The sequence below is a fragment of the Fundulus heteroclitus genome, unplaced genomic scaffold (genome assembly GCF_011125445.2).
Source record: "Fundulus heteroclitus isolate FHET01 unplaced genomic scaffold, MU-UCD_Fhet_4.1 scaffold_311, whole genome shotgun sequence".
NCBI lineage: Eukaryota > Metazoa > Chordata > Actinopteri > Cyprinodontiformes > Fundulidae > Fundulus > Fundulus heteroclitus.
The window spans coordinates 2049-145861 of record NW_023396721.1 but is presented as its reverse complement, the minus strand read 5'-3'; the positions used below and the strand labels follow the sequence as shown (position 1 = coordinate 145861).

The 143813-nt window shown below is 43.4% G+C and overlaps 6 protein-coding genes across 11 annotated transcripts; 1 reads left to right on the top strand and 5 right to left on the bottom strand.

The window, feature by feature from the left end:
* Positions 1-31747: 31747 nt before the first annotated feature.
* LOC118559532 lies at positions 31748-35131 on the bottom strand. 4 transcript variants are annotated; one of them, XM_036130243.1, is made up of 4 exons: positions 32846-35131; positions 32680-32743; positions 32483-32590; positions 31748-32390 (listed from the first exon to the last, which is right to left on the bottom strand). In XM_036130243.1, exon 1 carries the CDS (start codon positions 35064-35066, stop codon positions 33444-33446), a length of 1623 nt encoding a protein of 540 aa, XP_035986136.1. In that variant the 5' UTR covers positions 35067-35131; the 3' UTR covers positions 31748-32390; positions 32483-32590; positions 32680-32743; positions 32846-33443. The 4 variants fall into 4 exon arrangements, with proteins under 4 accessions (XP_035986136.1, XP_035986137.1, XP_035986133.1 ...); XM_036130244.1 differs by having other exon boundaries at positions 32684-32743; XM_036130240.1 differs by having other exon boundaries at positions 31750-32393.
* Positions 35132-35507: 376 nt separating this feature from the next.
* Positions 35508-43235, bottom strand: LOC118559533. Its single transcript, XM_036130245.1, has 10 exons — positions 43123-43235; positions 42954-43013; positions 42841-42876; positions 42683-42740; positions 42500-42603; positions 41806-42078; positions 41618-41711; positions 41273-41340; positions 40636-41187; positions 35508-40427 (listed from the first exon to the last, which is right to left on the bottom strand). The coding sequence occupies exons 1-10, from the start codon at positions 43198-43200 to the stop codon at positions 35508-35510; spliced, it is 6243 nt and encodes a 2080-aa protein (XP_035986138.1). The 5' UTR covers positions 43201-43235.
* A 33506-nt stretch (positions 43236-76741) lies between these two features.
* On the bottom strand, positions 76742-107518 carry LOC105924699 (cyclin-dependent kinase 15-like). 2 transcript variants are annotated; one of them, XM_036130248.1, is made up of 8 exons: positions 107307-107518; positions 105851-105991; positions 105670-105764; positions 91296-91375; positions 91121-91215; positions 90735-90797; positions 90534-90657; positions 76742-77213 (listed from the first exon to the last, which is right to left on the bottom strand). In XM_036130248.1, exons 1-8 carry the CDS (start codon positions 107493-107495, stop codon positions 77164-77166), a joined length of 837 nt encoding a protein of 278 aa, XP_035986141.1. In that variant the 5' UTR covers positions 107496-107518; the 3' UTR covers positions 76742-77163. The 2 variants fall into 2 exon arrangements, with proteins under 2 accessions (XP_035986141.1, XP_035986140.1); XM_036130247.1 differs by lacking the exon at positions 76742-77213 and having other exon boundaries at positions 90388-90657.
* A 3231-nt stretch (positions 107519-110749) lies between these two features.
* Positions 110750-116971, bottom strand: LOC105923472 (reticulon-3-B). 2 transcript variants are annotated; one of them, XM_012859467.3, is made up of 8 exons: positions 116804-116971; positions 114104-114254; positions 113972-114028; positions 113767-113905; positions 113622-113691; positions 113305-113351; positions 110970-111028; positions 110750-110866 (listed from the first exon to the last, which is right to left on the bottom strand). In XM_012859467.3, the coding sequence occupies exons 1-8, from the start codon at positions 116862-116864 to the stop codon at positions 110818-110820; spliced, it is 633 nt and encodes a 210-aa protein (XP_012714921.2). In that variant the 5' UTR covers positions 116865-116971; the 3' UTR covers positions 110750-110817. The 2 variants fall into 2 exon arrangements, with proteins under 2 accessions (XP_012714921.2, XP_012714920.2); XM_012859466.3 differs by having other exon boundaries at positions 113622-113905.
* Positions 116972-117003: 32 nt separating this feature from the next.
* LOC105923473 (serine/arginine-rich splicing factor 7) lies at positions 117004-130201 on the bottom strand. Its single transcript, XM_012859468.3, has 8 exons — positions 130064-130201; positions 125396-125576; positions 125144-125323; positions 125007-125075; positions 124836-124934; positions 124715-124762; positions 124562-124606; positions 117004-117186 (listed from the first exon to the last, which is right to left on the bottom strand). Exons 1-8 carry the CDS (start codon positions 130089-130091, stop codon positions 117153-117155), a joined length of 684 nt encoding a protein of 227 aa, XP_012714922.1. The 5' UTR covers positions 130092-130201; the 3' UTR covers positions 117004-117152.
* A 270-nt stretch (positions 130202-130471) lies between these two features.
* On the top strand, positions 130472-132901 carry LOC105923474 (gem (nuclear organelle) associated protein 6). Its single transcript, XM_012859470.3, has 2 exons — positions 130472-131052; positions 132180-132901. Exons 1-2 carry the CDS (start codon positions 130922-130924, stop codon positions 132556-132558), a joined length of 510 nt encoding a protein of 169 aa, XP_012714924.2. The 5' UTR covers positions 130472-130921; the 3' UTR covers positions 132559-132901.
* The last annotated feature ends 10912 nt before the right edge of the window (positions 132902-143813 follow it).

Here is a 143813-nt window from a genome sequence, read left to right as displayed (position 1 = left end):
AGAAGAAGAAGACGGAAGTGTCGATGGCTACTGTAAACATTACCGGAGAGAAACGCGCTGCTTTGGCAATATGTGCAATTTTGTGTGCAGAAAGCCCTAAAAAGAAAAGGCGACGACGTATTTGGAGAAAGACATGGCTGAGGAAACATGACTACTACGGTCTGCCAGTTTTACAGAAAGAACTTGAGGTAAGCTGGCGGCCGTTGTCGTGCCAAACTAGGTATCCCCGCCAGGATTTGTATCCCCTGCGTCGGGAGCGCGCATTCAGCTTGCTGAACGCAGTAAACTCCGCCTCATTTCCAGACAATTCGGCGTGAAAATCAAGATGTTTTATTTCTCTTAGCGAAATATAGGAATAGTGCCGTTACATTATCGTTCAGTTAATGGGTTAAAATTGAAAACGTAACACTTGTTAGTACGATCGTAAGGGATTGCTATGTCGGTTAAAACTAGACTGATCACTCAGTATAACACGTTCTGATAAAGTAAATGGCTCTGTGGTCATCTCCAGATGTGTCACGAAAGTATTATGTCATTAGATTGTTGCATGTCTGTCTGCTGAAACTAAAAAACCCACCTTCCTGAGTCCATCACAGCTGTCTACTTGTTAGTTTTTTTTGTGTGGATAGACCCGCATGAATGGATTATATAAAGCTGATTCCAAGTGTGATCAAATGAACACAGAATAAAGTTACTGCCAAAATGATCAGATCTAATGATATTTTAATTCAGCCAAGAACCATATTAAGAAAACAAGATGTGTCGCTTTAAAAAAAGAACAGTATATGAGGAGTTTCAAAATATATTAGAATATATAATATTGTAATATATTTTATATATATTTTAATATATTGTAATAACATAATACAAAAAGTGTATTATGTCAGTAGTGGTTTAAAAATATATTACAATTTTATTAGAATAGGATGTTTAAAAAATATTTGGACTTCACATTAAAAGTTTTATTGATTTCAAACACTGCAGCCAATTGTTATATGTGCTGACCAGACAGGTTGGTCTGAAAGTTTTCCTCTCTAAGGAAACCCAGCAGGTTGCATCAAGTCTCTCCAAGCAGCATTCACTCCTCCTGAAAGAGCGTAGAGCCACAGTGGACAGTCGTCTGCATTGTTGATGGCTTTGCAGCAATCCCTCATACTGAGCATGCATGAAGCTTCATATTCATAAGTTAAACTGCTATCCTTAGGTTGTGAGAATTGATCCTTGCATTTTTACTGGGATTTTGAGGTTCTATTGGCTAATTTTTTCAAAGTAGGCTGACAGGAAAGGGGTTATGAGAGGGAGGAAGACACGCGGTAAAGGACCTCAGGCTAAGTCGAGGACTAAGGCCTCTTATATATATATATATATATATATATATATATATATCCGTGCACCATCAGAGCAAGCCCCAATCTTTGGATTTGTAAGTAATACTGTCCTCATCTTGCACAAAGTCAGCGAAGAAATGTATGCTGGAAACAGACTATCATGCTGAGCATATATGTATCCCCTTCCAAAATGGATTAGCAGTATCCCACATTCTAGATTTTTGGCATATAAACACCTCTTATAACAACAAGCACCTGCTGAAATATTGAAGCTGTTAGCTCTTTTAATGAAGAAGTTACAAGGGGATACAAAAAATATCGGGGTCAGCCTGCCAGAATATGTATCCCTTTCCATAATGGACTAACAGTAGCTCACATTCTTGAGTCTTGGCACATAAACACCTCTTATAATCACAAACAACTGTAGAAAATTTGAAGCTGTTAGCTCTTTAAATTAAGAAGTTACAAGGGGATACAAAAAATATCGGGTCCAGCCTGCCACAATATGTATCCCCTTCCAAAATGGACTACCAGTAGCCCACATTCTTGAGTTTTGGCACAAAAGGTGGGTTTTTAGTTTCAGCAGACAGACATGCAACAATCTAATGACATAAAGCTAATACTTTCGTGACACATCTGGAGATAACCACAGAGCCGTTTACTTTATCAGAACGTGTTATACTGAGTGATCAGTCTAGTTTTAACCGACATAGCAATCCCTTACGATCGTACTAACAAGTGTTACTTTTTCAATTTTAACCCATTAACTGAACGATAATGTAACGGCACTATTCCTATATTTCGCTAAGAGAAATAAAACATCTTGATTTTCATGCCGAATTGTCTGGAAATGAGGCGGAGTTTACTGCGTTCAGCAAGCTGAATGCGCGCTCCCGACGCAGGGGATACAAATCCTGGCGGGGATACCTAGTTTGGCACGACACCGTGCACATTTAACACCCCAGCCTTTTGCTCTTTGTTTATCAACAACGAGATATGTCGATTTTAAAAACAGAACAATGTATTAGGAATTAAAAAAATCAATTTCATTTTATTAGAATGTGATATTTAGACTTCGCAAAGCTGGAGGTTAAAAGTTTAATTGATTTCAAACACTCTCCTGATGCAGGGAATCCAAATTCTGGCGGGGATAAGTCGTTTGGCTGTGCTATCCTAGCGCAGCAGGTCTTGGTGATATCACAGCAAAATGAGCAAAAGTCTTGGCTATTTCTGCCCTGTGATGGACTGCCGACCTGTCCAGGGTCTACCCCGCCTCTCGCCCATTGACAGCTGGAGATCGGCACCGGTCCGAACCCAGCAGGGATAAACGTGTTAGAAAATGGATGATGGATGGTCTGGGCTATTTCTTTTTCCTTGCCATCAAGATCTTTGCCAACTGGCGCCAGAAAATACTATTATTGGGCTTTCTTTGTCTGGAAACAAATGTTTACAACACCTTACACATTGAACGCACTCAGCTGACAATACAGCGATCTGATTGGCTGAGCAGCAAAAATCGAATCACGTGACCTCTCGGCCCGGAGCGCAACAGTTTAGATTTTTTATCAGCAATAACTTATTATGTGCAAGTGAAAACGTGGGATTATTGGTGTTTTGAGATCACTGCTATGTGTAGCAACCTATCTAAGTGCAAGAAAGTTGCCGTCTGACAGTTCATACGAAATTTCTTAAGGAGACGTCCCACAGATTCTGGCCCACGGACTCGTTTTGAGGAAACTACGGTTGTAGCTCAGTGTCTGCCTTGCGGTGGTTGCGGAGAGGTGTCTGTTTTGTAGAATAAATCATCCGCCGATCAGTTATTGATCTGGAAAGCCGAATCTGAAACCACCGAAAAAACATTTCAGATCCCAAATGTACAGCGTTCTAATTCTTCCAGTCTATTAGCAGCTTCCCGTAAGAGGTCGGACACTGAACGTCTGCCTGCTGAGTTATTATTAAACAATGCTTCATGTCGGGGAAAAGCCATGTAGATTTGACCGACGCAGTAAAATGCTAACCAACCAATGGGAAGAAGTTGAGCCCTTAAGACACAGCCCTCCTCATTTGCATAATGAGGCAGAAATGCATACAGAAATGTAAAAAAGACTGGCAGAAATGTAAAAAGGAGAGACAGAAATGTAAAAAGGAGAGACAGAAATGTAAAAATGGCAAACAGAAATGTAAAAAGGACAGATAGAAATGTAAAAACGAGAAACAGAAATGTAAAAACAAGAAACAGAAATGTAAAAAGGACAAACAGAAATGTAAAAACGAGAAACAGAAATGTAAAAAGGACAGATAGAAATGTAAAAAGGACAGATAGAAATGTAAAAACGAGAAACAGAAATGTAAAAAGGACAAACAGAAATAAATAGCATCTGAGAAATAAATAGGGCAAAAAAATACAAAGAAAGAATAAAACAGACAAAAATATTATAACATGCACATAAATAAATACTTAAAAAATAAGTAATTAATAAATAAAGTGGCTAATTAAAGGAAATATATACATTTTGTCTCACTGTATAATTCATTTTCTATCTGCATTTATTTGTGCATTGTATTTTTGGTGGCACATAATTGTATGCATATTAAGTTATTGAGCATTTATTTATTTCTGTATTTATTTTTAAATATGGAAGACTTGGTCCTCCATACTCCAGGGCTCAACAAGAGTTCATCTAAAGATGTTTTAGAACTGATTGGTGAACTTTAGTTTATATTTAAGAAAGTTAGTTATAAGTAGAGTTATGTGGTTTTTTGTTTTTTTGGATACAATCCGGGTTAGCACCCGAACATCCCTTTCAGACAGCTTCCTCGTGCGTCCACAGTTAATCCTGTTGGATGTGGTTCATCCTTCTTGGTGATATGCTGACATTACCCTGGACACCCTGGCTCTTGATACATCACAAACACTTGCTGTCTTGGTCACAGATGCAAGGCAAGGGAAATTTATTTATATAGCACAATTCAGTACATAGACAATACAAAGTGCTTAACATGATTAAAATATAGCAAAATAAACGCAAGTAGGAATAAAATGTAGATAGAAAATAGAATAAAAGCAAGTACAGATAGAATGTAGAAACAAAGAAGAACATTAAAAACAGTAAAACAGTTTAACTAGAACAGTCAAAGGCAATTTTAAACAAATGTGTTTTTAATCTTGATTTAAAAGAACTCAGGCTTTCCGCACTTTTACAGTTTTCTGGAAGTTTGTTCCAGATAAGTGGAGCATAGGAACTAAATGGTGCTTCTCCTTGTATAGTTCTGGTTCTAGGTATGCAGAGTAGGCTGGAGCCAGAAGACCTGAGTGGTCTGGAAGGTTGATACACTGATAACAAGTCTGTAATGTATTTAGGTGCTAAGCCATTTAGGGATTTATAAACTAACAGAAGTATTTTACAGTCTATTGTCTGAGATACAGGGAGCCAGTGTAAGGACTTTAGAACTGGGGTTATGTGCTCTACTTTCTTAGTCTTGGTGAGGACGCGGGCAGTAGCGTTCTGGATCAGCTGCAGCTGTCTGATCCACTTTTTAGGCAGACCTGTGAAAACACCGTTGCAGTAATCTATTCTACTAAATATAAACGCATGGATTAGTTTTTCCAGATCCTGCTGAGACATCAGTCCTTTAATCCTGGAAATATTCTTCAGGTGATAGAAAGCCGACCTTGTCACTGTCTGTAAATGCTTTTGGAGGTTCAGGTCTGAGTCCATCACTACAACCAGATTTCGGGCCTGATCAGTGGTTTCTAGCTGAAGCGACTGAAGCTGTGAGCTAACTTTTGATTTCTCCTCTATTGGTCCAAATATTATTACTTCAGTTTTGTTTTTATTCAATTGAAGAAAGTTTTGACACATCCAGCAAGATGTGCACCAACAATTTGTCCTCCTTTGAACTCACCCATGTCGCCCATAATGTTGTGTGCATTGCAATATTTTGAGCAAAACTATGCTCTTACCCTGCTAATTGGACCTTCACACTCTGCTCTTATTAGTTCAATGTGCAATTAATGATGATTGGCCACCAGGCTGGTCCAATTTAGCCATGAAACCTCCCACACTAAAATGAGAGGTGTTTCAGTTTCATTGTCCAACCCCTTTATATATTGTATTTCACTTACTGAATTGAGTTACTGAAATAATTGTCTATACTTTTATTTATTAAGATTTAATGCTAGTGTTTATGTAAGGCAGAGGTTACAAATGTAAACGTTTCAACCTTTTGTTTGGACCGTTTTTGCCTTTTCTTCTTTCTATTAAAAACGGCTCTAAGAGAAGACGTGGAAACGACGCCCCCAAAATGACGCTTGTGGCCAAAAAGTGTATTATGTCAGTAGTGGTTTAGGACTACCGTAGCAAATGAATGGGAAACGTTGACTGTCGGCTGTCGCCAATTAGCTCATTAGCTGCGTCTCAGATCGAAATACGCAGTTTGCAGCTCTGCAGACGCAGAGTTTTCCCGGTCGGCAGGTGTTGATTAAGACAAATCCTTTTCACTCAGAAGGTTTGATTTAAAATCCCCAAGCGATGAGAGACTACGACCAAGGAACTCGGAAGCTTTGCCTTTGACGGTCATGCCCACCACCAGGCGGGCGCCTTCTTCAACTTCTTCAGAAGTTGAACGATTCTAGTTGGTATTGAACCTCTTGCTATTGGTATCAGGCAACACAGCTTTCTCAAACCTATTCGTCTAGGTGATGTGGAACACCATCTATCTTTATATGCAGATGATGTGGCAATCTTTATGTCACAGCCTGAGCAGTCTATCCCCATTTTGTTAGACCTTATAAAGTCATTTGGTGAGGTTTCTGGGTACACAATTAACTGGCAAAAAAGTGAATTTCTGCCTCATGGAGATAACCATAAAGCGGAATTTCTGCATAAACTCCCATTTAAAGTTACAGACAAGTTGAAGTATCTTGGAGTAACCCTACCAAAAGATCCTAAATTCATATTTAAACTGAATTTTCATAAAAAAGTAGAAAGATTAAAAGAAGATATTGGCAAGTGGCGTACGCTCCCGCTTTCTATGATGGGTCGTATAAATGCTATCAAGATGGTCTCATTGGCAAGATTCTTATATCTCTTTCAAAACCTTCCTATTTTCTTAAAAAAAATAATTTTTTAAACTACTAGACTCAATAGTCATGCCTTTTGTCTGGGGTTTTAAAGCTCATAGAATCTCCAAAGCTCATTTACAAAAACCCAGAGAGAAGGGGGGATTTGGGTTACCATGCTTTCAGCATTATTATTGGGCAGCAAATCTTAGAGCTCTTGCCTATTGGCGTGAAGGCTACAGCTTGAAAAGTTCAACGTCCACCCCTCCGTGGGTGGCCATTGAAAAGAAAGATGTTAAAGGCAGTTCACTTCCAGCTCTACTTTTCTCAACACCTGTACTGTCTGTAAAGACTAAAGTAAATAACCGAATAGTTCCTAACTGTTTGAAAATATGGCAGCAAATTAAGAGGTACTGCAAGCTGCCTAGCACATCTGTATATGCCCCACTGTCTCATAACCATGCATTCCCCCCCTCACTCTCAGATGCAACTTTTTGTATTTGGAGGCTAAAAGGCATAGTAGTTTTGAAAGATCTGTACATTGACAAACATTTTGCCTCATTTACTCAACTAAAAGACAAGTTTTCCTTGCCGTCAACACACTTCTTTAGATATCTTCAAGTTAGAGACTATGTCCGGCAAAAGCTGCCTAACTTTGAATCCCTCCCTGAGGAAAGCAGGGTTTACAGTCTTTTGCTTGGCCCACCAGATTCTAAACACTTGATCTCAGACTTTGTTAAGATATTTTCTGAACAGCTGAACTATGCCACCCACTCTTTGAAGAAAGCTTGGGAAGAGGAACTGGGACTCCAGATTAATGATATTGTTTGGGAAGAGAGTCTAGGTAGAATCCAACACTGTTCTATTAATGCCAGACATCACTTAATTCAGTTTAAGGTCATGCACAGACTTCATTATTCAAAAACTAAATTACATAGAATATACCCTACTGTTTCCCCTTTGTGTGATCGATGTAAGTTAGCTGATGGTTCCTTAACCCACCTCTTTTGGACATGTCCAAAACTGTATGACTTCTGGTGTGGAGTATTCCATTGGTTTTCTGAAATGTATGGTTGTGTGCTCAAGCCCGAGCCAGAGGTGGCAATGTTTGGCTACTCCCTGTCTCTATTGACTCACAGCCCTCTTGTACAGCACACCATTATGTATGGAATGTTAATTGCAAAGAGACTGATTTTAAGGCTTTGGAAGTCAGAAGCAGTGCCACTCTTCAAGACGTGGCTAGCAGATCTTGTCTCTGTATTACACATGGAGAAAATCCGATATGCCATGACGGCATATCGGATGTCTTAAAAAATTCTACAAGATTTGGCAGCCATTCTTGGAGCATCTTGCTCAATTTGATGGAGATCTTGAACAATTTTGAGACTCATAATGAGCCACTCACCTCTTCCTTGATAAATTCTGTTTTGATATAAAGTACCAGTGATGCAACAGTACATGTCGTTATCTTGAGTAACACGCCCTGTACTTCTTTTTTGTTTTGTGTTTGTTTATCCATTTGTTTTTCTCCTTTTTTCTTTTCTTATTATATAGACATATGTGACTCCTAATTTATGTTCCATTGTACTAAACTACTTGGAAAACTCTTAATAAACATATTGTTAAAAAAAAAGAATGCTGTAGGGGGGGGGGAGGCTCGGTAGATGACACAACTTCATAGTAATGTTACTGATTTATCAGTAGAAATATATTAAAAAGACTTACGTTTTTTACAGTGTTGGCAATAACATATGATTTACCGTAGCACTTTATTTTGAAGCGGCGGGCTGGGATGACGTCATCGGTTGAAATTAAAATTCATAATATCTCCGAAACCAAAGCAGCACAAACGATAATTTTAACGGCACAAACCTGCACAAACGAAGCACTGAAAGAGTAGCCCAGTTTGATCGGATTCGAAGGAAAATGGTGAACTCTGGATGACCTTAACAAATATTCTTTAATATCTTCAAAACCAAAACAGCACAAACGCTAATTTTAACGGCACAAACCTGCACAAACGAAGCACTAACCATTCCGTCTATTTAACTGAGTTTTTTCTGTGGGTGGGGTGTCAGCTTCACGCAGCTCTTTACCTGCAGCGGAGGAGAGATCGCGGAGAGATCGCGCTGCTGTTAGGCTTTTACTGCCATCCCTCCAGACTTTCATAGGTCATTGACAAATTTAATGAAAAGTAACCAATTATAAATCATCCTTAAAAGACAAAATGTTGAAAAATCAAAGGGCTTATTTAACGCTTTGAGAACATATCTTGTATTCGGCGACAAAGTCAACAATAGTAGAATGATCTTTTAAGCTTATAAGACCATTTTTAAGATGCCAATACGTGTAGCATATAGCTCAGTGGCGTGCAGCCTAGCCACCGCATTTCTACCATAATATAAAACCGACATTAAATAAACGACTCACCATCACGTAGTTGCAAGGAAAACACCCAATGGAACCCTTCGTCTGGGTTAATGGACTTGATTCAACAATATCCTTCAGTAATTTAGGAAAAAACGGCAGCACAGCACTGCAAGCAATAGCAGCAACAAGACGGAGGAGTTCACCTCTGACCCGGAACTCAAAGAGTACTGCTTGTTGTCTGCTCTGAATAATACACAGCGCCACTCGTGGACAGTATAGGAACTGCAGGAACGAAGTACGTCTTTTTCAGTAATCATTGTTGAATGATGATAATGCATTTGGCTGCCGCATTTGACACCTCTGCTCTATACCATACTAATAAATGATTGTGGTCTAAAACCAGGTGTTTCAGTTTCATTGTCCAACCCCTGTAGATGACTTATTTTCTAGCGATGAGTTCTGTCACGAGGACATAATGCAGTGTTGTGCTGGCAGCCGTCCCAACTAATAAAAATAAGATTTAAGATTAAAATAGTACATTATAGTAGTAAAATAAATACAATTATTGTGGTTTAAGAACAAGTTTGGTACCTGCATTAAGGTTAATTTCAAAAGGTACTTGTCATTTTCAGACTAAAAAACATTCTAAAAAGATGTTCTAATTCAGTGAATATGACTGGATATTTAAACAGTTGAAATAATAATTAATTTCATTATTATTTTCTAGCAGTTTTTGAGTATGACTAAAATTCGAGGCAGTGAAGGAGGGTAACTGATAAGTGATGGCTGATGGTGTAGAGCTTGCAGGCCTGGCTTTGGTGGAGAAGCAGCAAACAACTGTGGCAGGAAATGCGACTTTCATTTCAATGCAATGCAATGCAAAACTGGAGAACAGTAGAAATCAGTAGAGTGAGAAAAGCTGGCCCTGATGTCCTCCAGTAGCCTAAGCCTGATTGTAGGATGTCCCTGAACTCTCGTTACATTACAAAGTTTACAATAATAAGGAGAGCCAGTGAAATGCTTGAGGCAGGATTTGACAGGAAAAGGAGGAGATTAAGTATAAATATAAAATAAATTAATAAACAATACATAAAATACTTTAATGTTTTCTTAAAACGTCTGAATACAAACTGTCCCAAAACATGTTAAATATATTCCTTTATCATCATACATTTATACCAGTTGTTCAAGTTATTTAATTGTTACTTGTAAAAAAAATGATTATTGTAAATTAGAAATGTCCCATGCTCCTGAATGCACCATAGCTTTCTGACGCTCGCGAACGCATCACACTGGTCTGAGAACGCAGCGCGGAGTAGAGGCACGTTTCTGCTTAAGACAAAGCTTTGCCATTTGTAAAACTCATGTCGGCTGGCACGGTTTATTGTTGTGTGTGAATGACAAGAGACCACAACAAATGAGCCTGCTAATGAGCCAACAGCCAACAGGAGAAGGTCTGCATCGAAGCAGCATGGAAAATTGGTGTTATTAAAAGATGATTAAATACTTCAATGTAGCATGAAAAAATAAAATATGTGAATAAAAAAGTTAAAGGCATGAGGTGATTTAAATTGAAAAATCGTTTTTTAAAGCCAAAGGGAAATGAAATATTGGGTGAAAATGTAACTCTCTAAAATTGGCACAGCTTGGATTCGAACTTTCGATCTTCTGCTTTGCAGCCCGACACCTAACCCACTCGACCAAAACACCAGTGTCGTGCTCAACCAAGCATTATTGAGAGGTCAATTGTGTTAAGAAGTGTTTTTTGCGAATTCTGTTCCAACTGTAAGTCGAAACGGCGTCAAGTACAAAAAGCCCTGATCGCGGCGTCGAGACGAACGTTTCGATATATAGTATGTGGGGGTAGACCCTACGGTTCGGGCTGTATTAACGGTGACGGAATATTAATAAACAATAATAATAATAACTAGAAACGTTCAACTTCTGAAGAAGTTGAAGAAGGCGCCCGCCTGGTGGTGCGCGTAACCGTCAAAGGCAAAGCTTCCGAGTTCCTGGGTCGTAGGCTTTTATCACTTGGGGATTTTAAATCAAATCTTCTGAGTGTGAAAAGGATTTGTCTTCGTCAAAACCAGCCGACAGGAGAAGGTCTGCATCCAAGCAGCATGGAAAATTGGTGTTATTAAAACATGATTAAATACTTCAATGTAGCATGAAAAAATGACATATGTGAATAAAAATGATAAAGGCATTACAAACTACTAAAGGAAGTACAAACTCTGTGAAGCAGAAGTTGATGAGACCTTCCTAGAGCTACTTCCGGTTAGCAACATGTTAAGCGTTAGCTGCTAACATGGTTGTGTCCAGTATCACCGGGTGATTGTACTCTGTTAGTTTGGTCCAAATCCTGTACTGGGAAGTTCCTCAAAAAGGGTGCCAATACTTAATGTCACCAAAGCTCACCAAAGGCCATGTGTCAGATCGGCCTCCTTTAGCAACTAAGCCTCCCCAAAAAAAACAGTCGACAGGAGAAGGTCTGCATCCAAGCAGCATGGAAAATTGGTGTTATTAAAACATGATTAAATACTTCAATGTAACATGAAAAAATGAAATATGTGAATAAAAATGTTAAAGGCATTACAAACTACTAAAGGAAGTACAAACTCTGTGAAGCAGAAGTTGGTGAGACCTTCCTAGAGCTACTTCCGGTTAGCAACATGCTAAGCGTTAGCCGCTAACATGGTTGCGTCCATAGACATAATATAAGAGTAGACCCCGCATTGACTGTCGCTGCGCAGGAATTACGGGCGCCACCTTGGGGCGGTCGACTTGATACCTAATCCTGCTGATTCAAGCTGACACACTAATGATGCCTCAGCACTGTGCGGCTCATTTTTGTTTAAATCGAGGGATTATTTATGTCAGGGCTCGAGGGATAACTTTTCACAAGCAAGATGAAAAGACATTGTTTATATTTTTGATCAGAATGTAAGTTTTCTAATACTAGGAGATACAAAGTTGTTGTTAGACATTAGTGAATAAACAGCATATATATATATATATATATATATATATATATATATATATATATATATATATATATATATAGTGAACACTCGCTATATTGCGGTTCACCTTTCACGGTCTCGCTGCTTCACGGATTTGCATTGATGAGCCGTTCATTACAGTTCTCATCAGGTGGCGTGTCGGTTTATAAGAATCTTTTTTGAAAAAAGAGTGACAACTACCGATAAAAATGTGTTCTTCTCCCGAAAAAAAAACTCACCTGCACCGCGGGCTTTAGAAGAAAAAAACGCTACAGAGCGGAGTCACGGATGCAGCGCCTCAGTCAAAAGAGCAGTGAAATACACACGAGTCACTATTTGTCCTACTGTACTTTGTATTTTTTTAATAATAATTTTTAATTTTCTCCCGTTCTAATCCAATGACTCGGGTCGCGGTGGGCCACGCTGATCTCCGCAATTTGAAGCCTTCAGTTCGTATTGATTAAAATTATTATTTTACAGCTTATTTGTAAATAATAATAATAAAAAAAAACGTTTATATAGTACTTTCATTTGTTAAACAAATGCTTGGGCCGGTAAAAAGGTTTTGTTCTATGGTTTCAATATACAATAGTGTATTTAATTGTATATAATAATTGTAAAAAAAAATAAAGGTTACTACTTTACAGATTTCGCCCATCACGGGTTCTTTTTGGGAAGTATATGTAAATATGTACATGTACAAATGTGTTTGTTTATATAGCAATAAAAAAAATTATAAAAAATGTGTGCGTGGCTGTGTTTTGAAACATACATACATCATGTCAGAATATTCTATTACTTTTAACCCCACTAAAATTATTTAAACGCACCGGACCATTTGTTATAATAGCTATAGTTTTAAAGTTTTAAGCTAAACAAATGTGAAAATTAGTTCAACATTAAAACGAGTTATAGTTGATTAAAATTGATTCTGCACCTGGTTAACACATTAGACTGAGCGGAGTTGTCGACCGCCCCAAGATGGCGCCCCTAAATCTCGTCAGCGCCTATAGGCGAGAGCGGTCGATGCGGGGTCTACTCTTTATATATGTCTATGGTTGTGTCCAGTATCACCGGGTGATTGTACTCTGTTAGTTTGGTCCAAATCCTGTACTGGGAAGTTCCTCAAAAAGGGTGCCAATACTTAATGTCACCAAAGCTCACCAAAGGCCATGTGTCAGATGCTGACACCCCACTCACAGAAAAAAACTCAGTTAAATAGACGGAATGGTTAGTGCTTGGTTTGTGCACATTTGTGCCGTTAAAATTAGCGTTTGTGCTGTTTTGGTTTTGAAGATATTAAAGAATATTTGTTAAGTTCATCTAGAGTTCACCATCCCATCATTTTGCTTTGAATCCAACCAAGCTGGTCAACTTCTTTAGTGCTTCGTTTGTGCAGGTTTGTGCCGTTAAAATTAGCGTTTATGCTGCTTTGGTTTCGCAGATAATATAAGTTTTAATTCCGGCCGGTGACGTCACCACAGGTCGCCGCTGCAAAATAAAGCGCTACATTGTTATTCCTTTGCTGGTGCTGAGCTGGAGCCAAAGCAAACCAGAGTGGTCAACTTCTTTAGTGCTGTGTTTGTGCATCTTTGTGCCGTTAAAATTAACGTTTGTGCTACTATGGTTTCGGAGATATTATGAATTTTAATGTTGTTATACTTTATAGGCTGACCAGTGTGATTTATTTTTTGCAGTTTTTCTGTTATTGATTTTAGTTTGGGTATGTTTTCTGCGTTATATAAGCCTGTATACTTTAATTGCCCTTTTGTTAGGTGCAGACACCCCCAAATCTCCCTATTGTAGAGCAATAAAGGTTTGCTATTCTAATTAATTCAGAGGAGTAATGAACTATGACTACTAAGATCAACTATAACCAAGTTATTGTTTGAAAATGTTATAAACATTATACTCTCGAAGAAGAATAAACCCTTCTGATTAGGAAAAATAGACTTTATGAAAACAGTTGAACATTCTAATAAATGAAATGCCTTTTTTGGCAATGTCACTTGACATTGCTATCTAAAGTAAAGTTCTTTAAATGAGACAAAATAAATCGCAATATTTATTCAGGAATAAAGTACAAAACAATATAACACACATTTTACAATAGCAGCTAAAACAACTTGCATGATAAAAGAAAAATATAAAATTAATAACTGCTTTCTTGAGAAAAGTGTTGAGACAAAAAGGTAGATCTGACAACATCTTTTTACACAAATGAGGAACATCATTAAGGACGCCAGCCATCCTGCACAGAGACTGTTTCAGCCTCTCCCCTCAGTCAGGAAACTAAAAAAAACAAACAAAAACATGTGTCTCAAGAGATCTTTGCCAATAAGCAGGAATATATAAATCATTTTATAAGAATGCTGTAGGGGGGGAGGCTCGGTAGATGACACAACTTCATAGTAATGTTACTGATTTATCAGTCGAAATATATTAAAAAGACTTACGTTTTTTCCAGTGACGGCAATAACATATGATTTACCGTAGCACTTTATTTTGAAGCGGCGGGCTGGGATGACGTCATCGGTTGAAATTAAAATTCATAATATCTCCGAAACCAAAGCAGCACAAACGATAATTTTAACGGCACAAACCTGCACAAACGAAGCACTAAAAAAAGTAGCCCAGTTTGATCGGATTCGAAGCAAATTGGGGAGATGGTGAATTCTGGATGACCTTAACAAATATTCTTTAATATCTTCAAAACCAAAACAGCACAAACGCTAATTTTAACGGCACAAACCTGCACAAGCGAAGCACTAACCATTCCGTCTATTTAACGGAGTTATTTCTGTGGGTGGGGTGTCAGCTTCATGCAGCTCTTCCATCCCTCAGTGCCGTGTAGCCTCATAGACATCTTATATTATGTCTATGTGTAGCCTAGCCACCGCATTTCTACCATAATATAAAACCGACATTAAATAAACGACTCACCGTCACGTAGTTGCAAGGAAAACACCCAATGGAACACCCTTCGTCTGGGTAAATTGGACTTCATTCAACAATATCCTTCAGTAATTTAGGAAAAACGGCAGCACAGCACAGCACAGCAAGCCACAAGATGGAGGAGTTCACCTCTGACCCGGAACTCAAAGAGTACTGCTTGTCTGCTCTGAATAATACACAGCGCCCCTCGAATTACGGCCGCCATCTTGGGGCGGTCCACCTGCTACCCTAACCTGCTGATTCAAGCTGAACACACTAACCATACCCCGGCACTGTGCGGCGTATTTTTGTTTAAATCGACGGACTATTGACGTCAGGGCTCGAGGGATAACTTTTCATATGTAAGATTAAAGAGATTGTGATGAATTTGAATACGGCCGCCATCTTGGGGCGGTCGACCTGCTACCCTAACCTGCTGATTCAAGCTGAACACACTAACGATACCCCAGCACTGTGCGGCGTATTTTTGTTTAAATCGACGGACTATTGACGTCAGGGCTCGAGGGATAACTTTTCATTTGTAAGATTAAAGAGATTGTGATGAATTTGATTGTCTTATTGTACTATTTGGTATATTTAAGATATATGCTGGATAAATTAATCTGGCTATTGATTTAAATGAAAAAAATCGTTTTTTAAAGCCAAAGGGAAATGAAATATTGTATTTGGTATATTTAAGATATATGCTGGATAAATTAATCTGGCTATTGATTTAAATGAAAAAATCGTTTTTTAAAGCCAAAGGGAAATGAAATATTGTATTTGGTATATTTAAGATATATGCTGAATAAATTAATCTGGCTAATGATTTAAATGAAAAAATCGTTTTTTAAAGCCAAAGGGAAATGAAATATTGGGTGAAAATGTAATTCTCTGAAATTGGCACAGCTTGGAGTCGAACCTACGATCTTCTGCTTTGCAGCCCGACACCTAACCCACTCTACCAAAACACCAGTGTCGTGCTCAGCCGAGCATTATTGAGAGGTCAATTGTGTTAAGAAGTGTTTTTTGCGAATTCTGTTCCAACTGTAAGTCAAAACGGCGTCAAGTACAAAAAGCCCTGATCGCGGCGTCGAGACGCACATTTTGATATATAGTTTGTGGGGGTACAGCCTACGGTTCGGGCTGTATTAACGGTACTATAATAATAATAATAATAATAAAGAAACCCTTATTAGGTGCATAACATAAGGCCTCCGCCATGCATTTTCAATGCATAGGCGGGCGCCTAACTAGAAACGTTCAACTTCTGAAGAAGTTGAAGAAGGCGCCCGCCTGGTGGTGTGCGTAACCGTTAAAGGCAAAGCTTCTGAGTGTTGGTTAGGCTGAGCTTTTGTAGGGTGTAAGGTATATCTGTTAAGAGCTTGTAAGAATTATAAATGTGTCTCTCTCTGTATGTGGTGGAAAGGAAATTGTAAGCTGTTCAGATCGGATGCTGCTTATTTCAAATATCTTTGGTTGTTTAAAAATTATCCTTGGTTGTAGGCTTTTATTGCTTGTGGATTTTAAATCAAATGTTTTTAGAGGTTCTTCTTAAGCAGAGGTTTGATACAAGTGTTTGAAAAAAGATTTGTGTGCAGGAAGGCAAAATGTCTGTCTTCTATGTAAACTGTTGTCATTAAAGAAACATCAGAAAACAACACAGGAAAGGCAATAAAACCAATTGAATCAGTGTGCTGACACTGTGGAAGGTAAGACAAATACCCCAAGATTTTCCAATATTTTAGTATTTAACCTTTTGCCACGGGTCAAAACTTAAGACAGGGCCTTACCTCCATTAGCACTCAGAGTCTCATTGGATTAGGCACTGGACAGCACCTGTGGTGACTATAGAGCCCAGCCCGGAAAGTCTGCAGCCATTTCAGCACTGGACATTTCTGTACCAGATTCAATGTGTTTATGGGTAACATATAACAAAAAGGTGTGCTCAACATAATATTTAAATATGTTAATGTGACACAAACAAAACCTACACCTTCTGGAAGTTGTAGCAACCAGATACTTAGCAACAACAAGCTTATGTTTCCATTTTCAATGTTTGCTGTCTTTATCTGCATGGGTGGTTCTCAATTGCATTGCTAGGAATTGTGGGGCCCTAGAATGAAACCATTACAAGCACTGTTCCAAAGTTGGCAACGATTTTAAAAGAAGCCTTTTTCTATCATTGTGCACTTGTGAAATAAACTCCTAGTTTACTTAGAGGCTTGCACTGCTTTTTCTGTTTTGTTACATTTGTTGTTTATTTGGATTTTTTAAGTTGCTTTCCTTGTGGTTTTCCCATAATTTAGCATGTATATTGTAATTAGGGCTGGGCAACGATTAAAATATTTAATCGCGATTAATCGCACTGATTAATCGCAATTAATCGCGATTAATCGCATTGTATTTACAAACTCCAAGAATGAATTCAAAAGTAGTGTAAAGAGCACTTTTATTTTAATGTTCTGCTGCCATATGAACAAAAGTGTTGTAACATTTGTAGCACTTATCAGTAACACATATTTAGTGTAAAGCTCAACTTAAACATGTAAAACAAAAAATAGCAATAATAATAAATTAAAGCTTATTGCCACTGACAGGGAATTCTCTTTATGGGGAAAAAATCTACCAAAAACAGGCAATTTCTGAGGTAACAGCAGGGAGCAGCATTACCATTTTATGTTCAATACCAAAGTTTAACTTGGCAGTGGTTCCAACTAACTTGTTTCTGTCATATTCCATGCTGGAAGAACTTTAAACTGAAATGCTTGCTAACTCGATATGCTTGCGTTTATTTGACGTTGACACGCGGTTTTTTGTTGTTGCTTTCTCGCGCGCATATAGTGAATGGCAGGGGGAAAACAGGCAAAAATACATGGATACTTTGAAACGAGAAGCGACTTCACCGACGGCGTCGATGCAGACCCCCCCCCCCCCCGCTCCGCACAAAACTTGTTCCGGCCGCCAACTCACCGCCTCGCCTCGCCTAAGCTCGCTCGCGGTACCTGCGGGAAACACCGCCTTCCGCATGTCAGCTGTGTTTTTTTCCGGCCAGTATCTTTCTTCCTCTTTGAATCTGAGGCTGGGCTGACAGCGAGGTTATTGGCGCATTATCGCCACCTACTGTTCTGATTCAAACCCCTACACCGCAGCAACAGACCTTCACAAAATAAAAGCATGTGACCAACATGCGTTAACGCGCGTTAAAGAAAATATCGCCGTTAATAGTCTAATGAGTTAACGCGAAATTAACGCGTTAACTTGCCCAGCCCTAATTGTAATATATAACTTTTTGCAATGGAGTACTGTCGATCACAGATCAACAGCTTTGGTTATTTTGTCTTTAGCCCCAAAAAGGCACTTCTGACATTGACATAAACATATTTATTAACTGAAAAAACAGAACAAACTTTAAACAGGCAATAGTGGTTTTTCGCTAATTTCGTTGCCATGGTAACTGGAAATGGAGTGAAGTACAAATAGCACACTTCACGGCATCGAGACGCACGTTTTGATATATAGTTTGTGGGGGTAGACACTACGGTTCGGGCTGTGTTTGGTTTTATGTGCCTTTCCTTGTAAATTAGAAATGTCTTATTCTCCTGAATGCACCATAGCTTTCTGACGCTCGCGAACGCATCACACTGGTCTGAGAACCAGCGCTGAGTAGAGGCACGTTTCTGCTTAAAGGAGAAGTCCGGTCAAAATCAGAAATCAAACTGCTGAAAGTACTTTAAATATAAAACTACTACATACTGTGCAATAAATTATATGTTTTTTTTTAGTTAAGAATAATTTTCTTTTAATCATGTTTATGTGGAGGAACCCATCTTGTTCCAGAATAGTACTGTCACCTCCCATTTTGTGATGTCACTCAGCGGACCCGCTGTTGAGCAAGTCCCAACACTCTGTTTGTCACGATGCACTATAGACCAGTTCACGTGTGACGTCATGCGTGACGTCCGCGCTACATCCGGGTCCCGCGGGTAGGCAAAAGCAGAACTGTTCCCGTCTACTATCATTACAAAACGGGTGTTTAGAACGTACTTTTAGTTAGTTTATTTTTGGAATCTAAACAATGTCTACGACTTGTTGTGCTCCCGGTTGCACACAGAGGCATTCCAAATCGTCGGATGTACGTTTCTGTCATTTACCAAAGGACGAGGAAAGAAGAAAGAAATTAATAATATCCATGAAAAGGATGCAGGCAGACAATCTCAATGGACTGTGGGAGCCATCATACTACAACAGAATGTGCAGTCTACACTTCATCTTCGGTAAATAGAACTTAATTTTGCACTGGTCATTGTTCTACTTAAATAGCGGCGGAGGGGAGGTGGTGATCGCTAGACTGTGCCGGGAGAAGCAGAGTCAATGCGCTGCAGCAGCAGCACGCCGCATCATTTTAGTTTTCTTTGCGCTATCAGTGTGCAATAATGTTCACCCGACAGCGGCTGCATTACGCCCCTGTTTACGCTGCAACGTCGCCGACACCCCCACCAATTTTAATAAGACAAAAAGAAAAAATTATTGAATCTATTGATGTGGTTGCAAAATTAATTTAATATAGGCCTTTACATATCTTAAAGATTAATCTGCTGTTCTTTAATAGTCTTACTAGTATATCCCAATAGTATATTAATATGTTCTCATTTCAATAATGAAATGGACAACCACTCATGTGACAACTCAGTCTTGGTGTCACTAATCTTACTTAAAGTACAGTATTGGGTCCTCCATGCTCCTTATGTATTAAGATTTACTGCACATTTAAACATTGAAATCTCACTATTGTTAGGGAAATAATTAGTTGTCTGAGAGGATGTAGGTAAGGAGAAGCTGTTATCTACACTTCAGATATATGATGTAAGAAATGTGTTTGGAATGTTAAGATAAATTACATGAAATGGGCTAAAAAGAGTAACTACAGTGCAGTTGTACATTTGTTGAAGTTTGAATTTAAAATTTGAAATGCTGTCAGTGTCAGTGACACTTCTACTTCCAGTGCAAAGTAAATACAATACATTTATTTGCAGTCCCTTGAATGTATAATTTTGCTGTGTTTTATGATGCTGACAGAGTTTCTTAGATTTAAAAGAAGAATAAGGGTGGGGTTTATCTCTGCACATTTCTATATCTTCAAAATAAAATACAGGATATATCTAGACAACAGACATATTTTGAATATATTTGGTTTAATAGGCACGTATTTACCATCTGTCTCTGTTGCTGGTAAGTTCAAATGCAAACTTTTTCAAAGTGGGAAAAAGTCCCAATTCGACATTGATCAGATCCTGTGATGCTTTAAAGATAAACAAACAGCATATAGTGTGTGTCGTGCTTATAAAATGTGTATAAATGTAGCAAATAATGCTGCCTTTTCTTTTTAGACAGGCAAAACGCATCCTAATGCTCAAATCAAGCATCAAAAAATAGGAGCATGCATATTGTGTAGGACCAATGAAGCTTTGGACCAATAGTGTCCCTACCAAAGTTCAAATCAAACCTACGCCCTTGATTCCATGTTACATTCTTTATAGTAAGGGTTGGTACAGTTCAGCCGGTTGTATAGCAAGGTATGTTTCTGTATCGTGTTTTAAATCCGTGCCCCATGCGCCCTCTTTTAACTTTGAGCACCTGCCCCTCCAACAGTCTCTTCACGTCCTTGCGAGGAGCTATCATCATCTGATAGCGATATGGATTTTTTTAGAAGAGTTTCTTGACAGAAACCGGACTTTTGACGGAATCCAGCCGTACTTATTTCCAGGGCAAACTCTGTCGGGTCCTACAGTAAATATGTGTGTGTGTGTGTGTGTGTGTGTGTGTGCGCGCGCGCTCCGCTGCAGCACGGCTTTACCGGCGCTGCAGCGGAGGAGAAATCAACTTACCGAAAATCCTCACTCTCATGTCATGTTCAAAACATTCTTCTTCGAAATGGTCACTGCGTGTTGAAAAAGTAGTCCACTGCGGTTTGCTTCGGATCCAGCTCAGCACCAGCAAAGAAAGAAAAACGTAGCACATTTTGAAGCGGCGGTCTGGAATGACGTCATCGGCTGAAATTAAAATTCATAATATCTCCGAAACCAAAGTAGCACAAATGTTAATTTTAACGGCACAAACGAAGCACTAAAAAAGTAGCCCAGTTTGATCGGATTCGAAGCAAAATGGGGAGATGGTGAACTCTGGATGACCTTAACAAATATTCTTTAATATCTTCAAAACCAAAACAGCAGAAACGCTAATTTTAACGGCACAAACGAAGCACTAACCATTCCGTCTATTTAACTGAGTTTTTTTCTGTGGGTGGGGTGTCAGCTTCACGCAGCTCTTTACCGGCGCTGCAGCCGAGGAGAGATCGCGCTGCTGTTAGGCTTTTACTGCCATCCCTCCAGACTTCCATAGGCCATTGACAAATTTTATGAAAAGTAACTTAAAATTATCCTAAAAGACAAAATGTTGAAAAATCAAAGGGCTTATTTAACGCTTTGAGAACATATCTTGTATTCGGCCACAAAGTCAACAATAGTAGAATGATCTTTTAAGCTTATAAGACCATTTTTAAGATGCCAATACGTGTAGCATATAGCTCAGTGGCGTAGCCTAGCCACCGCATTTCTACCAAAATATAAAACCGACATTAAATAAACGACTCACCATCACGTAGTTGCAAGGAAAACAACCAATGGAACACCCTTCGTCTGGGTAAATTGGACTTGATTCAACAATATCCTTCAGTAATTTAGGAAAAACGGCAGCACAGCAAGCAATAGCAGCCACAAGACGGAGGAGTTCACCTCTGACCCGGAACTCAAAGAGTACTGCTTGTTGTCTCACACAGCGCCACTCGTGGACAGTATAGGAACTGCAGGAACGAAGTAAGTCTTTTTCAGTAATCATTGTTGAATGATGATAATGCATTTTTCTAGCGATGATTTCTGTCACGAGGACATAATGCAGTGTTGTGCTGGCAGCCATCCCAACTAATAAAACTAAGATTTAAGATTAAAATAGTACATTATAGTAGTAAAATAAATACAATTATTGTGGTTTAAGGACAAGTTTGGTTCCTGCATTAGGGTTAATTTCAAAAGGTACTTGTCATTTTCAGACTAAAAAACATTCTAAAAAGATGTTCTAATTCAAACTGGACAACAGTAGAAATCAGTAGAGTGAGAAAAACTGGCACTGATATCCTCCAGTAGCCTAAGCCTGATTGTAGGATGTCACTGAACTCTCGTTACATTACAAAGTTTACAATAATAAGGAGAGACAGCGAAATGCTTGAGGCAGGATTTGACAGGAAAAGGAGGAGATTAAGTATTAATATGAAATTAATTAATAAACAATACATAAAATACTTTAATGTTTTCTTAAAACGTCTGAATACAAATTGTCCCAAAACATGTTAAATAAATTCCTTTATCATCATTCATTTATACCAGTTGTTCAAGTTATTTAATTGTTACTTGTAAAAAAAAAAAAATATTGTAAATTAGAAATGTCCCATGCTCCTGAATGCAACATAGCTTTCTGACGCTCGCGAACGCATCACACTGGTCTGAGAACGCAGCGCGGAGTAGAGGCACGTTTCTGCTTAAGACAAAGCTTTGCCGTTTGTAAAACTCATGTCGGCTGGCACGGTTTATTGTTCTGTGAATGACAACAGACCACAACAAATGAGGCTGCTAATGAGCCAACAGGAGAAGGTCTGCATCGAAGCAGCATGGAAAATTGGTGTTATTAAACATGATTAAATACGTCAATGTAGCATGAAAAAATAAAATATGTGAATAAAAAAGTTAAAGGCATGAGGTGAACTGTATTGATTTAAATTGAAAAATCGTTTTTAAAGCCAAAGGGAAATGAAATATTGGGTGAAAATGTAATTCTCTAAAATTGGCACAGCTTGGATTTGAACTTTCGATCTTCTGCTTTGCAGCCCGACACCTAACCCACTCGACCAAAACACCAGTGTCGTGCTCAGCCGAGCATTATTGAGAGGTCAATTGTGTTAAGAAGTGTTTTTTGCGAATTTTGTTCCAACTGTAAGTTGAAACGGCATCAAGTACAAAAAGCCCTGATCGCGGCGTCGAGACGCACGTTTTGATATATAGTTTGTGGGGGTAGACCCTACGGTTCGGGCTGTATTAACGGTACTATAATAATAATAATAAAGAAACCCTTATTAGGTGCATAACATAAGGCCTCCGCCATGCATTTTCAATGCATAGGCGGGCGCCTAACTAGAAACGTTCAACTTCTGAAGAAGTTGAAGAAGGCGCCCGCCTGGTGGTGCGCGTAACCGTCAAAGGCAAAGCTTCCGAGTTCCTTGGTCGTAGGCTTTTATCGCTTGGGGATTTTAAATCAAATCTTCTGAGTGTGAAAAGGATTTGTCTTCGTCAAAACCAGCCGACAGGAGAAGGTCTGCATCCAAGCAGCATGGAAAATTGGTGTTATTAAAACATGATTAAATACTTCAATGTAGCATGAAAAAATGAAATATGTGAATAAAAATGATAAAGGCATTACAAACTACTAAAGGAAGTACAAACTCTGTGAAGCAGAAGTTGGTGAGACCTTCCTAGAGCTACTTCCGGTTAGCAACATGTTAAGTGTTAGCTGCTAACATGGTTGTGTCCAGTATCACCGGGTGATTGTACTCTGTTAGTTTGGTCCAAATCCTGTACTGGGAAGTTCCTCAAAAAGGGTGCCAATACTTAATGTCACCAAAGCTCACCAAAGGCCATGTGTCAGATCGGCCTCCTTTAGCAACTAAGCCTCCCCAAAAAAAACAGTCGACAGGAGAAGGTCTGCATCCAAGCAGCATGGAAAATTGGTGTTATTAAAACATGATTAAATACTTCAATGTAGCATGAAAAAATGAAATATGTGAATAAAAATGATAAAGGCATTACAAACTACTAAAGGAAGTACAAACTCTGTGAAGCAGAAGTTGGTGAGACCTTCCTAGAGCTACTTCCGGTTAGCAACATGCTAAGCGTTAGCCGCTAACATGGTTGTGTCCATAGACATAATATAAGAGTAGACCCCGCATTGACTGTCGCTGCGCAGGAATTACGGGCGCCACCTTGGGGCGGTCGACTTGATACCTAATCCTGCTGATTCAAGCTGACACACTAATGATGCCTCAGCACTGTGCGGCTCATTTTTGTTTAAATCGAGGGATTATTTATGTCAGGGCTCGAGGGATAACTTTTCACAAGCAAGATGAAAAGACATTGTTTATATTTTTGATCAGAATGTAAGTTTTCTAATACTAGAAGATACAAAGTTGTTGTTAGACATTAGTGAATAAAACAGTATATATATATATATATATATATATATATATATATATATATATAGTGAACCCTCGCTATATTGCGGTTCACCTTTCACGGTCTCGCTGCTTCACGGATTTGCATTGATGAGCCGTTCATTACAGTTCTCATCAGGTGGCGTGTCGGTTTATAAGAATCTTTTTTGAGAAAAGAGTGACAACTACCGATAAAAATGTGTTCTTCTCCCGAAAAAAAAAAACTCACCTGCACCGCGGGCTTTAGAAGAAAAAAACGCTACAGAGCGGAGTCACGGATGCAGCGCCTCAGTCAAAAGAGCAGTGAAATACACACGAGTCACTATTTGTCCTACTGTACTTTGTATTTTTTTTATAATAATTTTTAATTTTCTCCCATTCTAATCCAATGACTCGGGTCGCGGTGGGCCACGCTGATCTCCGCAATTTGAAGCCTTCAGTTCGTATTGATTAAAATTATTATTTTACAGCTTATTTGTAAATAATAAAAAAAAAAAAACGTTTATATAGTACTTTCATTTGTTAAACAAATGCTTGGGCCGGTAAAAAGGTTTTGTTCTATGGTTTCAATATACTATAGTGTATTTAATTGTATATAATAATTGTAAAAAAAAATAAAGGTTACTACTTTACAGATTTCGCCCATCACGGGTTCTTTTTGGGAAGTATATGTACATATGTACATGTACAAATGTGTTTGTTTATATAGCAATAAAAAAATTATAAAAAATGTGTGCGTGGCTGTGTTTTGAAACATACATACATCATGTCAGAATATTCTATTACTTTTAACCCCACTAAGATTATTTAAACGCACTGGACCATTTGTTATAATAGCTATAGTTTTAAAGTTTTAAGCTAAACAAATGTGAAAATTAGTTCAACATTAAACGAGTTATAGTTGATTAAAATTGATTCTGCACCTGGTTAACACATTAGACTGAGCGGAGTTGTCGACCGCCCCAAGATGGCGCCCCTAAATCTCGTCAGCGCCTATAGGCGAGAGCGGTCGATGCGGGGTCTACTCTTTATATATGTCTATGGTTGTGTCCAGTATCACCGGGTGATTGTACTCTGTTAGTTTGGTCCAAATCCTGTACTGGGAAGTTCCTCAAAAAGGGTGCCAATACTTAATGTCACCAAAGCTCACCAAAGGCCATGTGTCAGATGCTGACACCCCACTCACAGAAAAAACTCAGTTAAATAGACGGAATGGTTAGTGCTTGGTTTGTGCACATTTGTGCCGTTAAAATTAGCGTTTGTGCTGTTTTGGTTTTGAAGATATTAAAGAATATTTGTTAAGTTCATCTAGAGTTCACCATCCCATCATTTTGCTTTGAATCCAACCAAGCTGGTCAACTTCTTTAGTGCTTCGTTTGTGCAGGTTTGTGCCGTTAAAATTAGCGTTTATGCTGCTTTGGTTTCGCAGATAATATAAGTTTTAATTCCGGCCGGTGACGTCACCACAGGTTGCCGCAGCAAAATAAAGCGCTACATTGTTATTCCTTTGCTGGTGCTGAGCTGGAGCCAAAGCAAACCAGAGTGGTCAACTTCTTTAGTGCTGTGTTTGTGCATCTTTGTGCCGTTAAAATTAACGTTTGTGCTACTATGGTTTCGGAGATATTATGAATTTTAATTTCAGCCGATGACGTCATCCCAGACCGCCGCTTCAAAATAAAGTGCTACGTTTTTCTTTCTTTGCTGGTGCTGAGCTGGATCCAAAGCAAACCACAGTGGACTACTTTTTCAGTGCTTTGTTTGTGCAACAACAACCTTGTTGTTGCACAAACAACTGAATAAAATTGTCAGGATGCAGCTTATTGGCTGCATGCTGAGCCTCTCTCCCTCTCTCTTGTTCCTGCGCAGCCTGATCGGTTTCACCTGGCAGGCTGCAATTAACCCGCAACTGCTTCCACCTGTTTCCACCGCTTTATAAGACTCACCTCTTTCTGTTCCCGTCGCCGGTCCATAGCGTTCACTCCCGCTCAGTCTCTGCCAGTATTCTTGTCAGCTCCGTTTTGTTACCGTCAGTCTGAAGACTCCTTTCAACCTGGTTTTTGTTACAGTCAGCCCATAGACTTTCCGTCAGTTTGTTTTTCTCCAGAACTCGGTTCAGACGTTCTGCTCTCCACTGCACGGCTCTGACGTTCAGCTCTCCAGTGCACGGCTCTGACGTTCTGCTCTCCACTGCACAGCTCTGACGTTCTGCTCTCCACTGCACGGTTCAGACGTTCTGCTCTCCACTGCACGGTTCAGACGTTCAGCTCTCCACTGCACGGTTCAGACGTTCAGCTCTCCAGAACACGGCTCCGACGTTCAGCTCTCCAGAACACGGCTCAGACGTTCTGCTCTCCACTGCACGGCTCCGACGTTCTGCTCTCCACTGCACGGCTCAGACGTTCTGCTCTCCACTGCACGGCTCAGACGTTCTGCTCTCCACTGCACGGCTCAGACGTTCTGCTCTCCACTGCACGGCTCAGACGTTCTGCTCTCCACTGCACGGCTCAGACGTTCTGCTCTCCACTGCACGGCTCAGACGTTCTGCTCTCCACTGCACGGCTCAGACGTTCTGCTCTCCACTCCCGTTCCTCCACTGCACGGCTCAGACGTTCTGCTCTCCACTGCACGGCTCAGACGTTCTGCTCTCCACTGCACGGCTCAGACGTTCTGCTCTCCACTGCACGGCTCAGACGTTCTGCTCTCCACTGCACGGCTCAGACGTTCTGCTCTCCACTGCACGGCTCAGACGTTCTGCTCTCCACTGCACGGCTCAGACGTTCTGCTCTCCACTGCACGGCTCAGACGTTCTGCTCTCCACTGCACGGCTCAGACGTTCTGCTCTCCACTGCACGGCTCAGACGTTCTGCCTCCACTGCACGGCTCAGACGTTCTGCTCTCCACTGCACGGCTCAGACGTTCTGCTCTCCACTGCACGGCTCAGACGTTCTGCCCTCCAGTGCACGGCTCTGACGTTCTGCCCTCCAGTGCTCGGCTCTGACGTTCTGCCCTCCAGTGCTCGGCTCTGACGTTCTGCCCTCCAGTGCTCGGCTCTGATGCTCTGCTCTCCAGTACTCGGCTCAGATGTTCTGCTCTCCAGCACTCGGCTCAGATGTTCTGCTCTCCAGTGTTCGGCTCCAGAGTTCCTCCCGGTCAGTCTCTCCACACGCCTCCTGCCGGCCAGCTTCTACATCCTACACCTCCGTCTGTTGAAAGACTGTGGTCTCATCATCCATCTTCCACACCATTCAATAAAACTCACTCATAAGAACTGACTGTGTGTGCGTGCTGTGTCCGGGTTCATCCCAGAAAAATATCATAACAAAAATAAAATAAAGTTTTCATTAAGATTTGCAGCCCAATAGTTTTTGGGGAGCGTTAAGTTTTTGATATTTTGTGCTGAGCTCAATACACAACAAACCAAATTGGTCTATATTTTCAGGCATTTCTAATTCAATCTATATGCTTTATACTTTCAGCTGATAACACAGTCAATATATTCATAGTTGAACAATATTTCCCACTTCATGCATAAAGCCAATAAAAAGTGGAATGGTCCTTCAGCCTAATTAAAGGTTTAGCTTAGGTGGACAAAGGAACGTTTTAGGAGATCGTTCCTTACAGTGTTATACTTTATAGGCTGACCAGTGTGATTTATTTTTCGCAGTTTTTCTGTTATTGATTTTAGTTTGGGTATGTTTTCTGCGTTATATAAGCCTGTATACTTTAATACGGGGGGGGGGGGCTCGGTAGATGACACAACTTCATAGTAATGTTACTGATTTATCAGTAGAAATATATTAAAAAGACTTACGTTTTTTACAGTGACGGCAATAACATGATTTACCGTAGCACTTTATTTTGAAGCGGCGGGCTGGGATGACGTCATCGGTTGAAATTAAAATTCATAATATCTCCGAAACCAAAGCAGCACAAACGATAATTTTAACGGCACAAACCTGCACAAACGAAGCACTAAAAAAAGTAGCCCAGTTTGATCGGATTCGAAGCAAAATGGGGAGATGGTGAATTCTGGATGACCTTAACAAATATTCTTTAATATCTTCAAAACCAAAACAGCACAAACGCTAATTTTAATGGCACAAACCTGCACAAACGAAGCACTAACCATTCCGTCTATTTAACAGAGTTTTTTCTGTGGGTGGGGTGTCAGCTTCACCCGGCTGTTTACCTGCAGCGGAGGAGAGATCGCGCTGCTGTAGGCTTTTACATGTAGCATATAGCTCAGTGGCGTGCAGCCTAGCCACCGCATTTCTACCATAATATAAAACCGACATTAAATAAACGACTCACCGTCACGTAGTTGCAAGAAAAACACCCAATGGAACACCCTTCGTCTGGGTAAATTGGACTTGATTCAACAATATCCTTCAGTAATTTAGGAAAAACGGCAGCACAGCACAGCACAGCAAGCAATAGCAGCCACAAGACGGAGGAGTTCACCTCTGACCCGGAACTCAAAGAGTACTGCTTGTTGTCTGCTCACACAGCGCCACTCGTGGACAGTATAGGAACTGCAGGAACGAAGTATGTCTTTTTCAGTAATTATTGTTGAATGATGATAATGCATTTTTCTAGCAATGATTTCTGTCACGAGGACATAATGCAGTGTTGTGCTGGCAGCCATCCCAACTAATAAAAATAAGATTTAAGATTAAAATAGTACATTATAGTAGTAAAATAAATACAATTATTGTGGTTTAAGGACAAGTTTGGTACCTGCATTAAGGTTAATTTCAAAAGGTACTTGTCATTTTCAGACTAAAAAACATTCTAAAAAGATGTTCTAATTCAGTGAATATGACTGGATATTTAAACAGAAAATAATAATGAAATTAATTATTCTTTCAACTAGCAGTTTTTGAGTATGACTAAAATTCAAGGCAGTGAAGGAGGGTAACTGATAAGTGATGGCTGATGGTGGAGAGCTTGCAGGCCTGGCTTCGGTGGAGAAGCAGCAAACAACTGTGGCAGGAAATGTGACTTTCATTTCAATGCAATGCAATGCAAAACTGGAGAACAGTAGAAGTCAGTAGAGTGAGAAAAACTGGCCCTGATGTCCTCCAGTAGCTTAAGCCTGATTGTAGGATGTCCCTGAACTCTCGTTACATTACAAAGTTTACAATAATAAGGAGAGCCAGCGAAATGCTTGAGGCAGGATTATACAGGAAAAGGAGGAGATTAAGTCTAATATAAAATAAATTAATAAACAATACATAAAATACTTTAATGTTTTCTTAAAACGTCTGAATACAAACTGTCCCAAAACATGTTAAATAAATTCCTTTATCATCATTCATTTATACCAGTTGTTCAAGTTATTTAATTGTTACTTGTAAAAAAAAAAAATATTATTGTAAATTAGAAATGTCCCATGCTCCTGAATGCAGCTTTCTGACGCTCGGGAACGCATCACACTGGTCTGAGAACGCAGCGCGGAGTAGAGGCACGTTACTGCTTAAGACAAAGCTTTGCCGTTTGTAAAACTCATGTCGGCTGGCACGGTTTATTGTTCTGTTTGAATGACAACAGACCACAACAAATGAGGCTGCTAATGAGCCAACAGCCAACAGGAGAAGGTCTGCATCGAAGCAGCATGGAAAATTGGTGTTATTAAAACATGATTAAATAGTTCAATGTAGCATGAAAAAATAAAATATGTGAATAAAAAAGTTAAAGGCATGAGGTGAACTGTATTGATTTAAATTGAAAAATCGTTTTTTAAAGCCAAAGGGAAATGAAATATTGGGTGAAAATGTAATTCTCTAGAATTGGCAGAGCTTGGATTCGAACTTTCGATCTTCTGCTTCATAGCCCGACACCTAACCCACTCGACCAAAACACCAGTGTCGTGCTCAGCCGAGCATTATTGGGAGGTCAATTGTGTTAAGAAGTGTTTTTTGCGAATTCTGTTCCAACTGTAAGTCGAAACGGCGTCAAGTACAAAAAGCCCTGATCGCGGCGTCGAGACGCACGTTTTGATATATAGTTTGTGGGGGTACAGCCTACGGTTCGGGCTGTATTAACGGTACTATAATAATAATAATAATAATAATAAAGAAACCCTTATTAGGTGCATAGCATAAGGCCTCCGCCATGCATTTTCAATGCATAGGCGGGCGCCTAATAATAATAATAATAATAATAATAAAGAAACCCTTATTAGGTGCATAACATAAGGCCTCCGCCATGCATTTTCAATGCATAGGCGGGCGCCTAACTAGAAACGTTCAACTTCTGAAGAAGTTGAAGAAGGCGCCCGCCTGGTGGTGTGCATAACCGTTAAAGGCAAAGCTTCTGAGTGTTGGTTAGGCTGAGCTTTGGTAGGGTGTAAGGTATATCTGTTAAGAGCTTGTAAGAATTATAAATGTGTCTCTCTGTATGTGGTGGAAAGGAAAATGTAAGCTGTTCAGATCGGATGCTGCTTGTTTCAAATATGTTTGGTTGTTTAAAAATTATCCTTGGTTGTAGGCTTTTATTGCTTGGGGATTTTAAATCAAATGTTTTTAGAGGTTGTTCTTAAGCAGAGGTTTGATACAAATATTTGAAAAAAGATTTGTGTGCAGGAAGGCAAAATGTCTGTCTTCTATGTAAACTGTTGTCATTAAAGAAACATCAGAAAACAACACAGGAAAGGCAATAAAACCAATTGAATCAGTGTGCTGACACTGTGGAAGGTAAGACAAATACCCCAAGATTTTCCAATATTGTAGTATTTAACCTTTTGTCACGGGTCAAAACTTAAGGCAGGGCCCTACCTTCATTAGCACTTGAAACTCTAAAGCAGAGTTTCATTGGATTAGGCACTGGACAGTATCTGTGGTGACTACAGAGCCCAGACAGGAAAGTATGCAGCCATTTCAGCACTGGACAGTTCCGCACCAGATTGAATGTGTTTATGGGTGACACATGACAAAAAGGTGTGCTCAACATATTTAAATATGTTCACGTGACAAACAAAACCGACACCTTCTGGAAGTTGTAGCAACCAAATATTTAGCAAACAACAAGCTCATGGTTCCATTTTCAATGTTTGCTAACTTTATCTGCATGTGAGGTTCTCCCTTGGATTGTTAGGAATTGTGGAGCCCTAGAATGAAACCCATTACAAGCACTGTTCCAAAGTTAGCAACATTTTTAAAAGAAGCCTTTTTCTATCATTGTGCATTTGTGAAATAAACTCCTAGTTTAATTAGATGCTTGCACTGCTTTTTCTGTTTTGTTACATTTGTTGTTTATTTAGATTTTTAAGGTTGCTTTCCTTGTGCTTTCCTTACAATTTAGCACGTACATTATAAGATTTAATTTTTTGCAATGGAGTACTGTCGATCACAGGTCAACAGCTCTGGTTATTTCGTTTTTAGCCCCAAAAAGGCACTTTTGACATTGACTCTGGTTTGGAGGGTCTTGACACAGAGTACTCCACATTATAAGTTCATACCTGGTACGTAGGTGGTCTTTATCCACCAACTATGTCTTTAGTCTTCTATTGGGAAGCTTTCCCCAATTTATTGAATAGATTTTTCTTGGCAATTCTCACAAAGAATGTAGTTCTTGCTGTTGCTGGTGCACTGTTTAAGACTAAATGTTTTCCTTTTACTCAACTTTCTCTAAACATGTTTGTATGTTTATACCATTTGCATGTTAAACCTTGTGTTAGTTACCATTGTCATGTATACAAATAAACAGACATAAGTATGCTGACAATAAACATATTTATTAACTAAAAAATCAGAACAAACTTTAAACAGGCAATAATTGTTAAAATTACAACTATAAAATGCTGTAGGACAATGAGAAATCAAACAAAGTGAACTAAAATACATATATCATGTGTAATGGGCATTGTCTGTAAGAAATGCCAATTCAGGCTGGGCCTCCACCAGAAAAACACCACCTCGTCTAAGAAATGGTAAAAAAAACTGATGCAGCCAAGTCAAGGGGAATCCCGCTGTGGGCCAATGTGAGCGAGAAGACACCCTGTATTGAATCTAAAAATTAGCGTTACTGAGTAATTTATGGTTCTGTGATACTCATCAGAACCTGGTTGTCTACATAAAGCAAAAAGATTGCGAGAACTGTAGATCTTGGTGTGTGTCTGTAGTAGAGAGTTTCCATTCTTAATCATAAATCTATAACAATCAACTTAATGCAACATCACAGTATAACATAAAATCCAACATGACAATGGAAGTCAGTGGAAAAGAGAAAAATCAAAAACTTTCATGAAATAAAAAGAGTCTGTATGTTAGTACGGCAAAAAGCTGTCAGGACATTTTGAGCACGTGGCAACTGCTCCTTTGTTGCAAAGTGAAAAAAAAAAAAAAAAATCAGTTCTCTGGCGTCTTCCTTCCAAACTGCTGAAATTGAAATAACAAACCACAAAAGCTTACATAAGGCTTTTTATGTTATCAGTGACATTTGTGATTTTAACAGAATACAAATGTACCTTCTTGTCTACAGCGTGGGTTGACAAGTCCAACTGAAGACTATGACCAATCACAGGGCTATCTGGTTACTCCTTCAGTCCACGGCAATACTCAGTTCAGTGCAAATTCTAACAGAAACCATGATATACAAGAAAGTTTTTGAGATTTTAACATAAGCATTGTACAGATTGTAACTACATACATTTTAAGTACATACCTACATCAAAGCATTGAATATTGAGACAGACGTCCTCCTGACACACCTCAGTACTTAATATCACCTAAAAACACAATCATGATACTGTTGAAATGGCAGAATGATGGAGTGATGAAAAAATTGTAATAAAATATTTGTTAGGTTTGGCCATGTGTAAATTGGATACCTTGCTGCTAATGGTGGGTTGCCTTCCAGGTCTACCAGGTTAATTTTGACGTTCTTCAAGCACAAACTTATGTGTGTCACATTGCATAACCTGCAAAACAGAGAAAAACTTGGGGAAAAAAGGGGTTAATGCCACTCAAAACCTGACATACAAAGCTGTAAACTTCAGGTGCAACATCATTTCCAAGCAGGCACAGGGCGGTAGCAGAGATAGCAACAAGAGGCTGAAGCATGCACAGCGTGGAAAGCAGAGACAGGGGAAGAGAATGAAGCATGCACAGGGTGGCAACTAAAAATAAAATAATTACGCATTCCCAGATTTAAAATGTAGCCAAAAATGGCCATTCTGGAACACGGTTCCAGACTACTCAAGATCAATAACAACCACCACCACCAAAGGAAAGTCTAATGGGAGCACTGGTAAGAAAGAAAAACAAATTGTGCCATAAAACATATTCAGAGCAGTCATTTCTTTGCAGAAAGTGTAGGCTCATGGTTAGACTCAGAAATTATTAAGAGGGTTGTAACAGTCAGCTGTGCTATGCGATTGGCGACTATTAAATCAAGAACAAAGCAACACAGTCCTGCCCAATCGCATGTTACATGTCAAAAAGTGAAGGAGAGGCAGCAGCTGAGAAAGAAGACAAAATACAGTATACCGGGTTGTGGTAACTGTAATATGTCTGCAACACACCTGACTGGACACAATATTCTGGGCGAGATATGTAAATGTGATCAATCAGGGTGCGCTTTTTTGTTGTTGGAGATGAGATAAGCTGAGTGAATCCTTTGCTTTCAAACAAGTCCTTGATTGCTTTTTTTCCTGGAGAGAGAAGATCCTCATTGAAGTCTCCCAATACAACAACGGGCTGAATATCAATAGAATAAAGACCATCCAAGAAGCTCTGAATGTTTTTCAAGAAGCTGGCAAGATCATAACTGGGTGGCCTGTAAACCGTGGCAACAAGGACTGATATCGGAGCGTCCAATCTAATGACATTGTACTCAAGATCTGTAACATTGTGAAAGTATCTGCGTTCCTCAGGTTGGAGAATGCTCCTGCAGTAAGTTGCTACTCCCCCCCCTTCCTTGGTAGCAATGTCGGCTCTGCTAGAGTAGGAGACGTGTCTGTTGCGTGCAAACAAACAATAACCCTCCATTTGCAAAGAAGCTGGATAAGAAGATCCAAACAAATGACTTTCTGTAAGACAGAGAATATCGGCCAATCCCAGTTCATGATGGTGCTTCATGTCGTCATAGTGACATACAAGACCTCCAACGTTGTGGTGGATGATTTTCAATGTGGTGCGCAGAGGACTTGATGGGAAATGCAGGAGGGGGCTGGTGTTGGAGAACGATGCTCGCCTCATCGTATCCATGGCTGCTGTGATTCTTTCATCAGCGTAGATCTTTTTCTCATCAAAATCGATGATTTTAAGCCCTTCCAAAGAAGTTGTACGACTTAATCCCACATATGCCATACCAGGTGCAAACATACGTTTTAAAGAAACAACTGCCGACTGCATGGTCATCCCCTGTACTTTGTGTGCTGTACACCCAAAGGCCAATTTAAGTGGAAACTGCCGTCGTATCACTCCTCTTACGCTGCTTTGTTCCTCGAATCTCTCAATGTAGACCAAGTCGTCTGGTTTACCACGCATTCTTTTGGTACGTCCAGCCATGGAATTGTCCAGTCTCAGTCCGATCAGTTTCACAGTTATCATTTCGTCATTGGTGTGGGTAACAATGTCGACTATCGTTCCAAAGGTTCCATTCACCAGGCCATCCTCTACATCCAGGTTCCTTGTTATCATGACTCTAATACCCAATCCAGCTTGGATGTGGTCGCACAAATCTCGACTGTTGCCTCTAATGCAACTGCCCAAACTAATCATGTTTCCAGTTTTTGTTTCTCTCCTGTATTCCTCTGCGTGAACATCAACAATAGCTGTACCTAATGAGGCAACCACTGCAGCGTTGTGTGCATCTACCTGTTTGTTGGTTGCAAAAATGTGCAACACATCCAACGGACAATCCTTGGGATCTGCAACACACTGCTTCAGCAAAGATCTGTCCTCCTCGCTGAGATCATCAGCTTTCCTTTTGACACGAAGCCGATTAAGTAGCTCAGCAAAGAGTTTGTCATCCTTCTGTCGCATGATCTCTGTAAGACTTACCAGGCAGAAATTCTCATTCCAGAGATCAAGTACACCATCCTCCATGACACAAAGAGGTTTTGAAGCTCCCAAGGGGGGCAGCTGGTAAAAGTCTCCCACCGCAAGAACACAAATCCCATCCAAACGGCCTTGTGTTTCCTTTGATCTGCTGAAATCTCCAGTGAACATACGCCAATAGTTCTTTAGAGACCATAGAGATTTCATCAATAATCAAGATTTCCACATTGGAAAGAACTGCTCTGACCTCATCCAGGGAATTTCCAAGTCCCTTGTAAGGTGGCTTCAAGCTTTTGGGGAGCTTCAAGATGGAATGCAAAGTTTTGCCTGAAATGTTGTATGCCGCAGTCCCAGTGAAAGCGGTCAGGAGCACAGTGGGTTGAGACATGTCACCGACATCACGAAGTCTAGGAAGCTGATGCAAAAGCTTAGTTGCCTCCTGGTAAACACATTTGATGACATGTGATTTACCACAACCGGCTCCTCCTGTCAAGAAATAAAAGAAGGGTTCAGGGTTCTGACCCAGACACGCTGCAGGCACCAATGGTGAATTGCATAGAATATGGATGACTGAGTCTGATTTAAACTGCGGAACATTTGTCTCACAAAGTCAGGGCTTAGGCTTGGTACTTCAACAGCTGGCAGGGATACATTCATTTGGTAATCTGGAACAGGGTCCTGCTCGTCGTCTTCTTCCACCACTGGTCGCTGTGCAACACATTCCAAACGGTCCACTTCGACCTCAGGTGCAAAAGTGTTCCAAGCATTCCGGACTGGTCCTTGCCTTTCTATTTTTTCCATGATCTTGTCAATTTTTTTCCCATGTCCTTCATACCTGTTCCGATTAAAGTCCACCCATTGTTTCACACGCCACCTACGGTGATGTCCATTGTTGTAAAATGCTTCATATGAAGGGTGTTCATGACTGTTGAGATCCTCGTCACTCCTGTGTGGCAAGTACAACTTCAGGAGCCGCCTGTAAAACTTTTCTGGCTGTTTTGTTTCAGAGAAACGAGTGAATCTAATGACGGCTGGCTTCCCCACTGTTCTTTTCTGGATGTAGCCGGCTTCGTTTAAGAGAGGAATTGCATTGGGTCCTTTAATTTGCCTACCGTACAGGACCCTGTATTCAGATACAAATACAGCCAGACACATGTTTTCAAATTCCACAGTTTGAGGTCTGTTGATGTATTTGTCTGGCAATCCTTTCATCCAGATATCCTTCTCATCTGGGCCCATGTTCTTGAGTCTGCTCATTGGAAGACTCATTTTCATAGCATCTTCAGCTGTTTGAATGAAAATGACACTACGTGACGACTTCTTAAGAGGTAGACTGCAGGTGCGGGCTACAGACTCCTGAGCACTGACCTCTCGTTGTTTTGAATAAGCCTGCATGATCTTCTTCATCTCATCCTGTTGGTTGACATTTGAGTTCTTCAGATCCTCAATGACAGACTTGAGAAACTGTGACATTTCATGTTCTGGCTTGGCTATGTAGGACATCATGTACTCGATGCAGCTGTACTCATCAAGCACATACTGAATGTCCATGTTGGCATTCCATGCACGGAGGAGAATGGGGTTGTAAGCGTTGACCCAAATGTCCTCAAGGCTACGCTTCATCATTACCACCATGCCAGAAGTGAGAGCATCAACATAGTATCTGTATTCCTGGCTGGTCATGTTACAAGCCTGGAGTAGCTGCGACAAATCCTTGAAAGATGATTTTTCGTCCATCAGTAAATCCCTTACTGGCTTCAGCTTCTTTTTAGCTTCAGTTTGTAGTTTAGAGACAAGTCTGGATGTGGATTTTTTGGAGTTATTCTCAACTTTCTTTTCTGACACTTGCTCTGTGTTTTTCTCGTCATCTTCCAAATCCACATCGAACTGAGGAACGGTAATCGTGGTTTTTTCCATGGGTAGTTTGGGAAATCCAAATCGGCATTCAATGTTTCGTTTCTTGCACGATTTAGAATGGTTTCTGCTGTGCATTTGAACCTCCTTGACAATTTTATGGAGCTCAGGGTCTGCGGTTTCATCGGGCAATTGACAGCATATGTAGCGGTCGATGAAATTTATGACCTGATCGCAACATGACGGATCTTCCATCTTGGGTGCATCCTTAATCCATATCACCGCATGTATATGAGGTGAACCCCTAGCCTGAAACTCCACACGATAAAAGTAATCCTCAACAGGTCCAATGGGCTGCGCTGGGGAAAGAATGAGGTCTGTAAAGAGTGCGTCCACTCTCTTATCAAACATTCGCATGACAGTGACCGGATTGCTTCTAAGAATATCGCACTTTGCATTCCAGTCAAGTTCTGAAAACTCTACCTGTTGTCCATGCTGAGCTTTGATGGCCTCAATGAACTGTGGCCATCTCATTTCAGCAGCGGAGAAGGTCACAAAGAAGGTAGGTTTTCCAAGCTGCCGAACCATGGCGTGCAAATCACGGAGGCCTTTTTCCCAATAAGCTGGAGTGCCTCTTAACGGTTGCATGAAACGAGTGGCCTCTTTATTGTGGATCAGCGTTTCCACCTCTTCTTTATTCTGGAGCATTTTATTGGAAATGTGCCGTCCATCTTTGGTCGTCGGTTTTCCTTTTCGTGTTTGAATAGACATGCTGCTGTTGGCCATGTGGGTCTCAGTGATAAACTGAGCAAAGAAGAGATAACTCTGGTCTGCCGCAAACCTAGTGTCTACTGAGAAAAGACGTACATTGAAATACATACTTGGAGACAGCTTGACTCGTCTGACTTCATCCAAGGTGTTTCTTCCAGTGGGGAATTGGACTGGGTAAGCCATGGATTCAAGTCTGGGAACACTGAAGAAGGATACAGGTTTGTTTCCTTGGGCAGGAGCAATGCTGAAAATTCCGTCTCCATAAGATAATACTTCTTGTCCCAGGTCCGGGGGTTGCATGCAGGTGTCTAAGATTAAACCAGGTCGAAGCGCTTGATGCTCTTCTCCTATGTGCTCAGGTTGTTGGTCTGTTGCTGCACTTGAATCAGTGTCAGATTCAGGGATCGAGTCCTGGGTTGGCTCATCCTGTTGAAAATCACAGGCAGCACTTTGATTTATTGTAACATCCCTGTAATCGGGATGGGTCTGTTTAAGTGTTGTCAGACCAGCCAGAACATTCTTCATGTTAACAGTGTAAAAGTACTGATGACCTTTAAATGTTATTTTTCTTTTCAGCTTGACCTGTAAGAGCTGGGCTTCTGTGTTGGGCCGTGGGAGACTGTTTACAGTTGTTTCCATATCAGAAGGAACACATACAACTGCTCCATGCACTGCTTTTTGCTGTCCTTTTGGCAATGACACGATCTTTGCAAATGGGATAATTTTTGCAATAATCTGCCTTTCTAGCACATTCAGCTCAGCAAGCTCTGGGGGAATGGGTGACAGATGCAAGCCATTTGCAACAGCAATTGGTGGCATCCCTCCTCTGAATAGGTGGTTGTCACATGTGAAGCAGATCCATTCTTGCATCCTCTCCTTAGGTACAGAACATGGGGCAGAGCATGCAGATCCACAGATGTGAACATATGTTCCTGTTAAGCACTCAGTCACCACTTCCCTGTTCTTTGTATACTTACCTCTGTTACAATGCTTTACTTGACCTGGGAAAAGAGCTCTGTGACACACCGTGCAGACATATGTGGGACCATGGCGAATTTTATCGTGAAACTTTTGTATTGCAGCTTTTATTTCTTGAGTCATCAGGGGCTGTGGAGTTTTGTGGTATAAGATGACATTTCTTTTGTACTTTCTTCTGATTCGCAGAGCATGATGTAGTATCTGGGTTCTGGAAAGAATGTTGTTTGACATCTTTATTTTCTTGTTGGAAGCACTATTTTTAATTTTTTGGACACGATAATCAGGCTGTTTATGGTACTTTTCCTTCATTGATTCCCGCATTTTCATTTTTTGCTGGTTTCTGAAGACTGGATCATCTCTGAATCGAGTCCTTATGTATGATTTTTGCTGGCTTCTGAAGACTGGATCATCTCTGTATCGAGTTCTTATGCATGCTTTTTGCTGTCTTCTGAAGACTGGATCATCTCTGTATCGAGTTCTTATGTATGCTGTTTGCTGGCTTCTGAAGACTGGATCGTCTCTGTATCGAGTTCTAATGCATGCTTTTTGCTGGCTTCTGAAGACTGGATCATCTTTGTATCGAGTTCTTATGTATGCTTTTTGCTGGCTTCTGAAGACTGGATCATCTTTGTATTGAGTTCTTATGCATGCTTTTTGCTGGCTTCTGAAGACTGGATCATCTCTGTATCGAGTTCTTGTGTATGCTTTTTGCTGGCTTCTGAAGACTGGATCATCTCTGTATCGAGTTCTTATGTAGGATTTTTCAGATGCACTTTCTCTAATTTTTGTAGTAGTGTTTTGTTTCTGCTGTGATTTGAGCCTGTTCTTAATTTTTCTTCTCTTGGCTTTTTCAACTTTTGTCATCTGAGGGACTTTTGGAGCAATTTCTTCTACTACATTTGTCATTTCTCTCAACCATGGAGACATTTCCTCTTCATCAAAATCTTTGTCTGGTTTTCCAACAGGTTGACTTGCTTTGGCTGTTGGACTAACTTCCTCAAAAACGTTGTCCATTTCTTTCAACCATGGAGGCATTTTGTCTTCATTCAAAGCACTCTCTGGTTTTCTGACAGTTGGATTTGCATGTGTGGGGCGAAGTGAAACATTTTGAAATGTCAAGTCCTGAGGAAGGTCATTATTCCTGACAAAACCCACTGGTACAAACTCATAGGTGGCATTCGGGCCACGGTTTTGAAACAGCCGTTGCAGATGTTTCAGCATGGTAGTTCGGTTGCTGAAAGTCATCATTATTGCAGTGCCATAGGGTTGGGGCAGACCTGCAGAGTTTCTTGAGTGGGAATCAAAAACTCCAAACCTGCCATCTCTGTCCCTGAAAATTGCAATGCATTCTGGAGTCACCAGAAGAAATGCATGGGTGACATTTTCTGATAGAGACCGCAGTTCTTCACCAAGAGACAAAGCCATTTGCCGAGACCTTTGAGGGCTTTCAGAAGGAGCAAAGACTCGACCAACCCTTAAACCTGTTGTGTGTACTTCATAAAGGTTTGTGTCTGTCATTACATTCCTAGGCATCTCTTCAAATGTTAAGTGGTTATCTTCAAAAGTTCCATTCATCAATAGCTGCCGTTTAGTGGCAACATAAAGTTTATCACCTTTCATGATCACTCTGTCTAGTAACATTGTGTTAAACTCTAACCCCTCATTGTGGTAAGCTAAAAATGTTAGAGCCATGCATGTGCACTGGTGATTGCGTGAAAACTTATCATATCTTTTGTCGGCTTGGGAATGTGTAGCCCTCACAGACAGGACAGGGGGACCTCTGACACAGGGTTCCAACACAGAAGCCTGGAACAAAAGAAAATTTAACAAATTCAGTATTGTGTTATTATCCACCGTTGTTGTGACTACACACCAAGAATATTAAAAATACTATTAAAGATAAAAAGATTGTGCAATGTGTGTAATTTAATACAGTTCATCTATATGGGTCAAATTCACAAGAAATCACAACTTAAAAGACTACGAAAAAAGAAATTAAGTATGTATGGAGTACCTTCTGGCCACCACCGACGACAGTCCCGTGGAAGGGGTGTGAAGCACTCTGACCAGGCCCCTTGCAGTCCACAACAAGCCTGGGAAAGGGATGTCTTGCCGAGACATGGGGAGAAGCAGGCACAGGGCGCATAACAGAGACAGACAGAGGTGGAAAATCAGACACAGAGACGGGGGGACAAGCAGGCAACGAGACGGGGGGACAAGCAGGCAACGAGACGGGGGGACAAGCAGGCAACGAGACGGGGGGACAAGCAGGCAACGAGACGGGGGGACAAGCAGGCAACGAGACGGGGGGACAAGCAGGCACCGAGACGGGGGGACAAGCAGGCACCGAGACGGGGGGACAAGCAGGCACCGAGACGGGGGGACAAGGAGACAACGAGACGGGGGGACAAGGAGGCAACGAGACGGGGGGACAAGCAGATAGAGGTGGAAAAGCAGACAGAGCTAGAGACTCAGACACAGGCGCACTTAACTGAAGTTGCGTGGAGACCGCAGCCCACAGCAACTTAGCAAGAACCTCCATCCCAGGTGCGTCACTCAGATGAACCTGAAACGCAGTTATAGAAAATATTTTATTATACACAGGAAGTGTAGGTCAAATGTTGTTTAAAAATAAAAAAAATATAACTTACACCATCCCTGCTCCACAAGTCCAGGTGGCTGAGAGGGAAGTGCTCAATGACCGGTAGGTACCGAACATCTAGACAGAAAAAGAAAAACATTGTTATTCCTAATGTCAACCAGGCTAACATTGTATTGTTGAAAGATTATACAAACTTGGCAATGAAAGAGTGTTTTTTGGGTAAATTCAGTACAAAAGTTATGTTTTACAAAACCACTTAAGTACCCAGTCCCTCCCAAAAAAGAAATAAAAAAATGTTTATTCTTTTTCCCCCAGATAACAATGCTATACTTGGTAACATATAATGGATATGACAAAAGTTTTAGTGTAAACACAGATTGTTTACAACACTTACTTCTCTTGGCTGCTACACGGCTGTACTCCTGTCGCAGGAGTGTCTGCTCCCTCTCCTCGACGATGAGCCGTGGTGGGAAGTCCAAAACAACCACCTTTTAATTTCAAACAAAACAGAAGAAGCAAATTAACATGTCATATTTTCAGATGTAATTGACTAGAAATAAATGTAGTGGGTAATAAACTTACATTAGCACAGAGGTTGCTTATGGTATGCAACAAAGAGTCGAAGTCCCGTCCCGCCTCCTGGTAGGTCGTGCTAGAACTCAAGTTGTTGCTGGGCGCCAGAAGACAGATGACGTCTGGGGTCCGAGGCAGAACCGTATCCAGTACCTCACGTCGCAACTCGTCTGCAGATGCTCCAGGAGAAGACAGCACCCCTAAGGAGAAAGTACTCTTTGGCATGGTGACAAACCCATCCACAATAGCTCGCAAATGGGAATCGCCAACCAATAGAGCAAACTAATAAAAAAAAAAATAAAAAAAGGGTTTAATGGATATTGATTCAACATTAAGATTAGTTTATGATATGGCTATCGGAGGTCAGGTCATGGGGGAAGCAGCTTCAGTAGGGAGGCCATGATGGCCCTGTCCCCAGCTACTTGGGTCATGTGCTCCAGGGGAATCCCAAGACGTTCCCAGGGGTTTCTGTCACAACCCAAAGCTCATGACAATAGATTTGGGCAGGAACATAGAACAGTTAAATCAAGATCTTAGCATTTTGGCTCAGCTCTATTTTCACCACAACGGACCAATAAAGCACCCATTTCACAGCAGTGAGCACAAATGCAAAGGTCAATCTCCCATTCATCTTCCCCCCAAATCCTGAACAATACCTCAAATCAAAATTTAAAAAAAAATAAAATATATATATATATAATACCTTTTTCTCTGGAGCCTCGGCTAGGAGCACGAACTTACGCCTACGCCTGGATACGCGTGAATAGCCCCACTGCATGACACGATGCCGATACCCTGTCCCTTGACCTGTTTAGAGACACATATGTTAAGATCAAACCTTCAGGTCTTTGAGAATTAAAGAAATTCTACAATGTTCTCTACATACGAGACCGGAGGGGGGTCGATGGCTCACGAGGTTCCTCCTGGCACACCATGGGACATGTCTATGAAAGAAATGTTTTTAAATAGATGTTTAGGTCAACTATAAAGTAAACTGGATTTGTTTGCTGCAAATAAATTACCAAACATTTTTCATGGCCATACCTGGTCTGGGGGCCCGAACGCCATCAGTAGGGGTTTCTAAAGACAGAAATGAGTAACATAAGTAAAGAATTAATTCAACAATAAGACATTGAAAACAAAAATGATAGTTATACCTTCTTCTCTGGAGACTGAGTGGGGGACCAGGCCTGCGGGGTGGGTTGGGGTGTCGTGGGCTATAGACAGAGAAAGATTTGCAATCATGCCCAAGGCCAAAACTACCAACATTTACTGAAATGGTAAGAGAACAAAAAAAGATAATACTGCAATGTATAATTGATATACCTTGGCAATATCTGGCTCAGAGTCCATCCTTCTCCATCTGATCTTGGCTGCCTCCGACCGACGCCCTCTTCGTGGCATTCTGTCAAATCACAGCAAAAGAGAACTGGAGGGAAAAAGTTGTTATTAAAATCAGAAGCAAAAATAAAGTCAAATGTAGTACAAATATTTTGCTTGATAGAAAGATAGAAGTTAATCAAATTTAGCAGTGTGTGTGTATGTTTTTGTGTTAAAATAATTGTGTTGTGTAAATGTGTAGATTATGTTTTTGTCTAAATAAATTTAGAATTAAGAGGTATGTGTATTTATGAGCTCTTGATGCAGGTGAGTTTCACAGCAGGTAGCAGTGGAAAATGTCCAAATCGCAGTCTGGCACAGGTGAAAGGCTGTAATAAGAAAAGCAGAGTTTGGTTTAAGGATGCTTTAAAAAAAAAAAAAATCAATTCAAAATAGAAATATTAAGTATGCGGATAAGGTTGCAGACGGCCTTTAAACAAGACTAAGATCCTGGTGCTAGCCTCAGTATATTTTAGAAATTTGTAAAAACAAATTTAATGAAGGGTTAAGAAAAACAAATTAAAAAGGAGCTTTTCATATCTAAAGCAATAAAAAAACCATTTAACTTAGTGAACAAAGGCTTAAAGTGTGGAAGCAGTTTAAAGTAATTTAAAATAAAAAGGCAATGTTTTAAAGCATAAGCTAAAATAAAGCAAAAAATGACATTGTAAACTATGGAAATACTGAAAAGTGCAAACATATTAAAAAAGTGGGAGCTTGAATATAGTTTAATCTGACTTTGACCATTACAATTGAAATGTGAAACAATTGGTCTGAAAAGGGACCTAAACTGGTGTAAAATTCTAGAACTTGACCCACAGCATGTTTTAACATGCCCTGTTGCTTTATTGATAACCCTGAGTAGGAGATTGTGTTTCAAAAACAGATTAGGTTCAGTGAGATACTTCTTCAAACTTCAATTTTCTCTGGGCACTTGCAGCCGTTATTTGACACTTTATTAGACAGGAAGAGAGAATTAAAAGAGGGAAGACACACCAGGCAAAGGGGAGCAGGTTAGGATTCCAAACTGAGACAACCAGTATAAGCAGCAACCCGCTTCTTCAAAGTAATTGTTAAACAGATTGTTACGTAAAATGTTTTCTGGCCACAGCCATCATCATCTAAAATAATTTGAACGTATTGAGTTACTCCAGAATTTCAGATCCCTTTGGGATCAATATATTGCATTTGAAATGCCAGAATACTAAATACATTATTAAGAGAAATTTGTAAAATGAGCATGAAGTCATTTGTATGTGCTTGTTTGACTGCTGTGCAATTCTGACAAAGCAGGACTTGATTCTAGTTGAACAACTTCTCAAAACCATAGTAAAGTGTATGAGTCATTCTATAGAAAAGGGTCATTTAGAGTCCCTCTGATCTCTTAAGGTGCATTTCATCTATTGGGTCAGTAAATGTTATATTCAAACAGCTTTACATATACATTGAATGCATTCTTCAATGCAGTGTAAAAACCTGATTTAAATTATTTATTTTAATGAGAAATGATTAACTTTTTTTCATTAAACCCCCCTCTTTTGTGATGTCCCTCATGGCCATGATGAAGGTTTACTTTGGAAATACCAACAAATTTTTTTTAAAGTCAAGAAATGTTTACATCAATCTCAATATCTACTTATACTCTTCTGCTGGTATTGTTTTTTTTAAATCAAAATGAATCATTAAATATTAAAGATCACATCACTTCTGTCCCCGAGTCACAAATGATCTCGCCTTCAAAAACAGAATGGTATGATCCGCAACTGTACATTCATCAGGAAGTGACAACACTGAAGTCTTTTGGACAACTGGACCACAGAGACAGACAAGTTGCTCCCATGTTTTTCGTAAATTAGAAAATTTCAACTGGACCACAGAGACAGGCAAGTTGCTCCCATATTTTTCGTAAATTTGAAAATTTATCTTGTGATATTGTGGTTGCCAAACTAAATGACTCAACACCGTTACATAAAAAGAATATAGAAAAGTACTACTCATGAAAACCTTTGTTATTTTAACAACATATGCGTATTCTGAATTTCATGCATCCCATGTGCTCTTCTTGCATTCGCTACATTGAGCAGCGGCCATTTTGTGCAAAAATCTCAACCCCGTTATGGGTTTGATTATAACGGGGTTGTGAGATTGTGGCGGGGTTGAGATTTTAGTTACCATGGTTGCTAAGTTATCCAGTTGTTTAGATTGATTATTATTATATTTTATTAAAAAAAAATTATACTGTATGAATGTGGTTTATGTTCTATGTTAAAGCTGCGAGTAAGAAAGCTTTAGAGCTGCTCATCACCAGACAATACTTGACAGAGTTATTTATGAAACATTAAATAACTTTAAACAGTGTATAATTGCACAACACCATTCTCATAGAATGGGTCATATACTCAAAATATATGAATACAAATAGTATTTAAAACCAAGCACCTAGGTTTTACCACTGAGCTATATTATACACCGGAGTGCTAATCACCGTCTGTTTGAACGAGTCGCTTTAAAGCCACCAGCCGCCATCTTGGTACTCCCCATTTCCCCCCAGTAACTAGGGAATATGTGCGCTACAGCATCGAATAACGAGGATTTTCTCATGTTCAGGGGGAGCTTAAACTTTTAAAATGTCAGATGCCATATAGTGGTATGGGGAGGTGCGTAAAAAGAGTCAAGGACGGAGAAAGGCAGGGGCGGAAAGAGGGGGCAGGGGAGGAGGGACAGAGACACACAGAGAGAGAGAGAGAGAGAGAGAGAGAGAGAGAGAGAGAGAGAGAGAGACACACCAGAGAGAGAGAGAGAGAGAGAGAGGGAGAGAGAGAGAGAGAGAGAGACACAGAGAGAGACACACACAGAGAGAGAGAGACACACACAGAGAGAGAGACACACACAGAGAGAGAGAGACACACACAGGAGAGAGAGAGAGAGAGAGAGGGAGAGAGAGAGAGAGAGAGAGAGAGAGACACAGAGAGAGACACACACAGAGAGAGAGAGACACACACAGAGAGAGAGAGACACACACAGGAGAGAAGAGACACAACACAGGAGACAGAGAGGAGAGAGAGGAATGAGGAGAGAGCGAGATACGAGACAGAGAGGCTGATGAGACAGAGAGAGAACAGACGACAGATGATAGAGACCAGAGAGAGAGAGACGAGATAGAGACACAGAGAGAGAGACAGTAGACGAGAGAGACAGAGACAGAGACATGAGACGAGCGACAGAGAGAGGACAGAGACCGGAGACAGTACAGAGACACAGACAGAGAGACAGAGACAGAGAGACAGATGTAACCGAGATATACATATAGACATATATATACAGTATATACATATTATATATATATAGACACTATAGATATATGATACAGATTATACAATATATATACATATATATACACACACACACATATGCACATATATACATACTTATATATACACATACATATATTTAATAAGAGTAACATGTAAAATATTTCAGCACCTAATTTCCTAGTAGTTGATAGTGTTAGTACATCCACTGACTGTAGAATTACCTGAGTTTTCACTCAGCCAGAAAACTGCTTGTTGTTGCAACCAAATCCTATGGGATTCTGTGAGAGTAGGGAGTAGCAAGATGGCGGCCAGTGACTTCAGTTTTTCGGCAAAATCAGCACTCCAGTGTATTATATAGCTCAGTGGGTTTTACTTTTACATGTTCCCTCTATAAAAGGCCTAAAATAGGCCTAGCATGTATTTTAGCCACGGATAGGCACGATTGGAGGCCGACATGTTAAAAATGAAGCGCCTGCTACCATGATAGCATATAGGCTTTCATGGTAGCAGGCGCTACCATGTTAGCCTGCTACCGCGCAGGAAAAAAAACAAAAAAACAAAGCTTACCGTTCGATCAACTCGGCAGGTATTTTTAAGCCCTCGACACTCAAACCATCGTTTGAGCTGAAGGTTGGTGTGTTCTTCGACTGTGCGACTGTAAAACGTGCGCCTGGGACATCGACTTGGGAAAGTTTAATGGCTGCAAAGTCGGTCATTTCGCTGGTTCTGTAGCGCGTGTAACAGCTGGTTGCTACGTGCGTTCTCTATCTACGCGGTTTTAGTTATATCGTACTTCTATAAAAACAAGTGAAACAACAGATTTCATAGAGAACACAACTGACGTAAGAACTTACCTAAGCGGCTTAAATCCAAACACGCAGAATGTTCTTCTTCTTCTTCTGGTGTATTATGGCGGTTTGCAACATGGTTGAGGCTTTTAAAGACGCAGAATGATGGCGTAGATCCGGTTTTAATTCCGTGTCAGCCAATCAGAGAGAGGCTACATGGGCGTATTCTGCCTATGCTGCGATGCGTCAGAGCGTCCGCCATCTTAAAGGTGGCAAATTTGCAGCACTCAGTCACTAAAACGGCATCAGTGGGACTTTAATCTGAAAATATACCTGCACAAACGAAGCACTAACCATTCCGTCTATTCACCGTCACGTAGTTGCAAGGAAAACACCCAATGGAACACCCTAAATTGGACTTGATTCAACAATATCCTTCAGTAATTTAGGAAAAACGGCAGCACAGCACAGCAAGCCACAAGATGGAGGAGTTCACCTCTGACCCGGAACTCAAAGAGTACTGCTTGTTACGGCCGCCATCTTGGGGCGGTCGACCTGCTACCCTAACCTGCTGATTCAAGCTGAACACACTAACGATACCCCGGCACTGTGCGGCGTATTTTTGTTTAAATCGACGGACTATTGACGTCAGGGCTCGAGGGATAACTTTTCATATGTAAAATTAAAGAGATTGTGATGAATTTGATTGTTTTATTGTAGTATTTGCTATATTTAAGATATATGCTGGATAAATTAATCTGGCTATTGATTTAAATGAAAAAATCGTTTTTTAAAGCCAAAGGGAAATGAAATATTGTATTTGGTATATTTAAGATATATGGTGGATAAATTAATCTGGCTAATGATTTAAATGAAAAAATCGTCTAACCTGCTGATTCAAGCTGAACACACTAACGATACCCCAGCACTGTGCGGCGTATTTTTGTTTAAATCGACGGACTATTGACGTCAGGGCTCGAGGGATAACTTTTCATATGTAAGATTAAAGAGATTGTGATGAATTTGATTGTTTTATTGTAGTATTTGGTATATTTAAGATATATGCTGAATAAATTAATCTGGCTATTGATTTAAATTAAAAAAATCGTTTTTTAAAGCCAAAGGGAAATGAAATATTGTATTTGGTATATTTAAGATATATGCTGGATAAATTGATCTGGCTATTGATTTAAATGAAAAAATCGTTTTTTAAAGCCAAAGGGAAATGAAATATTGTATTTGGTATATTTAAGATATAAGCTGAATAAATTAATCTGGATAATGATTTAAATGAAAAAATCGTTTTTTAAAGCCAAAGGGAAATGAAATATTGGGTGAAAATGTAATTCTCTGAAATTGGCACAGCTTGGAGTCGAACCTACGATCTTCTGCTTTGCAGCCCGACACCTAACCCACTCGACCAAAACAGGAGTGTCTTGCTCAGCCGAGCATTATCGAGAGGTCAATTGTGTTAAGAAGTGTTTTTTGCGAATTATGTTCCAACTGTAAGTCAAAACGGCGTCAAGTACAAAACGCCCTGATCGCGGCGTCGAGACGCACGTTTTGATATATAGTTTGTGGGGGTACAGCCTACGGTTTGGGCTGTATTAACGGTACTATAATAATAATAATAATAATAATAATAAAGAAACCCTTATTAGGTGCATAACATAAGGCCTCCGCCATGCATTTTCAATGCATAGGCGGGCGCCTAATAAAGAAACCCTTATTAGGTGCATAGCATAAGGCCTCCGCCATGCATTTTCAATGCATAGGCGGGCGCCTAACTAGAAAAATTTCTGAAGAAATTTAGCAAGGCGCCTGCCTCTTGGTGCGTACCGTACCGTCAAAAATACTAACAGGAAGCAACACTGCGAATTTCAGGTTCCTACGGTCTTCACAGCCCTCGCAGAGGCCGTTGAAAGGTGCCATGGTAAGTCAATGGACCTCCTAGGAGCCTCTTGCTAGCAGCGTTGTCATGGAGACTCACTGACAGCTGCAGCCCTCTCTGTCTGTAAAGGCAGAAGAACCCTGGCTAAGCAGAAGTTGGTAGGACCTTCCTAAAGCTACTTCTGGTTAGCAACATGCTAACGGTTAGCCGCTAGCATGGTTGTGTTCAGTATCAGCGGGTGATGTTACTCTGTTAGTTTGGTTGAAATCCTGTACTGAGAAATGCCTAAAATGGGAGACAATCCTAAAATTCACCAAATCTGTCAAGCAGAAGTTTGTACAGGCTTCCTAGAGCTACTTCCGGTTAGCAACATGCTAACCGTTAGCCGCTTACATGGTTGTGTTTGGTATCACTGGGTTAGTGTACTCTGTTAGTTTGGTCCAAATCCTGTACTGGGATGAGCCTCAAATAGGGAGAAAATACGTCATTTATAATGTTGCCATGGTAACTCAAAATGGCGGGTGGTACAAAAAAATACTTCATCGGATCAGCATACATGTTTTAATATACACACTGTGAGGATTATAACACAAAAATCTTAGTCACTTACGGCGGGTTACGAACCCACGACCTCTTGCATGCAAAGCCTGCACTTTCCATCTAAGCTATACTGTAGCGCCATATAAGGTCATGCAGTACTGGGACCATAAGGGGTTTGGTCCCCCATTGGAAAACATTGGATGTTTGACACCTCATAGCTTGGAGATGCTTTAGGCGACGTAGCCCAAATTTCTTGTGGAGCTTTCTCTCTAAAGTAAGAACAGACTCTGTGAAGCAGAAGTTGGTGAGACCTTCATAGAGCTACTTCCGGTTAGCAACATGCTAACCGTTAGCCGCTAACATAGTTGTGTTCAGTATCACCGGGTGATTATACTCTGTCAGTTTGGTCCAAATCCTGTACTGGGAAGTGCCTCAAATAGGGGTGCCAATACTTAATGTCACCAAACGTGACCAAAGTTCATGGGTCAGATTGGCCTCCTTTAGCAACTCAGTCTCACCACATCTGGGCCTAGAACTCAACATTTGACCAAAATTGTCAGTAGCACCATTTCCCACAGGTGGGTGGTGCTGTATTGGCCAATTGGGTTGTGTCTGGTTATCATGCCAGGTCCTGTTTGAAGCAAAGGCCCAATAGGAAAGCATGTGAAATCCCAAATGGTACAGAAAAGTGACACATGGCTGAAAGTCACATGAAAATTTTAAAATGTTAAGAGGAAGTGACTGTGCGAATTTCAGATTTCTACATTAATCACAGCCGCTGCAGTGAGCGATGAAAGTTGCCATTGTATCTCAATGGAGCTTTTTCCTCTGGCCCTCAGAGTTCCGTCGTCATGGAAACTCACTCACACACCTGCAGCGGCCGAAGTGCAGACACTTTGGTCACAATAAGTCCCATTGGATTATAATGGAGAACTTTGCCTCGAACAACGCACGATTTCTCCGGAACCGTAAATGGTAGAGACGTAATTTTTTCTGTGTTTATTTCGTAACGGATGGGGGAAGAAGACTTGCTATCGGTTTTTGCTGGAAAAAGTTTAATAAAGGCGTAAAAAATTATGATCTAAAGGACATTTTTATGAAATTTCAGAAATCCTCTGAAAATGGTCCCGAACAAATCGCTCTAGCTAAAAAAGTATAAGAGATATCAAAATAATTCTTTCACTGTGAGTATCAGCAGGCTTTTGATGACCATGTAGCTCATTTTCATATTTTTACAAAAATCGGTGTAGGCACAGCGACGATGTAAAAAAGTGGATGATGTGGGAAAATGCAGCTCCAAAGCGATTTCAGGATTTTGCACATTCGCTACTCCCGAACAAATTGTTCCTGTGGAAAAACCGTAACAGTTATCCACAAAATTCATTTTTCTTGAGTGCCAGAAGGGTTGGGACATTCATGTGTGAAAGTCTCATGCCTGTAAATAAAACGGTTTAGGAGTAGTGACGATGCGAAAACATGTGATGTTTTGGATTTTCAGACGTCATTTTTCAAAACCGCTCCATAGGAAATGAATGGGGGAGGTTTCGGGTTTGTGTCGGTCTGAGGTGATTTGCGAAAAATCTATAAACGCCACACCAATGAGGGTTACATTTCCCGAATCCTGACAAAAATACCTACGTTTTGATGTATAATTTGTCTACGTAGAGTGAAAATTGAGCGAGTAAGGTCAAGTTGTTCGGAGTTTTGAAATCTTTAAAAAAGCTAGAGTGGGCCACTCTAGCGGTTGGAGAATTCCGTCATTGACTTTCATTGTAAACGATGATTTTGCTGATTTTTGGACATGAGCTTTGAGGAGTACTTGTGAGGAGACGATAAAAGATCTCCACATGCCGTTTTCACTTCTGAGTAGTTCACAGATATATCTACAAACTGGAAGTTAAACGGTGTTCGTAGGTGAAAGCATGACGACACAGTACAGCGTTGAAATTGGTCATTTGGAGGCCTTTTTGAGGCTTTCTTTCTACCCGACTCCATTCATTCCTATGGGGGTTTTTGGGGGGTGTTTTCGCTAATTTTGTCGCCATGGTAACTCGAAACCCCAATAAAAGTAGTAGCACACATTTCGTAATCGAGCCGCAGGTTTTGATACCTATATTGTGGGGGTGCACGCTACGGTTCGGGCCGCATTAGCCGTGACGGAATAATAATAAAGAATAACTAGAAAAATTTCTGAAGAAATTTAGCAAGGCGCCTGCCACTTGGTGCGTACCGTACCGTCAGAAATAGCAACAGGAAGCCACACTGCGAATTTCAGCTTCCTACGGTCTTCACAGCCCCCGCAACGGCCGTTGAAAGGTGCCATGTTAAGTCAATGGACCTCCTAGGAGCCTCTTGCTAGCAGCGTTGTCATGGAGACTCACTGACAGCTGCAGCCCTCTCTCTGTCTGTAAAGGCAGAAGAACTCTGGCTAAGCAGCAGTTGGTAGGACCATCCTAAAGCTATTTCCGTTAGCAACATGCTAACGGTTAGCCGCTAGCATGGCTGTGTTCAGTATCACCGGGTGATGTTACTCTGTTAGTTTGGTTGAAATCCTGTACTGAGAAGTGCCTAAAAAGGGAGAAAATGCTAAAATTCACCAAATCTGTCAAGCAGAAGTTTGTACAGGCTTCCTAAAGCTACTTCCGGTTAGCAACATGCTAACCGTTAGCCGCTAACATGGTTGTGTTTGGTATCACTGGGTGAGTGTACTCTGTTAGTTTGGTCCAAATCCTGTACTGGGATGAGCCTTAAATAGGGAGAAAAAACGTTGTTTATAACGTTGCCATGGTAACTGAAAATGGCGGGTGGTACAAAAAAATACTTCATGGGATCAGCACACATGTTTTAATATACACACTGTGGGGATTATAATACAAAACTCTTCGTCTGCCACGCCGGGTTTCGATCCCACGACCTCTTGCATGCAAAGCCTGCACTTTCCATCTGAGCTATGCTGTAGCTCCATATATGGGTATGCATTATTGGGACCATAAGGGGTTTGGTCCCCCATTGAAAAGCATTGGATGTTTGACACCTGATAGCTTGGAGATGCTTTATGCCACGTAGCCCAAATTTCTTGTGGAGCTTTCTCTCTAAAGTAAGAACAGACTCTGTGAAGCAGAAGATGGTGAGACCTTTCTAGAGCTACTTCCGGTTAGCAACATGCTAACGGTTAGCCGCTAACATAGTTGTGTTCAGTATCACCCGGTGATTGTACTCTGTCAGTTTGGTCCAAATCCTGTACTGGGAAGTGCCTCAAATAGGGGTGCCAATACTTAATGTCACCAAACGTGACCAAAGTTCATTGGTCAGATTGGCCTCCTTTAGCAACTCAGCCTCACCACATCTGGGCCCAGAACTCAACATTTGACCAAAATGGTGTGTAGTGCCATTTCCCACAGGTGGGTGGTGCTGTATTGGCCAAGTGGGTCGTGTCTAGGCATCATGCCAGGTCCTGTTGGAAGCAAAGACCCAATAGGAAAGCATGTAAAATCCAAAATGGGACAGTAAACTGACACATGGCTGAAAGTCACATGAAAATTTTAAAATGTTAAGAGGAAGTGACTGTGCGAATTTCAGATTTCTACATTAATCACAGCCACTGTAGTGAGCGATGAAAGTTGCCATTGTATCTCAATGGAACGTCTCCCACTGGCCCTCAGAGTTCCGTCGTCATGGAAACTCACTGACACAGCTGCAGCGGGCCAGTCTAAAAGAAGTGCAGACACTTGGTGTCCAAGTCAGCCTATTGGATTATAATGGAGAACTTTGCCTCGAACAACGCACGATTTCTCTGGAACCGTAAATGGTAGAGACGTAATTTTTTCTGTGTTTATTTCGTAACGGATAGGGGAAGAATACTTGCTATCGGTTTTTGCTGGAAAAAGTTTAATAAAGGCGTAAAAAATTATGATCTAAAGGACATTTTTATGAAATTTCAGAAATCCTCTGAAAATGGTCCCGAACAAATCGCTCTGGCTAAAAAAGTATAAGAGATATCAAAATAATTCTTTCACTGTGAGTATCAGCAGGCTTTTGATGACCATGTAGCTCATTTTCATATTTTTACAAAAATCGGTGTAGGCACAGCGACGATGTAAAAAAGTGGATGATGTGGGAAAATGCAGCTCCAAAGCGTTTTTAGGATTTTGCACATTCGCTACTCCCGAACAAATTGTTCCTGCGGAAAAACCGTAACAGTTATCCACAAAATTCCTGTTTTGTGAGTGCCAGAAGGGTTGGGACATTCATGTGTGAAAGTCTCATGTCTGTACATAAAACGGTTTAGGAGTAGCGACGATGCGAAAACATGTGATGTTTTGGATTTTTAGACGTCATTTTTCAAAACCGCTCCATAGGAAATGAATGGGGGAGGTTTCGGGTTTGTGTCGGTCTGAGGTGATTTGCGAAAAATCTATAAAAGCCACACCAATGAAGGTTACATTTCCCGAATCCTGACAAAAATACCTACGTTTTGATGTATAATTAGTCTACATAGAGTGAAAATTGAGCGAGTAAGGTCAAGTTGTTCGGAGTTTTGAAATCTTTAAAAAAGCTAGAGTGGGCCACTCTAGCGGTTGGAGAATTCCGTCATTGACTTTCATTGTAAACGATGATTTCGCTGATTTTTGGACATGAGCTTTGAGGAGTAACTGTGAAGAGACGATAAAAGATCTCCACATGCCGTTTTCACTTCTGAGTAGGTCACAGATATATCTACAAACTGGAAGTTAAACGGTGTTCGTAGGTGGAAGCATGACGATACAGTACAGCGTTGAAAATGGTCATTTGGAGGCTTTTTTGAGGCTTTCTTTCTACCCGACTCCATTCATTCCTATGGGTTTTTTGGGGGTGGTTTTTCGCTAATTTTGTTGCCATGGTAACCCGAAATCCCAATAAATGTAGTAGCACACATCTCGTAATCGAGCCGCAGGTTTTGATACCTATATTGTGGGGGTGCACGCTACCGTTCGGGCCGCATTTATCGTGATGTAAGAAAAATAAAGAATAACTAGAAAAATTTCTGAAGAAATTTAGCAAGGCGCCTGCCACTTGGTGCGTACCGTACCGTCAGAAATAGCAACAGGAAGCCACACTGCGAATTTCAGCTTCCTAGGGTCTTCACAGCCCCCGCAACGGCCGTTGAAAGGTGCCATGTTAAGTCAATGGACCTCCTAGGAGCCTCTTGCTAGCAGCGTTGTCATGGAGACTCACTGACAGCTACAGCCCTCTCTGTCTGTAAAGGTTGAAGAACTCTGGCTAAGCAGCTGTTGGTAGGACCTTCCTAAAGCTATTTCCGGTTAGCAACATGCTAATGGTTAGCCGCTAGCATGGCTGTGTTCAGTATCACCGGGTGATGTTACTCTGTTAGTTTGGTTGAAATCCTGTACTGAGAAGTGCCTAAAAAGGGAGAAAATGCTAAAATTCACCAAATCTGTCAAGCAGAAGTTTGTACAGGCTTCCTAGAGCTAATTCCGGTTAGCAACATGCTAACCGTTAGCCGCTAAGATGGTTGTGTATGGTATCACTGGGTGAGTGTACTCTGTCAGTTTGGTCCAAATCCTGTACTGGGATGTGCCTCAAATAGGGAGAAAAAACGTCATTTATAACGTTGCCATGGTAACTCAAAATGGCGGGTGGTACAAAAAATACTTCATGGGATCAGCACACATGTTTTGATATTCACACTGTGAGGATTATAATACAAAACTCCAAGTTTTCCATACCGGGAATCGATCCCACGACATCTTGCATGCAAAGCCTGCACTTTCCATCTGTGCTACACTGTAGCACCATATATGGGCATGCATTATTGGAAACATAAGTGGTTTGATCCAAAATGGCACAGAAAACTGACACATGGCTGAAAGTCACATGGAAATTTTAAAATGTTAAGAGGAAGTGACTGTGCGAATTTCATATTTCTACATTAATCACAGCCACTGCAGTGAGCGATGAAAGTTGCCATTGTATCTCAATGGAGCGTCTAGCTCTGGCCCTCAGAGTTCCGTCGTCATGGAAACTCACTCACACACCTGCAGCGGCCGAAGTGCAGACACTTTGGTCACAATAAGTCCCATTGGATTATAATGGAGAACTTTGCCTCGAACAACGCACGATTTCTCCGGAACCGTAAATGGTAGAGACGTAATTTTTTCTGTGTTTATTTCGTAAAGGATAGGGGAAGAAGACTTGCTATCGGTTTTTGCTGGAAAAAGTTTAATAAAGGCGTAAAAAATTATGATCTAAAGGACATTTTTATGAAATTTCAGAAATCCTCTGAAAATGATCCCGAACAAATCGCTCTGGCTAAAAAAGTATAAGAGATATCAAAATAATTCTTTCACTGTGAGTATCAGCAGGCTTTTGATGACCATGTAGCTCATTTTCATATTTTTACAAAAATCGGTGTAGGCACAGCGACGATATAAAAAAGTGGATGCTGTGGGAAAATGCAGCTCCAAAGCGATTTCAGGATTTTGCACATTCGCTACTCCCGAACAAATTGTTCCTGTGAAAAAACCGTAACAGTTATCCACAAAATTCCTTTTTTGTGAGTGCCAGAAGGGTTGGGACATTCATGTGTGAAAGTCTCATGTCTGTACATAAAACGGTTTAGGAGTAGCGACGATGCGAAAACATGTGATGTTTTGGATTTTTAGACGTCATTTTTCAAAACCGCTCCATAGGAAATGAATGGGGGAGGTTTCGGGTTTGTGTCGGTCTGAGGTGATTTGCGAAAAATCTATAAATGCCACACCAATGAGGATTACATTTCCCGAATCCTGACAAAAATACCTACGTTTTGATGTATAATTTGTCTACGTAGAGTGAAAATTGAGCGAGTAAGGTCAAGTTGTTGGGAGTTTTGAAATTTTTTAAAAAGCTAGAGTGGGCCACTCTAGCGGTTGGAGAATTCCGTCATTGACTTTCATTGTAAACGATGATTTCGCTGATTTTTGGACATGAGCTTTGAGGAGTAACTGTGAAGAGACGACAAAAGATATCCACCTCCCGTTTTCACTTCTGAGTAGGTCACAGATATATCTACAAACTGGAAGTTAAACGGTGTTCGTAGGTGAAAGCATGACGACACAGTACAGCGTTGAAATTGGTCATTTGGAGGCCTTTTTGAGGCTTTCTTTCTACCCGACTCCATTCATTCCTATGGGGTTTTTTGGGGGGGGTTTTCGCTAATTTTGTTGCCATGGTAACTCGAAACCCCAATAAAAGTAGTAGCACACATTTCGTAATCGAGCCGCAGGTTTTGATACCTATATTGTGGGGGTGCACGCTACGGTTCGGGCCGCATTAGCCGTGACGGAATAATAATAAAGAATAACTAGAAAAATTTCTGAAGAAATTTAGCAAGGCGCCTGCCACTTGGTGCGTACTGTACCGTCAGAAATAGCAACAGGAAGTAACACTGCGAATTTCAGCTTCCTACGGTCTTCACAGCCCTCGCAGCGGCCGTTGAAAGGTGCCATGTTAAGTCAATGGACCTCCTAGGAGCCTCTTGCTAGCAGCGTTGTCATGGAGACTCACTGACAGCTGCAGCCCTCTCTCTGTCTGTAAAGGCAGAAGAACTCTGGCTAAGCAGCAGTTGGTAGGACCTTCCTAAAGCTATTTCCGTTAGCAACATGCTAACGGTTAGCCGCTAGCATGGCTGTGTTCAGTATCACCGGGTGATGTTACTCTGTTAGTTTGGTTGAAATCCTGTACTGAGAAGTGCCTAAAAAGGGAGAAAATGCTAAAATTCACCAAATCTGTCAAGCAGAAGTTTGTACAGGCTTCCTAGAGCTACTTCCGGTTAGCAACATGCTAACCATTAGCCGCTAACATGGTTGTGTTTGGTATCACTGGGTGAGTGTACTCTGTTAGTTTGGTCCAAATCCTGTACTGGGATGAGCCTTAAATAGGGAGAAAAAACGTTGTTTATAACGTTGCCATGGTAACTGAAAATGGCGCGTGGTACAAAAAAATACTTAATGGGATCAGCACATATGTTTTAATATACACACTGTGTGTATTATAATCCCCACACTGTGGGGATTATAATACAAAAATCTTAGTCTGCCACGCCGGGTTTTGATCCAACGACCTCTTGCATGCAAGGCCTGCACTTTCCATCTGAGCTATACTGTAGCGCCATATATGGGCATGCAGTATCGGGACCATAAGGGGTTTGGTCCCCCATTGAAAAGCATTGGATGTTTGACACCTGATAGCTTGGAGATGCTTTATGCCACGTAGCCCAAATTTCTTGTGGAGCTTTCTCTCTAAAGTAAGAACAGACTCTGTGAAGCAGAAGATGGTGAGACCTTTCTAGAGCTACTTCCGGTTAGCAACATGCTAACAGTTAGCCGCTAACATGGTTGTGTTCAGTTTCACCGGGGGATTGTACTCTGTCAGTTTGGTCCAAATCCTGTACTGGGAAGTGCCTCAAATAGGGGTGCCAATACTTAATGTCACCAAACGTGACCAAAGTTCATTGGTCAGATTGGCCTCCTTTAGCAACTCAGCCTCACCACATCTGGGCCTAGAACTCAACATTTGACCAAAATGGTGTGTAGTGCCATTTCCCACAGGTGGGTGGTGCTGTATTGGCCAAGTGGGTCGTGTCTAGGCATCATGCCAGGTCCTGTTGGAAGCAAAGACCCAATAGGAAAGCATGTAAAATCCAAAATGGGACAGTAAACTGACACATGGCTGAAAGTCACATGAAAATTTTAAAATGTTAAGAGGAAGTGACTGTGCGAATTTCAGATTTCTACATTAATCACAGCCGCTGCAGCTGGCGTCGAAAGTTGCCATTCTATCTCAATGGAACGTCTCCCACTGGCCCTCAGAGTTCCGTCGTCATGGAAACTCACTGACACAGCTGCAGCGGGCCAGTCTAAAAAAGTGCAGACACTTGGTGTCCAAGTCTGCCTATTGGATTATAATGGAGAACTTTGCCTCGAACAACGCACGATTTCTCCGGAACCGTAAATGGTAGAGACGTAATTTTTTCTGTGTTTATTTCGTAAAGGATAGGGGAAGAAGACTTGCTATCGGTTTTTGCTGAAAAAAGTTTAATAAAGGCGTAAAAAATTATGATCTAAAGGACATTTTTATGAAATTTCAGAAATCCTCTGAAAATGGTCCCGAACAAATCGCTCTGGCTAAAAAAGTATAAGAGATATCAAAAAAATTCTTTCACTGTGAGTATCAGCAGGCTTTTGATGACCATGTAGCTCATTTTCATATTTTTACAAAAATCGGTGTAGGCACGGTGACGATGTAAAAAAGTGGATGATGTGGGAAAATGCAGCTCCAAAGCGATTTCAGGATTTTGCACATTCGCTACTCCCGAACAAATTGTTCCTGTGGAAAAACCGTAACAGTTATCCACAAAATTCCTTTTTTGTGAGTGCCAGAAGGGTTGGGACATTCATGTGTGAAAGTCTCATGCCTGTACATAAAACGGTTTAGGAGTAGCGACGATGCGAAAACATGTGATGTTTTGGATTTTTAGAAGTAATTTTTCAAAACCGCTCCATAGGAAATGAATGGGGGAGGTTTCGGGTTTGTGTCGCTCTGAGGTGATTTGCGAAAAATCTATAAATGCCACACCAATGAGGGTTACATTTCCCAAATCCTGACAAAAATACCTACGTTTTGGTGTATAATTTGTCTACGTAGAGTGAAAATTGAGCGAGTAAGGTCAAGTTGTTCGGAGTTTTGAAATCTTTAAAAAAGCTAGAGTGGGCCACTCTAGCGGTTGGAGAATTCCGTCATTGACTTTCATTGTAAACGATGATTTCGCTGATTTTTGGACATGAGCTTTGAGGAGTAACTGTGAAGAGACGAAAAAAGATATCCACATCCCATTTTCACTTCTGAGTAGTTCACAGAAATATCTACAAACTGGAAGTTAAATGGTGTTCGTAGGTGGAAGCATGACGATACAGTACAGCGTTGAAAATGGTCATTTGGAGGCTTTTTTGAGGCTTTCTTTCTACTCGACTCCATTGATTATCATGGGTTTTTTGGGGGTTGGTTTTTCGCTAATTTTGTTGCCATGGTAACTCGAAATCCCAATCAAAGTAGTAGCACACATCTCGAGATCGAGCCACAGGTTTTGATGCCTATATTTTGGGGGTGCACGCTAAGTTTTGGGCCGTATTAATCGTGAAGGAAGAAAAATAAAGAATAACTAGAAAAATTTCTGAAGAAATTTAGCAAGGCGCCTGCCACTTGGTGCGTACCGTACCGTCAGAAATAGCAACAGGAAGTAACACTGCAAATTTCAGGTTCCTACGGTCTTCACAGCCCTCTCAGCGGCTGTTGAAAGGTGCCATGTTAAGTCAATGGACCTCCTAGGAGCCTCTTGCTAGCAGCGTTGTCATGGAGACTCACTGACAGCTACAGCCCTCTCTGTCTGTAAAGGCAGAAGAACTCTGGCTAAGCAGCAGTTGGTAGGACCTTCCTAAAGCTATTTCCGTTAGCAACATGCTAACGGTTAGCCGCTAGCATGGCTGTGTTCAGTATCACCGGGTGATGTTACTCTGTTAGTTTGGTTGAAATCCTGTACTGAGAAGTGCCTAAAAAGGGAGAAAATCCTAAAATTCACCAAATCTGTCAAGCAGAAGTTTGTACAGGCTTCCTAGAGCTAATTCCGGTTAGCAACATGCTAACCGTTAGCCGCTAACATGGTTGTGTATGGTATCACTGGGTGAGTGTACTCTGTCAGTTTGGTCCAAATCCTGTACTGGGATGTGCCTCAAATAGGGAGAAAAAACGTCATTTATAACGTTGCCATGGTAACTCAAAATGGCGGGTGGTACAAAAAATACTTCATGGGATCAGCACACATGTTTTGATATTCACACTGTGAGGATTATAATACAAAACTCCAAGTTTTCCATACCGGGAATCGATCCCACGACCTCTTGCATGCAAAGCCTGCACTTTCCATCTGTGCTACACTGTAGCGCCATATATGGGCATGCATTATTGGAAACATAAGTGGTTTGATCCAAAATGGCACAGAAAACTGACACATGGCTGAAAGTCACATGGAAATTTTAAAATGTTAAGAGGAAGTGACTGTGCGAATTTCAGATTTCTACATTAATCACAGCCACTGCAGTGAGCGATGAAAGTTGCCATTGTATCTCAATGGAGCGTCTAGCTCTGGCCCTCAGAGTTCCGTCGTCATGGAAACTCACTCACACACCTGCAGCGGCCGAAGTGCAGACACTTTGGTCACAATAAGTCCCATTGGATTATAATGGAGAACTTTGCCTCGAACAACACACGATTTCTCCGGAACCGTAAATGGTAGAGACGTAATTTTTTCTGTGTTTATTTCGTAACGGATAGGGGAAGAAGACTTGCTATCGGTTTTTGCTGGAAAAAGTTTAATAAAGGCGTAAAAAATTATGATCTAAAGGACATTTTTATGAAATTTCAGAAATCCTCTTAAAATGGTCCCGAACAAATCGCTCTGGCTAAAAAAGTATAAGAGATATCAAAATAATTCTTTCACTGTGAGTATCAGCAGGCTTTTGATGACCATGTAGATCATTTTCATATTTTTACAAAAATCGGTGTAGGCACAGCGACGATGTAAAAAAGTGGATGATGTGGGAAAATGCAGCTCCAAAGCGATTTCAGGATTTTGCACATTCGCTACTCCCGAACAAATTGTTCCTGTGGAAAAACCGTAACAGTTATCCACAAAATTCATTTTTCTTGAGTGCCAGAAGGGTTGGGACATTCATGTGTGAAAGTCTCATTCCTGTACATAAAACGGTTTAGGAGTAGTGACGATGCGAGAACATGTGATGTTTTGGATTTTCAGACGTCATTTTTCAAAACCGCTCCATAGGAAATGAATGGAGGAGGTTTCGGGTTTGTGTCGGTCTAAGGTGATTTGCGAAAAATCTATAAATGCCACACCAATGAGGGTTACATTTCCCGAATCCTGACAAAAATACCTACGTTTTGATGTATAATTTGTCTACATAGAGTGAAAATTAAGCGAGTAAGGTCAAGTTGTTCGGAGTTTTGAAATTTTAAAAAAAGCTAGAGTGGGCCACTCTAGCGGTTGGAGAATTCCGTCATTGACTTTCATTGTAAACGATGATTTCGCTGATTTTTGGACATGAGCTTTGAGGAGTAACTGTGAAGAGACGATAAAAGATATCCACATCCCGTTTTCACTTCTGAGTAGGGCACAGATATATCTACAAACAGGAAGTTAAACGGTGTTCGTAGTTGAAAGCATGACGACACAGTACTGCTTTGAAAACGGTCATTTTGAGACTTTTTTTAGGTTTTCTTTCTACCCGATAACATTGATCCCTATGGGGTTGTTTGGGGGTGGTTTTTCGCTTATTTTGTTGCCATGGTAACTCGAAACCCCAAAAAACGTAGTAGCACACATCTCGAGACCGAGCCGCACGTTTTTATACCTCAATTGTGGGGGTGCACGCTACGGTTTGGGCCGCATTAATCGTGAAGGAAGAATAAGTAAAGAATAATAAAGAGAGTGGTTTAGAGGTGAATAGTAATAGGTGCCTCCATGCATTTGCATTGGAGGCAGTGCTGTGCTTCGCACAGCACTGCCTCCTCATTGCAAATGCTATGGCAGGCGCCTAACTAGAAAAATTTCTGAAGAAATTTAGCAAGGCGCCTGCCACTTGGTGCGTACCGTACCGTCAGAAATAGCAACAGGAAGTAACACTGCGAATTTCAGGTTCCTACGGTCTTCACAGCCCTCGCAGCGGCTGTTGAAAGGTGCCATGTTAAGTCAATGGACCTCCTAGGAGCCTCTTGCTAGCAGCGTTGTCATGGAGACTCACTGACAGCTACAGCCCTCTCTGTCTGTAAAGGCTGAAGAACTCTGGCTAAGCAGCTGTTGGTAGGACCTTCCTAAAGCTATTTCCGGTTAGCAACATGCTAACGGTTAGCCGCTAGCATGGCTGTGTTCAGTATCACCGGGTGATGTTACTCTGTTAGTTTGGTTGAAATCCTGTACTGAGAAGTGCCTAAAAAGGGAGAAAATCCTAAAATTCACCAAATCTGTCAAGCAGAAGTTTGTACAGGCTTCCTAGAGCTAATTCCGGTTAGCAACATGCTAACCGTTAGCCGCTAACATGGTTGTGTATGGTATCACTGGGTGAGTGTACTCTGTTAGTTTGGTCCAAATCCTGTACTGGGATGAGCCTCAAATAGGGAGAAAAAACGTCATTTATAACGTTGCCATGGTAACTCAAAATGGCGGGTGGTACAAAAAATACTTCATGGGATCAGCACACATGTTTTGATATTCACACTGTGAGGATTATAATACAAAACTCCAAGTTTTCCATACCGGGAATCGATCCCACGACCTCTTGCATGCAAAGCCTGCACTTTCCATCTGTGCTACACTGTAGCGCCATATATGGGCATGCAGTATTGGAAACATAAGTGGTTTGATCCAAAATGGCACAGAAAACTGACACATGGCTGAAAGTCACATGGAAATTTTAAAATGTTAAGAGGAAGTGACTGTGCGAATTTCAGATTTCTACATTAATCACAGCCACTGCAGTGAGCGATGAAAGTTGCCATTGTATCTCAATGGAGCGTCTAGCTCTGGCCCTCAGAGTTCCGTCGTCATGGAAACTCACTCACACACCTGCAGCGGCCGAAGTGCAGACACTTTGGTCACAATAAGTCCCATTGGATTATAATGGAGAACTTTGCCTCGAACAACGCACGATTTCTCCGGAACCGTAAATGGTAGAGACGTAATTTTTTCTGTGTTTATTTCGTAAAGGATAGGGGAAGAAGACTTGCTATCGGTTTTTGCTGGAAAAAGTTTAATAAAGGCGTAAAAAATTATGATCTAAATGGGATTTTTATGGATTTTCAGAAATCCTCTAAAGAGGCTCCCGAACAAATCGCTGTAACTCAAAAAGTATAAGAGATATCAAGATAATTCTTTCACCATGAGTATCAGCAGGCTTTTGAGGACCATGTAGCTCATTTTCATATTTTTACAAAAATCGGTGTAGGCACAGCGACGATGTAAAAAAGTGGATGATGTGGGAAAATGCAGCTCCAAAGCGATTTCAGGATTTTGCACATTCGCTACTCCCGAACAAATTGTTCCTGTGGAAAAACCGTAACAGTTATCCACAAAATTCATTTTTCTTGAGTGCCAGAAGGGTTGGGACATTCATGTGTGAAAGTCTCATGTCTGTACATAAAACGGTTTAGGAGTAGCGACGATGCGAAAACATGTGATGTTTTGGATTTTTAGACGTCATTTTTCAAAACCGCTCCATAGGAAATGAATGGGGGAGGTTTCGGGTTTGTGTCGGTCTGAGGTGATTTGCGAAGAATCTATAAATGCCACACCAATGAGGGTTACATTTCCCGAATCCAGACAAAAATACCTACGTTTTGATGTATAATTTGTCTACGTAGAGTGAAAATTGAGCGAGTAAGGTCAAGTTGTTCGGAGTTTTGAAATCTTTAAAAAAGCTAGAGTGGGCCACTCTAGCGGTTGGAGAATTCCGTCATTGACTTTCATTGTAAACAATGATTTCGCTGATTTTCGGACATGAGCTTTGAGGAGTAACTGTGAAGAGACGATAAAAGATATCCACATCCCGTTTTCACTTCTGAGTAGGTCACAGATATATCTACAAACTGGAAGTTAAACGGTGTTCGTAGGTGAAAGCATGACGACACAGTACAGCGTTGAAAATGGTCATTTGGAGGCTTTTTTGAGGCTTTCTTTCTACCCGACTCCATTCATTCCTATGGGTTTTTTGGGGGTGGTTTTTCGCTAATTTTGTTGCCATGGTAACTCGAAATCCCAATAAATGTAGTAGCACACATCTCGTAATCGAGCCGCAGGTTTTGATACCTATATTGTGGGGGTGCACGCTACGGTTCGGGCCGCATTTATCGTGATGTAAGAAAAATAAAGAATAAGAAATAAGCCGTTTAGAGGTGAATAGTAATAGGTGCCTCCATGCATTTGCATTGGAGGCAGTGCTGTGCTTCGCACAGCACTGCCTCCTCATTGCAAATGCTATGGCAGGCGCCTAATAAATAAGCCGTTTAGAGGTGAATAGTAATAGGTGCCTCCATGCATTTGCATGGGAGGCAGTGCTGTGCTTCGCACAGCACTGCCTCCTCATTGCAAATGCTATGGCAGGCGCCTAATAATAAATAAGCCGTTTAGAGGTGAATAGTAATAGGTGCCTCCATGCATTTGCATGGGAGGCAGTGCTGTGCTTCGCACAGCACTGCCTCCTCATTGCAAATGCTATGGCAGGCGCCTAACTAGAAAAATTTCTGAAGAAATTTAGCAAGGCGCCTGCCACTTGGTGCGTACTGTTAGGATATCAACAAGGTCAAGTGGAACGAGCTGTTTATCCCAGAACTACATGGCACACTTAGATGGCACTGACCCAAAAGATTGGCACATATCTATCAGATACCACCCTGGAGGTGACACAGCTTCCCTGCTGATGTCACAGTTTGGATGTGTACCGCCCTTGTATGGGTGTGTCCCGAGATCCCTTTATAATGTTTGTGTAATGAGCACTCGAGGCCTTCCTGCCGATCAGGGGCCCATCAGCGCTGGTGTGACTGTAACTATTTCTCTGTCTTTACTTAGATAAAATATAACTAAAAGCATACTTGTCTGTTTTATGCGTCCTACATTCAAGGTAAAAAGTAAGTGGGAGTCGCCTGACTGGGTAAAACGAACTGGGTCCACCGAGGGTGCTTCACCGTAGTCACGGCACGGTGAAACAGTAACAAATTGGTGTTTCCGCCCGGACCCAAAGGACGACGTACCAACTTCCGTTTTTTCGGTCAGGACGCCATTCCGGAAGAAAAACACAACGTGCGGCCGCACAAAAAAGGTAAGGAGATTTCATTCATCTCCTAGTGTCTTTTTCTTCCTGGAGGGCCGACTTTTTGTATTTCTAAAGGCAGAGAAAGGTTTGAGGATAATTGTTTGCAAACGTGTCGATAAGAATTTGGGATTTGCGTGCGGTCACAGAGGTGAGAGTCCGGGAATCCTTGGCCAGGGTTCCGAAAATACTGTGCACCTTGAGAATTTAGGGTTTAAAAGGTCCCCTTGTTAGGCACAGAGGAAAATACGTGTTCCTCTGTGCGTAGCATAAAAGCGGCCATTCTGACAGACACGCCTGTACGCGTGGCTTCTTAAACATCGTGTAGCCTAGAAAATGTGGGTTTAGAGCTCCCTTATTTTCCGCGAGGACGAACATAAAAATCTTCGTCTTTGCGGTAATATAAAAGCAGCCTTTTTCGAAAAACGAGCGCGTATGAGACTGAGAACACGCGTGGCTTCTAAAACATCGTGTAGCCTAGAAATTGTGGGTTTAGAGCTCCCTTATTTTCCGCGAGGACGAATATAAAAATCTTCGTTTTTGCGGTAATATAAAAGCAGCCTTTTTCGAAAAACGAGCGCGTATGAGATTGAGACCGGAGGTACCTACAGAGTTAACTAAAGATTGGCCAGAGAGAGTGTGAGTGTGTATGTGTGTGTGTGTGTGTGTGTGAGACACGTTATTGTCATTGAGCCGTGGAAGTGAAGTGAAGGGTAAGGGCCTTCTCATCCTGAGTACACTGGCTCATTGAAACTGCCGTGTAAAAACACAATAATAAGGCATATAGGAACATAATAAGTTTTGGTGTCTGAGAGATAAAAAATAAGCTCTCATTGGACCGGGGTCAGGACGCTGTCCCAGCAGGTTGGCCAAGACGTGCGAGTGCTGGAATGGCTGAGAATCAGGCAGAAAATGAGCTCCAGGGGGGTTCTTTAGGAACACTGCTGGAGACAGGAAAAAGGAGCATAATGGCAAACTTCCCACACAAAGATGCTGAAAACCATTTAAAACAATTTGAGGAGTGGTGTGAAAAAATGAGGAGAGACGGGGTTTTTGGTGATACAGAAGGGTCACCACCAGAGGCCAAAATGTGCACTTACTATTTACAGATGTTAAAAAATAGATTAGCCCTAGCACAAGTAGAAACGGGTGATGCAGGTGAGTTTGCTCGAGAAAAATACCAAAAAGAGGAAATCAAAATAGCAGGCTTGATAAAACTAACTGAACTGTATTTCAGCATGTGCTTCTCAGGCCTCGACAAACAACAAGAGAGTGAAAATCTGCAGGGGGTAAGGGAATCATCTTCTTTCAAACAAGAAGGTAAGTACACAACTATGCAAAACAATCTGCATGGTGATAAGGGAGAACTGTTATCCAAGGCCAGGAGTGTGGTGACTTCATCAGACCCTTCGGTGCAGGTGCCTGGTATGGTGTTATGTGGGGGACAGATAAGCTGTGACGTAAGACCCAGATGTAACCTGCATTCTAGCGAAACTGATCTTTCTTTACCTGCAACAAAACAAAGTGTGCAACTGCCATTGTTTCAGACTCACAGTGCTACAGGACAGGTGAATGCAGCTGTTTACAGCCCTCTTTCATGTGCTGACAACGTTCATCTGAGGCACATGTTCCCTGATCCCAGAAAAGGGGCGCACCTTTGGATCAAAGCATTCGTGGAGACTTTAAGCGGGTATGTATTGGCTATTGGTGATGTGAGGACTGGCTTATCAGCATACCTGGAACCACAAGAGGTACATGCGGTTGAAGTCTCTGCTGGAACGGACGTACTAGGAACAGCTGCCCCTCTGGCCCCGGTGGCACAGCAACTTTGGAGCACACTGAGGGCGTTTTATCCGGTAAGTACGGATTCTGCCCTTTTAAATGACACTACACGTTGTGCAGGGGAGTCGGCTTCAGCATATGTGAACAGAATGTTGAAAATTTGGGAAAACCACACAGGCTCTTGCCCGTTATCAGTCACGCTGCAGCAACTCTTTAAACAAGCAATGTTAAAGGGCCAGGTACAGGATGTTAAGCAGAACATGTATAGAATGGTTGCGAGTTATGATATGCCTTTAGATCAATGGATGGCAGCTTTGGTTCATCAGCTGGATATAGATGATAAAAACATGGAGCAACTTAGCAGTGATATACAGAACTTAAAACAACAACTCGTAGCTGAACAGCTACAACAGCTGAGAGACAATCAAAGTAAAAGGAGGAGGAGGAAGAAGAATGTTGCAAAAGCTCAGATGGTTATGGCCCCGACACCTGTGTTTGGTTCAGACCAGTTTGTGGGATCCCTCCCTCCAGAAGTACCATTTCAGATGTATCAGAGTCCTCCATGGGGACAAATTCCCAGCAGAGATACACAGCAGTACAGAAATCATAGAAAGGGACCAACCAAAGGTTATGATGTGCCCTTGTGCTGGACGTGTGGTTACCCAGGGCATTTTGAAAGAAGCTGCCCTAACCGTCGTTAGGATCTGACCAGCCCTTCCTCCCTGTCAGAAGTAAAGGCCTGCGTGTGTTTGTTTGTCTGAATGTCGTCAGTTTCTATGTATCTGTATGTATGTAACTGTATGTAACTGTACGTATGTATGTGTCGTTTGTAACTAAACGTTCTTCTGTGTGAATTAATTAATTCGGTTAAAAATTATTGTTCATGGTTTCAAGATGATCATTTGTTTTGGGAGAACTGCAGCTCCGTAATTCAAATGACATTTTGAGCATGGACTAGGTTAACAAAAAGGTAAAAGTAAGAGAGATTTAAATAACAAAGTTTGTTTTTTTTTAACATTAAATATCTGGGCAAATTAAATTGTTACACTGAGATATGCTAACGTGTCTTAAACAGAAAATATCCCAGGGCTGTAAGAAATACTTGGGACTGGGGATAAAAGTTTTTGTTGTTTGGAGCTTAAATATGCAGTACAGCAACCAGAGGCGGTAGGGCTGTATTCAGTTATGCTATTAGATTGTGCTTGGCTTGTGTTTGTCAATGAATTCATGACAGCTGAAATAATAACAGAGAAAAAGCTTTTATATTGTAATTTTAGAACATTAATAAAATGGCAAACAGCATATGGGGAGCATATGGGAGAATGTTTGGGAGAAAAGGATTTTACAGCTGCCTAAAAAGAAGAATTTAAGAGCACTAAGATATACATGATTTTTGATTTAAATAGATGAGACAAACTGCTTTAAACAGACTGTATGGGACTAAATATGGTTGCTTTTCTAAGGGTTCTGTATTAATTTATTTTATTTCTTTTTACTGGGGATTTGAATGCAGCTAATGAGAAATTTTGAGAAGTATCACAAGGCCACATTAAGCATGTCATCGGTTACAAAAGCATCTGATGTTATTAGTTATGCTGAGCTGAGGCAAGCCTCAGAGGGTCAGTTTAACCTGAAGCAGGACAAAAGATATGATAAACAAATCTGACCATGATGTAAACATCTGAATGTTATGGCAAGGCTGGGTCTGTGTGTTCTAGCCTGGGGGCACGAAAACTATGTCAGAGGGAAAAAATAAAATAAAGCCAGCTTTTGAAGGGATTCTACTTCTAATCTCTTTGTTTTTGGGTAGCCTTCTCAATATGCTTACGAGAAAACACTTATTTACAGAAAAACACTAGAAGCTCAAAAAACTAAAAGAGAAAATCATTGATTAAAGTTTCACCCTTGACCAATTTAGATTGAAAAGTTATATATGAATAAAAGTATTACTAACAGCAAATACACATGGTCAAAGGACCAGAAGGATATCAAAAAGTACGTCAAAAACCTATGTCATATTGTAATAGACATAATTGTGCTCCTTGGAAGACAATTTTGTTTGTTTTTGTTTGTTAATTTCTTTTGTTTTTTGTTTTCTTTCTGTTGGAGGGGTTCTGAACGGAGTTCAGGGGAAAGGTGAGGAATAGATCTAATTTCCCAGGATCAGCAGAACAACATCACGTTAAAGTGACACTAAGGGGACCAGGGTTTTAACTACATGCTATTAACACTCTTGTTTTTCTCTGAGTTATTGCTTTCAGAATAAAGGAGACGCCACCTTTCTGCCAACGGGGGGCTCTGAGGAGACAGTGCGGTAAGGAGTTATAATCAGATTTGGACACTAAATTATACTTAGTTTTGACTGAGGAGATCTTCCGGCAGGAAAGGTGGTGTCTTAAAATTGTTTGTTGCTTTCTGCTATTAACAGCTCTATCTTTCTGCTTCTTTTTCTTTGCAAAGAAACCTGGTCAATATGATAGGGATGTGCTAACATAGAGATTTAGTCTCATTTTAGACATTCTCAGATGCGAGAGAATACAGAAACAGTGCCGCAGTGCCATGGGGGCTGATCCTTGGGACAAGGAGAAAAAGGTGATGTACTTGACTCCTGCCTAATCCAGTTTTTAATCAAAAAAAAAAAAAAAAAAAAAAAAAAAAAAAAAAAATCAGTAATTTTTGCAGAAGCTGCATAGAGGTTTAATGGGGAATGTGATGCTACAAAGTTAAGAGAAATGTTTTTTATTAATGAACTTATACAAAGAGGTTGAACTGTCTGTAAAATATTTTGCTTGGATAAATTTTTAAGGGATCAAGATCTGGGGTAAAGGTGAAAAACTTCAAGAATAATTTTGTTTCAGAGGGAACGATGTGGTTGATTTTGTTTTGAGACAGTTTTCTTGTAATTTTTGTTTTGATTTTTTCTTTTCAACTTATTTACACTACACTACGGATGAAGATAGACAATTCTTGTATTGGAAAATTTGATTTTGGACAAAATCCATATTGGCAAAATGCTGGCAGAATTCCTTGTGGTTTCAGACACAACGATTGAAGAAAGAATATTCATGGACAGCGCTTGTCCTGGAACGATGTTGTGCTGTTGAACTGAGACATGAGGACTGAAAATGGACAACTAATTGCGGGGGAAAAGACAGACGCATCGGATAACCTTCAGTGGACCGCAACACGAAACAAAGATGAGTTGGCAGACACCCCTTCTGCATTTCACATCAGATTTTCCTGCACATAATTAAAACACAAAACACACATTAGAAACATACACATTGGCGGATGCGCTTAGAAGAAAACTTTCAGATTAAAAGCAATCAAGATTATTATTAAACCCCTAGGATGTTAATTGTTTTAAGTCAGAGCTGTTATTAGCGAGCGATAAGAGGGTCAAACGCATTCGGACAAGTGGTACTGGTCTGGAAACAAAGCTGGTAGAGATTTTGGGCCGCTAATAAGAGGGATTTTCTTTTACTTTTCTAACAAAGTTTTTATTTAAATCATTTAAAGTACATATAGATATGTTTTGGAATTTTATTAACCCCACAAGGGGTTTTGAAGTAGATTCAAAGAGGCACCTTTAAGATACAATAAGCTTCATAAAATACATCATGCATGAGAAGAAATAGGGGGAACCGCTAAAAGACATCCATTTTGCACCAAAATATTAAGTTACGGGATGAGAGCATAGAGCAGCTTAAGTAATTATGCTAAACCTAAAAGGTTTGACAACTTATATTGGGGATTACAGTAAGGGAATTACATAGAGGGGCCGTCTAAACGTAAAAGGAAAGTGGATAAGAACAATGTATGCTATTACATCAATGGGCGATAATTATGATCATGAAAAAACTAGTGGGCGAAAAAGTTAAAGTAGGCATTACAGCAACAGTTAATAGCATAAACGAATGAACGAACGAGTGAGCAAGCTAATTTTTCAATATGAGCAGAATGAACTCTAAACCTTTTAACCTTGTTCAAGCGAAGGGGAAATTGTGAGCACAACATTTACTGGGTATCCTAAAGTAAGCAGAGGCACAACTAAGAAATTAATTATTAGGATGTAAAGCAACACAAAGGTTAAGGACTTGAATGGGTAAAACTGCAAGTTTAGAATAATGCCTTATTCTAGTAAATACCTTGGGTAAATTAGGATTAAAGCACCAGTGTAAATAGTTTGGAATTGTACGCAGTTACCTAAAAGGTGTGAGGAGACTTAAAAACTATCTGTTTAAACACAAAATAGCACAATAGTTGTTCTTTAACTAAATGTTAAAACATCCAGAAGAAAAGAACACATAAACATAGTTTAGCCATCTATTAACCTAGTGGTCTTTTAGACCAGGATAATCTAACGATCGTCCTCTTGTACATGCAGAAAAGTAATGAGGTCAATTAGATTAGTTGGACGTTTGGTATCTGGTCAGGACAGCAGAAGCACTCCTGGACACAAGATGAGGATAACAGCTCCAACATGATATCAATGCATGAAGGTTGGCTCTGAGGAACATCAGAGCTGCAATGGCATCAGACAGTGACACTACTGCTGTGATAAAGAAAATCTTGAAAAGAACTATGCATGACTGCTTTGCTTCACAGGTGATGGAATTCAACTACAAGGTTTCACGAACATGACATGGAGGGGTTGGCGTTCAGGAAACGTACCTAGAACACACTCTTGGACTCTTTGGGGTAAATGGGCTCTAAAGGGGGACACTTAACAGGAGATGAAACTGAAAGCCTGGGCTTACGACGAGAGACATTTCAGACAGGGGGTGTGGACACCCAGGAATTGCTGCTGTGGTTTGAAAATGTCAGAAATTTGTCGCAGGTGGTGGAGTGTTTCGATGACCCAGGCGCTTGGAACAAAGGAGACGACGTCGTGTTCCCACAGGGATTACCTATAACCTAACACTGACAGTGAACATTTTTGTTTTTGGGTTTGCTGGGGTTGCCAAAAGGAGCATCGGAGATGACTTTCTCTATCCTGACCAGGTTCACACTTAAAATGCAAAGAACAAAATTATAGAGGCCAAAACAAATACGGACATAGAGAAGTGTTTATACAAAGAATTCCACTATTCGTCAATTTAAGGTGCAGATACTAAGGCTAAACAAAGAATTAGAAGAAGGGCAAAACTTAAAGCTGATCATTTACCAACGGGTGGTCAATATTTAAGAGGGTTTAAAGGAACTGCACAATTTCTTCAATAATTCACAACAGACAGTGATTGATGAAACAAAAAAGCAAATTCTAGAATGGGAATTTTTAATCTGCTGGGACAAGACGGTGCAAACATAAAATAAGGATTTATAGATCACTGGGTGATATAAGATCACAAAGGTAATAATAATAAATGTATGAGAATGTAAGAAAATCACTCGGAGTAATGTCTGCTTAAAGTTTTTCAAGGATAAACTAAACACATGAGAACAAGAACTAGATACTTGTTAAAGGGTTGATTTACTTGGGGATATAATTATGCTTGGATGTATTATCAATTAAACTAATGTTGAATGACTGAAAAAGGTTTAAAGACCTAGAGCAGTATGGAGCTTACTTACATGGTCAGGGGGCGATGTGTTTAATAAGCAACAATGAGTTACTGCTCACAGCATACTACAGTTTAAAGGTTTGTTTCAAACAAGATTCAAACAGGGGGACATAAGATAAAACCAGGGTCGCTTACAAAAGCTGTCTGTTAAAACAAGCAGAAGTGATTAAAAAATCAAGAATTAATGGGGTTAGAATTGCTCTTCGCTCTAGGTGGAGGGCGCATTCAATTACAAGTCTTTTGGGTTGATGCACGTCAAGCTGAAAGTGATTCACAGAACTACTTCCTGTCTCCGCCCTGGGCTACACCCACTTCCTGAATAGCAACCAATCACAACTCCGTGTGGGCGAGGGGCATGCACACACTTCCTTTCTCTTAGCTGAGCTTTTCAAAATAAGACAAGAAGTACATAGGGCTGCTTCTTATTAATATCACAACATTATTCTGCAAATATATATAGTAGAGCTTTCTTTTACAAACTTAAGGGTTTTTCTGTTGGTCTTGTTAGAAAAATGTGAAGTATTTTAGAGCTGGTTCAGTAAGAAGTTTCTGAAAGGTTTTAATACAATTCCTTGTGTGCTAGATAAATTGAGATGAACCGTGTCACAGTAGCCATGAAACATATGATGATAAATTTCTATTGCAGAGATCTTTTCAACTGTTGGACAATTGTAAGGTGAGACACACATGGGAAAGAATTATAGAGAAATGCTGCTGTAGATAACGTTGAACTTTCAGATTTCTCTTTTATATAAGAGTAATGCAAGATCTAATGATTACAGTAAAGGAGGTTAAGCTAAGAGCATAATAATTGTGAACGGAAATATCTGGATGTGAAAGTGTTTGAAGAAGGTAAATGTAAAAAGGATTGGGAGTCTTGATAAGAACACTAATTACACCTTGTTTCTGTTATCCAACAGTAAACAAGGCTTGGTGTCTGCCAACCATCTCAACAGAGCATTTTCCTGGGGATAAAATGCTTATTGCCTGAAAAAGGACAGGACACTCATTACCATCCAACTAAATCGTTTTTGTCCATGCGGAGGAACCAAGAAGAGGACTGGGGATGAAGAAGCCAGTGAACTCTGATTCCTTATTCTTCAACGGGAGGAGTTGCCTGAAGAGACCCTAAGCGCGATTAGATTATTTTCTGCCTTGTGCCTGAATGGCCTGAAGGCTTCCTTAACTTTGCGTTATTGACGTACAGACTCTTTTTATATCACAAACCTGATTTTTTCCTTTCTCTTCTCCACTGACTTCCATCACCATGTTTGATTTTATGTGTTATGATGTTTATACTGTGATGTTGCAATATGTTGATCGCTATGGCTTTATGACTAAGAATGGAAACTCTCTGTTACAGACACACACACCAAGACCTACAGTTCTTGCAATCTTTTTGCTTTGTTATATAGAGAACCAGGATCTGATGGCTATCACAGATCCATAAATTACTCGGTAAGGCTAATTTTTAGATTCAATACAGGGTGTCTTCTCGCTCAGATTGGCCCAGAGTGGGATTCCCCTAGACTGGGCTCCATCACTTTTTTGCCATTTCTTAGAGATGGTTTTTTGTGATGAAGACTCAGCCTGCCCTCTGATGCCCCCTACTGGTACTCTTGGATTTGTGAGGACTGAAGGTGTTGGATGATTGTCCATAGGAATGGAGAGGGGAGAACCAAGTAGGAGGTTTCTTGGGGTGGGGGTAGAGTAGACGAATTTGGCCTTGATTAAGGTACACCTTTAGCTTATATAGTCTAAAGTAAACTTAAAATAATGTGCGCATAGGAACCTAAAACAGGCCTAGCTTGAATAGTTGAACCCTAAATTGTAGATAAAATGCTTGGACTGTGGGCTTGAGTAAAAAAGGCTGAATTATGAAGTATTCATGCTGATTGATGCTAAGATGTTTCCATTGTGGTTTGTCCGGCCCTTTTCTTGGAACTGTTTTCGTTGTGATGTGCCTTTGGGGCACACCAACAGGGGGGGCTAACGGACAACTGGACTGTTTTTACAAAGTGCTTTTCAGTCACACCAGCAGAGATTGTGTGACCCCAGAGACTGAACCGCACTATCGACTGCCATGGAGATCACAGATGGATGGACTCTGGAAGCCGGAAGCTGACGTGCGTGGATTGCTTGGACTGGACGGAATGACCGACTGTTCTGGGAGAGGGACAGACTGAGAGTTGTCGTTCCACTGGTTGATCATCTTTGGTGATGTGCCATAATGACACATCATCAGGGGGTCTGTTAGGATATCAACAAGGTCAAGTGGAACGAGCTGTTTATCCCAGAACTGCATGGCACACTTAGATGGCACTGACCCAAAAGATTGGCACATATCTATCAGATACCACCCTGGAGGTGACACAGCTTCCCTGCTGATGTCACAGTTTGGATGTGTACCGCCCTTGTATGGGTGTGTCCCGAGATCCCTTTATAATGTTTGTGTAATGAGCACTCGAGGCCTTCCTGCCGATCAGGGGCCCATCAGCGCTGGTGTGACTGTAACTATTTCTCTGTCTTTACTTAGATAAAATATAACTAAAAGCATACTTGTCTGTTTTATGCGTCCTACATTCAAGGTAAAAAGTAAGTGGGAGTCGCCTGACTGGGTAAAACGAACTGGGTCCACCGAGGGTGCTTCACCGTAGTCACGGCACGGTGAAACAGTAACACAACAATAGACTGTCCCTCCAGATTAGGTAGGATTCCTCTTGGTGTGTAGAGCGGCATTTTCTCTCCAATTTCCTAACATTGTGCTTCAACGAACGCAGCTCTGAATTAAACCAGGGATGAATGATGAAGTCATACCGGTAACAAAGACATCTATTTGTGAATGGGAAGTGTCAGGATGCAGCTTATTGGCTGCATGCTGAGCCTCTCTTCCTCTCTCTCGTTCCTGCGCAGCCTGATCGGTTTCACCTGGCAGGCTGCAATTAACCCGCAACTGCTTCCACCTGTTTCCACCGCTTTATAAGACTCACCTCTTTCTGTTCCCGTCGCCGGTCCATAGCGTTCACTCCCGCTCAGTCTCTGCCAGAATTCTTGTCAGCTCAGTTTTTGTTACCGTCAGCCTGAAGACTCCTTCAGGCTCCTTTTAAGCATGTTAGAAAATGGATGATGGATGGTCTGGGCTATTTCTTTTTTCTTGCCATCAAGATCTCTGCCAGCTGGTGCCAGAAAATGCTATTATTGGGCTTTCTTCGTCTGGAAACAAATGCATACAAACATCTTACGAGCGCAGCCATGATGAACTGGTGAACGCGCACAGCTGACAATACAGCGATCTGATTGGCTTAGCAGCAAAAATCGAATCACGTGACCTCTTGGACCGGAGCGCCACAGTTTAGATTTTTTGTCGGCTATAACTTATTAATGTGCAAGTGAAAACGTGGGAACATTGGTGTTTTGAGATCACTATGTGTAGCAACTTTTCCCGGCGGAAGAAAGTTGCCCCCTGACAGTTCATACGAAACTTCTTAAGGAAGCGTCCTACAGATTCTGGCCCACAGACTATTGGTGATGTGCAACCCCTGGTGGATAAACTGCTCAGCATTGCTGCTGGTGGTACATTGTGACTGGCTGGATTAGATAATTTGACCAAAGGCACTAAACTGGCCCTGGGTGATTTTAGCCAGATGAAACTTTATTGTCTTTAGTAATTACTTACTTGGAGGATGCAGTTAAAGAGCATTTTCCCTTATCCACCCCGTCAGTGGTTCTTAAGTTTGACTGGGACTCACAACAGCATCCGCAGGAATACGTAACTCAGGCGGCAGAAAAATGGATCAAACACACAGGTGTGAATCCTAAAGAAGACCGGTCCAATCTGCGTAAATTATTTTGAAAATAGTGTTAAAAGGTGTACCCTCTTCAGTATCACAGCTGATGAAACAAAATCCGGATATACCTGGTTGAGAAAAAAACATTTGGTACACTATTTGCATGTGTCTCAAGATGGAGAGTGTCAAGATTTGTCTTTGATGAACCCAGAACCACACACACAGGACTAAAGTTAAGGATTTTTATTGACAGGTTTGATGGGATGGTGGGTGATGTAACCAGTAATCCAGGAATACACAGGTACAGGGCTGCAGATGAAGGCAGGAGCTGACAGCCTGGAGAGAGAGAGTCCAAACGAAGCTGGGAGGCTTGGCACTGGGCAGAGCTTTTTCAGAGTGACTAGTCAGGTTAGCAGTTCTCAGGAGACACCAGGACAAAAGGCAGAGCTTCACCAGGAACTAGCAACATAAACAAAGTCTTTCAGAGAGACTGGCTGGACTGACCTTAAATGAGAAAGCAAATCAAATCTTCCAAAGCAAAAAACGAGGACTGGCATGGAGAGGGTGTAGAACGATGACGGACCGGCAAAGGAGTGACAGCAGACTGAGGCTTAAGTAGGGAGGCTGGCAGGTGAAGTGAGTCTGGCTAATTAGTGGCTGGCAGGTGTGACTAACTGCAGTGGAAGGGAAGGCTGAAGTGAGGGGAAGGAGAAACTAAAAACAATAAAGTCAAACCCTAACTAAAACTAAAACAAGGTGGAAAAACCGAAAACCAATGGCAACAAAAGCCAAATCAAAACTAAACCATGACATTACCCCCCCCCCCCCCCAAGGCCGGTCTCCGGACGGCCTAACAAGCTAAACAACAACCAACCCAGGGTGGGTGGAGGGTGGCACGGATGGTGGGCCAAAATCAAACAAAAAACTACCCACTTAGGGCGATCCGAAACAAAGGAAAAACAAAAGCGGACTAAAAGGGGTTTCTAACAACCCCTGGTAGGCAAAACAAAGAACGTCTAGCGGATGCTGAAAGGCCAACAAAAGGCGTCTAACCGACGCTGACAGGCAAACATTGCCACCAGGCAAGACGGGCGAACATTGCCACAAGGCAAAACGGGCAGAGGGAAGGAGTAGGCGCGCTAATGCCAAAGGGTAAGTCCAGACAACGCGGCGTACGACAACGCCAGAGGGAAGAACGGGCGCACCACAGCGGCAGATGGAAGGAACGGGCGCACGACAGCGCCAGAGGGAAGGAACGGGCGCACGACAGCGCCAGAGGGAAGGAACGGGCGCACGACAGCGCCAAGGGGAAGGAACGGGCGCACGACAGCACCAAAGGGAAGGAACGGGCGCACGACAGCGCCAGAGGGAAGGAACGGGCGCACGACAGCGCCAAGGGGAAGGAACGGGCGCACGACAGCACCAAAGGGAAGGAACGGGCGCACGACAGCGCCAAAGGGAAGGAACGGGCGCACGACAGCGCCAGAGGGAAGGAACGGGCGCACGACAGCGCCAGAGGGAAGGAACGGGCGCACGACAGCGCCAAGGGGAAGGAACGGGCGCACGACACCGCCAAGGGGAAGGAACGGGCGCACGACAGCGCCAAAGGGAAGGAACGGGCGCACGACAGCGCCAGAGGGAAGGAACGGGCGCACGACAGCGCCAGAGGGAAGGAACGGGCGCACGACAGCGCCAGAGGGAAGGAACGGGCGCACTTAACGCCAAAGGGAAACCCGCCGGGGCGTGAGGGAAACGCCGGGGCTTGGGGAAGAGAACGTCGGGACGTGAGGGAAGCAGGAACATCTAAAACGCCTAGGAACAAGAACGGAGGGCGTACTTACACGCCGGGGAACCGAGAACAGAGGGCGTCCTAACACGCTGGGGAACCGTGAACAGAGGGCGTCCTAATACGCCGGGGAACCGAGAACAGAGGGCGTCCTAACACGCCGGGGAACCGAGAACAGAGGGCGTCCTAACACGCCGGGAAACCGAGAAGTCTAAATACTAGAAGACAGAGGAACAAGGAGGCCAAAAACAAACTAAGGAAGCTCGAACTAGCCAAAGGTAAGGAGCATGAAACAGCTCAGGACCAGGGGTCAGAAATCTAAACGAGCGCTAAGACCTAAGGACGCTGGAAACTAAGAGCGCAGGACAAAAATAAAGAATCAAACCAAGAACTAGAAAATAAGGGCAAAACTAGAGCAGGGATAACACCACAAAAGAAAAACTAAAGCTAACCATTAAATCAAAACAAACACTAAAGCAGAAAATTAAACTAAAGCTAAACTACAAATAAAAGCAAAACAAGAAAAACTAGGACTTGAACAAGTATACTAACGTGACAACCAGAGAGCTAAAGCTAAACTGACAAGGCTAAGCAAACCTAGAAAACTAAGGCAAAATCTAGAATCCTAAAACAGAGCAGGGAAAACAAAAGCAAACAAAGACTAAGAACTCTAAGAAAACAAAGAACCCCCTAACTAATTCCAAACTGAGGAATACTAAATAACTCTAAACTAAGGCCGAGCTTTAACAAAATAAACAGAAGGCACTGGCCTTAAGGGCGCAGGCAAAAACGGCTGCTAAGCAAAAAGAAAAGTGTTCGTGGAGGTCGTCCTGGATGAGGCAGGCGCAGTCTGCGGCTCCGGCCGAACAGAAAAGTCAAAAGCGGGCGCCGTAGTGGACGGCCCCGACGAGGCAAAGTCAAGCGGCCCGGAGTCCGCAGCCTGCGGCTCCGGCCGAACAGGAAAGTCTGGTGCGGGCGTCGTGGAGGACGACCCCGGCACGACAAACCAGAAACAGGAGTAGCACCAACTAAGGCCTCGGCCTGAGGCGAAACTACTCCATCGGAGGCCTCGGCCTGAGGCAGGGCGGCTCCCTCGGAGGCCTCGGGCTGAGGCTCGTCGGCTGGCGGATCTATTTTCTTGGCGGCTGGCAGAGCGGAGCTTTCGGCGGCCGGCAGAGCGGAGCTTTCGGCGGCTGGCAGAGCGGAGCTTTCGGGTGGAGGCGGAACCATCTCCCCGGCTACCTTGGACGCCGCCGGGTTACAGGCTTCGGAGAGCGCCGCCGGGCTACAGGCTTCGGAGAGCGCCGCCGGGCTACAGGCTTCGGAGAGCGCCTTGGACTGAAGCAGATTAACTCCCTCGGCGACTTTGGACGGAAGCGGAACAACATCCTCGATGGCCTCGGACGGAGGCGGAAGAGCTCCCTCTGAGAACCTTACACGCCGGCGTCTGCGCCGGAAGGAGCCAAATGGTGTAGCAGAGGCTGCTTTGGAAGCAGCAGCAGACCCACGGGGAAGAAGGTTGTCCCGGTCACCGTAATAGAAACTCCACAGCTGTTCCTCCTCGACGTGTGGGGCTCGGATAGGTGGAGCGTTGAGCTTTACTCGGGGGACCAGCTGTGAGTCATAGAGGTGACGACCGAGACGACAAGACGCTGAGCGGCTTCTCTTCTCGTGCTCCGGGGTAGCCGAAACAACGCCCACATAAAACATCTGGGGAGTGGAGTCGGCCTTGATCGGAGGTGCAGGATCCTGGACAGAAGCTGCCTTGGCGTACCTCTCTCTTCTCAGGCGTTCACACATGTCCAGATATGCGCGGCCCTCCGGGGTGTCAGCCCCTGCAGGTAAGTCCCATGTAGTGTCTGGGTTCATCCTTTGGCCGGTCCGTACTGTCAAGATTTGTCTTTGATGAACCCAGAACCACACACACAGGACTAAAGTTGAGGAGTTTTATTGACAGGTTTGATGGGATGGTGGGTGATGTAACCAGTAATCCAGGAATACACAGGTACAGGGCTGCAGATGAAGGCAGGAGCTGACAGCCTGGAGAGAGAGAGTCCAAACGAAGCTGGGAGGCTTGGCACTGGGCAGAGCTTTTTCAGAGTGACTAGTCAGGTTAACAGTTCTCAGGAGACACCAGGACAAAAGGCAGAGCTTCATTAGGAACTAGCAACATAAACAAAGTCTTTCAGAGAGACTGGCTGGACTGACCTTAAATGAGAAAGCAAATCAAATCTTCCAAAGCAAAAAACGAGGACTGGCATGGAGAGGGTGTAGAACGATGACGGACCGGCAAAGGAGTGACAGCAGACTGAGGCTTAAGTAGGGAGGCTGGCAGGTGAAGTGAGTCTGGCTAATTAGTGGCTGGCAGGTGTGACTAACTGCAGTGGAAGGGAAGGCTGAAGTGAGGGGAAGGAGAAACTAAAAACAATAAAGTCAAACCCTAACTACAACTAAAACAAGGTGGAAAAACCGAAAACCAATGGCAACAAAAGCCAAATCAAAACTAAACCATGACAGAGAGAGGATGAGAAAGCAAGAAAAAGAGGAATTACAAGATCAGTTATTTAAATTGCAGTTCCTGGAAGCAAGGCAAATAGTGAGTAAAAGTAAAAGGTGAACATGTGATGGTATCAGCAGTTGGAGCTTTAACCCTGAAGGTGTGACCTCAGTTTCATTCACTCCAAGGAGGGGGCTTGACTCCTTCTTCTCTCTATTTTCCATATAATTACAGGTCTGTTGGTCCTGGATGTAGAAGCAGGTGGCAGTTTGGTGGTCAGCGTGGGCGTCAAGGATGGAACACAGGGGTTCCTGGGGCCCTGGGGGCACTTGGAGTAGGGCGCCTGGTGGATCCGGCTCCGGGGTCTGTTGCCCCCATCTGGGAGGAGTTTGGGAGGCCTACGGGTGGCCTACAGCAGCCGCTTGCGGCGCTCTTTGGGAGCTGCGTGTTGACGGACGTGGGTTACTGACCTGGTAGCTGTGCTGCCGCTGGGTGGGGCCGGGGTGGGTCTGGGGGTCTGGGGTCCCTGGGGCGCGCCGCCCTCGGGCGCGGGCCCCGGCGGGGCCTGGGGGTTCCGGTTCCGGGGGGTGTGCCGCTTTTGGTGTGGGCCGGCGCGCGCCCGGGTGTCCGCCCCTGCACGGGGCCTCTGGTGCGCTGGGGGGCCTCGGGGCCCGTTGAGCTGGTAGGGGGGCATGGTCATTAACACCTCTGGGCAGATGCTCTTCTCCTTTATTGGAAAGGCACTCTGCCAGTGGGGGGAGGGGGAAAGGAGGGGGAGTAGGGATCTACCCAGCCTGGATGTCTACTGTCGAATGTATGGTGAGTTGTTTGAACGTTAGTGTTGGGGAGGGATTAAATCCACGGGTGGGGGGGGGGTTGACGTTCTGGTGTGCTTGTGTCCGGCCCCCTGTCCCAGTCCTGGTCCGTGTCGTCTTCCGGTGCGGGTTTCACCTGGGGGGTGGGGTTGGGGTGGCTCGTGCGGGCCGGCTGGCCAGGGTCCCCCCCTCTTATTATTTATTTATTTATTTATTTATTTAGTTTAAGTAGGCTTGGTGGGTGGGCTGGGGGGGGCTGAGGTGTTGGTCCTGGTGGGTGGTTGGCTGGCGGGCCCTGCGGCCTCTCCCTGGCCCCCGGGCTACGGTGGTGCCGCTGGCGAGGCCCCCTTCTCTAGGTGGGGCTTTCGGGGAGCGGGGGTGCCTATTGGAGTCAGTAGGGGAGCTGGCTCCCTGGGTTGGCTTCCCAGTCACTTGCTCCCCATCCCCGGACTCCTCCCTCTGCCTGCTCCATCACGCCGCCACACATGCAGGTCATGAGGGAGGGGGCGTTACTGGAGGTTGCCACTTTCTGGTGACGCCCCTCTCCCCAATTTTATCATGCATCTTAGACACTTTCACTTCAAACATTTTTCACATCACACACTCATATAGGCCATGGTAGGGGGGGGGGTGGGGGGGAAGACGTCTGGGGGGGGGCTTATGTTGTGTGGGCCTCACCTCGGACGGCTCCCTTCACCTCCTCTCCCACTTAGACATTGAGGGTTCTGGGCAGTCACACGGAAGGGGTGCGCTGGCAACAGCTACCTTCCGAAAGGGGGGTGGGCTGTGCCGTGCATCCCCTTCGGCGCTCCCAGTTTTTAAACGCACTTGAGAACAACATGCAACAACACAACATTTGAGCAGGCGTAGGGAGGGTCGGGGTCTTCTGCACACCCCCGTTCTCCGATGGAGGCAAGGAGTCTGGGGCCTGGAGGAGGTGCGGGCCACTGTGTCCGGGGTCTTGGCGGGGGGCTGCGGTGTGCAGTCAGCGGCCTGCCAGGTCTGGGGCTGATGCCTCCGCTCCCCCCAGGGGGCGGGGGGCAGGGATGGCAAGGGTAAGGTGGGGGGAGGGAGGGGGTTTATTAGGTATTTAGGGGGAGGGGGGGGCTCTGGCCGGGTGGCTCGTGCGGGTCGTGTTGGCCCGCCCTCTTGGGGGGGCCCGGTCCGGGGGGCGTCTGGTCGGGGGCCGGGGCCGGGGGTCGGGCACAAGCAGTCGTATAGTCGATTTGGGGTGACCCCCCCCCCCTTTGGTCAGTGTTGGATGTGAGTGTTATGTGGGAATGTGTGTACAGCGTCTTTTTTTTTTTTTTTTTTTTTTCTGTGTGTGGCGAGTGGGGCACAAGGGAGGGATGGGGTGAATGAGTTTTTTTTTCAGGTATGGGTGTGGTCCGCTCCCTCTCCCAAGAACATCTCAAGTCTCCGATAGGTGCGGAGCCCATCCCCCCACGTCCTGCCCTCCTCCACTTCGTTGGCGGGCGCCTTGGCCCCCTGGCGCATTAGTTGGCTTCGGGTTTGGGGCGGGTTCCCGGGCGTGCGCCGGCCCACTCCCGGCGGCCTCTTCGCGGGGCCTGGCCCCCCGGGGGGCGGCCGGGGCCCTCGTCGCGGGGGCGGGGCGCCCCTGGGGCCTCTGGCCCTCAGGGCCCATGGCCGGGACCACTTCAGCGGGGCTGGCTTCCGGCGGAGCCCACGGGCTCGTCTCCGCGGCTCTTGAGGGCGTCGCCATTGCGGTGGCTGGGGGATTTCCTCGGGGTCGTCTCTGCTCCTTCCTTGGGGGGGGGGTTGCAGATATCCTGTGTCGGCCCCTCCTGGGCGACCTGCTTTAGGGACCCCTTTGGGAGTCCGGGGTTACGGGTCCCCTGACGCCTGCCTCTGTGCTCGGGGAAGGTGGGTCTTTGGTTCTCCACAATCACTATCAAGCTATTTCTGGATAATCTTCACCTAAACTAGTGCACTTTCACATCTCCCACAGGTGCTGGGTCCCAGGTATTAAGTGTTCACTTATATACAGTAATCTTATAATTTATTTATTTAGTTATTTATTTATGTTGTGTCACTTTCTTTTTTCAAATATCACATTACACATGTCAGCTTACATAATAATATATATGATTTAGCAATGGCATCTAGGTGTTATTCGAGTGTATCTGTTGCTTTATGTCTGTTGGTTGTGCTGTTCTTTTTGTGTCTCTTTCCAGGTGATGGAGCAGACAGAGGACGTTTTATCATTCTCTTCCTTTTATCTCCTCTTTCTTTCACCTCTACTCTTTTTTTTTCTTTTCTTTCACTTTTTGTTCTTCCTTTACTCTCCCATTGTCATGTCCATATAATTTGAAATTCTCCTTGCAGGAATCATAATAAAGCTATTTACAAGCATAAATCAAGTGGAGCACTATGGCGAAAGCTGTTTGCTCCACTTGTAAAAGCAAAATCTGTCGAGCTCCATCTGGCATTGAGACATCAATTCCTATTGCCATAGTGCTAGACAGGACACTGGGAAAAAAAAAAAAAAAAAAAAAAAAAAAAAAAAAAAGGATGGAACACAGGACTGAGTGTATGGAGTGGATATAGCTGACCTGTGAGAGCACCCATCGACATACAACTGTGATTGTCCTGGACATTGGGCACATGACTGTGGGCTGTTTCACCCCACCGGCACGTCAGCCCGGCATGGTGCCACCAAATCCTAACATGACCTCACCTCTAAAAGGTCAGTACCCCAGCAAGGGGATAACTCTTCCTATGGACAATATTGACACATCCATGAGGATGACCCTAGCAGCATGAACACTGTAGATCCCATGCGGTCAGAGAAAGTGGGAAATGACTGCATGAACCTTTAGTGGACACTGGAGCCACATGTTCCACTATTTCCAGACAACCATAAGCCTCTGGGTTGTGGACCGAGACTGTGTCACTGAGGTGCTTCTCAGAGAAATAACAGCATCTGCCATTGTGACCCGTGGGAGAAGAGATTGCTGACATCTATGGGGGACTGTGAACAGCGCCTGCTACAACTGGTGTTCTCTAAGTGTTTCAGCTCTGGAAGCCCTGAATGCAAAGTCTGAGTTCCTACTCATCCCCACCTGACCCGCTACACGTCACTCTGTTCTACGACAGGAACCACACAGACTGGTATCAAGAATCTTTAAAGTAAAACACAGACAGTCACTTCTAGGAATATATATATGTGGCACCTGAGGATGTGACAGCTGTTACTGCTGAACAACTATAATTGTATGCAATGTTAGATAAAACGTTTCCTCATATTTCTCTTTTCTCTCCATGTTGAGCACCAGGCAAAGGAATTAGGGGACATTGTAAAACTTTCTCTTCAGGTCACTGATTGAGCTCGTACCAGCGTTGCAGGTTCAAAATATACTAATACCTATTAAATTATCTGTGGTGTACTCTCCCATCACAATTATGAGCAGAAAGGTCCACTGAGGTAGGATTACTCTCATGTGCTCCAGTTACATTTAAGGTCAGTAAAGATCAATATTAAGTTGCCAGGAAACAGGTGCCTTTCCTGGGCTGTGTTATTTCCACAGGAACAACGAGTATGTCCTCCAGCCACAAGCAGAGCATTTTAACAAACCCAAACTACAGCGCGTGAAAGATTTGCTGTCTTTTTGGGGTTAACTGGCTACAGTCACAACTACATTCCGGGATCTCATGCAACCTTTGAGAAACCTTGTGAAGACACAAGGTCAGGGCAGTCATAAGTAGCCGGTCAATGGCGGCAAATCGCCGTCTAGAGCAGCTCTTGCCGCCGCCTACTTTTCCCCGGTTATACATCCCAAAAATCACCTTTGCATCTGTCTCCACTGAGAGCAACATTAACGAGTGATTGGGTTCCTTGTTCCAACCGAGATGCTACTTTTACGATCAAAACACAGACCGGATATCAATATCGATGAGTGCTGCCATCTTGGAATGTAGTCACCGTTGTAAGGCGAATTCTGATTGGTTGACGCGCACATAATCCGTTCTGTGTGCTCTGATTAGTCCTGACAGCTCGTGATCATTGATTCCGCCAAAATGGCGAGCAGGAAAACGAAACATAGGCCGTTTCTCAATTCACAAGAACGCGAGTCCGTACTCGCGTTCTTGCAAGTCTGTTCTCGGTAAGAACACAGGAAGATTGGACTTGACGACGCGAGCACGCAGCACGTATTGTGTATTGGAACAGAAGCGGACTTGTGTACTTGTGACGTCATCAGACCCACAGTTCTTTAGAGTTTCTTTTACATTCAAAACTATTATATACACTACATATATAATACACTACACCATCATACCTTATTGAAAACATTTAAAAAATATATTTTTAATTTCTAAAAAGCCTAAAAAAATATCTAAAAAATTACAGAACTGATGGTATGAAACCAGCAATAGCGGGAATTTCTTTGTTGGGAGTTGTACTGGTCGTAGTTGTAGAGGCGATTAAATCTTTTTAAATCAGCACTTTGTCTAAAGATTTGTAAAGTCAATGTAACTGGTGTTGCTCTATCTGATCACTTTTCTTGGTTGCTCCTTGCCTCCTAGTGATGATCTGCGGTACTGCTGCTCTTTGGGATTGAAGGCGGGACCGAGCAAATCAAAATGGCGGCGCCCGTAACATTCAGGATGTTATGGTTAGACAGAGTCGGCTTTTGGGACGTGGATGAGACAGATGAACGTTTAATAAGGATTTACAGACGCAGGAAACAACAACAGACGCTGAGGTTCATAAGCAGAATAATCACTGGAAATCGTGTGGCACGGTAAGGAAGCTAGTATTATTATGAATGTCTGAAATTTGTCTGAATGGAGTGTGAATCGGGACGTGCAGCCAGACACGGCGGAAAAACCGCAGACAGTCAGCTGACTGTAAGGGGATGAGGCGGTCTGCTCATGCGCTCTTTGTCATCAGATAACGGGGACAGAAAAAAAACAGGCCGAGACCTGCTCAGGAACTGGTCTGCAGTTAGCGCGGTCCAGTTCAGTCTGCTGACCATTTACACACAAAAGTTATCTCGGTTACCGAGCTCGGACTGGTCTCAGCTCGGTTAAAAAAGTGTGGTGTAAACGGGCCTAAAGGGACATCGTAAGAAAACGCACCTTTAAGGACAATGCCACTGAAACTTTTATTCAAGCTTACTCTGCTACTTCAACCTTGGGCTGCAACTCAGTAGATGAGCTAGTAGATAACTTTCAGTCTAAAGTCTCAGACATCATTGACTGCATTGCTCCAGTCAAAGTGAAGGTTTTTTACGGGAAGAAAAAATCTCCTTGGAGAAATGCTCCATCAGTTAGAAGTGAAAAAAGGGAATGTCGCAAAGCTGAACGCAGGTGGAGAAAAAATAAACTCCAGGTTCACTATGACATCTATAAAGAGAGACTTTACAGATATAACTTACAACTGAAAAATGCAAGAGAATCTTTCTTCTCTGAGATCATTAAGAAAAACATTAATAACGCTCGTGTCTTATTTGCCACAGTCGACAGGCTAACAAATCCTCCTGTGTCCGTGGCTTCTGAACTCCACTCCACCAGGGCCTGCAATGAATTTAACTTCTTTACTGAGAAAATCCTAAAAATTAGAGGATCAGTTTGTACATCCACACCAACTCTAGAACCAAAGCCGTACTCAGATGGAACTTATCCTGACAAAATGTCCCAATTCAGCCAAATAAACCACAAAAGCTTAGAGCAGATAATTCAGCAGTTAAGTTCCTCCTCAAGCTGCCTTGATGTTCTACCCACAGATTTCTTTAAAAAAGTTTTACCTGTCATAGCGTCTGATTTGACTCAGATAATAAACGCGTCCCTTCTGTCAGGTGTTTTCCCCCAGTCCCTAAAAACAGCAATTATCAAACCACTGCTGAAAAAGAACAATTTAGACAAACTTCTACTCCAGAACTACAGGCACATCTCAAACCTCCCCTTTATCAGTAAGATTATTGAAAAAGCTGTATTTCAACAATTAAACACCTTCTTAACAACGACCAGCCGCTTTGACGTTTTCCAGTCTGGCTTCCGTGCTCACCACAGTACAGAGACGGCCCTTATCAAGGTGTTTAATGACATCCATAGAAATACAGACTGTGGAAGAACCACTGTGCTGGTTCTATTGGACCTTAGTGCAGCATTTGATACTGTTGATCACTCCATTCTGTTAGAACGCCTGGAGAACTGGGTCGGCCTCTCTGGTACAGCTCTTAACTGGTTTAAATCCTACTTAAAGGACAGGAAATTTTTTGTATCAGTAGGTAACTTTACATCAGAGATGACAAAAATCACATGTGGGGTTCCCCAAGGGTCCATCCTGGGTCCCCTCCTTTTCAATATCTACATGCTCCCTCTAGCCCAGATAATAAAAAACAACAACATCAGCTACCATAACTATGCAGACGACACACAGCTCTACATCACCATGTCACCAGGTGACTATGAACCAGTTCAAGCACTGAGTAAATGCCTAGAAGAAATCAATACATGGATGTGTCAAAATTTTCTCCAATTGAATAAAAACAAAACTGAAGTAATAATATTTGGACCAATAGAGGAAAGATCAAAAGTTAGCACACAGCTTCAGTCGCTTCAGCTAAAAACCACCAATCAGGCCCGAAATCTGGGAGTAGTGATGGACTCAGACCTGAACCTCCAAAAGCATCTAAAGACAGTTACAAGGTCGGCTTTCTACCACCTGAAGAACATTTCTAGGATTAAAGGACTGATGTCTCAGCAGGATCTAGAAAAACTAATCCATGCGTTTATATTTAGTAGAATTGATTACTGCAACGGTGTTTTCACAGGACTTCCTAAAAAGTGGATCAGACAGCTGCAGCTGATCCAGAACGCTGCTGCCTGCGTCCTCACTAAGACTAAGAAAGTAGAGAACATCACCCCAGTTCTAAAGTCCTTACACTGGCTCCCTGTATCTCAGAGAATAGACTTTAAAATACTTCTGTTAGTCTATAAATCCTTAAATGGCTTAGCTCCTAAATACATCACAGACTTGTTATCAGTGTATCAACCTTCCAGACCACTCAGGTCTTCTGACTCCAGCCTACTCTGCATACCTAGAACCAGAACCAAACATGGAGAAGCAGCATTTAGTTCCTATGCTCCAATTATCTGGAACAAACTTCCAGAAAACTGTAAAAGTGCGGAAAGCCTGAGTTCTTTTAAATCAAGATTAAAAACACATTTGTTTAAAATTGCCTTCAACTGTCCTAGTTAACTGAATCACCACTTTTTTGTTCTATTTTCTATCTATATTTTATTCCTACTTGCTTTTATTCTGTTTTATTTTGCTATATTTTAATCATGTAAAGCACTTTGCATTGTCTTTGTACTGAATTGTGCTATATAAATAAATTTGCCTTGCCTTGCCTTGCCTTTAACTGCTCTAGTTAAACTGTTTTACTGAAACATCATTAGTTTAACTTTGTAGTCCAACCGTTTTTAATGTCTGCTTTTAGTTTCTATTTTTCCATGTTCTCTTTTGTTTCTACATTTTATTCCTACTTGCTTTTATTCTGTTTTTTTTCCTGTATTTTAATCATGTAAAGCACTTTCCGTTGTCTCTGTACTGAAATGTGCATTATAAATAAATTAGCCTTGCCTTGTCTTCTGGTTCATGACATTACAGGCAGTCTACCCTATGGTTGAAGATTTATCCTGAAGATTTATCGCGGTAGCACCAAGTGACTCTATAAGCCACTACTTTTTTTAAGGAAAAGAAAAGACGTCTGGGAGAAAATAGAAGACATCATGAACAATTGAAGTGAGGTGAGAAAAACAGTAAATAAACAAGGGAAATGTTAGAATTATTTTTACTATTCTCTACAGGTTTTATTTTATTTACCATGTTCATTGCATTTATCACGTATTTACTCATTACTATTAAAAAGGTTTTAAGGTTTGAGGTTATTCAGATATTAAAGTTTTTTTGTAGATGACTGATATCTCTCTTATGTTACAAAGTAAGGCTTTGTGCAGAGACAGAGTCTCGTTTTTGCATGGGCTATCTGTGATTGTGATGAACTGCACCCAGCCATCTGGTGAACTGTGTGAACTGCTTTGTGTTATCTCGAAAGCCACATTGCTGTTTTCCTCCCATACTCCCTTAGTGCGGCAATGTGAATTGTCTAAGGATCCCTCTGTAAAAATAAAAAGTAAGGCGGCAGCAGAGTTTGCTTCAGAGCAGTAAGAGAAATGTAACTGAATGCATCTCTCCGCTGTTCTCCTTGCAAGTTAAAAAAATCTAATGTCTGTTGCCTTTCTTCCCTGTTAGTTTAATGAGTGTTTTAGGTGTTTGAACCTGACAGCATTGCTTAATATTAATTTGCTCCTGATTCTGCCTTTACAAAGGAATACCATCTAAATCCCCTGGGCCTCCTCCCAGGACACGCTGGAGGGACTATGTCTCTCTGCTGGGAACGCCTTGGGATTCCCCCGGAGGAGCTGGCCCAAGTGGCCGGAGAGAGGGACGTCTGGGCCTCCCTACTGAAGCTGCTACCCCCGCGACCCGACCCCGGATAAGCGGAAGATGACGGACAGACGGACGGAACATCTAAATCACTTGCTCCATTCACCTTATTTCTGTTTGGTGCGAATGCACCTTAAAAGTTGGGTAAAACTAAATGTCCTATGTGCTGTGCTATGTCTGTTCGCCTGTAAGGGGCACTCCTCACCAAAGTCGGCCAGTTTGAGCTCTCCCAGGTGACTGATGAGCAGATTGTGGGGCTTCAGATCTCGGTGGAGGATTCTGCGACTGTGGATGTAGTTGAGAGCACGGAGCAGTTGGAACATAAAGATCTGCAAAAAGCAGGATTATAAGTGCAAACTATAATGTCAGTTGTTCCTGTAGCGCCCCCTGGTGTGTGTGCACATACCCGCACATTGTGAGAGTGGATTCCTCCGGGATGCTGCGTCATATACTGGGCCAGATCTGTCTGCTGTAGCAGTAACAACATTAAGCAAAATGCTTCGATTTACTACCGTAAAACAAACTGCCCCCTGCAGGAAGACAGCAGCTACAACACAAATACTTAAACATTGGCCAGCGAATCAGAGCAGCTCATAGTGGAGCTTCCTGCCATTAAAACTTGACTGATGAGATTTTTGTGTTTGAACTCCAGGAAAATCATAAACATCTTCATCTGCAGGTTTTAAACATTTTGGTCTGATCTAAACTGAAATGGCCACAATGAGACGGTATCTGCAGCGCCCCCTCAGGTCAGACTGGAAACTGCTGAATCACAGTAAAGGCCTTCCTCATCACATATTCAAAGACCAAGGTGAGAGATTCTCTGGTGTGGATGATGTCATGCAGGAGGACGATGTTGGCGTGTTTCAGATGTTTAAGAAGAGACGCTGCTTGCACAAACAGACAAACACAAGTGTGAGCGCCGGATTTATACTCAGGTAGATGGTGGATGGATCTAACTGGATACCTTCTCTGATGGCAGTGAACGGGACGCCCTCCTCAGTCTTCATACGAATCACCTTCAGTGCCACCAGCTGCCCGTTGATCCTGCACAGAAGAAGAGATGATTTCCAATGAAACCAGCATCAATCAAACCCATTACTGTTGATCACTTTATAGATCACTAAAAAAACCTTCACAACAACAGTTTGGAGCCGCTCAACCTCAGACGATCATTAAGATTTAAGATTAGATTGTATCAACTTAAAAGAACGAGAACATTGTTCACAGGGGTGGCTGGTGATACAAGTTTGGGACAACAATAAACTCTACTTGAAATAAATCCACCGACACTCATATTCCTGCTGCTGGATGTTTACATCTGGTCGGTCTGGTACGATTTCCTTTTTCCTCTTTTAATCCTCCAGTGAAAGCCTTGTGAAATCATTATTTTGTAAACAAATGACAGAATTTTCCCTCAATGCGGCATTCTCTCCTGTCTTGTTGTCGTCTGACTCGTCTGTTTGCATCATGTTTGAGGGAAATTTGTGCATCTATGCTGCCAGCGGTGCGACTGTGATAATTTCATTTTATGGGCAGAGAACTGACTGGCTGCAGAGTGAAGAGACTCTTAAAGTAACCAATTAAAGACCAGCAAGAAGTCACATGGGGGCCAAAGGTGTTAGATACACTATTTGTCCAGCACGCCTTGGCGTTTGTTGTGCTCCCTTTATTTTGTTAGTTCTTTAAATGGTACAGCCACCACGAGCATCCTGTAAAGGCTGAGAGGAGAGCTTCAGGTCCAAACCTTCTTTAATAGAGCTGAGAGTGGTCTACAAGAAATACATAAAACAAAACAAATGAGAACTATTATTTCCAATCGCTACAAATAGCTATTTCTAATTTGTCCAACAGGTGGCAGCAAGAGACCACAAATAACCTACAAGCCACGTTATCATTTAATTAACTCTTTAGGTTGCTAAATAAATTTAAATTGCACAAATGCAAATCCTGCTTGGTAACTGACAGAACTTACTCTTATTCATTTACACGCTCCCAGTCTCTTAGACAAACAGCTCTGAACGATCTCCAACAACCACCTTGTAAACTTTCTGCTCATCTAACACTGAACACACGCTCTTACAACATCGATGGCTATTGGCAGCTTGAGATAACAATAAACCAATCACAACAAAGATTATTCAGACGGCTTCTTGAGCTCTTAAAGTGATACACACACAGTTATACTAGTCCATTTTCAACAGCGTTGAAACATTAAAATAAGGCCTAAACAAAAAAAAAAAAAAAAAAAAAGGGAACAGGAAAGATGAAAAATCATTAATAGACCAGTAAGAGAGAGCAGGAGTGATAACTTTCTATTTTGTAATTTATGTTAATATACTCTTTTTTACAAACATTTTTCTACGCCCACTTTTGACAAACTGCCACTGGTTGTTTATTAAAGGTTTTTGTTGTAGCATTACAATTAAATAAAGTACTCACACCTCGTAGATATAAGTTTAAGTTCATCATCCAATGAGACCAACATGTTTCTTCTGACTGCAAGTATTATTAATGTTCAGGAGCGGCCCAGTCAGAGTTCTGACCCGAATCTGATGGAGAGTCTGACAGATTAGGGAGATGGTGAGGAGAACTTCCAGTCTCAAAGACTCGGAGCTCACCACCAGAGATAAATAATCTGACATGCAGAAAGCTGCTTGGTAACTTTAAAAAAACTAGAAAGCGTTTGATAGAGGTTTTATGTACACAAAAAAAGTAAATTAAAAGGAATATAATTTTTTATTATTATCCTATAGTTTTTATTTGTTTTGAGAGACCATGATCAAATACACTTTATTTAAAAGTGCTTTTCAGAGCACTCAAGGACACTACAAATTCAACAGTATATCAACAATAAATCATGATAAAACCAACATACATTAAAACATTTCAATGGGCAGGCAATCACAGAGAGGATTCACTCTAGAACAGACGGTTCTGAGCTCAGACTAGCCCTGGTGGAGGGTGCCGGTGGTTCTGATGTTTGGGGAGAGATCCAGAGTCTGGGAGCAGAGAGGTAGAAAGTTCTGCTACTCATGGTTCTGAGGAGGGAAGGAGGAACAGGGAAGTGATGGAGGATCTAAGGAAGCAGGAGGGAGGAGAGATATGAATGTGTCCAGAAGGATTCTGAATCTGGGCGTGATCCAGTGGAGCTGCGTTAGCACTGGGATGATGTGGTGAAATGAGGGGTTGTGGTGATAATGCAGCAGATGAACTCTGAACCACTTGAAGCTCCTGGAGCGACTTAGAGGAATGCCACAGAGAAGAGAGTTACAGTAGAGTTACCCTTACTAGTTCTGGAACTAGGTGATGCCAACTAATAAGAGGACAACTGGACTCTGGTTGAACTTCTGTTAAACTTGGCCCTGTTTTTCACTAACACTGGAAATCCTCCTAATGATGTCAAGGGTGACTAATGTTTACCCATTTCACAGTAAAATAATTATATAAGAGGACACATCTGTGTTGATACGTGACTAGAACACCCCACATACACATCCATGTAAATGCCATCCATGCATCCATCCATCTTCTTCCGCTTATCCGGGGTCGGGTGGCGGGGGTAGCAGCTTCAGTAGGGAGGTCCAGACGTCCCTCTCTCCAGCCACTTGGGCCAGCTCCTCAGGAGGAATCCCAAGGCGTTCCCAGCAGAGAGACATAGTCCCTCCAGCGTGTCCTGGGTCTTCCCCTGAGCCTCCTCCCGGTGGGACGTGCCCGGAACACCTCACCAGGGAGGCGTCCAGGAGGCATCCTGACCAGATGCCCGAGCCACCTCAACTGGCTCCTCTCGACGTGGAGGAGCAGCGGCTCTACTCTGAGTCCTCCCCGGATGACTGAGCTCCTCACCCTATCTCTAAGGGAGAGCCCAGACACACTACGGAGAAAACTCATTTCAGCCGCTTGTATCCGGGATCTCGTTCTTTCGGTCACGACCCAAAGCTCGTGACCATAGATGAGGGTAGGAACGTAGATCGACCGGTAAATCGAGAGCTTGGCCTTTTGGCTCAGCTCTCTCTTCACCACAACGGATCGGTACAGCGCCCGCTTCACAGCAGACGCTGCACCAATCCGCCTGTCGATCTCCCGCTCCATCCTCCCCTCATTCGTGAACAAGACCCCAAGATACTTGAACTCCTCCACTAGGGGCAGGACATCCTCCCCAACCCGGAGAAGGCACTCTACCCTTTTTCTGGTTCAAGACCATGGTCTCGGATTTGGAGGCACTGATTTTCATCCCGGCCGCTTCGCACTCGGCTGCGAACCGCTCCAGTGAGAGCTGTAGATCACGCCCTGATGAAGCCAATAGGACCACGTCATCCGCGAATAGCAGAGACACAATCCTAAGGCCACCATGTAAATGAAACCCTATAAATGGGACTGTGAGGCTTGTGTTGTTGGGGATTTTGTTGAATGGAATTGTGAATGTGCAACTTATGTTTGTACAGGCTAAACATTGCCCTGCTGGTTGAAAAAGACTTAGACTAAGACAACTTTATTTGTCATTTTATATGCACAGAGTGCGTACATAACGAAATTTCATTGCATACAGCTTGTAAATTGCAGTGAAATTAAATTACAATATAAGGTGCAGCAGTGATTTAAAAGTAACAAATTAAATGTAGACAATGCAGGAGAAGTCTCAGTGTACAGGTGAGTATTTTTAAAACCCATTTTTATGTACAGAATTGATTGTGCAAAGGGCATTTGTGCAAGGACACATTTAAAAACTAAGAGTTCGGCAACATTTGTAATGCTAGATGGAGATGCAGTGATGCAAAATGTGCAAATATGCGAATGATGTTCAGAGTTTATGGGTTATAGTTCAGTTCAACAGTCTGATGGCAGCAGGGAAAAAGCTTTTGCAGAACCTGGTGGACCTGCAGCGGATGCTGTGGAACCTCTTCCCAGAGGGCAGCATGGAGAACAGTCCATGGGGGGCGGGGTGTGAGGGGTCCCTGATGATGTTACGGGACACACAGCGCTGAGATGAAATGTCCTTTATGGAGGGAAGAGGAGCCCCGATGATCCCTTCTGCTGTCCTCACCACTCTCCTCACGTTCTTCCAGTAGGAGGCACTGCAGCCTCCACACCACACAGAGAGACAGCTGGTCAGAATGCTCTCTATGGTGCTTCTGTAGAAGGTCGTCAGGATGGGCGGGGGCAGGTGGGCTCTCCTCATCCTCCTCAGGAAGTACAGTCGTTTCTGTGCCCTCTTCACCAGTGACGTGGTGTTCACAGTCCAGGTGAGGTTGTCTGTGATGTGCACCCCCAGGAACTTGGTGCTGCTGACCACCTCCACAGCTGAGATGTTGATGAGCAGTGGAGCATGGTGAGGCCGGTTCTTCCTGAAGTCGACGATGATCTCCTTCGTCTTCTCCACGTTCAGGATCAGGCTGTTGTCTCTGCACCAGCCCACCAGCTGCTCCACCTCCTCTCTGTAGTCCTGGTAGTTGTCGTCTCTGATCAGGCCCACCACCGTTGTGTCGTCTGCAAACTTCACGATGTGATTGGTGGTGAACCTGGGGACGCAGTCGTGTGTCATCAGGGTGAACAGCAGGGGGCTCAGGACGCAGCCCTGAGGGGAGCCCATGCTGAGGGTGATGACATCAGAGCTGAGGGTGATGACATCAGAGGTGTTCTGATGACCCGGACTGACTGAGGTCTGTTGGTGAGGAAGTCTAGCAGCCAGTTGAAGGGGTGTGCTGAAGTCCAGATGCTCCAGTTTTCCCACCAGATGTTGTGGGATGATGGTGTTAAACGCTGAAGTCCAGGAACAGTATCCACACGTGCGTGTTCTTCTCCTCCAGGTGTGTCAGGCTCAGGTGAAGAGCAGAGGAGATGGCGTCCTCAGTGGAGCGGTTCCGTCGGTAGGCAGACTGGAACGGGTCGAGTGTTGATGGGAGACTGGAGACGATGTGTTCCTTTACCAGCCTTTCAAAGCACTTCATCATGATGGGAGTCAGTGCAACAGGCCGGTAGTCGTTGAAACAGGTGACTTGAGGTTTCTTTGGCACCGGAATGATGGAGGCAGACTTGAAGCATGCTGGCACTGTGGCTTGGTCCAGCGAGGTGTTAAAAATGTCTGTGAGGACACCAGCCAGCTGACCTGCACACTCCTTTAGCACCCGCCCAGGTATGTTGTCGGGACCTGGGGCCTTTCCGCGGGTTGACTCTCCTCAGAGTCTTCCTCACGTTGGCAGTGTCAAGGCAGAGGACCTCCTCTTCCTGATGGGGAACAGCTTTCACTGCTGGAGTGCTGTTTAATTCAATTCAATTCAATTATATTTTATTTATATAGCGCCAAATCATGAAACATGTCATCTCTAGGCACTTTACAAAGTCAAGTTCAATCAGATTATACAGATTGGTCAAAAATGTCATATATAAGGAAACCAGTTGATTGCATCAAAGTCCCGACAAGCAGCATTCACTCCTGGAGAACCGTAGAGCCACAGGGAGAGTCGTCTGCATTGTACATGGCTTTGCAGCAATCCCTCATACTGAGCAAGCATGAAGCGACAGTGGGAAGAAAAACTCCCCATTAACGGGAAGGAAAACCTCCGGCAGAACCGAGCTCAGTATGAACGGTCATCTGCCTCCACCCACTGGGGTTACAGAAGACAGAGCAGAGACACAACAAGAGAAACAAAAAAGCACAGAAGCACACATTGATCTAGTAATCTGTTCTACATTAGATGGTAGTAGCGGGTGAGCCGTCTTCTCTGGATGATGTCACAGTTAACAGAACGCCAGACCAGGTGTACCTACTATGAAGATAAAAGAGAGAGAACAGAAAGTTAAAGCAGAAATGACAACACACAATGCATAATTGAAGAACAGTAGAACTCTATAGAGTGAGAGAAATAGACCCTGATGTCCTCCAGCAGCCTAAGCCTATAGCAGCATAACTATAGAGATAGCTCAGGGTAACATGAGCCTCTCTAGTTATAAGTTTTGTCGAAAAGGAAAGTTTTAAGATTAGTCTTAAAAGTAGACGGGGTGTCTGCCTCACGGACCAAAACTGGGAGTTGGTTCCACAGGAGAGGAGCCTGATAGCTAAAGGATCTGCCTCCCATTCTACTTTTAGAGACTCTAGGAACCACCAGCAGACCTGCAGTCTGAGAGCGAAGTGCTCTGTTAGGAACATACGGGGTAATCAGAGCTCTGATATATGATGGAGCTTGATTATTAAGGGCTTTATATGTTAGAAGGAGAATTTTAAATTCTATTCTTGATTTAACAGGAAGCCAATGAAGGGAAGCTAAAACAGGAGAAATATGATCCCTCTGGTTGATTTTCATCAGAACTCTTGCTGCAGCATTTTGGATCAGCTGAAGGCTTTGAACTGCATTTTGTGGACTTCCTGATAGTAAAGAATTACAATAGTCCAGCCTTGAAGTAACAAATGCATGGACTAGTTTTTCAGCATCACTCCTGGACAGAATGTTTCTAATTCTGGCGATATTCCTGAGGTGAAAAAAGGAAACTCTGGAAACCTGTTTAATATGGGATTTAAATGACATGTCTTGGTCAAAAATAACACCAAGATTTTTTACTTTATTACCAGAGGCCCAGTTAATACCATCCAGATTAAGTGATTGATTAAGAAGTTTATTTTTTGAAGACTCTGGTCCAAAGATTACAACTTCTGTCCTGTCATAATTTAAATGCAGGAAATTTAAAGTCATCCAGCTGTTGATGTCATCAAGACATGACTGCAGTTGATGTAACTGATTGGATTCATCAGGATTTATGAATAAATATAGCTGAGTGTCATCAGCATAACAGTGGAAATTAATCCCATGCTGTCTGATAATTTTGCCAATCAGAAGCATATATATAGTAAATAGAATTGGTCCAGGTTTACTGCGTCAAACCTCCCAAAGAAGTTATTTAGTCCATTGAGGAAGTCAGCATCAACTTCACCCACCAGGGGGGGGAGGGCGTGTTGTATTCAGTGATCGCCCGGATGCCTTTCCACATGTTCCTGGTGTTGCTGGCGTCATGGAAAAGCTCCTGGATTTTCTGACTGTGGTTCCGCTTTGCTAGCCTGATGGCACGGTTCAGGTTGACTCTCGCTGTCCTCAGAGCCTCCTTGTCTCCAGACTTGAAGGCTGAGTTCTGCTTTTAGCGCTTGACGGACCTCCTCAGTGATCCAGGGTCGTAGGTTTGCTCGGGTGATGATGGTCTTGGTGGTGCTGATGTCCTCAATGCATTTGTTGATGTAGGCTGACACAGTCATGGCGTACTCATCAACGTTGATCTTGTCCTCATAAGTTGCAGCAGCTTTGAACATGTTCCAGTCAGAGCATTCAAAACAGTCCTGGAGCGCCTCCATTGCTCCCTCAGTCCACACCCTCACCTGCCTCACTACAGGTTTAGCTCTGATCAGCAGGGGCCTGTATGCAGGAATAAGCATCACAGCCGGCCGGCTACACCGCTTCCGCTTTGCTCTCCACCGGCGTGAGCTGCTCGTTGAGTCCGCTGCCTCACAGGCCCCCGGGACTGGTACCCGTAGTACGCCAAAGCCACGTAAACAATCGAGCGCAGTAGTGGTTAAAAGTCCAAAAACACTACATGACCGTAAGTCCAACAGGCACTCGCGGTCAAGTACTGATCGGCTGGGTAGATGAGAGATTTCTAGCCAGTTTGGCGGCATTTTTTTATGAAAATGTGAAAATGTAGTTAAATGTGAAAAGGTGAAGGATAGAGGCTATCTAGGATGACACCCAGAGTCTAACCTGAGGTGAGGGGAGACTATAGAACCATCAAGTGAAAAGGAGAAACTGTCAGCTTTGGATAATATAGATTTGGTGCCTATGAGGAGAATCTTAGTTTTATTACTGTTTAGTTTTAAGAAGTTGGTGGTGAACCAAGTTTTATTTTGAATGGCCAGAAGGTAAGGGAGGAGGATAAGAAGAATGTAAATAATGAAAAGTAGGGGTCCCAGGACGGAGCCCTGGGGCATGCTGATTGGGATGGGGGAAGAATGGAACAAAAGGACTTTAGTTGATCGAATTGAATATGGCCAGTAAGGTAAGAATGAAACCAGTCAAGGGGGGAAGAGTGATGCCAGTTGAAGTCAATCTGTGGAGTAAGACGTTTTATGCAATATTATGTCCGCTCGGACTACGGCTCCCAGCATGCAACATGGCTTGAACTCTGACTCCCATTGTACCTGCGAATCCCCCTACGAGGTGTAAAAACGGCAGTGCAGATGAGACACAGACTCATTCTGGAAGCATCTGCTGCATTGAAGAGACTTCGGCATTTTGCTGGAGAAAAGCTGCACATCACCTTTTACCCTCTATCATGGGATTGATAGAGGAGGTCTGGACTCTAAACTTTGATCAAAGTGAAACGCACAACTTCAAAGAGAGGACAAAAGAGTTCTTTCCTCTTCCGTCGACAGGCGAGGCTACGTCTTTCCTGATTTGGCCAAAAAGATCATAAGGACCGCTTCCACTGGTCTGCAAAGACCAGGTGAGCCAACGCACCTCCATCTGCAGCTGAAGCCAACAAGACATGGCAACGAGCCGCTAACCTCTTGCTCTGAGGTGCGCTATGTTCCTGGACCAATCTCCCAACCGGGAGCACCAGAAGGGAAGAAACCATTTCATTTCTTATAAATCTAGAAATTGATACTGGGTCTGGGGAGGAGTTTTATTTAGAAGTAGGTTTTAATGCCAATGTTTTACTCCAGAAGGAGTTTGTTGAACGTTTACATTGTGTGAGTTAATTCAGGAGAAAAGCTGTTTACTGTGTTTTATTTTCGGTTTCTGTGAGACAGCTGCAACTCATCGAAGCTCATCCATTGTGTTAGCTAGTAGCCATTGTCTTGAGTTTAGCCATCCCCATCTGGAGCCTGCCTGGGCTAATCGCTGTTAGCACCATAGACAGACCTCTCAACTTTTATCAAAAGTTAAGAGTGAGATTATGCTAATGTGGGGGCGGGGCTTATTCGGGGGCGGGGCTAACCGGACCCTGGAAGAGCCGGTGGAGTCAACTCCATCTCATTTTTATCCCACCAGACAATGAAGTAGACATTTATTACTTTTGTTAAAAAGAGAAAGAGACGTATTAATACTTTATTGTTCAGTTAATGGATTAAGACATAAAAAATACACAATTGTTCAAATAATACTGAATAAAATTAAGTAGTTTTAAGTTATTGACCGAATTATTACACTTTTACACATTCATCTATGGGTTGGTGCGTCTTTACGCATGATCCAGCTGCTGATGTCTCCCTCTTTTCAGCTCAATGCACATTTAGACTGTTACAGTTTATAACATTATCACCTTTCACAGCGACAGGTTTCTCAGTCAGTCGCCGCGCTGACCAGACAAATCTCTATTGCTCTCGTCAGTGCGCTCTGGGCGGTGAGGTGGGCGGATTTTACCCCCATTGGTGCGCTGCGTGCGACGGATAAACAGTGGGGAAAATGCATAATTACTGTAAAGGGCTCCTATAAAGGGAACAGGGGTACTGACAGGTCTGAGATGAAGCCCCTGATGTTACAAGTTCTTTAAAATGACCCTTAAAAGTGCGCACCTGAATTAAAGCGCGAGGCAGCAGCCCACCGAAGCGCCACTGATTCTATGTTGTTAAAAATAAAATAGCATGAAATACAGCTACTAACTCTCCTATTGACTTTAACTGGCACACATTGCTACTGATGTGAGGACATTAAACGTAGTGATTCACGTTTTGAATGGTGAACGGTGATAAAAGCACCTGCTCCGAGGGAAAGGAGGGGGGAGAGGAGCAAGCGCTGAGGCACAGAAATACGGTGCATGTAGTTAAAAAATGCAGAATTAATAAAAACTAAACTTATAAACAGACCAAGTGGCTTTTTAAACTGCATCTGGTTAGCAGAACTGATTTATGATCCAGCGTGCAGCCATGACTGGTTCTGAATGGACCGGTTATCTCGCAGCAGCTCCGCCCCCTCCCCTCCTGCATACGCAGTACAGGACCTTACCGGCTCACTTTCACCACTGTTAAGACTAAAATTATTCATAACTCTGATCACTCTTCCTGCTGCTCTGTTAACATGAACTGCAGCAGGAATTACTGATGGCCACAAGCTGTGAAAGAAGCCCAAACATCTCAGCAGAAGGCGGAGTTTTGTCGTCCACAGCCCAGATGGGCTTTGTGATTTTTATGCGTGAGAAATTCCATGTTTGCGTGTGAAATGTCATGTGCAGTGGCGGCTGGTGCTAAAAAAACTGAGGGGGGCGCACACAAACAAACGAAAAACAAACAAAGCAAATCTTAAAAAATAGCACTATTTGAACATGAATTTTGCCCTCCTTTCCTTCTGCCCAGCAAATTTCTCAATTATATTCTTAATTGTTAAAGTCAGTCATCTCTGCGACTAGTCTTTTCTCCATTGACAACATGGCCAATGCATTCAGCCTGTCCTGAGTCATTGAGTTTCTCAGAAAAGTCTTGATTCTTTTCAGAGTTGAAAAGCACCTTTCAGCTTCTGCTGGTCATGGCTGTGGTGAGGAGGATCTTCAAGAGCGTGACAGTTTCTGAAAAGACTTCTTCTAGATTGTTTTCCTGATTTTAATAACATTTGCTGCCATTTTTTAAGGCTGTGTTATGAAATGTGTTACAGCATTTTTGTGGGACAAGATTATACAAAATTCAGTAACTAAATGTTTTATTCCCCATTACCCATAAACTTCAGTACAACTTAAATAATAAAATATCTTGCTGACAAACATTACATCAACATACCTACACAGCATAGACACAACTAAAGGTATTTCTAACTACAAAGCACATCTTCCTAATATATTAAATAACATTACTATAAACCAGTGTAACAGTGATTTTCCACAACAACTCACCTCTGCAGCAATCCTTTCATGGTCTTCTACACTGAGTGCCCGACGCCTCTTCACTGGCTGACTACTACCTACACTGCTTTATCCAACCATGGAGTGGAGAGATCACTTGCCTGCTGCTGAATTTGTAAATTAAGACGACCCGGTCCAAGCTCCTTTATCCTGTTTTTTTTCTTCAAGTGAACGCTTTGTAAAAGCATTTTTTTGTAAAGACAAAACAGAATTTTCTCTCATTTTGAAACTACTCCACTTTGCAAGCATAACCGTGAATCAACCTAACGATCTGCAGCTGCGCTAATGAGTCGAATCGGGGATTGTCCAATCACACAATGTTTTAAAAAAATTAGCCAGTACTGACACTCTACCAGTAATGACACAACAGAATAGGTGTGTCCGGGATGCAGAGCGCTGCACCCCTATGCAAAACCCTAGATAACCAATTAAAAGTCAGCCTCAGATCACGTGCTTGCCCAAGTTCCTGCGCCTACATTCACTCCCATTAGACCGGCGCCCTGCACATAGGAAAGGAGGAAGTGTGCACAATGTGAGCAATTAAATAGAATTATGTATTTACTATTTTAATAAATTCTAACATGTCTATTGGACACACAGTATGAATAAATACATTTCTAAGAACTTTGCAGTTCAGAAATCATTTATTATCTAAAAGATTTAAAGGGGGCGGCGCCCGAGCGCCCCCTACTGGCCAGCCGCCACTGGTCATGTGTTGCGTGTGAGCGTGTGAAGTCAGTGAAATGCGTGTGTCACACGGTCAATGCGTGAGAGTTGAGAGCTATGACCATAGACATAAAAGAGCAGACCTTGCATTGACTGTCACAGCACATGAATTATGGCCACCATTATTCACAGCTTTTCACAGCTTATTGCTTTAGCCTACTTTCAGTTTTTGGGATGACTCTTATGGTTGGCAAGGTACGCACCACGTGGCAGACCCCTTCTGAATTTCTTCCAAAATTTTCTAGTTTTCTAGAAATTTTTCTAGTTTCTGTTGAAATGGAGGACCATCCATACTCTGCCCAGGGAGAGGCAAGAGAAAGTAACCAAGAACAGAAAAGTAGTAACAACCAGGAGAAAACAAGAGTGCTGTGCTATCAGAGCCATGATGAGAAAAAATAAATCAGATTGTATTTGAAGCAAAAGAAGTTTACAGGCACCAAGGATCTGCCCCCTGTGGAATGTATTAACTTTGATCCGTTTCTTACACCTTTATGAAGGTTTAACATGTGTTTATATGCTTTAATATGCTTTTAAGATAGCTGGCAGAAAGCTTCAAAACCGGGCCTGTTGGTAAAAGAATTTGGAATTCTTGGAATTTGCAAGACGGGTTTCTGTCTTGGACAACCTTTTGTTTAGCTCAAGGTTCGGGGTTGTGGTCAGCGGCTTGCAGGCGATGACCGGAAGAACCAGAACAAGGCAGCCAAAGAAGCAACTCCATATAGGGTAGAAGTATTGTTAAGGTGTGTCATTTGCTCATGTAACTCTGTGAGACCCTTCCCTTTGAAGTTAATAAAAAGAGCCTGCACAAGGAAGAGGACAGAGTTGTTGCTCGCAGGTGTTGGCTGGTGCAACTTCTCTCCTTTTACAAAGGTGAAACTTCAATTCTGTTTCCTTGGCTAAGTTTTTGTTGCACTCTTAGACTAAGTCCTGCACATGACTCAACGGACCCGGGGAAGCAAGCGGCTTCAACACCCCTCAGCAGGGTGCAATCAGTGCTATAAAGCCTGCTATAGAGCCAAACTTCTCTCAGTCTCTTCACTACTGACTGCTTCCTGGGGCTCTATAAGAGAGGGAGGATGATAAGAAGAATCTAAATAATGAAAAGTAGGGGTCCCAGGACAGAGTCTCTATAGAAGAGGGGGAAGAGGCCAGCCACCCTTGCGAGCTACATGGGACTCAGACATATGGGGCTCAAGGCCCACCAGCTGCACAGAACATGCCTTCTGTGAAACTCATCTCCCCTCGCCCCACTAGGCCGGGAGTGCTGGTCTAGTCGTTAGAGCAGCGCGCTTGCACTCAGAGAAGGATGCAAGTCCCCGGTTCAATCCCCACTGCCTGCACTCTGGGTCCCTGAGCAAGACCCTTAACCCCTGATTGCTCCCCAGGCGCCGCACATGGCAGCCCACTGCTCCCCAAGGGGATGGGTTAAAAGCAGAGAACACATTTCGTTGCTCTGTACTTGTGACAATACAATGACAATAAATTGAATTCAATTCTATTCTATTCAATGGAGCGACAAAGGGGGAAATTCTCGTCCTCTGCGGAGCGGAGGACTCGACTGAGTTTGGAGATCTACCGACTAAATCAAAGATAAGTTTGTAGTCTCACTTCTGCTTAAACAGATGCTGAAGTGAATGAATCCATCTATGCCGAACCAGCTTTATTTTGCTTCCTCAGCGGTCTCTAGGTGGAGCCGCAAAGCCGGCACAGGACCCACTTCCCAAGCTGACAGCAAAATCTGGCCTGAAATCGCCTGCAACCGGGTCAGAGACTGCAAGCAGGAGGTCGGACTGGCCTACCCTGTTCAGACCACGTTTCGGCTAGCCGCAGAGCCGCTAGCCCGCTGCTGAAAGAACCAACGTTTCCCTGGACCACTGCTCACCCTTGGATGGCCAAAGTGAACCGAACTCACACGAAGCACTGACAGGTTTGGCAGAGAAACAAACAGGGAAAGTAAAACGGTTGTTTGTGATGAGGTTACATCGTGGTTTTAAACACATGAAAAATAATTCTTACCGCATTAATATGGAATATTAATTTCGACTCAAAGGTGTTTTGTGTAACTTTAGAAGTAACCGATTTTAGTGACTGATCGCTACAGCGACCCCTAGCCTCCCAGAGGTATAATCACATTAATAAAATCAAGTGTCCCTAAAGTTTACAGATTCTTACTGAGAAAATCATTCTTTAAAATGTTGTTTTATTAAATAATGTTTTGTTTGGCTCTGGGTTTGGATTGTGAATGGGTTGAAACACATACCAAATGTTGCTCTGAATTAGTTAAACTAATATAACCTCAATTCACATTCTTTAAGATGAACTTTTGGTTCTTTATCTGCAGTGAACCAGGATTCACTGAATCATTCTGATGATGATGATGATGATGATGATGATGATCAACCACTTTTATTTTGTCTTGTTTCTTTTGTGTGTACATAGATCCTTAGCTTCATTTTATCTTAATTTTGCTTAGTAGTTTAGTTAAGTTTCACTAGCCTAGTAAAGAGGATTTGTTGATTGAAATTTAGTGTTAATTCAGATAAACAGCATTATATAGTGATGTTCTCTGGATGTTCATTTTATTTCTGTTAATAAATTCTTGAACTTGAAGAGAAGTAGACACTCCTTTATTCTATATGTGTGCAGAGTTTGCTGGTAAAACATCGCCAGTGCTTGAATCATCCCTTTGAACTATTGTCCTGATATCAGCTAAAGAGCTCACAACAAAGCTGACGAACTCTGACCTGCTGATGCCTTTGTAAACGGAGGCAAACGCTCCTTCTCCCAGTTTCTCCAGACTCAGGTATGACTGGGCTGCTCCAAACTCCAGACCCGCTTTCTAAGCACAGCACATCCACATAACATCAGGTTCTGAAAAACATAATATGGTCATTACATCATCACCCCATGACATTATCAGCTGACCCAGGTGAAGCATTCCTGCTCAGTCGCTGCTCTCATTGGGTCGCTGTTGCTGCGTCCTCGTGGAACCCTGAGCCTTCGGACCTGCAAAGTGTGGAACCAGTGAGGCTGGGACCCGGATGGGTTGGGAGGTTCACGATCCACCTAAACACACAGACAGAGTTTATTGGCCATCCCAGTCACACAGAATAAACAAACCCTCTAAGAGCTTTTATATCAACCAGCTATCTTCCATGTTAAACACCAACTGACAGCTTTGGTTCTACCTTAAACAACACCTCTAATCTCTGGTTCCACCTTTAAAAGCACACTACTTTTCTGGTTCCAACATAAAAAAAAACACCCAACCTCTTTGGTTCCACCTGAAAAAACATTTTAATGTTGTTGTTTTTTTTCTGGTTCCACCTTAAAAAACATAGACAACTTTGGTTCCATCATAAAACACAAATGATGTTTTTGGTTTCACCTTTGAAAATATCTGAAGTCTCTGGTTCCTCCATAAAAAAAACACCCAAAGTCTCTGGTTCCGCCTTAGAAGATACCCGATTTCTTTGGTTCCACCTTAAAACACACCGACACCTTAGGTTCCACCTTAAAAGACATCCAAAGTCTTTGGTTCTACCCTGAAAAACACCCTACACCTTGGCTCACCCTTTAAAAAAATTGATGTCTCTGGTACTGCCTTTAAAAAAATACCCAACATCTTTAGTTCCACCTTCGAAGATGCCAAATGTCTTTGGTTCCAGCTTAAAATAGCACCCTAACTTTCTGGTTCTACCTTAAAAATGTTTTGGTTCCACCTTTAAAAAAAATCAATGTCTTTGTATCCACCTTAGAAGATACCTAATCTCTTTCGCTCCACCTTAATTAAAACTGACATCTCTGGTTCCACCTTAAAAAAAAAAACACCCCATATCTTTAGTTTCACCTTTGAAAATGCCAAAAATCTTTGGTTCCACCTTAAAAAAAATAACACATGTTTCCCGTTCCACCTTAAAACAGACCTGTCTTCTTTGGTTTAACCTAAAACACACCCAACATCTTCGGTTTCATCTTAAAAAAAAACGGATATCTTTGGTTCCACCTTAAGACACCCGACATCTTTGGTTCCACTTTAGAAAATACCCGGCGTCTTTGGTTCCAACTGACACTTCTGGTTCCACCTTAAAAAATTATATGTTTGGTTTCACCTTTAGAACCACTTGACAGTCTTGGTACCACCATTGGTTTTCCCAGTCTTTTTAAAGGAACCACAGAGTTCTAGTTCTATTCTGTGGACAGAGTAAAAATGGATGAAGTGAGTCCTGCAGATGGACATGAAAAATAATTTATAGACAGTGAAAATGCTCGAAACAAGACAACGTCTGTGATGCCCAACAGGATCACCAGAACCAGAACCCTCTGGTTGGAAGTGAGGAACTCAATCAAATAAATTAGGTGAATCTGCATGAACAGGTACCCTAGAAGGCGGGATGGAAGTCCAGCTCCTGCAGCTCCTTGGACTATCGTCGTCCTCCTCTGGTCCTCCATCCTTTTCTCCCATCTGCTTCTCCTCCTTGTCCTCCTCTTCCTCCTCCTCTTCCTCGCCACCCCAGCAGCTTCTCATCCAGCAGCTGGCGCCCCTCATGCAGCTCGATGGTTCCTCCATTTTTCTCCTCTGTCTGATCCTGTTTCGTCTCTCTTCGCGTGGCTCACATGGTTCAGGAGAAGCAAACAGGGTCCCATGACACTACCCCCCCCCCCCCCCCCCCCCCCCCAGACTCTGAGAAGAACAACAGGCTCCATTCAGCACTCTGAGACAGGGAATATGCTGCCCCTGTGCTCTCTGCCACATACACACATGTTATTATTTTGTTCTGGTTCTGGTTCTGGTTCCGGCATAACTCTTGATCTTGCAGGAAGTCCGATCCAACGTAGTCATCTGTTGATTTACTTCATGAGTGACCTGGGTCTGTCAGAGCTCCTCTTCAGGTTCATCCAGGCCACCTCACCAGGACGCTGGTTAGCTGGATTTGTGCAGCTAAATAATTTGGGTTCTTACAGACGGTTCTAGCAGTGCAGCGGTTCCCTCGGTCGATCCGTTAAGGACCAGGGTTCTCACTTCTAAAGCTGCGTCGGGGCCTGAAACGTGAGAACATCCCTTTCCTCGCAAAAGTTGGGATCGATTTAAAAAACTGGTGACACTTAAGTATAGAAAAGGAGTTTTCAAATAAAAAACCAGAAGCCATGTTAAATAAATCTGCCCAACATTTCCTCATTTTCCACCGTCACCTTCCTCCCCCGGTGATTAACACAGTCACAAGGTGGGGCCATCACTTTAATCCACTGCTGCGTGAAGCTGCGTGAAGCTGCATGAAGCTGCGTGAAGCTGCGTGAAGCTGCGTGAAGCTGCGTGGTGGATGCTGGGAGAGTTAGGAGGTGAGGGTGATGATGACCTATGCCCCCCCCCCCCCAGTGGCTTCTTTATCATCTGGGGACAAAAGTCTCGTTCCTCCTGGTCTTCCTCATGGTCTTCCTCCCTCCTCAGATGGTCTGGAGGAGTTTCACCACGCAGCACAGCTCCATGATGCTGACATCTGCTGTTTAAAAGAGGTTTCATTTTTAACAAGTTCTTTTAATCTGGTCATCATCTGTCCTTTTACCTTCAACATGAAATAACAACCATCAGCTGATTCATCTTAATCCACATTAACATCCATGAGGTGCATCGACCATGTCTGGTCTAATCAGGGCGGGTAGAGGGCAGAACCTGAGGAGGAACCTGAGGAGGAACCTGAGGAGGAACCTGAGGAGGAACCTCCTACCAAATGTTCTGGTGCCAGTTATCTTTTTCTTTAGTCTGGATTCTGCACAGCTTTTATAATTGAGACACCTGCGGCATCCTGGGAAACTGCTACTGACGCAACAGCAACCCACACAGCAGACCAATGATTGATGAGTTTGAAATTACATGAAGGCGCCTCAGAGTGGGTCAGAAAATGACTTCAACAACAACAACAACATATATTTATGGAGGAAACCTGTATCCTGAGGATTTCTCCCTGTCTAGCTCAACAGCTGCTTCAGGTTTGGGTTGGACCTGAGCTCCGGGCGGTAGAGGAGGAGGAGCCATGCAGCTGCTGACCACACTGTTCATGTTATCTGGTCCAATCATTATGACTGATAAAGCCAAGGTTTTTTTAAACTGGGGCCCGGTGGAACCGTCTGAGACTGTGTTATAAGAATTATTATTCTGAAGTCACTATGGCCTCACACCACTCGGACAGAGGAGGCCTGGAGACCTGATGTCTGGGTATAAGATCCACTGTTTTCTGATTGCAAGGCCAAATGCTGCAGCTGCTGAGGGATACTGATTGTTACGATAGACTGTCTTTGTTTTGTCTCATGGGAAGGCCACGGTGCAGTATTAGGGGAAGCCCGAAAAGTGACACAGACAGAGACAGGGCAGACAGAGACCACAGCGGAACCGTGGGGTGCAATTACTTTCCATCTATGTGAATCTCTGCTCTGTTTCTCAATAAAAGTGCTGGAACGTCATACCACCGTCTCGTCATTTAGTAAAGATGGGAACTCAGTTACTATTGCTTAGAATTCCACCCAAAACTCCCACAACAGACTGAAAGCCCGCTAGCCTATCAGCTTCCTGCCGTCTTCTCTGACGTGTCAGTAGGATGGAGTCCCCCATCAGCTTTAGTGAGAAAACACTAGTTTCCCTCATAGAAGTGATGAGCTGTACATGCACTGCTGGAACAGCTCCACACAGAATCATCTCTTATTTATTAAAAGAGCAAAGTAGACTTTAAAACCAACTTGAACCAACCAACCTGTTGGTCAGGTGACTCCAGCCCAGAGGCTGCATGTGAACCTGAGGGAAGCAGAGAAGGCTTCCTGTCTCCACGGCGCCATTACTGCTCAGTAGGTCCAGTGAGTGGCTTCCTGCTGCTCATTTGTCCTGTTCACCTGGAACAAGCAGACTTGTTCCAGGTGAACACCACCTGTCGCCCAGTGAACACTGGAGATAGACAGCATCCCCCCCCCCCCCCCGGGACCCCATGATGGATTTAACGGGTCAGAAAATGAATGGATGGCTTGAGCATACTGTAGGGATTAAGGGGAAAGCATTAGGCTGGTTTAAATCTTATCTGTCAGACAGATTCCAGTTTGTTCATGTTAATAATAAATCTTCCTCAAACTCTAGGGTCACCTGTGGAGTACCACAGGGTTCAGTCCTTGGACCAATTCTATTTACTATATATATGCTTCCGATTGGCAAAATTATCAGACAGCATGGGATTAATTTCCACTGTTATGCTGATGACACTCAGCTATATTTATCCATAAATCCTGATAAATCCAATCAGTTACTTCGACTGCAGTCATGTCTTGATGACATCAAAAGCTGGATGACTTTAAATTTAAAATCAGAAATTTTAGACAGAAACTGCTGCTATGAACTCTTTCCTTTTCTCCAACAGAGAAGGTACTCCTGGGTCAGTGCTGGGTCAGCCAGAACCTGGCTGCTCCCACTGAGCCAGGTTCTGGTTCTGCTGGGGGGTTCTTCTTATTAAAAGGGAGTCAGTACCACTGACCAAACTGGCAGATCAATGTGGGGAATTGCTGCTACTTTGCAGCAATTTGCAAAGGCAAATTGAGTTTGTTCTGTTCCCTCCTGTCTTCTCTCCTTCCAGGTACTGAGAGGAACAGAGGAAATGTCACGAACCCCCCGGGAGTTCTGACAGCAGTTACTGGGTCAGAACTTTGAGCATTGAGGGCTGACCTAGAACACCAGGCTTTCTGTAGACTGCGTTGTACGGAGCCACATGAACTGAACTGAAGAATCAGTTCAGGACAGGTTCAACCGGTTCGCCTTGGTTCTGCAGACATAACACAAACAGCATGACATGTTTTATCAGAACTCTTTATTTCTTCAGGATCAGTTGAGAACTGGACTATGAGAGGATCCTCAGGTGTCAGTCAGCTTTGGTCCTCCTTACAGCTCCAGGTAACTTGTCCTGCAGCCTGGATCAGGGGACAGCATCAGGGGACGGCGTCACCATGGAAGGTACCCACCTTCCAGTCATGAATGACTGATGATCAGTGCAGCGATGAAAACTGGACTCACCTCTGCAGAACTTTCTCCAGGTTGGACTGGAGCAGCTCCACGTGTCGATCGATCTGACTCTGAAAATGCAGAGAGGCTGAAGTGAGACCAGAGAACAGGCTTCCAGTACTCAAGTCCAGTTCCTGCCTGGTACCAACACGCCTCCTGAGTGGTCCCCCCTCCCCCAGTCTAAAGGCTCTCCACCGTGGGGCCCTTTCCGGGACCGCCACTGACCCAAGGAGACTCTGTGGTCAAATCACCTGGACGTTCCCGCCTAACAACACAAGCTGCTGTTGTCAGAACCGGAGGTTCTGTAGACAGACGGGTGGAACGAGGACAGGATTTCTGCTCAGGTAAAAGTTCAGTCAGGACTTTATGGAGCCACTGAACTTCTCCTTGACATGAAGTTTATTTTACTCTTTTTGGTGCTGACTGGACCCACTGTGGTCCCCAGCTTACAGATTTATTTCTGCAAAGCCTAAACTGGGAATGTGAAAAGTCCAGAACCTTCAACGCAGCAAAATGTCCAAAAACAAATGAAGTTGAGAAAGGAAGACGGCACTGCTGAGCTCTGAAAAGTCTCACATAATTATTCTTTCTTCTGTGAAACTGACCCAGATCCGCTCCGAACGCAAGTCGCCTGTGGATGTCGGCAGCGTCGACGGTACGACGTCCCATCAACGCTAACCCGTTAACGCTAACCCGTTAGCACTAACCCGTCAACGCTAACCCGTTAACGCTAACCCGTCAACGCTAACCCATCAACGCTAACCCGTCAACGCTAACCCGTCATTGCTAATCCGTCAACGCTAACCCGTCAACGCTAACCCGTTAACGCTAACCCGTCAACGCTAACCCGTCAACGCTAACCCGTTAGCGCTAACCTGTCAACGCTAACCCGTCAACGCTAACCCGTTAACGGTAACCCGTTAACGGTAACCCATCAACAGTAACCCGTCATTGCTAACCCGTTAGCGCTAACCCGTCAACGCTAACCCGTCAACGGTAACCCATCAACGGTAACCCGTCATTGCTACTCCATCAACGCTAACCCGTCAACGCTAACCCATTAACGCTAACCCGTCATTGCTAATCCGTCAACGCTAATCCGTTAACGCTAACCCGTCAACGCTAACCCATTAACGCTAACCCATTAACGCTAACCTGTCAACGCTAACCCATTAACGCTAACCCGTCAACGCTAACCCGTCAACGCTAACCCGTCAACGCTAACCCGTCAACGTTAACCCATTAACGCTAACCCGTCAACGCTAACCCATTAACGCTAACCCGTCAACGCTAACCCGTCAACGCTAACCCGTCAACGCTAACCCGTTAACGCTAACCCGTCAACGCTAACCCGTTAACGCTAACCCGTTAACGCTAACCCGTTAACGCTAACCCGTTAACGCTAACCCGTTAACGCTAACCCGTTAACGCTAACCCGTCAACGCTAACCCGTCAACGCTAACCCGTTAACGCTAACCCGTCAATGCTAACCCGTCAACGCTAACCCGTCAACGCTAACCCGTTAACGCTAACCCATTAACGCTAACCCATTAACGCTAACCCGTCAACGCTAACCCGTCAACGCTAACCCGTTAACGCTAACCCGTCAACGCTAACCCGTCAACGCTAACCCGTCAACGCTAACCCGTCAACGCTAACCCGTTAACGCTAACCCGTTAACGCTAACCCGTTGATGGGACATTTTAATCTACAGCTGTTCTTCTAGCTTCACTGCTGCTTTCTCGGCGTTAATTCGCTTCTGTTTTAATTAGCTTCTGTGTTTCTGAGTTGATTCAACCACTAAGACGTGTGACAGAGTTGATGGACCCGCTCAGGCACTGCTGTCTTCATGGAAGCTCCTTCTTCCAGATGCGCTGCAGACTTCCCTGTGTTCTAATAACTTTTGAATAAAACTGCTTTGAGCGTTCTGACCAGTCGGCCCCGGCTGAAATCTATCAGCTCAAGGTCCCGCCGGGGGGCCCTCAAGGATTAACGGGTTGAAACACCTGAGAAATGAGCGGAACATCACTGGACCTGCTGATGGTCAGCTGACAGCTCCCTCACTCACCTGGTTGGATCTGACCAATCAGGACGCTTGTTAATCCCCAGTCAGAACAGGGCCTCAGTTGAGAGTGTACCATTGGACCAGAAACATGCTGACCGCACTAAAGCTCAGAGTTTCTGATCCAGATGATGATTACTGAAAATCGGACCAATCAACATCATCAGTTCAACAAACCCTGAACCTGAATGCAGCACAGAATGAGGTTCACTATATTTAGAGCAGTGAACGCAGCAGCTGCTGCAGATAGGAGGTAGGGCTGAGGTGGGGGGGGGGGGGGGGTACCTTCTTCTTCTGGTAGATCAGCGGTGCAGTGAAGAAGAGGACATCAGCTGCAGGCACAGAAAAAGAATCAGAATCAAACTCTGAGGCTGGACTCCAGCTCTGCTGCTAACCACAGCCGACCATATTTGGACGCCTGGAGCCAGAAATGCTGAAGCAGCGCCATCCTGGGATGATGTCCCAGGACGGCGCCGATGTCCCACTAGTCCCCCCAGTGGTGATTGTTGGTATTACAGAGGGAGGCGTGAGCGTGCAGCCGGTACCGGCCGGCGTGGCTCAGAGGCCTTCAGAAGACGGCAAACAGAACCAAAGCCACTCACCAAGGATCAGTATGGTGACGCCGTTAAACATGGCGCCGACGTACGTCATCAGCCACATGACCGCCGCCAGCTGCAACAGAAACAGAACCCAGCTGAGGCCCGGCGGATGCACCGACGGACCAACGCTCGTCCCACTAAGCCCAACCTTCAGAGAGTCCACCAGGTCCTCCACCAGCAGGAGCCTCCTGGTCTGGACGCTGAACCGGTTCAGCTGAGTCCGGCACTGTTCAGCCAGCAGCCGGGCCGACTCTGAGGACACGGAGATGTCCCGGTCCAGCTGAGACCTGACGGGCCGTGGAACAGGTTAGAGAGGGAAAGGCTCCAGCAGGCCAGGCACTTCTGACACTTACCTAAACGGATGACCCTCGTTGGACTTCTGGACCGCCTGGATCACAGATTTGTAAACCCTGTCAGCAGGAAGCAGACCATGGTCAAGACATCATGATGACATCATTTCCTGTTCACTCTGAGCTGAAGCCCACCTGAAGGTGATGGTGACGCAGAGACAGGCCAGCAGCAGGTAGGACATCACGCTGATGACCGACAGCGTCGCCATCGCCACAAGGACCACCAGGGACACGCTGAACGCCACCGCCGACTTCTTGGGTTCCCTCCAGTGGATGAGCTGCACGGCTGCAGAGAGCGCAGGAGACATGGACCGGCTGTCCTGAGCATTATGGGTAATGATGCGTCTGAATGCGTTTTACCCTGACATCGTCTCACAGAATCTCTTTTTTCACAGAATGTAGAAGCTGAGCGTTGAACCAGCTGATTGCTTCAAAGTCCAACAAGCAGCATTCACTGCTGGAGAAGCGTAGAGCTACAGGGAGAGTCGTCTGCATTGTTGATGGCTTTGCAGCAATCCCTCATACTGAGCATGCATGAAGCGACAGTGGAGAGGAAAACTCCCCTTTAACAGGGAGGAGAACCTCCAGCAGAACCAGAACCAGGCTCAGTGTGAACGCTCATCTGCCTCCACCCACTGGGGCTTAGAGAAGACAGAGCAGAGACACAGAAAGCTCAGAAGCTCACATTGACCCAGGAGTACTTTCTATGTTAGAGAAAACAGAGCAGAGACACAGAAAGCACAGAAGCTCACATTGACCCAGGAGTACTTTCTATGTTAGAGAAGACAGAGCAGAGACACAGAAAGCACAGAAGCTCACATTGACCCAGGAGTACTTTCTATGGTAGAGAAGACAGAGCAGAGACACAGAAAGCACAGAAGCTCACATTGACCCAGGAGTACTTTCTATGGTAGAGAAGACAGAGCAGAGACACAGAAAGCTCAGAAGCTCACATTGACCCAGGAGTACTTTCTATGTTAGAGAAGACAGAGCAGAGACACAGAAAGCTCAGAAGCTCACATTGACCCAGGAGTACTTTCTATGGTAGAGAAGACAGAGCAGAGACACAGAAAGCTCAGAAGCTCACATTGACCCAGGAGTACTTTCTATGGTAGATGGTAATAGAGGATGATCTGCCTCCCCTGATGATGTCACAGTTAACAGAACGCCAGACCAGGTGTACCTACTATGAATAAAAAAATAAATAAAAAATAATAATAAAAAAAATAAATTATATATATATATATTTTTTTTTTTTTCTTTTTTTTACATATATAGGGACCATTTGTCATTAAATTAATCTTAAAGCCGGTTGAGATCACCTCCAATAAGACTTTGTTTGTTGAATATGTTGATTTGAGGTGATCTAGTTCTGGTTTTAATTTGGTTTGGCTTACATTATTAGAAACACATACATTTAGTAAAAGGAAGATTAAATTATCCAAAGAGTTAGGATTAACCAGTGACCGTGTTTATCCATTTTATGTGAAATTATTTGTCCCTGAATGTTTTTTTAACAAAATGGCGACCCCTGCTGACCTTGAGGTGCCACAACAGAGACAGCTTCATCTGCCCAATGTTCGGACCACAAGTAGTTTCCTGTAGAAATATGATATTTGCACTCTTCCCGTTAAAAAACAGAAGTGAATCAGTAAAAGCTCAGTTTTCAGTCGAAACATACATAATAAAAAACAACAAAAGAATAAACTCTGACCAGGTGTTATCTGAACTGCAGGTAGCAAAACTGCTGAAATACTAAAGTTTCCTGAATTTACATAGTTTGTGAAAGTCACTTGGAGCTATGGGGTGCCTTGTCCATTGAGCAAGGCATAAGGGCCCTTAAAGACGGACTTTATCCCAGCCTTTCTGCAGGCAGGAGTCAGTGTCACATTACAGAGGGACGGGGGACTTATGGGGCCCCTGTTGCTGAGGCGGGTATTGTCTAGAGGAGAGTTCCTGAAGAGTCGAGCAGTAAACGGGATGATGATGCGTCCTGGGCGGTTAGCGTTATTTGGACCAAAGGTTACTCTCTGTGACCAGAGTCTTCTTCATCTTTCATCATCTGACGGTTTTCTTGATATCTGCAACTTTCTGTCTTCCTCCTCTTCCACGCCCATGATGCGCAGGTTCCATCTTCTTTTATAGCGTTCTGTTTCTGCAGACTTTCTTCCGATCTCTTCATCTTCCTTTGACACTTCAGAGTTCGGCTAGAAGTTATTTCTTGAACACCCAGAACTTGGTTTAGTTCCTTTTGGTTCTAAGAACCAGCATCCAGCTACGTTTAAAGGTAGGGATGCATTCTTGAGCAGCTGGTTCTGATAAAGTGGTCCAGTACCCAGCAGAACTGCAGCTCTTCTTCCGCTCACAGAACCAGGCAGAACCCTGGAAATAAAGCGGAGCACACAGAACCAGGCAGAACCCTTCCAGTTCTGCTGTGAGCTGATGCTGCAGCTCAGTGAACACCTGAACCAGGTGTGGAGAACTTGGGAACAGAACATTGTGGGGCGATGGGACCAGGAACAAAGCTCTGGCCTCAGAACTTCTCCCTGAGACTAATCTGAGCCGTCAGCTGACCAGCAGCACGGATCAGATTAGCAGGAACAAGGTCCAGCTGAGGTTCTGCTCGGTACCGGCTAAAAGTGGCTACATCACTGCTTGGTTCGTTAACAGGTGCCGTTAAACACCTGCATCAGACGCTTATTGAGGTTCTGCTGGGTTCTGGCTCGGTTGAAGGTTCTGTCCCTGTTCTGGTCTGACTTGTTATAACTGGATCAGAACCAGCCCATCCCGTTGATCAATTTCCATGGCAACCTGACAGCAACAGGTGCGTCTTACCTGCCTGAGAGAGCTCCTTCAGCGAGGAAGAGGAGTGGTTGAGTGATGAAGCCTCCTCCATCTTCTTCTTCTGCAGGTCCAAACCTCAGAGCCCAGGACCCCAGTGATCCGTGAGGGGGCGGACCGGCACCGGTCACATGACCCGGACCGGCACCGGTCACATGACCCGGACCGGCTGACCCGACAGAACACGACTCAGGTTGAATCATGAAGCTTTATTAACAGATCAATGCAGGAAGAAAACTGCTGACAAAACAGGCCGAGCGGAAACCAAGAATCACTAATAACCAATAATCACAGCTGCTACACACAGGAAGTTCGTACAAAACATGGGAGAACAAACAGGAAGTCAGTTGTCAGCAGGAGTCCTGGAGGCCGAGCGACTGGAAGGAGAGAGAGAGAGACAGTATTATTATATTATTATTCATTATCATATTATTATAATTCATTATTATTATAAATATTAACCTAAAATCTGCCCCAGACGAGGCAACAACTGACACTGTATTAATCCCAAACAACAACCGGTTTGCAGCAGAGAAATATTCATTTAGTCGGGAAATTGCGCCCCTGGCGGTGAAGTGGTGAACTGCAGTCAGACTGCATCAAGGTTCCTCTGAGGTTTAATTTCTCTCCATCAGATTTAATCACAGAACCAGAACCACAGAGTTCTTCAGGCTGGAGACAAGATCTTTCAGATCACTAAAGATACCCAGAAGCAGTCTGCACCACCACGCTGCTCCCTGATGATCTCCAGGGTGGCGTTCCACAGATGAACACATAACTGACGGTGGAACTTTTGTGTGTAAGTGATCTCACCTTTCATTCTGTAATACTTTTGGAAATCCTAAATAGCCAAATATTGAATAAAATCCCTGCAAGGCCAGGTAGGTTTTTACATAGCACTGGGACATTTTTTTCAAGAAAAGAATATTTTATTGACTTTAGCCATTCGGGTTTACATCACACATAATGAGGCAAAAGCTGACAAAACAGGGTAAGAGGAGATGCATCTGGACCTTCTTTGGACTTGTTCTGCATAAACGTAGTTTAGATCCTGCAGACGGCGTCCCACAATCCCCTGCTCTGTCCTCTGTGCTAGGTCCTTCCTCTCCTGGACTGAGCAGCTCCCAGACCTCACAGTGATGCTGAGACATAAACGCTTTCTATTGTAGCTCTGTAGAAGTTCTTTAGCAGCTTAGTGGGAAGTTTCAGGTTCATGAGGAAGAAGAGCCGTTGTTGGGCCGTCTTCACCAGGTGGGAGGTGTTCACAGTCCAGGAGGTCAGAGGAGATGTGAATGCCCACGCCTCCACCACCTCCCCCTGTAAAGAGGGGGTGTTCAGTCCTCCTGGACCTCCTGGACCTCCTCTAGTCTATCATCACCTCCTTGGTCTGACTGGTGTTCAGGATCAGGTTGTTCCTGGAGCTCCACTGGGTCAGACTGCTGACCTCCTCCCTGTAGTGGGGCCCATCATTGGTGGAGATCAGACCCACTAGTGGATTCGTCCACTGACTTCTCCACTGTGTCTGTGGGGGGGGGGGACAGCAGAAGAGGTGAAGAGATCTGGGCTGAGGACACAGCCCTGTGGTGTTCCTGAGGATCAGTGGGGCAGATGTTCTCCATCCTCACCACCTGGGTCTGTTGGTGAGGAGGTCACTGATCCAGGAGCAGAGAGGTGGAGAACCCATGCTGTGGAGCTTCAGAGCCAGCATGTCTGGGAGCACCGTGCTGATGCTGAGGTCCATGAAGAACATCCTGACAGGTGATGTTCTGCTGCAGGTGAGACAGAGCTGAGTGCTAATGAGACAGCGTCCTCTGTGGAGACGTTCTAACCAGACAGTGTCCTCTGTGGAGACGTTCTAATGAGACAGTGTCCTCTGTGGAGACGTTCTAACCAGACAGTGTCCTCTGTGGAGACGTTCTAACCAGACAGTGTCCTCTGTGGAGACGTTCTAACCAGACGGCGTCCTCTCTGGAGACGTTCTAACCAGACAGCGTCCTCTGAGGAGACGTTCTAACCAGACAGCATCCTCTGTGGAGACGTTCTAACCAGACGGCGTCCTCTCTGGAGACGTTCTAACCAGACAGCGTCCTCTGAGGAGACGTTCTAACCAGACAGCATCCTCTGTGGAGACGTTCTAACCAGACAGTGTCCTCTGTGGAGACGTTCTAACCAGACGGCGTCCTCTCTGGAGACGTTCTAACCAGACAGCGTCCTCTGAGGAGACGTTCTAACCAGACAGCATCCTCTGTGGAGACGTTCTAACCAGACGGTGTTCTCTGTGGAGACGTTCTAACCATACAGCGTCCTCTGTGGAGACGTTCTAACCAGACAGTGTCCTCTGTGGAGACGTTCTAATGAGACAGTGTCCTCTGTGGAGACGTTCTAACCAGACACCGTCCTCTGAGGAGACGTTCTAACCATACAGCGTCCTCTGAGGAGACGTTCTAACCATACAGCGTCCTCTGAGGAGACGTTCTAACCAGACAGCGTCCTCTGTGGAGACGTTCTAACCATACAGCGTCCTCTGTGGAGACGTTCTAACCAGACGGCGTCCTCTGAGGAGACGTTCTAACCAGACAGCGTCCTCTGTGGAGACGTTCTAACCATACAGCGTCCTCTGAGGAGACGTTCTAACCAGACGGCATCCTCTGTGGAGACGTTCTAACCAGACAGCGTCCTCTGTGGAGACGTTCTAACCAGACGGCGTCCTCTGAGGAGACGTTCTAACCATACAGCGTCCTCTGTGGAGACGTTCTAACCATACAGCGTCCTCTGTGGAGACGTTCTAACCATACAGAGTCCTCTGAGGAGACGTTCTAACCAGACGGCATCCTCTGTGGAGACGTTCTAACCAGACAGCGTCCTCTGTGGAGACGTTCTAACCAGACGGCGTCCTCTGAGGAGACGTTCTAACCATACAGCGTCCTCTGTGGAGACGTTCTAACCATACAGCGTCCTCTGTGGAGACGTTCTAACCATACAGAGTCCTCTGAGGAGACGTTCTAACCAGACAGCGTCCTCTGTGGAGACGTTCTAACCAGACGGCGTCCTCTGAGGAGACGTTCTAACCATACAGCGTCCTCTGTGGAGACGTTCTAACCATACAGCGTCCTCTGTGGAGACGTTCTAACCATACAGAGTCCTCTGTGGAGACGTTCTAACCAGACAGCGTCCTCTGAGGAGACGTTCTAACCATACAGCGTCCTCTGTGGAGACGTTCTAACCATACAGAGTCCTCTGAGGAGACGTTCTAACCAGACGGTATCCTCTGTGGAGACATTCTAACCATACAGCGTCCTCTGAGGAGACGTTCTAACCAGACAGCGTCCTCTGTGGAGACGTTCTAACCATACAGCGTCCTCTGAGGAGACGTTCTAACCATACAGAGTCCTCTGAGGAGACGTTCTAACCAGACGGTATCCTCTGTGGAGACATTCTAACCATACAGCGTCCTCTGTGGAGACGTTCTAACCAGACAGCGTCCTCTGTGGAGACGTTCTAACCATACAGCGTCCTCTGAGGAGACGTTCTAACCAGACAGCGTCCTCTGAGGAGACGTTCTAACCAGACAGCGTCCTCTGAGGAGACGTTCTAACCAGACAGCGTCCTCTGAGGAGACGTTCTAACCAGACAGCGTCCTCTGTGGAGACGTTCTAACCATACAGCGTCCTCTGAGGAGACGTTCTAACCAGACGGCGTCCTCTGAGGAGACGTTCTAACCAGACAGCGTCCTCTGAGGAGACGTTCTAACCAGACAGCGTCCTCTGAGGAGACGTTCTAACCAGACGGCATCCTCTGTGGAGAGGTTCTAACCAGACGGCGTCCTCTGAGGAGACGTTCTAACCAGACGGCGTCCTCTGAGGAGACGTTCTAACCAGACGGCGTTCTCTGTGGAGACGTTCTAATCAGACAGCGTCCTCTATGGAGACGTTCTAACCAGACAGCGTCCTCTGTGGAGACGTTCTAACCAGACGGCGTCCTCTGAGGAGACGTTCTAACCATACAGCGTCCTCTGAGGAGACGTTCTAACCAGACAGCGTCCTCTGTGGAGACGTTCTAACCAGACAGCGTCCTCTGAGGAGACGTTCTAACCAGACAGCGTCCTCTGTGGAGACGTTCTAACCATACAGCGTCCTCTGAGGAGACGTTCTAACCAGACAGCGTCCTCTGAGGAGACGTTCTAACCAGACAGCGTCCTCTGAGGAGACGTTCTAACCAGACAGCGTCCTCTGAGGAGACGTTCTAACCAGACAGCGTCCTCTGAGGAGACGTTCTAACCAGACAGCGTCCTCTGTGGAGACGTTCTAACCATACAGCGTCCTCTGAGGAGACGTTCTAACCAGACGGCGTCCTCTGAGGAGACGTTCTAACCAGACGGCGTCCTCTGAGGAGACGTTCTAACCAGACAGCGTCCTCTGAGGAGACGTTCTAACCAGACAGTGTCCTCTGAGGAGACGTTCTAACCAGACGGCATCCTCTGTGGAGAGGTTCTAACCAGACGGCGTCCTCTGAGGAGACGTTCTAACCAGACAGCGTCCTCTGAGGAGACGTTCTAACCATACAGCGTCCTCTGTGGAGACGTTCTAACCAGACGGCGTCCTCTGAGGAGACGTTCTAACCAGACAGCGTCCTCTGAGGAGACGTTCTAACCAGACAGCGTCCTCTGTGGAGACGTTCTAACCAGACGGCGTCCTCTGAGGAGACGTTCTAACCAGACGGCGTTCTCTGAGGAGACGTTCTAACCATACAGTGTCCTCCGTGGAGACGTTCTAACCAGACAGCGTCCTCTATGGAGACGTTCTAACCATACAGCGTCCTCTGAGGAGACGTTCTAACCAGACGGCGTTCTCTGAGGAGACGTTCTAACCAGACGGCGTCCTCTATGGAGACGTTCTAACCAGACGGCGTCCTCTGAGGAGACGTTCTAACCAGACAGCATCCTCTATGGAGACGTTCTAACCAGACAGCGTCCTCCGTGGAGACGTTCTAACCAGACGGCGTCCTCCGTGGAGATGTTGTCCCTGTAGGTGAACTGCAGGCTGTCCAGACTTAGACAACTTTGTCATTTTATATCCACAGAGTGCGTACTAGGGCTGTGCATAAAAATCGATATAAAGATTAATATCGATATTTTTAAAAACGATTTAATATCGATATTCTGGCTTTCAATATCGATATACCTCCCAACCTCTAGGGGGCGTTATTACAGCGCAACCATTACAGTTCACAGCGAAGGAGAGCAAGTGAGACGAATTTGTGGAACGGCCGACAGGATTTTAGAAGCTCCTTTGTCCCTAAAATCAGATGTTTGGGCACATTTTTGGTTTCTGTGACACGTTAAATGCATTGAAGCAAATGCACTTTATTTTCCTGTTAATATGTCTGTGATCAATAAATAGAACATAAACATAATATTTGGCTGATTTTGGTGATTGAATCACTGAGCATTAATTCAAAGTAATAAATATCGATATTGGAATCAAAGCAAGCTGAGCTGTGTATCGAGAATCGTATCGAATCGGCTCATCCTAGATGATACCCAGCCCTAGTGCGTACAGAACAAAACGTCCAGCAGGGACGGCGTCCTTGATGGACTTTAGGAGGATCCTCTGGAAGCTCTTCATGATGACGGGGGTCAGAGCGATGGGACGATGGTCACTGAGGCAGGAGATGGTTGGTTTCTGGTGGACAAGAACGATTATGGAGGATTTCAGACAGGCAGGAAGCGTGGAGAGCTGCAGGGAGAGGATGAAGATGTCCAGATGTTCTGCTAGCTGGTCAGAACATGATCTAAGCGTCTGGGCTCCATGTCTGGACCTGCAGCCTGGTTGGTGGTGACCTTCTTCAGGGAGGAGGTCCCTGGTGGAGCTGCAGGAGGAGAGGCTGATGGTTCTCCTGTGGCTGGGGGAGATGTTCAGGCTCCCTGCAGGGTCAAAGAAGCTGTTGAAGGTGTCAGGGAGAACCGGTGATTATCAGCCGCTGGTCGGCCCTGATGGTTCTGATGCCTCTTCACATGTTGCGTGGATTGTTGCTGCTGAAGTGGTCCTCCATGCACGTTTGTGGTTATTTAATGAATTCAGCTTTAATCAATAAGAAAATAAAAACATAAATTGTCGTCTGGATCACTGTGTATGGGGGCGGCCATTACTGCCCATATATGGGCAGTAATGGCCGCCTGACATCACATCCTGTGACGTGGATAAGCGGAGAGCCGACGGCAGTTCGCCGCGCGTTAGCAGCTGTAGGAGCCGTTCTAAAAAGCTGCTATCATCAACGATTATTTAGGATTTCCAGATTTCACCAGTGAAATTCTGAGAGCTATTGCTGAAGCAACAATGCTCACATGCATGGCAGCTGGATGTAACAATACATCGGGTAAAAGTGGAAAAACATTAGTTTTTATTCATTGATACGACACACTTAGAAAGAATGCTCACTGCTGTGAATCCCACTTATTTTATGCAACTTTGGTTTTATTTTTTCTAAAGTCGCTTGTAAATTTCATGAGTTGCAGGTTGCAGTTTTTTTTGGGCTTGTTTCTGAAAGTGAAGTCGATTGTTTGGGCTCTAAACTAAGTGACGGTGAAATATCCCTCCGCCTCATAACGCTGCAGCTCACCCTGACAGCAGCTCATCCTGACAGCAGCTCATCCTGACAGCAGCTCATCCTGACAGCAGCTCACCCTGACAGGAGCTCATCCTGACAGCAGCTCATCCTGACAGCAGCTCACGCTGACAGCAGCTCATCCTGACAGCAGCTCACGCTGACAGCAGCTCATCCTGACAGCAGCTCACCCTGACAGCAGCTCATGCTGACAGCAGAAAGTAAACTCAGAAAGAGCCGCTCTGACCGTATTTTCTGCAGTTTATGCTGTAATAACTGATGATAACTGCTGAAAGTAGATCAGACGGTGCAGATCACCATTTAGAGCAGAGATTGGTTCTAAAGATGAGTTTTATACTCATCGCATAACATTGCAGAACCCAACCCATAAACCGTACTTTAATGCTCATTTGTTGTCTTTTTATGTCTCTAAAATGTAAAATTAGTATTACTTTAAATTTAAATGCTTAATGCCATGTCTATCTTTGTTTAAGGGGTTAAAAATATATTTTGGCCTGAAAACAGATATTTATTTACAAGGGGACAGATCGGACATTGGGACTTGCTCTACAGCCGATAACGTGACCTGACGTCACAAACTGGGAGGAGGCAGAACTGTTCTTCACCAAGATGGCTGCCCCCATAAAAGGACCTTCAAATGAAAATTACTCTTAATTAATAAGCTTATTTATTGAACAGAATGTAATAATTTTATACTTAAAGTACTTTCAGCAGTTTGAATTCTTATTTTGACCGGACTTCTCCTTTAAAGGACACCATGTCTGCGCTCTGCGGTTCCACGTTTTATCACCTTCGCCTCATTACCTGCACCACCGCCATCTTGGATGGGTCTCTCCTGCTCTAGGCTGGCATGGCAGCGAGGGAGCAACTTTACCGTATTTACTGCAGCTGATGACTGTGATAACCAGCGGATTTATTTCTATTACTCATAAGATATGCTTAAGTAATTAAGTGAAAAATCAGCTAAATGTGCCAATTTTGTATCCCATTAATCGTCAGAATAATGGATTATTATAAGAATAACAGCCTTCTGTAGCGCATCTGCTTCAAGGTTGGATGTGTTGTGCTTTCAAAGGTTCTGCTAACCTTTATTATAACAACAATCAGAACCCAAACCTAAAGTCTTACCTTCTGGCCTGAGATCCGGAATGAGAACGACCCATCGACCCTGACCTGCACACACAAAACCATCGTGACTGCAGCAGCTGCAGACATAAACGCCTACTGAGCGCGCTCAGAACATCCACGCTCACCGAGCGCGCTCATAACATCCACGCTCACCTGCTGCGGCGCTTGGATACGGACCGGGACCTGGACCTGGACCGGGACCTGCAGGGCAAAACAAAGCGTGCTTACAGGGGGCCGTGACGGCATCATAAATCGTCCTCGCACCCAAACCCACCTGGACCTCCCAGGGGAGCCGGACCGGAACCTTCTGGGCGAGCCGGACCTGGATCTTCTGGGCGAGCTGGACCTGGATCGACGAGGAGAGGACCTGGATCTGATGACACCACAGAGGTTAGAGCGTGAGCCGGCCGCTCCGGCGCCGGACCGACGGGTCGGCAGAATTTACCTCCTCCCTCGGCTCCGGCTGCGACTCCTGCTGCGGGAGTAGCGCCTCCCACGGGACCGGGACCGGGACCTGAAGCGGATCACGTGGTGAGAAGCGCGGCAGACAGGTGACGGGGTGTTAGGGCGGGGCTGCAGTACCTGCTCCTGTGGCCGCGCCGGCCGTAGCGGTGGCAGTCGTAGGCGTAATGACCTTTCTGTCCGCATTCGTAGCACTTGTCGTCTGGATCGAACGGTCGGCGCGGCGGCGGCCTCTCGTAGCGAGACCGCCGGGGCATCCCGTTGGACGGTTCGACCCGGACCCGGCTGCCGCAGATCACCCTGAAAGATGCCAACATGGGTCAGTCAGCAGGACTCCCTGAGCTCACCTGCCATCGTGTGCGTGATACCGACTTCCCGTCCAGCCCTCGCACCGCGTCCTCGGCGTCTCTGGAGTCCTCAAACTCCACGAAGGCGAAGCCCGGAGGGTTCCTGGCGATCCAGACTGTTCTGAGGGGCCCGTAGTACCCGAAGGCTCGCTCCAGCTCTGCCTTTCCTGCCCCCGTCCCCAAGTTCCCCACGTACACCTTTGATTCTGTGGAAGACGAGCAAACGGGTCAGAGGACGGAGACGGCACCGCTGGTTCAGATGCTCCAGCCGGCTGCAAACGCCACACAACACCGGACCAGGAGGAGCAGTGGCGGATACAGGCGGGGGGGGGGGGGGGTTCACCCCCTTTTGGAGACCAAAATTATTTTTTTAGAGCAGGCGGGCATTGGGCGGAAGCTGTACATTTTTTTTCTTTTTTAACCTCTGAGTGGCCACAGTTCTATTAGTACTATCTTTGATGTGCCAATCAAACAATTAAACCAATCAAATCAACATCTGAAGGCAACATGCTAGCCAATTACAGCTGGAGAGGGGCGGGTCGCTTGGTCAGACATTCAAAGCCTTCAGAGAGAAGCCAGCGCGGCGCGGCTGTGATCACCGTCTGTGTCGGCAGTGGAGGATGGATATTCAGTCTGATTATCAAATAATTACAAGAAGAGACAAAGAAGCAAGCGAGAGCGAGCTGGAAGCAGCGCTATTAATTTCTGTTTGAAATGTCAGCACTGAAGTCAACACTGGAGTAAACATTTAGCTAGGAGGGTTAGCTAGACAGCTAGGAGGGTTAGCTAGACAGCTAGGAGGGTTAGCTAGAAAGCTAAGAGGGTTAGCTAGACAGCTAAGAGGGTTAGCTAGAAAGCTAGGAGGGTTAGCTAGACAGCTAAGAGGGTTAGCTAGAAACCTAGGAGGGTTAGCTAGGACAGCTAGGAGGGTTAGCTAGACAGCTAGGAGGGTTAGCTAGACAGCTAGGAGGGTTAGCTAGAAACCTAGGAGGGTTAGCTAGAAACCTAGGAGGGTCAGCTAGAGAGCTAGGAGGGTTCGCTAGACAGCTAGGAGGGTTAGCTAGACAGCTAGGAGGGTTAGCTAGAAACCTAGGAGGGTTAGCTAGAGAGCTAGGAGGGTTCGCTAGACAGCTAGGAGGGTTAGCTAGACAGCTAAGAGGGTTAGCTAGAAAGCTAGGAGGGTTAGCTAGACAGCTAAGAGGGTTAGCTAGACAGCTAGGAGGGTTAGCTAGACAGCTAAGAGGGTTAGCTAGACAGCTAGGAGGGTTAGCTAGACAGCTAGGAGGGTTAGCTAGACAGCTAAGAGGGTTAGCTAGAAACCTAGGAGGGTTAGCTAGAAACCTAGGAGGGTTAGCTAGACAGCTAGGAGGGTTAGCTAGACAGCTAGGAGGGTTAGCTAGAAACCTAGGAGGGTTAGCTAGACAGCTAAGAGCAGAAGCAAGCAGGAAAACTGCCAAACTGAAGAAACTTGGGTTACTTCAGGTAGAAGGAAACTTTGTTCTAATCCTTGTTCTCATAGCTGCTGTAATTACAGAACCTCTGCTACTATGAATTTTTATTTCAGTCAGTGTTCAGCCTGACACCATTGCTCATGTTTATGTATGCTAATGCTTGACTTTTGAGTCAAGACAGCTCTACAGGTTGCTGTATCTGTTAGATTCCATCCCAAATCAGCATAAAACCTGACCAACTTAAAATAAAAAAACAAGCCCAAATCTCAAGCTCTCTCATGTTAACAGCACAGAAGTATGAAACACATGAGAACATGCCACAATGTACACAAAATGTACAATCAATCAACCAAATAACACACAAGATCACTTTAACAATCATGATATATCAACTGGGGAAAAAAAACTTTTATCAATAGCTTCCCAACATGATTAATAAATCTACCTTAATATAAACGTAATTTCTCTAACAGGATATAGATCAAGCAAACATTTTCACACAGCCATGAAATATTTTTAAGTTGATCAGTAGAACTCAACACCTCTTGGGCGTTTACATTGACCAATACAATTTCATAGTGACACTTGATTAACCATTATTCTTTTCTTGTTTTATTATAACAATCAATATTATTCATTATAACTATTATTCATTGATGATGTCAGATTTGACTCATTTAAAAAATAAATTGACCAGTAAAATGAGTTCAATGAGATGGCATTTTATTAAAAGGGTTTAAGTTTTGTTCCAGACATGACAACTATTTTGATATATATTTTGTTAGTAATTCTTTTTAAAAGCCCAACAAATGTGAAAACCTTCCCAAATTTTTACAACCTGCCCATAAGCTATTTTAGTTCCAGCTCATTGTGTTCAAAAGAAGCCTAATTGGGTGGAAACCTGCCTAATTTGGTAACACTGAATACACTATTTCTTTTTGTTAGATTTTGGGATTTTATTGAGAGTTAATTGAGTTTCTTAGTTTCTTTCATTGAGAGTTTATTTTATTGAGAGTTTCTTAGCACTGTAGGAGTTGTCACAGAGCCACTGTTCAGCCTGAAGCATGTAAAATGCTTTTTTCCCCTTTTTTTTTTAAAGGGTTAGGGTCAGAGCTCAGATCTCGCGTTAATACAACGTGACGCGATTAAAACTATTTCCAAGCATTTTGCATATGATGAACGATGAGAGTGAGAAAGAGATCTTTACATCATATAAAGATGATCCACCATCAGGATCAACATTCAGGCAGGAAGTGAAGTTGTGGCACACAAAGTGGTCATCATCAGTGGAAAAACCCAGCTCTCTCCCTGAAATTCTAAGGATAACAAATATGAAGGTCTACCCAAACATTTCTATGATTCTTCACCTTCTGTCAGTTCTACCTGTTAGCAGTGCTTCTGTGGAACGTGCTAACTCTGGCCTTAAAGCAGTGAAAACTTTGCTGAGGTCGACTATGGGAGAGGAAATGTTTGTGGCTTTGCTACTTATGTATGTCCACAAGGACATTTATTTAGACATCAACAAAATTATAGACATATTTGCCCAGAAGCATCCTAGAAGGTTGACATTCATAAACCCATTATCATCGTCATCATAAAGTTGAAGGTGTTGTAGAAGAGAACAATATTCTTTGTCAAGTCTTACTGTTCTATTATAGGCTTATGGCTTAACTTCACCGTACATGTTCATTGGTTTAACTTACTTTAAAGTATTTTTTCTCTCAACATAGTTTATCTTGTTAAAATATATTGGTAAAATATATATATATTCAAAACTCCTTTATCACTTGAACCACACCAAACTATTCTTAATTCCTTGGGTCTCTTTATGTAATTTTTTTCTTAATATAGTTTATCTGGATAAAATATATTGTTAAAATACATGTATATTAAAAAATCCTTTATCACTTGAACCATACCAAACTATTCTTAAGTCCTTGGGTCTTTTTATTTCATTTTATTAAATAAATATTTCTGGAAATAAAGAAAATCTTTGATTAATTGTTAATAAGAATATTTTTTTCTTCAAACTACTTTTTAAACTTGTGCATGCTGTAAAAACCAAGAAATTTTGGCTTAAAATCCTTTTTCAATTAAAATAATGTAATCATGCTAATTCCACTTATGTTGATCCATTAAAATTATTATCAATTCAAAAACCCTTAGATTAATATTTAGGATAGCGTGAAAGAGTAAAGATGGCAGTCTTTGGTCGTTTAGCCTCACATTGTCTTGACATGACTCTAAGGTGCGCAGCCCTGAGGAGTGTTTCTACCCAGCATGCCCTGCTGACAGGATGCCAGGTAACACGCAGGAAGTCTTTAACCTGAGAAAGGTTCTGTTTTACCGGGTCAAAACCAACATCTTGGACTCATCAGTGCAGGAAAAAGCCTGGAAAGAACTCCTCCCTGGGACCACCAGGAGGACTGGAGGAACTATTCAGAACCATCTAAGCAGGCGGAGAACGGAACCAGGTCTCGTCTGACCCACCAGACTCAAAACAGAACCACGAGAAACACAAAAACCCCAATCCTGTCGTTTGGATCCGGACTTGGGTTCTCGGGATTCTCTTAGTCAGAACTTTTTCAGCTGCTGGTGCAGATCTGTGTGGATCAGCTGTGAAACGTTCAGAATCCACCAGGATCAGAAACCCGCTTACAGACACCGACAGAACCGGCACCGCTGGGCTCCACAGAGAGAACCGGCAAAGCCTTTCCAGCCAATTTACTAAGGGTGCTGAAATTTACACGCAGCACGTAAACGCACCATCGTGGTCCATCTGCAGAAGCTGGACTGAAGCTTAGAATGAGACGGAACCGCTGCAGCAGCGATGGAGAACTCCACCCAGAACACCTGTGCTACAGCACAACTACAGTAATAACGCGTGTGCGCTTAGCGGGGAGCTGAGCGGCTGTAATCTCCGCGCTGCCGCCAGGTGGCAGTATCCTCCGACCTGTTAGCGGGACACCGGACCAGACTCCGCAGCAATTCCCGCTAATTTAACTACTTCCTTCCGCCAATCAACCTCAGAGATCAACACTTCTAAACACATAAGACAAACATGACCGACAACACCTGAGGACACGTGCGGCAGGTACAGCAGTGACGTCACATTGGAGCATTAGCCGTTAGCTCCGCTCACAGCTCACCGGTTGCAATAACTGTCCTGAACTATCCGGTGGGAGCGTACCGGGAGGTCCTACGGGCCGGTACCGACAGCGGTTAAAGCTACAGCGACTTACCTCCTCCGTAACGCCCGGAACGGGACATTCTGACACGGAACCGTTCTGATCGATCCGCGATCAGGTTAGCTCTCCTGCTAGCTGCTCGCTGACCCTGCGCCGGAAACAAAGCAGGGGGTTTCCGGTTGGACTTCCAGCGTAAAAGCTTGGTTAGAATTAGCTTTTTAGAACCTGGAGCTGTAGCCTTCCAGTAATTAATAATAATAATAATAATAATTAATTATTATTATTATTATTATTATTATTACCAAGTAGTCTTTTACACGGACGAGGAACTGCTTTGGTGACCTGGTGCCGCGTCTAGGCAAACATGTTGACATGAACAAATAATGTGAAATAAACTAATGCAAGCTGCAACTTTTAATGTGAAAGGTCCGTTTTGCTCCGTTAGAGGACTAACTGCCATAATTATGTTTAAATATGTGTAATAAGTCCGATTTAATCAGCTCTGTCCATTCAAATTGGTTTTAAACCTCATCCTGTTCAGGTGGGAGGATTTTAACCTGTGTCCCTTGGATCGGATTAATTCCGGTTGTGTCCGGTTAACCTGGTTCAGGAAGCTGAATGTTTATGGGCAGGCATTAGTCGGTGCAGCGCTCATGTCCCTGGACTGTGGGAGGCAGCCGGAGTACCCGGAGAGAACCCAGCCAGGCGGGAGAACCAGAGGAGCCTCCTGGCTGGTCCAGCTCGTTGCTGCTGCTTGTCTCGGCCTGCAGGGGGCAGCAGAGGCTACGTGGACTATAAAGCGGAACTTTGAGTTTGCCGTGTTTCCCCCGGACTGCTGCACAGCTGGTGCAGCGGCGGCAGCGACGGTGTTCAGTTGAGGCTTGACGATCGATTATTGATCGGAGGACCATAATGCAGTGCGACTGGCTTCATTCAGGTCCGCAGCTGTGGCTCAGGTGCGTCCACAGACAGGTGAGGCTGAGGACGGGGAAGCAGGAGGAGCACCGCGGGTGGCTGCTGACCGTGGACCCGGTGTCCCACAGGTGAGACAGCTCCAGATAAATATTTTACCTAAAAAGATTAAATCATACCGCCACCGTAAATAAATGGCGAATCGCCAGTTTTCGTTCTTTAAACAACCATGGTGTTTATTTTTACTTAATGTAATTTTATTATCTCGCGTTATTGAATTTGTTTGATGTAATTTCACTTTAAAATTGTCTCAAAGCACCAAGTCGTGTTTTTCACGTCAGTTTATTGAGTTTTACCTGAACGCGTTTAGCAGCCAGTTCTGCTGATGACGTAACAAATGAAATAAAAATAGCAGATGTCTTATTAGTTTTTGCTTATTTTTTGTAACAAAAAGCAACAGTGTCACGTCACGGTGCTATCATTAATGAAAAACACAACATGCGTGTGCCGTTCGTCCTGCAACTGGTGGGTTGCTGGTTCAACGCCCCCTCCGACTGTCGTCAGCCGGCTCCAGGCCCCTCAAACAATCCATTGTTTAAATTTTAATGACTCCCATCATTTTTGGTGTCATGGCAGAGGCTCAAGTCCGTGACGTCACCCGCTGCTCCTGGTTTGGACGCTTGTCACCTGCGCACGCGGCCCCTTACGTTCACCTCCACCAGGTGCTCACTTCATAGAGTACACTGCGTAGGGCTTAGTGTGAGAAGCTTAGATCTGCTTCCAGGCTGATAGACAAAGATTAGAGTCAAAACCAGCGAGATCTCTGGATTATGTTGGGTTTTATTAACCCAACATAATCCAGTAATTTTTATATATATATATATATATATATATATATATATATATATATATATATATATAGATATATATATATATATATATATATATATATATATATATATATATATATATATATATATATATATATATATATTTATTTCAGTCGTGTAATACGAACACGAGGCAGAGAGGAACTAAATGCTTGTGTGGTACCGGGTCTGCAGAGGAACTTGCAGAATTGATTTAATTCAGCCTTACTGGGGTTTTTCCAGCAGGAACGGCCTGCTGCAGCTTTAGATCAGATTTAGGTCCATACTTTGACTAGGCCACTCTAAAACTGTCCCTGGTCCAACACGCCTGACTGGGCTGTGCAGAGCCCTGCTGATGTCTGGACTGACGTGGTTCTGCTTCTCTCCAGCGTGGTGCTGCTGAGCTTCAGGGAGGACGGAGCTTCGGTGCGTGTGGTTATGGGTCACGCTGTGAAACACGTGGAGGTTCTGCAGGAGCCGGACCAGGACATGGCCGAGCGCCTCCGCTCCTTCTTCCATGCCCCCAACACCGTGAGTTTGGACCCTGAGGAGCTGCTGAGGAGAAGACTGGCGGTCTGCAGGTGGCTCCAGAAGAACCGGCTTCCTGTGGAGGAGGACGGAGACGAGCTGAGGGTGGCCGGGGTTCTGACCATTAAGGCTCCGTACCGACCCGAGGACTGCTGCAGCTCCAACCAGATCATCCTGGACCGAATCCAGAGACTGGTCCGGCTCCAGCCCGACCCGCATCTAGAGACCATCCAGGACTAACTGGAATCACATCCACTAACTGATTCACGTCTTACTAGAACCTAATGGAGATACTGGTCCAGATTCAGCCGGAACCACAGAATGAGCCACAGTAATTCTGGCTCCGTCTGAATCTTTCAGTCCAGCTAAGGGGGACATGCATCAGGAGTGATGCAGTCTAATTATTTAGCAAAGGGCGATTAATGGACTCTAGACAGATTCATCAGAGGTTCTTCTGAACAGAACCGGTTGGAAACGGGAACATCAGCCGACCGGCAGCTTCAGAGGCGCGTCTGATGTGAAGAAGTGTCCAATCAGTGTTCCTCGTTAAGGTCCAATAAATCTATTCTGACTGAAAACTAAAGCGTCGTCATGTTTTACCTGCTGCAGCGCCCCCTGTGGGTGCTGGTGCTTCACTGCAGGACTTAAACAGGATTCAATTTTCAGTTCAATGTTATGACAACGCAATGAAATCATCCACACAGATTGGCTAGAAAGTTATTACAATGTCAAAGTTATTAAATCAAAAAACCTTCAGTCTGTCAGATACTGAGAAAAATTAAGATTAAAGAAACTGAACTATGTAGCTCACAGTCTGAACCTCCATCTAAAGACAAAGTGGACCTTCTAGAACCTGGAGAACATTTCCAGGATTAAAGGACTGATGTCTCAGCAGGATCTGAAAAACTAATCCATGTTTATCTTTAGTAGAACTGATCACTGAGAACATGGACCCGGTTCTGAAGTCCTTCCACTAAGACTAAGAACGTAGAGAACATGGACCCGGTTCTGAAGTCCTCACTAAGACTAAGAACGTAGAGAACATGGACCCGGTTCTGAAGTCCTCACTAAGACTAAGAACGTAGAGAACATGGACCCGGTTCTGAAGTCCTCACTAAGACTAAGAACGTAGAGAACATGGACCCGGTTCTGAAGTCCTTCCACTAAGACTGAGAACGTAGAGAACATGGACCCGGTTCTGAAGTCCTTCCACTAAGACTAAGAACGTAGAGAACATGGACCCGGTTCTAGTGAGGAGCTCTGAGGTATTTTCAGGTAAACATGGAGAATACTGACAAAGCATCCCGTCGGCGGCCAGAAGAATAAAAGGAATTAAAAGATCCGGTTCATTAAAAGTCTAAAAGTCAAAACTAAAATTTTAAGATCAGTTGTGACTGACAGTCGATGTAAATAAATCGAGTGTGATGTGAATTCTTCTGTTCCTGATTAAAGCCTCGCTGCAGCGTTCTGGACCCACTGGATGACGGCTGGTTTGTTAAAACAAAGAAGAGAGTTACAATAATCTAAATGAGAGGAAATAAAAGTAATTATCTAATCATCTCCAGGTTAGAATGGGAATCAGGGACAGCGACGGGTCAAAAAAAGCACCAAGGTTTCTCAGGCACACATTTTTAAAGCTGCTAAAAATCTTCCCAAGGTGGTGATGTACAAAAGAAACAAAAGTGGCCTAGACCGCGCCCTGAGGAACGCCAGGTAACAGGTGAGACTTCAGAATTATTATTCACAAACATGGAAATCCTTCTGTTGTTCAGATACTCATTTGTTGTCGGTGTAACAGAATTTTATGAGGACTATAAACACAGAAGGGCGAATACTGGACGTGCTATCAAGAGACGGATTCATACTTACCCTGAAATAATCAACGTTTTTCACAGAAACCTTTAAAATCTGTTACAGTGCTCTGTTGTAAATCCAGGTACCAGCGGCGTTGGGTTGGTACATTATTACTGATGGTCTCGCTTTTTTTTCTCGTGTTCACAAGATTAGAAAACTCTGCAGCACTAATTTAATCATATCATTAAACGACGAGATCAGCTCCTTTAAATGCAATCTGTAGATTTCCACAAACGCTTACGACACGATCTGCTAAACAGCAATATGTCTTCATTTTAGGAGGAGATATTTGTGCATTATGGGAGCAACTTCATTTAGAACGGACAGACGGTGAATTTTAAAAGAATCAGCATCACTGACAATCAATGATTTGGCTGAAAAACAGAGAAATTCTCAGCAGTATTCTGATTTATAATTCACCTTTGGGAAATCACCTTCTGACGCTGACTGTCTACATTAAAATACAACAGTGGTGAGAAAAATGAACATTAATAACTTTCAGCTAATTTATGCTAAGAGCGAAAGAAAAAACTACGTTTAAATATGCTGTTTAAAATGAAATGTGTCAGCAGCTCGATGCAGAAGATCATCAATGTAAATGTTCATATCTCCAAGAATTAAACATTCTGAAGTTTAATAACTGGATAAAAACTCTGAAAATTCATAAAACGCGCATGCAGGACCAGGACGGTGTTAAAAGTTCAGAAGCCTCGGACACAGGAGGATTTGTTAACCTGTCGACTGGAAAATAAAACACGAGCATTATTAATGTTCTTGTTTATGATCTCTGAGAAGAAAGATTCTCTTGCATTTTTCAGTTATACAGGACTGTCTCAGAAAATTAGAATATTGTGATAAAGTTCTTTATTTTCTGTAATGCAATTAAAAAACATGAAATGTCATACATTCTGGATTCATTACAAATCAACTGAAATATCGCAAGCCTTTTATTGTTTTAATATCGCTGATTATGGCTTACAGCTTAAGAAACCCAAATATCTCATCTCAAAATATTAGAATATGGTGAAAAAGTATACTAGTAGGCTATTCAGCTAATCACTTGAATCGTCTAATTAACTGGAAACACTGCAGGGTTTCCTGAGCCTTGAAAAACCCTCAGCTTGTTTCAGTAAACTAAATCACAAGTATGGTAGTGGTTAAGAGACAACATCAGATTCTCCCAGTAACTGGTGTACTGACCATGGCATTACTGTCCTTGATTGGCCTGCCAATTCCCCTGACCTGAACCCCATAGAGAATTTGTGGGCTATTGTGAAGAAGAAGCTGAAAGACACCAGAGCCAACAATGCAAATGAGCTAAAGGCCGCTATTGAAGCATCCTGGGCATCCATAACACCTCAGCAATGCCACAGGCTGACTGCCTCCATGCCACGCCGCATTCATGCACTAATCTGTGCAACCAAGTACTGAGTGCATTAATGGACATTTTCAAATGTTTGATTTTGTTTTGCTGTTAGATTTTTTTTTTACTTGGTCTGAGGAAATATTCTAATATTTTAAAATAGGATTTTTGAGTTTTCTTCAGCTGTACGCCATAATCAGCGATATTAAAACAATAAAAGGCTTGCGATATTTCAGTTGATTTGTAATGAATCCAGAATGTATGACATTTCATGTTTCTTAATTGCATTACAGAAAATAAAGAACTTTATCACAATATTCTAATTTTCTGAGACAGTCCTGTAAGTTATATCTGTAAAGTCTCTCTTTATAGATGTCGTAGTGAACCTGGAGTCTGTTCTTTCTCCACCTGCGTTCAGCTTTTCCACATTCCCTTTTTTCACTTCTAACTGCTGGAGCATTTCTCCAAGGAGATTTTTTCTTCCCAGAAACAACTTTCACTTTAACTGGAGCAATGCAGTTAATGATGTCTGAGACTTTAAAATGAAAGTTATCTACTAGCTCATCTACTGAGTTGCAGCCCAAGGTTGAAGTAGCAGAGTAAGCTTGAATAAAATTTTCTGTGGCATTGTCCTTAAAGGTTCGTTTTCTTACGATGTCCCTTTGGCTAAATGAGTCACTGGAAATGATGCATTCAAAGGTAACGGAGAAGTGATCGGATAAGGCAACATCAGTTACATTGACCTGTGACATTTTTTGACCTTTAGTGATGATCAAGTCTAAAATATGTCCCTGTTTGTGTGTTGGCTGTTTAACATGCTGACTTAAACCAAAGTTTCTAAGTGTGTCACACAGTTCTTTTGCACTTCTGTCTTCAGGGTTGTCATCGTGAAAGTTGAAGTCTCCCACAATAATTAAACAGTCATAATCAACACATATCAGACAGGAGGTCACTGAAATCATTAAAAAAGTTTGATGTGGACTTAGGAGGCCTGTAAACATTCAGAAACATAGTTCGTACCGGGCTCTTTACCTGGAGAGCCAAATGTTCAAAAGAGTCAAATTTTCCTAAAAACACCTTTTTACACTTTAGTTAATCATTAAACAATGTTTCTACTCCTCCACCTTTCCTTTGCTGTCTGCTCTCACAAAGAAAATTGTAGTTTGGAGGAGTCGACTCCAGCAGAATGGCTGCTTCATTAAATTCATGTAACCATGTTTCTGTTAAAAACATCAAGATTGTTGTCAATAATGAAGTCTCTGATTAAAAGTGATTTTCCTGACAGAGATCTAATATTTAATAAAGCCAGTTTATATGACTTAGTGGTTGATGACGTCTCTGTGGCAGGTTGCATCTGACAGTTTATGGCTTTAAAACTATGATGGTTTATTCCTGTTATGCTCTTAGCTTTGTTCTTTCTGCCACATACCAGCACAGACATGTCGTAGCTACCGACAGACGCTGATGCTGGGAACTACCACATCTGATAAGGATGCTGATATATTGCAATTATCTCCCATCAGCCCACGCCTGTGCTGGAGGTCACTGTGTCTGATTTTCTAACCACCAGGGACCACTGCACATCACAGCCAATCAGAAGGTCCTCAGCACAGGCATCACAGCCAATCAGAAGGTCCTCAGCACAGACATGTTCGTCTTCCTTGATACGTGTAGAAGTTATGGAGGACCTTACCAGGGTGTCTGTCAGGAGAAGATGTCACTTGTAAACCAATTTTAAAAACGTTTTCCATATTGTTGGTAAAGTTGGTCTGCTGGATCACTGGAGAACTGAATTTATGTATTTTCTTATACCTGTTTCCTGTTTGGAGGTTTAAGGAGGTTTTTCTTCTAATTACAAACGCGTTTCCCAATAAAACTGAGCATGTCTGCACGTCTCATGCATGGAAAAGTTATTCAGAGTCAGTTCAGAGTCAGAGTCAGTAAGTTCAGAGTCTAGTGTTATGTCATCTTGACTATTGCTCTACAGTGTGGACATCTGCTGCCAGGGGTGAACTTAAAAAGCTGCAGGTTATTCCAAAAAAAGGGGGAAAAAACAAAGCAACTGGACTTGTTTTCCGTAGTTGAAGACGTTTCGCTTCCTCTCCAGGAAGCTTTCTCAATTCAAAAAGTCTGGAGTAATGATGAGTACCAAGCTTTATACTACTGCCAAACAAAGGCCTGTAATGGCTTAGATAACATGCAGATTCAACCGAAACAGGACCACCCCTTAGTAATGGGCGGTCGTTAAAACCATTAAGCCAGCGGAATGGACCGAAACTGGTCCACTCCTCTGTAACGAGGAGTCGTTAGGGTCGTTATTGGCTTGGCTTAAAGGAACGATGTTTTAATCACCTGAATGAGGGTGAGAGTTAAGGTGACGATTGGCTGGAATTAATCCTATAGCTGTGTTGTAAGTTTTTGAGAGTTGGAACCTAAGGCCTCCTCCTCTGTTTAAGGTTGGTCTTTCTCTCTTAACGTAGATGGCTTCCTTCACACCCCTTTCAAACCATCTGTCGTCTTTGTCCAAAATGTGAACATGTTGGTCCTCACAGAGTGTCCTCTGTCCCTGAGGTGGACAGCAGAGTCTTGTCCTGAGGAGGTAGCTCTCCTGTGTTGAGCCATGCGTCTGTGGAGAGGCTGTTTGGTTTCTCCAATATAAAGATCAGAACATTCCTCACTGACTGAACTGCAGACACCACTCCGCTGCAGGTTGTTCAGAACCAGGCAGTACGGCTGGTACTGGGCTGCCACATTAGATCTAATGTCAACCAGATGCATTCCTGCCTTTCCTGGCTTACGGTTGAGAACAAGTTGCTTTTTAATACACTTATCCTGTTTAAGTCAGTCATGAGCAGTAATGTTCCTGCTTTTATACATTCACAAATTGTTTATAGTAATTCTGTTCATGATCACAACACTAGAGGTTCCTGTAATGGGCAGCTTGTTTTACCAGGTCCAAAAACCAATGCACTAAAGAAATCCTTTATATATAGATCATTACACCTTTGGAATAATCTACCTCACTACATCCGCTACACTGATAGTAAATTATCTTTTAAAAAGAATCTGAGACTCCATTTGATGCACTGAAGTGTTTTTGTTTTATTGGCTGTTTTATTTTACTTGTTCTTTTGTACTTCCTATAGTAATTTTTAAGAAATTACATTTTTGGAAATGTTTATATTTGTAACTGTTTTTTACTGTATGTTTTTAATGTGGACACCAGGAAGACTAGCTGTTTGCCATGGCAACAGCTAATGGGGATCCTTAATAAAATTACAATTACAAATTACATTATATCGTACACTTTCATGTAGATTATGAAGGAACAAAGACTTAGTCCTGGAGAATTACATCCCTGAGAATAAACATTCCTTAAACGATAGACATAATCTGTGGGTGTTTCATTTTCCTGTTGAATAACGCTGAAAGCATCAAGAGTTATTGAAGTCTTGATCCTGTTACACAGAATATTCTTCTCTTAAAGCTTTGCAAAGAGCTGAATAACTGTCACAAATCTCTGGAGGAAGAGCTTTAATGAAAACATGAACGCTTCTAGCTGTTCTCCAAATAAGTTTTAGTTTCTCACGAGATGAGGGAGACGGCAGGTCAAAGAGATAATTATGAAAAAGAGACAGCGTTCGACTTCCTGCAGATAATTATGAATGTTGGGATCATGATTATCTGGGTCGAACTGTTCTATTTCACAAGCAAGAGACTCAAGTTGGTAAATACAGATGCCGTGATTATCAGGTGGATCTGGACCTCCTGGGAAGTCAAATCGTTTATGTTCATGACCTGATGGTCTGTGAACTAACATTTGATGTAAGGAAGAATGTTCCTGATCTAACAGAGTTTTCCAAGGTGTGAACTCTGACATGTGGTGGGGGTTTAGGTTGGTGTGGACCACCTGTGTGACTCTTCTGGCCCTTAGGGGGCGCCACAGAGTCAGGACAGGTGGTGGAATGAGTCAGGTGTGATGTCTGCTCATCCCTCCAATCTGAACCACCTGTGTCTGCAGAGTTTTTTACCTGGTGCTCTTTGGGGTGTCCACTGCAGCAGGGTGGAGCAGGGCTTCATCGTGGACAGTCTGACTTCCAGCATCTCCCATGGAGGCTGTGGAAGTACTTCCTGTGAACTCAAAGTTTAGAGGCTCTGTTCTAAGTTTTGGAAAGACTGGTTCTGTTCTAGGTGCTGCGTTAGAAACTGCAGAGCTGTTCTGTGATTCTACCTCCTGCAAAGAGTCAACCTGCTGAGGTTGATCGTATAAAGATTTCACCTGAAGGGTGGAGGACGTACGTCTCTGGTGAGACGCAGATCCGCTGACCTTGTGAGCTTCCAGCTCCTCAGTCTCAGGTTCAGCTTCCTCCATCCTCTCCTCGGCCTCAGAGAGCTCACCTCCTGCAGCGCTCACTCTGTGCAAGGACAGTCTGCCTGCAGCTGAGAATATTCTCCATCTTCTAGCTGTGACTTACGCTGATATAACAACGTAAGATGTTTCAAAACCTCTTGAATCTGAGCCCTTTTACTCCTAATGAAATTAATTAGTTCCTTAAACTTTCCCTTACATGCAGCAAGGTTCAAACTAAACTACTCCAACAATAACAACCTTCTGCGTCTCTACGTCTGCAAAGTCAACCACTGGTGCAGCGTCAGACGTGAGAAGTTATCTTGTTAGCAGAAAACAACAAACAATAGAAATGATGAAAAAGCTTTCAAAATAACAGAAGATATAGTCTGTGCATGCTTAGCTATGCGTTTATGTTTAAACACACATTTTGCAAATACTTATTGTGTGTTCAACATGCGGCTTATGACGACACTGTTCTTTCAGTGTTAAGATACTAAATGTTTAATTATAAACTCTGTAGCGACTGCTTGACCTTTCTTTACAATTTAGTAGCATTTTGCACAAGGCTTGACCTATTTAGGAGTTACTAGCATTTTAAGCTTATGCTTCTCACCGTTCTTTTAAGGGAAATTAGCGAAACTTTAGCTTTATGAGCACCCCCCCCCCCCTTTACACACAAACAGGATGGGATCTCAGATTAATAAAGAGGATTAACTCAGATAATCTGTTCTACACAACACAAAATAAACTCTGAAAAACATCTGTTTAGGCGAATATGCAGAGGGTCTTAGGTTAGATATTTGAGCATCTAACTCCTCTTAGGACTGAAAGTTAATTTTGAAAATGCGAAATTTTGGACTTTAAGAATTATGATTATACAAACAATATATAAATCACACGTCTGGACTCAGATGTGCACCAAAAGTTTGGTCCCAACAGTAAAATTAACTTTACAGTTAAATCAAAATTCACTGTTTGTTACACCAAAAACGTCATTGATTAAAGCATTTCAATTTGCTTTTTGTAATATAGTTATCATTCGCTGAGAAAATTTTGGAGCTAACTTTTTTTTTTTAGAAGTCTAAAATGTGATATTCTCATATGTCTGCAGTGCAAACTGTTTATTGACGCCCACCCAGGGACGCTACTGTGTTGTGCCATGGCTTTAAGTTATTTAATGTTTAATAAATAACTCTCAGTCTGTTAGGTATTGTCTGCTGAATATCAGCCCAAACAGCTGATATTAGGACAATAGTAGAAAGGAATGATTTGAGATCGACATTAATCTTCCCTATTAATGATGTACTAATGCTTTTAGCACTATAACAATGGCGGAGCTTAACGAGACAAACGTTATATTTAAACAAAATGTAGTTTGCGTTTACTACGGCCGTAGCACTAATGTTACTCAGGAGATTCTCAGTGATCCGGGTCATCGCTACAGCAAACAGGCTTAACTCGGAGGAAACCAGACTTTGGTTCAGTTCTTTCTAAAAACGTTTCAATACTTATCCAGGACTCCTGGTTGGGACGCTGGAATTAAGAAGCCTTACGTTCCCTGAATGGTTCACAGGTTAATACTTAAATAATTAACTGGCCTCCTCACATGAGGTCTGAAGAAAAAGTGTCGTCATGCTGATGCTGTTTTCCAGCGTATACTAATTTCTGGGTGACTAAATGAATGAGCACATCTAAATCACAGGCAGAGATGCTCCATTAAAACTCCACACTAGCTTTAACGTTTAGCAAAGGATTACACAAATTAATAAACCATAACAATTCCCTTCTCAGTCCAATTAACGCTGCCAAAGATCCGGATCTGAACCTAAAGGAACCGTCATAAAAACGATGAGAGGTGAAGTGATGGGACCCGTATGGACAGAAACCAAACGGCATGCTCAGAAATAAAGACAGGCTCCCAGCTCAGAGGCAAAACATTTATTCCCTTCTTTGTTTACATCAACAACAACAATAACAAACATCAGGTCCACCAGAACCAACATCAGTACCTCTTAGGATCTGGGTCAGTACCTTTAGGCTGTGATCCACAGTTCCCACAGCCTCTGTTAAGCGTCAAGTCCAACCAGTTGTGATCTGGTTCTATCGGGTCCAATTAGTTCTGAACATCATTCCATCAGGTGCCATTTGGATCTGATCCGGTTCTATCGGGTCCAATTAGTTCTGAACACATTCCATCAGGTTGCCATTGGATCTGATCCGGTTCTCTCCAGGTCCCAGCTTACAGACGAGGACAGAAATGACCACAAAGAAGAAAAGTTTTCCAAATTATGTAGTAGGGAGCACACCATTTGGAATCCAGTTTCAGCTTGGTTCTGCCAGGACTCACACCAACCTCCATGTTCTGATCCAATTAGCTATAGCGTTTCCTCCAGCTCCGTCTCTTTCCAGCAAGATTGTCCAAATCATAGAGCAGGAGGCGTGCCCAGCAGGGGAGGCGTGGGCTCATGAGAGTCCCCTCTTGTAAAAACGTCTTGGGAGGCAGTTTGGGGACGCTGTGGCGTGGAGGTACTGGGTGGGCCATCTAGGGGGGTGGGATGGGTAAAGGGCATCTTTCTTCCCTGTGGGGTTGAGGGGCAAAGGAGTGAGGGGCGGGGAGCACGACAAGGGTTGTAGGGGTGGAGCAAGTAAGTTGAAGAAGAAGAAAGTGTGGAGGGAAAGAAGGCCTGAGACAAAACTCGCAGCGAGCGCGCCCTGGGGGGGAGGGAGGAGGTGCAGGGTGAACTGAGGGGCCTTCTCGAGGAGGTAACAGGGGGGGGCTGTCAGAGGAGAACGAGGAACAACGACGAGGAGTAACGAGGGGGGAGGGAGCTTAACTGTGGGCTGCCGAGGAGGCACAGCGGGGGGGCTCTCCAACTTTGACTGGACCAGGAGAGAGAAGCAGTAAAAAAAGGGGCGGGGTTAAGAAAGGGAAGGGGGGGCAACAAGGATGGGGGGGGGGGGGGGCAGAAACAGGCAAGTCAGAGTAATATTTCACTCAAATACAAAAAAAGATTACAACCATAGTGTTTAGTTCATGTGATTACATCAATACTGAAGAACACACTGCTGGGGTTGCTAACTAGTTGGTTTGCTAACGTGGTTTGGATGTGTAACTAGTTATGTTACTAACCCGTTGAGTTTTGCTAACTGGTATTGGGATGTTAACTAGTTATGTTTACTAACCCGTTGGGATGCTAACTGGTTGGTTTTGCTTAACTGGTTGGTTTGGCTAACTGGTTGTGGATGTTACTAGTTATATGTTACCTAACCCCGGTTGGGGATGCTAACTGGTTGGGTTTGCTAACTGGTTGGGATGTTAACTAGTTTGTTACTAACCCGTTGGGATGCAACTGGTTGGTTTTGCTAACTGGTTGGGATGTTAACTAGTTATGGTACTAACACCGTTGGGATGCTAACTGGTTGGTTTGCTAAACTGGGTGGGATGTTAACTAGTTAGTTACTAACCCCCCGGGTTGGGATGCTACTGGTTCTGGTTTGCTAACTGGGTGGGATGTTAACTAGTTATGTTACTAACCCGTTGGGATGCTAACTGGTTGGTTTGCTAACTAGTTGGGATGTTAACTGGTTATATTACTAACCCGTTGGATGTTACTAGTTATGTTACTAACCCTTTGGGATGCTACTGGTTGGTTGCCAACTGGTTGGTTGCTAACTGGTTGTGATGTTAACTAGTTATGTTACTAACACGTTGGGATGCCAAACTGTTGGTTTGCCAACTGGTTGGTATGTTTAACTATGTTACTAACCCGTTGGGATGCTAACTGGTTGGTTTGCCAACTGGTTGGTTTCTAACTGGTTGGGATGTTAACTAGTTATGTTACTAACCCGTTGGGATGCTAACTGGTTGGTTTGCTAACTAGTTGGGATGTTAGCTAGTTATGTTACTAACCCGTTGGGATGCCAACT

Coding starts and splice junctions, on each gene's coding strand:
- LOC118559532 (XM_036130243.1), bottom strand. CDS start 35,066: ATGGAGGATGGTGTACTTGATCTCTGGAATGAGAATTTCTGCCTGGTA.
- LOC118559533 (XM_036130245.1), bottom strand. CDS start 43,200: ATGCCACGAAGAGGGCGTCGGTCGGAGGCAGCCAAGATCAGATGGAGA. Junction 43,014..43,122: donor CTGAGCCAGATATTGCCAAG/GTATATCAATTA, acceptor CTCTGTCTATAG/CCCACGACACCCCAACCCAC. Junction 42,741..42,840: donor CGTTCGGGCCCCCAGACCAG/GTATGGCCATGA, acceptor TTTCTTTCATAG/ACATGTCCCATGGTGTGCCA.
- LOC105924699 (XM_036130247.1), bottom strand. CDS start 107,495: ATGGAGGAACCATCGAGCTGCATGAGGGGCGCCAGCTGCTGGATGAGA. Junction 105,765..105,850: donor AGCAGGAATGCTTCACCTGG/GTCAGCTGATAA, acceptor TGCTGTGCTTAG/AAAGCGGGTCTGGAGTTTGG. Junction 91,376..105,669: donor GTTTACAAAGGCATCAGCAG/GTCAGAGTTCGT, acceptor TCTTCTGTGCAG/GATCAACGGGCAGCTGGTGG.
- LOC105923472 (XM_012859466.3), bottom strand. CDS start 116,864: ATGGAGGAGGCTTCATCACTCAACCACTCCTCTTCCTCGCTGAAGGAG. Junction 114,255..116,803: donor GAAGGAGCTCTCTCAGGCAG/GTAAGACGCACC, acceptor CGCTCTCTGCAG/CCGTGCAGCTCATCCACTGG. Junction 113,352..113,621: donor CGTCACCATACTGATCCTTG/GTGAGTGGCTTT, acceptor CTGTGCCTGCAG/CTGATGTCCTCTTCTTCACT.
- LOC105923473 (XM_012859468.3), bottom strand. CDS start 130,091: ATGTCCCGTTCCGGGCGTTACGGAGGAG. Junction 125,324..125,395: donor GTGCGAGGGCTGGACGGGAA/GTCGGTATCACG, acceptor GGCATCTTTCAG/GGTGATCTGCGGCAGCCGGG. Junction 125,076..125,143: donor CGGCGCGGCCACAGGAGCAG/GTACTGCAGCCC, acceptor GATCCGCTTCAG/GTCCCGGTCCCGGTCCCGTG.
- LOC105923474 (XM_012859470.3), top strand. CDS start 130,922: ATGCAGTGCGACTGGCTTCATTCAGGTCCGCAGCTGTGGCTCAGGTGC. Junction 131,053..132,179: donor GTGGACCCGGTGTCCCACAG/GTGAGACAGCTC, acceptor GCTTCTCTCCAG/CGTGGTGCTGCTGAGCTTCA.